The sequence below is a fragment of the Dermacentor variabilis genome, chromosome 2 (assembly GCF_050947875.1).
Source record: "Dermacentor variabilis isolate Ectoservices chromosome 2, ASM5094787v1, whole genome shotgun sequence".
In the NCBI taxonomy this organism is placed as follows: domain Eukaryota; kingdom Metazoa; phylum Arthropoda; class Arachnida; order Ixodida; family Ixodidae; genus Dermacentor; species Dermacentor variabilis.
Genome location: NC_134569.1, coordinates 203108321 through 203252499, shown reverse-complemented (window position 1 = coordinate 203252499; position 144179 = coordinate 203108321). Strand labels below are relative to the sequence as shown.

Genomic DNA, 144179 nt, shown 5'->3' with positions numbered 1-144179 from the left:
TGCAACGCCAATTTTCTAGTTATGAACCCTACAAAAACGCAATTCATGCTATTTAAGTCATCAAAGAGACATTTACCTTGCTCTCCGACCATAATTCTGAATGGGCATGACATTCCTGCCTCCACTTGTGTCTCTTTCTTCGGCATCAAATTAGATCCCCACCTTAAGTTTACTAACCACATTGCACATATCAAACAAAAAAAAACAGCATTTAGCATGAGAGCACTACTCAAATCACGTGAATTTTTTTGCAAGGAAGCATTATTATCGTTATACTTGGCTTTCATTCATAGTCACATCATTTATGGTATCGCTTCTTGGGGTAATACTTATCATTGCCATCTTTCCTCTATTCAGCACATTCAAAATCAGGCTATCCGCATTATAACGCGAAGCCATTTTTTCTCTAACGCCTCTTCACAACTACATACAAACCGCATTCTTCAAGTTACTGATTCGTTTAACTATCATTTAGCGATATTGTTTTTCAAATAACTAACTCAACAAGTTTCTTACAACTTTGTTAGTTCTGATCTCCTTTTTAATCCTAATAACCCAAGGTTTGCAGCACAAGGAAATTTCTTGTTGCCTTTATGTCATACTAATTACGGAAAGATGGCTTCCCTTTTTGCGCGCTTAAACTTTTGAACAGTCTTCCATATTTCATTAAGTTGTCATCTACCTTGTACTCTTTCAAATATGAACTCAAGAATAATTTGCTGTCTGATTAATTTCCTACAATGTTATTTTGCTATTTAGAAGCTGTGAAATTACCATTGATTGTGCATCTTTCCTCTTCCTTTTGTCTTTTATGTGTGCCGCCACTCAGTTTCTTGGTTATATTTTGCTTATTTCATAATTTGTTTCTCTGCTCTGCATTCCGCTTTATTTTTTTTTTGTATAACTTCTAAACCAAGGGTCCCGGTGCAGTCTCTGACTTTGGGACCCTTGTCTGTATACCATTTTTTCTAAAAAATTGTTAGGAAGGAATAATAAACTGAAACTGAAACTGAAAGGAAGAGTTCGACGAAGACCTGTTCGGCACAACTTTGACCCTGTAGAAGGAGAAGTGTTTAAAAGCGTGCCGATCGTGTCTGCCTTTCGTGCTCGTGTCTAGCTGGTTTTGTGTCAAATCCACACTTACGTTTAGCCGGAGCCTGATATTGCGTGCATGGTGTGCCTTTGTGTAGCAGGGTTTCAGGCGAAGGAATAGTTACGTTTAGCCTAAACGAACGCGAGCAACATATATGTCTTCAGAACGCACCTTGTCACACAACGCCATACAACAACAGAGTTCTTGTTGAATTGAGTTCGTGAAAACGTTCAGGCTAATTGCAGCCACCGGTACCGCACTTTCCACACAAGTTATAGGTACAGCATTGAAAAACATCTCTATCAGTGCAGAAATTCTTAAGCGATCTTTACAGTATCCTTCTTCCTTTCTGTATCTTTTTTTTTTCGTTGAAGAGTCATTTGTCGCGCGCGCTATTGTGCACCGGAAATCCCATTAGGCACAAGAATCTTATTGTAGCAGCGCAAATTCGTTGGAACATTAGCGGCAAAACCAATTTGCCCATTTCCCCAAGTGGGTGCTTTTCTTTATATCTTTCTAGTTTCCTCTGCTCGAATGATGGAAGGATGGCCAGAAGCAGCGGTGACTCTATCTTTCGGAATATACCAGGAATTTCTGCAGGGGGTGCTCGGCCGCAATGTTGGCGCGGCTACGAGCTAATTTGGTACGAAAACCGCTCAGCTAAACGGAGGATACGCATTTTCAGTGCTTCCTAGCGAAAATGAAATCCTCGTAATAATAAAAAAAAAAGATAGGTAAGGCGCACCTGGAGATAAAAACACGATGAGTCCATTAGCGACGAGGAATTCACAGCGCCTGGTTTTCGCGAAACACCGGTAGGCTGCTTTCGGAATCTGAAAGCGGGCCGTGTATGCGCCTAAATGCAGAGCAGCACCAAGTGCGCCAATAAATGATTGCGACTGGAAGCAGGCTTTATAGACCTGATGTGTGTCGCAGAAGGGGGACGCCGTCGCCCCCCCAGCCCCCCTCCTCACTAGGTTATGTTCTTATGCACTGCTTAGAGAAGAAGAAGAAAAAAAGGCCCTAGAAGAGCACCATACTGACTTTATTTTGTTGAATATTTAATGCAGATGCTAGCACGGACCCCCCCCCCCCCCCCCGCCCTCCGGTGAGTATGTCCCAGAGTAAAAATTTCACACTTTGCCATTTTCAGTCATTGTGAATCAAACATTTGTGCAACTTCCGCATCTGTGGTGTTTATCACTGAAACTGGTCCAAATGGGTTGAGGAACATGGAACTATCTCCATATTACAAATGACACCACATATTGAGCTGCTGAGCTTCTCTCCGCTCAACGCGGAATTAAGTAAACCCAATGGTACTGCGCTGTCTGTAGCTGCAAGAAAGTGAGAAATGCTGAGTCATTGGAAACCAGGGGATCAGGTTGACAATCTTTCCAATTCGAGACGTAAATTGCCGCGGATTCCTCCAGGTGGAGCTTATTTCGAAATGTCGCGTATTTGTGGAAGAAACGTAGCACTCAAAATGTATCCCTGCACACACAAGACACAGAGGTACTAGCTAATATCAACTTACTGTTTTTTTCATTTCCATTGCGCTTTAGGTTTCACAATATTTGCGAAGAGCTGCCTTAAATGTACGACGACAATTTTTTTTACCCAATTGTTTCATTTACTCTATAAATGAGCTGAAGTTGTGTACATTCAAATAAATGTCCGTCGAGATCTCAGGACTTCACAAAGCGTAGATATATCGTAACGTTCTGCGCTTACTCTTTGGGAACTCCAACAGATATGAGTACACCATATAAATACCGAATTTTGTGACCTTCGTACAACGCTAATGTCATCAAAGCACACAATAAACATATGACAAACCTTTTAAAGCAAAGTTAAATGGGCGAATTCTCCCGCACTGTGCTGACAGTGGCCACTGGCTGCAGCTTTCTTTCCATATGAGTCACACAGAAGCAACCCACGCACTAAAACAACAAATAGTTTTAGACAGGGCGTTTTATTCAGTCTAAAATATTTTAACAAACCTGCTATGAGCATAGTGAACACGTCGTTGTTGCAGATAAGTAGCTAGGTGAGGCGGATATACTTTCAGTTAAAGGGAAGCTGAAACACTTTTCGAAAAAAATGAGTTCTCTGCGGCATTCTACAGTTTTGAGTCCCCTGAACACGAATATCTGGTTCAAAAAGGGCGGAAACAAACGCAAGCGGCTGTTTTTTTCAAGAAAACGCGCACCAGCGCCTCAGGGCATCGCGCGAACGCCGCTGTTGCCCGTGATTGGTCGGGGCCGCTGTGACGTCGTTGGCGGTAGTCGCCGGTCGCCGCCGCCGCATGTCTCCGTTTCAGAGCGTAGCACCATTCCTTTCTCTATGGTAGCACGCGGTTCTGCTGTTCTGGCTTCATATCTGAGTTGTAAAATGGAACGTTCTCGCTGACTCCGACAGCTTGTATTTTCCCCGTACATGTTTGAACCCACAGCCGATACGGAAAACGATGGCGGCAACAGAGTCAACGACGATATTGAGTGTGCCAACAGCGAGAGCGATGTGTGCACCTTCTCGCGCGCTGGAAATCTTAGCTGGTACGTATGTTTTTTTTTTCATGTAGCTGCACGTTGCAATGACGGGAGAAAAAATGCGCTAAAGTGTCACTGGGAACATGCTGCTGGAAGAATGCCGAAGCACTAACTTCTCATTAGATTCTAAACACGTGTGCAATTCCGCGATGTCATGCACCTTGCCGCTGCTTGTCTAAAGTCCCGTGGTTTTTTTCAGCGTTGATACACGATCGCGAACATAAGTGCCGCGTTTCAAAGCGCGCACATGCAGTGCTGTGAGGTACAGTCATGGAAGTTGCTTATCATACACATCCAGAGATGACCAGAGGTATTATATGTGCAATATTCATACTATGGTTCGACGACTTTGCGAGTGTGGCTCGATCAAGAATCGGTATGCGTGCTCCATGCTAGTGTTGACATAAAGATATTGGGCAGTTTTAGCACCGCCGTGTGGTAAACACGATAACTGAACCGTACGTCGAATGTCACTAGGCAAGCCTACACTCCATTTGATACCTCAGGTGCAACGCTGTGGAAGCTACGCTCGAAGTCCGGTCACCAAAATTTATTACTGCGCGCGTTTCCGTCTATGCTTCGCAGCGTGCCAGCGGCGTTTGCTCGCGCGAGCATGCACGTGAAGCTACCGCGACGGGCTGCAATTAAAAATACCGAAAAGAAACTTTTTTTTTTAAAGAACGTGTTAGCAGCCGTATAAGTATAAATCTACGGAACGAAGTTTTTACACGCCGAGTTCAACTACTCTAACGCGAGCATGAAAATATTACCGTAACGCCTGATGTCGTGCGATTTGAACACGAATGCTGAACAGCTAAATCTGCGGGCACCGCGAGGTAGGACGAATAACAAATATCACTGAATGCGCAAGCGTGCCCCCGGCCAGTTATTTCACCGTGTCAGAACAGCGCCGAACAAACAGCTGTAGTACAGTGTTCCGTGACAAAGCGGAGAGGCAAAACAGGATGAAAACGGCAAGCACTTTGCACGTAGGTGCATATACCCGGCGGTGCCTCCACCTCGCTTCGTCGTAGACCGTTTGTTCGACACTAAGGTGATCAGCTGGTAAAAAATTGCCCGTGTGCACATTAAAACCCTTACCTCACGCTTTCTCCTCTTGGCGAAGGCCGCTTTTGGAGGTGGCGAGGTGTTTCTCTTGTAGGAGAATATAGACGGAACAACGCCGGGCTTCAGTCGCGCCGATTTAACTGGAATACCGATTGCCCGCATCGTTGTCCAGCTCCGATGATAGTCACTGTCGCGGAAATGGTCCGAGCACAACACAGTTGATTTCGTCGGCATGAACTTATCTCTCCTCACCGCAAGTACCCACTGCGCTGCAAGCTTCTTTTCCTTCGGGAATTTGTGAAACACCACATCGTCTCGCCCGCCTGTGTTCGCGCAGCCGAATGCTGCACAGAACAAGGGCATCTTGGGCGCCCTTGGCTGTAGGCACTCACGCAGCACAGAAAGAAAGAACAGTTTACGAAAATCGCAAAACAAACGTGAGCGGCGGCGGCGGCAGATCTCTCGTAGCGTCGTTCAGTAAAGCGCAGGACGGAAAGAGGCATGCCAGCACATGTCAGCACGCCGGCACGCAGCTCGGTTTGCTCGGTCTCCGCCCATGACGTCGCTCTCGCCGGTTCTCTCCTCTGGCAACAACCTCACCCGGCGCTCCGGGAAGCGATGGGGGCGTGTCCGCGCGGGTGATTTAGGAAGCGATTTCCGCCCCTTATATTAACAAAACGAAAAAAAAATTCGGAACCGTAAATTATTAGGTCTGTTCTTCCCAATCCCAGCAATTCATGGAAATTGAAAACCGTTTCAGCTTCCCTTTAATAACGTTACTTTGGCAAGACTGATACCGAAAATTCCTTCGTTAACTTCTTCATGAGAGCCTTAGGCGCGCTTATGACAAATCAGAAGGCAGTCACATTTCAAAGCATACCGATTTCATAAAGAAACGTCGCGCCTTATTTGAGATATTCGTAATCAAATTTCAACGATTAGACACTGTAGTAAGCGAGTGTGATAGGAGCTTAGAAATGCCCGCCCCGCTATCACATCGAACGGAAACGTCCCTCGTCGAAATAAATACGCGACGAAGTTTGAAACTGTTAACGTCATGGCTAGCCGCGCCAGATACTGACATGGCACGTTTTGCCTTGAAAGCATCTGCCGCGGTGCGCCATCATTCAAATTTCGTGAACCACAATTTCTCACGGAGCATTCCCGTCCCACTTAACAGTGGCTCTCGCTCGGTTTCTAAATTACTTCGATTAAGCGTTGAAATTCGATTATGAAGTCGCGAACCAGGTCAGTTTAACTAGATTCTTTTATGAAAAGGGAGTGGGTTACAATGTGAGTCCCACCACATTTTTTTAATATAAACAAACGGCCCCCAACGCCTTCATAAAAATGGATGTCAAAAAGGTGTTTTACTCGTTTTTACAAACTCACACTATCAGGCGCAATGTATAACCCCCACGCGAAGGAACTCGTCTGCAAAGAGACTATGTTCTCACTCGTCATAGCATGTTTATATATAAACAAACTGCATAGTCTAAGAAAGAGCACCCTATGCAAGTATCCCCATCTGCCCGGGGTCGGTTCTGTCCTCTACGGAATTACGCAGTCAAACGACAAACTGAACGCAAATATCCTCAGCGCAACGAATATACTTCTCCAGGCGTTTAAATTATATATTAAAGCAAAGCTTTCTATTGTCTTCTTTGCTGGGGTTCGGTGCGTCTGCTTGGTCGGCTTCTCGTCGGATAACACGGGCCGGCCCACAGCGCCGACAGTGAACATGGCGGATCTCGGAGACAGCGTAATCCGTATACAGTCGCGTTGCGGGGGCTTCCGCGTCTAGCTCGTTAGCCGCGCAGGCATGCAATCGATACGCTACAAGATTGATATGCTGCAGGAGCTCAACAGGTATGCAGCATTTCATTAACCGCTTCAGGAACGCTGCTCTTCACATATTTTCCGAAATATGCGTTGGACATGCATAACTGCCTCTACCGCTTTCAAAATACAAAGTGTTTAGTATGAGCGGAACCAGAAAAAGGTACAAGCGGCAGCCAACGTTTCGACAAGTCGACTTGTCTTTTTCCATTTCTAGCCTTGGCCGTGTTTTCCTCAAAGTGTGTAGTGGAAGATTTATTTTAGTGTATCCGTACCGTCACTAAGCTATCAGCTGCTCTACAAGAAAAGAATGAATGTAAATCTTGTGAGCGCAACACATGCCTGACTTTCATCTTCATCATCTCTGCATATCATTATCCATTGTGCATCTTTTTCATCTGTATATATCACCACCAGCTGCTCAGAATAATCCTCGTGGTGGCATCGCGAGCTTGGCTGGAATAAAGCGATTCCTTATAAGGTGTGCGAGGCATCTGCAGAATTCCAACCCGGGCCACATTGCCCATTCCGTGTGATACAAGATACCCTTACTCGAGTACCTTCTACGTGCACTACTGCATATGTAGTTCACGCGTAACGCAGCGGTTTAGAGAGAGAGAGAGCAAGCATTTGTTAGGAAAAAATTAGTCGTTGCGCACCACCTACTAATTTTTGACGAAAGTCGGACCCGACTCCGTTAAAGGAAATAGCCCGGAGACAAAGCTCTTGGATGCTAGCACACTCACATCTTAAATGATCCAGAGACAGAAGAGGGCGCAGTAGCGCCGCATGCTGTATCTTGGAAGAAAATTGGAAATAAGCTTCCTTATTGAGTAATTTTTAGCGCTTAAGTCTTACGCGCCTCCAAGCAATAGATGAAAAGCGAAAAGAAAATGAGTTTACTGAAAGAACGAAACCCCGACAGCACACCTTAAGTGTAAAGGCCCTTCGCATGCATTGTGATACCACTGGGACGAATGATTAGGTGGTTGAACCCCAGTAATTTGATTGAAAATAAACAAAACTGAATCTCAAACTGTACGGCGCGGACGTTCTGTAGAGCGCTGCGCAAGTCCGTTTTTCTGGCGCGGACCCGGCCTGAGACCGAATAGGGCATGCAATGGCATGCTTGAGTCAAGCCCGGTCATTTTAAATCTGGGGCTCTATAACGTAAAGCTATTCCAAAATTTTTCTATTCCAATTCTGTAATGAGCCCTCCGCGATTGGTCAAGAACTTTTTTGGACCACTCCCACTTCGCCTGTCGGTCACGCGACGTCACGAAAACCACGCTAGCTCTCCATCTGATATGACGTGTGCACTCGCATTATGCATGACTGGCCCGAAGAAAAGAAAATTTATTTCTGATTCGACGTCCTTCCGCCATTAGCCCTCGGCTATTGGTCAAAAGTTTTCAGGCTGCACCCACATCAGCTGCCTGCCACGCTACGTCACAAAACCGCGAAAACTTGCCGCGTGATAGTGAATCGTACGCGTTAAAGATGCATTAATGTGCCGAGCAAAACTGAATTTTCTTCTGAATAGCCGCAGGCTGCCCAGTCCGAAAGGAATACATGATGAATGCCGCCCATCGCTCAGGCACTGGCTACTCGCACCTGCCGGAGAGCTTGGGTTTATTTGCGTACAATAAAACTTTTCCGTGGCAGTGTAACGTTTTCGAGCACTTTCGGCATGTTTACGACCTCGCTTTGTCAACTCTTCGTTGCTGAGGATCCGTTTTAGCGTCATTCTTAACGTTCTGTAGCATGCCGTCGCGATTTTGGACCAGCCACCGCAAGCTAAGTAAGGGAAAGCGGACCAATCGCAAACGCCGGCACCACCCTTTTTATCCGATTAGCAATTTTCAGTGCACTGGCTCGGCCCTATTGAATCCCTCTCCACTTGAGCGTGCTGCTCGCCTCTTACCAGCCAATTAGACAAGACAAGCAGCTCAGCGTAGGCAATGTTATTCATTTTCAAGGCAAACAAAAGTGACCTCCTATAAACGAGGACAGCGTTTCATTGGTCTGTTCAGACAACCCTGCGGGTCACCGCCCAATGCTTACGTCGGTGGTTACGCAAATTTGACATCAGGACATTGGAATAAAAACAAATTAGAACAGTTTTACGTTATAGGGCCCCTGGCCCGCACCCCACTTGGAGCCGAAAGAATTAGACCTGTTCCGCCCGTTAGCCCCTTTGCCTACCTGAAGCTTAGTCCGGTTTTCGGTAATTGTGAACACACCAGGCCGCACAGAAATGTTATTTTAGGGGCGGAGTTGACTCTGCGAGTTTCTCACATGATTTCTTTCTGACGAATAAACATGTAAAAGAAAAATACACTCTCTCTTTATTGCCATCGCTAATTGCAGCATGGCTTGTATGAAGGTGCGTGCTGTCAAAAAGCTTTAGGACGATATATAGGGAAGGCGGAGTGACTATACTTTTGCTCATCGTGTTAAGAACGGCCAGCTCCAGTGCAAGTTTGCCAGCCAGTTACGCCAGCGGTGGTAACCTCATCTTGGAACGCAACCGCCAACCTCCAGACTCGTCGCCGTTGCGAGTGAAGGAGTTCGACGAAGCAGGCTTTCTGCTGAAACCGCCAACCTCTGACGTCGGCTCCGGACCTTTACACCTGTGTGTGTGTGCGGCACGTGTATGACAGCCCTCATCCTCCAAAAGGGCAGGTCATCTTGAATGACATCGAAATATGACGTCGAGCAGAGAGCTTATAAGCAGCGTTTGTCGGCTGCTAGTGTGTGCTCGCTGTGTGCTCGTCGTCGTGCTCGTTGTCGTGCTAGAAACGTACTAGTGAGCTGTGTGCTCGTAAGCTGTTTGCTGTATGTTAGTCTTGCGGGCTCCATATGGGAGTCACGCTAGACTGTCGATATATGTCTTGTCTAAGATGTAAATAATGTAAATAAATCCTGTTCACCTAGTTCCTCCCAAGCTCATCCTTACAGCTACGACTGCCAAATCTTACATCTGAACGGCAGCGGTGAGATCGGCCTACAGCTCGTAGATCGTCCGACAACTCCTTCAAATGGTGGCAGCGGCGAGATCGTCCGACGAATCTAATAATAGGCTATAAGCATTTAGTATCCCTTTTAAATATCTAAGAACCATTCCTACGTAAAATTCTAGAATTCTATTGTATAAAACTGGCGGGAATCTAAATTTAACGACGCTGGTCTATTAGCTTTCAGAACTGCATATGACACTGCTGCAATAAGAGTTTGTAATTCCGTTATTTATAAACAGGTGACACGCAAGCGTAACGCTCACGTGCGACCATATCGTCACAGATGAAGAGTTTTCGTTGCTTTATCATCTTCATTTTATTGTCGCCAGTCTTTCAGTGAGCAATGCAAGTATCCCTGTTTCTTAATATGGAAGAATTTCGGCTCTGTTTACTTATTGTTTGGGACGCAGGTTGTACGAATATCGCAGACAATGTAGTTATTTTGTTATAGAAAAGAGGATGCCGATTTTTACCGCCAATCCCCAACAAAACTACGAAGTGCCAGAACGAAGGAATACAAGGCGATATACATGAGCACCACATCCCCTTCTCTTCAACAGCGTTCAAGATTTGACGCATGTACATTGGATTCAAGTATTTATATAAGAACAGTTGAAAGTTTGAAATCAGCTATGTTATACTAATTAATGGATAAGGTATGACACAAATGCATTTGCTTGAAAAAAGAAGGAAGAAGTGAACTAGAAAGCAGCAACAAAGCAGCCTATGACTTTTTCATGCAACAATATTTGGCAATATATATATATATATATATATATATATATATATATATATATATATATATATATATATATATATATATATATATATATATATATATATATATATATATATATATATATTACAGAATTGGTGTACCCCGGGTAGAAAACAATTCATTACACTCAAAAAAGAAATAACGTTAAAGGGGCTGACAACTGCCCAGAATGTTTTGTGGGGCCTTGATGGAAATGGAATGACTACGATTTATAGTGTTAAATGACAGCTCTCCAACGTTCTTGCGGGGGTTTCGTTACTCAAGCTGTATAGATGTTACGCTCTGCTCCCAAGACCTTCTTGATGGTGTTGAATGGTCAACGGACATAGAAACGCACGGTAGTGATCATTTTCCGATCCTGGTCAAACATCGCCTCATACGGAGTGAAGGGATTCGCCGATGCTCAAAGTATACTAATTGGCAAAGTTTTTGGCACCATTTAAGTAATTAATTGGGTGACAATCCGAACTTTCAAAGTTTTGCGAATACATTGTGTGAGTCCTACAAGAACTGCACAAAGCAAGTCATTGTTCCAAATGAATACACTGAAGTCGACGGCGAATATGAATGCCTAAGAGCAATTAGAAGGCGCTCAGAACGGGCTTACCGCCGCAGTGGAAAGCTGGACGACTACAAAATGGCACAGAAAGTTCAGTCAACTTCGCGCAGACGCTTACAAAAATTAGGTACAAGAAAATGGCGAGAATACTGCGCGTTGTTGTCTCCGTTTACTCCAGTTCCCAGAATATGGTCCGTTGTCCGATCTTTTAGTGGTCCTGTTACCCAGAGCCATCCCTTTCGAGCCATTGCCGTAGCTCGAAGCACTCCGGAAACATCTGTTGCTGACGAATTTTGTCAACTTATATCCAGACCAGGAATTCTGTTTACTTGCCTACAATTTGCAAGTTCGACAACACTAGCAGAACAGAAGCTTCGTGCGTGCTTTATGTCACAACACCCACAACTTGATTGTGAGTTTAGTTTAAATGAATTGAAAAGTGCTCTTTCGTCATGCCGTACAAAGACAACCGCAGGCCCAGATGGTGTTACGTATGTGATGTTAAAGAACCTAGGTCCAGTAGGAAGAAGGACTCTTTTGGAGATATTTAATGATATCTGGATAAGAGAGACTCTACCGGATTCATGGAAATTAGCTCGGGTAATTCCAGTGCTAAAACCAGGAAAGACTCCACTTTGTCTTGACTCCTACCGACCCGTCAGTCTCACAAGCTGTTTTTCCAAACTAATGGAGAAGATGATAGACAGTCGACTGCAATGGTGGTGTGAACACACACATGTGTTTTCCGACCACATGACCGGTTTTCGACAAAATCGTTGTACAATGGATGCAGTATTAGATATTGCCACATACGTCGAACATGAACGAAGCTGCGGAAATGTGACAGTAGCAGTATTCTTAGACATTCAAAGAGCATTCGTCACTGTAAGTCACATACACGTCCTTGCTGGTATGTTAGAGCTTGGCCTACACGGTCGCACGCTGCGATGGGTGTCAAACTTCTTGAAAGATAGAAAAATATTTATGGAAACAATAGAAGGAGAAAGTAATTATCACAGCATCACGCAGGGCGTTCCGCAGGGCAGTGTTCTCAGTCCGTTTTTATTCAATTGTGTCATGGCAGCGTTGCCACAAAAGCTCCCGTCTGGTCTACGGTATTCTCTGTACGCAGATGACATCTGCATATGGGCCTCTGGTTCTAATATACAAGACATTCAAACAACGCTGCAAGAGGGCCTTGATAGTATCGACACCTGTTTAAAAGAAAGAGGCATGAGTCTTTCATACGCAAAGACAGCCGTACTTCCTTTCACTAGACGACAGCTGATTAATTTCCAACTTAGGCTTAACGGGCAAGCTTTGATGTTTGTGAAAGAGCATAAATTTCTTGGAGTTGTTCTTGACCGCCAACTTACATGGGCTTCACACATCCGCGCAATTGAAAAACAGACCAATGCAGTAATAAACGCACTTCGGCGACTCGCAGGCACAACATGGGGGGGATCAGTCTCTTCGCTACTACAAATTCATAACGCACTCATAAAACAAAAAATTGCTTACTCGGCACCTATTCTCCATGGTTTATCGCAAACTTCTGAGGAACGTCTTCAACGTTTACTAGCAAGGGGGCTGCGAGTGTGTCTTGGGGTTCCGCAGGCTACCTCGAGTTCTTTAGTAATTGCTGAAGCTCGTCACCCCCCATTTCCAGTCATACGAACGGTTGAAACATGCCGACATATTTATCGCATCTTAACCCAACACGAGAAGCATCCATTAAACCTCGCGCTCACCGAAAGAAACAAAAGCAAAATTCACGATGTTGTTCGAGAACATAAAGCATTATTACCAAGATTTGACTTATGCAAAGTGGATGTTAGTTACCCTCCCTGGATGTTAACATACCCTAAAATAGAGTTATCGGTTGACGGGATTATATCTAAGAGAGACATGTTCATAGTAGCCGCACAGCAACTGGCACTCTACCAAATTTACTCATTATATCCCCAGTACATCCACGTCTATACAGATGGTTCGTGTCATAAAAATTCCTCGTCTTCCGCATTCGTCATTCCACATTTAGCGCTAGAGCAAACATTTAAATTATCCCGGGAGACATCTTCCACCATGGCAGAACTATTTGCAATCCTGTGTGCTTTGCGTTTCATAACTTTAGAAAAACATTCGCAAAAATGGGTTATCTTTAGCGATTCGCAAGCCGCTCTCACATTACTACAGAGCAATAAGAAAAATTCTTTGAACACTTCGATATTGTATGAGACGCTCAAAGAACTTACAAAAGCAAGCGCAATGAACCACGTAATTGCATTTCAGCGGATTCCTGGGCACTGCAATATTCCTGGTAATACTGCAGCGGACGCAGCTGCGAATCGAGCGCACAATAACGCAGAGACAACCAATCTTCCCCTATTGCGTAGTGATATCCGTCTGATCCTGAGACAGATTTCTTGTCGTCTCAGCAAAACTACCTGGTTTGACCAGCAAACTAAGAACTCGGAGTTATACTCGATAGACCCATGTATAAACTTATCAATGCCGGAAACTCTAAGAGACAACAGAAAATTTGAAACTTTGGTACACCGGCTGCGTCTTGGTACTGCATTTACGAGACACTTCTTGTACAGAATAAAACGTGTCTCTAGTCCGCAGTGTTCTTGTGGCCATCCAGACGAAGATGTGCATCATCTTCTTCTCGAGTGCTCGAAATACGATACACAAAGAACGGTACTGCAAGCTAATTTGTTTATATTAGACAGAAGACCATTCACTCTAAAAAAGATACTTGGCCCATGGCCAACTGCGGGCCTTCAAAAAAGAGCGCTTCTTGCTCTGAAAACGTTTTTAGAGGAGACCAACATTTTGGGGAAATATTAAGTATTGGATGATCCGAATACGCTAAATGAGTTACATAAACGTTGTTCGTGGTGCGTAGTTGGTTTATGTGGTGATCGCAACTTTTACGCAATACGTATAATTCTGTCCTGTACTTGCAGTGTATTACAAGTGTTGTTCTGTGTTTTGGCTGTTCAAAACATCGGACTTCATATATGCGTACGTCGACTGAACTCATGCACAGAACTTTGCGACTCATGTACTGTTGGACTGTATATTTTTTATTGATCCGGTGTTCTACTGTGTGTTATATTTAGTGTCGCTATTCTCCCTTTTTGCGCAAATTTGTTTCGTCAGCCAAGTGACAAGGAGTAGCCGGTGCCACCACATAAAGGCGCCAACCTCTCCTAACATTCACTTCAATAAAAAAAAAGTGTATAATCCAGCCCGCTGTTCGGGAATTAAGTAGGAAATATAATTTTGAAGTCGAAAAGAAAGCAAAAAAATAAGCAGCAAGTGGCGAGGCCTGGCAGTGAAATATTGATACTTGGAAATGAAGTCAATAGATTACTGTTCGTAAGTCGATTGTCATTAAGTACCGTGTATTATTAACAGAAGATGAGACATCCACCCAATCGTAGCAGATGCTACAAAGGAAACTCATAGGGGTTCCTCGAAAGAAAGGCCTCACTGTTGAAGAAAAATTCGTCCTGGTCCGGATGAATTTTTCTTGAACTGCGAGGCCTTTCAGTCGAGGAACCCGTATGAGTTTTCTTTGTCGCAACTGCTACGATTGTGTGGCCATCTCATTTTCCGTTTATTAATTACTTCTCCCCACCTTGCGGGTTTCCGCAGAACTATTACGTTAAGTACAGTATATCTATTGCTTAAAATTGCAGTTAGTATATTATTACTAGGGTTGAGGCTTGTGCGAGTTGGTATTGCATTCTAAAACTGGTACAGCGCAACATAGAAAGGAAGAAACCGGCTCGGCTTGTTTCTTCCGTTCTATGTTACGCTGTACCATTTTTGGTATACCATTATATACTCGAGCTTTATTCTATGCTTATTAGGAAGCAAAGAAAGTCGACGCTAACGAGCGGCGCTCGCGTCGTCCCACATCCATGGTGGCGCACATGCTGTTGTATGCACTCGAGTACAGCACGAGTTTGGAAGTACACAGAGTTTTATGACCTCCCTGTGATACAAGAGCGGGAGGAAGAAGAAGTGATCGTAGCGAGCAGCTTCAGCTTCGAGCTCTCTGCATTTTCTAATTTATTTCCTGTAATCTCTGCAATCACTGACTAGAAAACTGGGGGACGTCGTCCTGTGCAATAGGGGACCCAAACCCTGCCCAGCAATTGGGTCCTGAACGGCCAGTTCGTTATGCCGGTGACGTGTGACCGCTTCGACCCCAGCATGGTCCCGATTGAGTCATCTGATGGCTACTCTACTGATAATATGGGCTCGGACAGCAATTTTACCGTGGGGTCAAGCCGACGTCTGAAGAGAAAGATACGGAGAACATCACCGATTAGTCGCCAGGCGACGACAAAGGCAAGTGGCAAGCAGTCATACACTATTGCATACGTACAAACCACGACAACAGACAACCTCAACACACTGAACAGGCAGAGCCTGTAGGAATATTTCGAACGAACTGCCCATGGTCAAGCAAGCAGAAGAAATACGTATAAACGCTCGAAAGAACATCCTCTCGGTGGAAGTCAATACACCGACAGTACTGGAGACACTGAAAAACGTCACTCAGTTGGGAAGCATCCCTGTTGGCGCATTCCCCCATATACGGCAAGGAAGCGACGACAGGCGTCATCTACGATGTGGACATTGATATTACGGACACTGACCTGGCGAAACTGCTATCATCGTCGGCTCCTGTGCTCAGCTTTCACCGTTTTGGATGATCCCGATGTGTGAAATTAGTGTTCCAGTCGGAAACTTTGCCAACACACGTCAAGGTTGGATATGTGAGGCATCCGGTACATCCTTACGTGCCGAGGCTTTTACAATGCCACAAGTGTATGAAACTTGGGCATGTCAGTGCAGTTTGCAAGGGTGCAGTAACATGCAAACGATGTGGTGTGCCTCACGGAGACAGCAATTGCAACATAGCTGCGAAGTGGTCAAATTGATCTGGTGCTCACTACGCAACGTCAACAGAGTGCCCAAAGATCAGCAAGGAAATGGGTATTCTGAAGAAGATGGGTAGAGATCATTACACACACAGGCAAGCGGCAAAGGCTATCCGCCACCGCAGACGCCGTTCGCGACACCGACATCAACGGGACCGCAGCCCCCCTCGCCTAGGAGGAACGACAGCTCAAGTGCAGCATCCACCCCCTCCTCGTCTCAGGAATGAGGCACGTGTCCCAAAGCCTTTTTATGCTGCGAAAGTACAAGGAACCTCATCATCGGCCCCAAACACATCGGAGACTCAGTGGCCCTCGTTAGCATCAAGGCCTACGGGAACGCCCTCATGCACCGCTCCTACACTCACTGAAGAAAATTAAAAGATGGATGACATTGAGGTCACGAGTATGTTGAAAAATTTGATGCGCTCCATGCGCAGGATTCTTTCCGGCCTAAATACCCCGGCTGCCAAGGCTGCTGTGCAGCTACTTGAAGTGTTGGAACCACGGCTAGCGGTTCTTCACTAAGCAAGTATGGCGACGATGTTTGAAGACCGGATGCGTCAATCGCTTGTTATGCAATGGAATGCTCGAGGTCTACGTGGTCGTTTGTCGGATTTCAGACAGCGGGTATTTAAGTACCAATTTGCAGTTAGTGTTATCTGTGAACCTAATATGGGTTCTCTTTTCCGTATTTCTGGATATGTCCAGATGTGGTCTCGTAACGACTTGAGGAAAGTGTTAGTTTGTATACGTCACGATCCGGTGTATTTCAGACATAATGTCCCATCGCATACAACTAATGATTACGTATGCCTTACCATAAAACATAGATGTCGCACGGTTACAGTGAGAGGTGGATACATCCACCGAAGAGCGAGGATCCATTGCTCTCACCTGATGTCCCTGCTGCAAGCATCGCAAGGTCCTCATATTGTGAATGGGGACTTTAATGCGCACCGTCTCTGTGATGTAGCACTTCTATGAATTCTCCTGGCAAATATTTGGCCGACTTCCGTGTGTAGTCAGTGACTAAATATACTCAATGACGCGTCTCCTACATTTATTCGTGGCACGTCCTACAGCAGTTGTCTTGACCTAACGTTTGTATCAAGGAGCCTTCTGTCTTCAGCATGCTGGTCGACGGATCTAGAGACTCATGGTAGTGACCACCTCCCCACTTACGTTCACTTTAGCTGGTTTCGCCGTTCAGCCGCACGTTTCATTCGTCAAACAGACTGGATTTTATTTAAGACTTCTGTCGACACCGCCTGTCAGAGTATGAGATCTCCATCCGAAATAGAGGACATCATTGCCTCTACCCTGCGGGACAAAACCAGAGAAGTCGGCATACCGAGGCACAGATCGACATACAATATGAGGCCCTTCGTGTAATCCGTAGCCGCGCGGAGTGGCGATACAGAAGAACAAAGTCACTGTCAGATCTTTCGAACAGTCGCCGAGCTCAACGACATGTTCTTCGAAATCTGGCGAAGCTTGACAAACAGCGTTGGAAGGCATTCTGTGGATCCCTAGATCCAAGACAGCCTCTATCTAAGATCCCAGGTAGCACACAAAGTCTTGAAAACTTCGTACTAAGGGATTCAACGTCTGAAACGCATTTTTGACCAAAATCGACGCATCAAAGACGTTCCAAACAAGATAGCTTAAAAACGAAGGGTGAATACGTTTTGATAACGTTGGAAGCCAGGCAGCTTAAAAACGAGGGGTGAATACGTTTTGAAAACGACTCAAGGCGCCACCGCCACGCCACGGCACGTCAGCCCCTTTAGCGGCGTCTACAATATTCAACAACCCATCAACGCGATCCAAATTTGCGCAAGGGGGCGATACCGTCGTCAAATCATGTGACCAAGGTGGCCACGTGATTCGTGATGCCGGGCAGCCGGGCGAGCCGGGCATAGTCGCGTCGTCATGGCGTCGTCGCGTCACCGCACTCGCACCGCGCTGTGATGTGTTTGCGGCTGTTCTGAATGTGCTGCCGCTGCCCTTTGTCATGTAAGTGTTGCAGTGCTTTGCTGTCAAGAAAATGACATTCTGTGATTAGTTTGGGTTGTGCGATCTGTTTGAGCCGGGCATAATAGCGTTATCGCACTTGCATTGCGCTGTAGTATGATAGCGGCTGTTCTGAATGTGCTGCCGCTGCTCTTTGTCATGTAAGTGTTGCAGAGTTTTGCCGCCAAGAAAACGGCGTTCTGTGATTAGTTTGGGTTGTGCGATCTGTTTGTGTAGTTTCATTTGGAAATCAGTAGTGTTTTCAATTGGAGGGTGCGGAGTGGAGGGCACTAATCAGCTCTTCAAGTTCATTGTCATGTTATGTGAGGCGCCTTTTCACTGACGCTGTAATTAAGGGGTTAAGGGCAGTATAAGGACGAAAGTTAGAGGGACGAAATCGTGCCTGTGTTTCCCGAGCGTCGAAACAAGAAAGTATTTTGCAGAATGAGAAGAAAGGCGGAAAAATTTCTGTCTGTGCGCACCTTGCCGATCTCCGCAATAGAGCCGTCATCGTGGTATTTTAGTCTCCCATTTAGCAAGAGTGTTGCAGACAAGGGAACTGGTTCAAACAGGCTTTTTTTTAATGATTCAGTACTAGTGCGGTATCCCAAAAGGTGAGGTCAAGTGCTCGCCCTATTTTCTTCCCTCGCGCTACAGCACACTGACAGAATTTTGCGTGCACCATACCGTGCTTTTATCGTTTGCGCTTCAGCTTCTCGATTGTGTTTTCGCCCCCCTTACCCACGTGATGGGTATTTCATGGTCTTACCGAGTACCACATGGGTCCATATATTGTGTCCAATGTATGAAACGGCCAAATTCGATCTTATTTGACGCCTCAAATGGTAGTAATGTATTGAGTCCCTTGTAGCTTTGTGCTTGTTATCAATTTTACTATTTGGCGAATGGATTCAGCATGTACGCTGCATAACTCGCTTGTGGAAACTGCATACGTGAGTCGCGTATGCCCTTGGTATAAAATAACTTGTATGCGTTAGGTAGTACGATTGTTTGCAGTTTGGGACATGTGTGCGCATGGAGTTCGCGAAGCGCTCTGGCAGTTTTTTCATATATATATATATATATATATATATATATATATATATATATATATATATATATATATATATATATATATATATATATATACATACATACATACGTACATGTGTTCTGTTCACGCGCTTCGCACAACAGGGCATGTCGCAGTTCTTTTTCCTTGTGCTACACATTTTCCTAGCGTACGTCTGCGCATTAGTTGATACCGGTTTCACACGGGGCTCTTTTAGCCGCTATCCAGTCCGTTACAAATCGAATTTCTCGGTCGTGATTGGCTCCTCTGCGCAAGCTACGAGAGTGAGCCAGTCACATCGATAATTTCGATCCCGATCGGGCTTGATCGCGATCGAGAGTGGTCGTGTGACACCGGTTTTACACATGGCTCCCAGATAGGGAACACTTTAAGTTCAATGCTACTGAGTGAAGAGCAAGTGCATATATATGCTAGTGGTGGTATGTGGGCAAGTCTTTCTGGTGAAGCCAATACTTGTGCATTCAAAACATTTCAATTACCAGCGTAGTGCATCAATGTGTCTACTTCGACAAAATGGAGCGCCAGTGTAGATATCTGAGCATACCTGTCCAGGGCAGCAAGTGTGTCTAGATTGAAACCACTACCAGCATGTGCGGCAGTTCTATTTCCAGCAGCGGGACTGCACAATAATCAGTAGGGTGCTCTCAAGCTGTTTATCTATGAAGCTCTGCCTGGACTGTGTGCCAAATATTTTTGGACGTGAAAGTGGGGGTGAATTGGTAAACATCAGTGGAACTGTGCCTGGACTTTGTGGCAAATGTTCTTGGATGTGAAAGTGTGAGTGAACTGGCAAAGAATTTGCTCTGGGCTACATGTGTTGAACGTTTTTCTCATTCAGAGTGCTTTTTTTTACTTTAGGAGACTGGAGATGTGCGCAAAGTGTGACATGTCAGTGTGCTAATTAATGTATTTGCTGGTTTGCAAATTATTCGTTGCAACTTTGTTTTTGCCAGAGAGGTACAACTTTGCCTCTTGTAAAGGGCTTTTTAGATAAAACACTTACTATTTATTATGACCATTGCTTCCTTTGTTACCCAAATGCAGCTTCCAGTGCATTCCAGTTTATTTCCATTTTTATGTAAGTTTCTAATATGAGGCTTGCATATTCATTTCTCACGTTCTGGAGTGGCAAGATGCAGCATTACTGTCTCATCGTTCGCTGTACTACAGTAGTGTTCACTTGTTACACTTGTTACACGTTTAAGTACTCTGCACTAATTTCACTTTATTGCTTTTTTGTTGTATGGTTATTTTTTCTCACCATTACCTTCTTTGATATATCCTAAAGGCAATATTTCCAATTTTGCATTGTTCCCCTTTTTTTATTTCTGCCACAGGATTGTTTTATGATGGTATGCGGTGGTATTTCATTTTGTGCTCTTTTCAAGCTTCTAGCTGATTGGTAACATTCCTTGGAGGCAGTTACCATCCGATTCATACTCTTGCATTTTTCAGTCTACTTCTTCCATTCGCTCCGATGTCACTTCTGCATAACTCTAGTCCATCTAATAGCACGTGCACTTTACTGTGATAAATTAGACACTTTAGTACACTCCAAGTTTTTCTGTTCATTTTTGTATGTGTACGTGGAATTTTGTTTATGTGCTAGTGAATGTTCACTTTCGACTTCATTACGAATCCTTTCTGCGACTTTTGTCATTGTTGATGTACTTTTACTTCTATTTGCATTTCTCGCACAGTTTGTTCGAGCATTGCATAAGCATTACATTTGAATAAAGTGTTTTTGCTTTGTCACAATGTTCTCATTTCATGCACTCTTGTCATGAAGGGCTTGGTCTGGCCACCTGCCAAGACGTGGCCATTTGTTCTTTGCAGGATGTCATTCCCATTGTGGTTGTAAGCATCGTAGCTTACTAAAGGCGGTATTAAGGATTCATTATTCCTAACAGGCTCATTTTCGTGCGACTTGGTAGAGGATGCGCCGGCCATGCGGGGAACAGTGCTTGGCACTACGCCATGGCTCTTACAGTCAACACCGACGCTTCTACTCATCTGGGGCGCGATTGGAGATCGTTGTTCGAAACGCCCGATCAGTTTCACCTCACGCGATTGGCCTAGGCCGTGCCAACGGCTTAGGCCAATGAGGTTTGTTTCGCGTGAGGCGAAACTAAACGCGTGTTTTGAACAACGATGTCTGATCGCGCCCGTCACCCGCGAAAATTAGCTTCAGATGATCGTAAACCTTTCAAGACCACTTCTAGACCAGCTTTTTGATAACATCCTAAAAACGTTTACAAATTGGTTACGAATAGTTTTGGCAAAGGGATTACTTGTGTCTTTCCCAATCCTATTTCTAGACCAGCTTTTCGAATACGTCTTGCAGACCTGTTCTAGATCGTCTCAAGAAAGTAATTAAGCCGGACATTAGCAGAAATATACGATGTTTTCCCGCCGAAGTTCTCTCATTCGTGTCTTCTTTAACCCGTTTTTATCGTCTTGGATAAACGCTACGAAAACGTTACGTATATCTTTTCTGCTACCTGGGATCTGGCGGGTCATACGAAGTCTCCAGACAACTCCACAACAAAGGCACCCATTTCGTGCAGTGGCTCTACGTCAACACCGGACCGAATTGGAGGTAGCAGAGGACTACTGTAAATTCATTGTGGACGCATCTAATGCAGTGGCTTCATTCTTTGTCACCATCGCGCCCCCGTCACCTGTCGAGCCACTCGAAGTACCGTTTACGATGCGAGAGATAGACACTGCGATTTCGGTTTCTCAACGCTCATCGGCACCAGGACCAGACTGAATCACATACGCTGCACTCTGCCATCTTGGTACCGAATCACGACGTCTTCTTCTATCTTATTATAATACGGCGTGGGAGACAGGAAATGTTCCAGATTGTTGGAAATGCAGTCGCGTTGTAGCGCTGCTTAAACCGGGGAAGTGCCCTAACGAGCTTTCCTCCTACAGACCGATCGCCTTTTCCAGTTGCGTCGGCAAAGTAATGGAAAGAATGGTCTTGTCAAGGCTCGTATGGTTTCTAGAGAGAAATTATTGCTTTCCTGATTTTATGAACGAATTTAGAAGAGGCCGTTGTTCTATTGACGGTGTTATTGACTTGGTATCCACTGTTGAACAGGAAAGAAGTCGCCGTCGGTTAGTTGGAGCTGTTTTCCTGGATATTAAGGGTGCATAAGACAATGTACTCCATTATGCAATCCTTGATGCACTGGTAGATTTAGACGTTGGTTGCCGGCTATATTCATGGATTGTTAGCTACCTCAGTGGCGGCACCGTGTATATATCGACAAGCGATGGCGACACCGGAAAGTACCATATACGCATCGAGGTGTTCCACAAGGGGGAGTCCTGAGTCCAACTCTTTTCAATGTTGCATTGATTGGCCTTGCATCCGAACTTCCTAGCAGGGTGAAGATTAGCGCATATGCGGACAACATATGCTTATGGACATCTGGAGCCACCCGTCCCCAAATGCGTGCTAGGCTTCAACGTGCAGTGACAATCACAGCAAAGTATCTTTTTTTAATTCAATTAAATTCTTTATTCAACATCATCATCATGAGGATGTTGGGCGCGTCGACAAAAAACCAGAAGGCTTGACAGAGGTCGACGCACCCTACAATGACTTGGCAACAGTATCGCCGTGTATCATACAGCACGTGTAAAGCATTCGCAATAGTAACATTGACACAAATGAAACGGTATTTGAACATTACAGGCAAAAACAAAAGCAAGCACAAAGCACTATGACAGAAGTTTCAGCAGCACATAAATTTACATCATTTCACAGCGCGTTATTTGTCGTCTATGGAAGAATGTAGCTAAGTATTTGGCGACCATAATTCGTTCGCGTTTTAGGCACAAACCATGTGAAGTCAGTGCGGGTAGCATACTTAAGTTCTTTGCATTTCAAAATTGCCAGGTCTAACATAAATGTATTATTCTGACCTATACTTGTTTTATACCGCCTTAACAGTAAATTTTCATGCAATTGGGGAAGGGGGGTGACACCAAGTGACACAAAGATCGGTGCGGTATGTTCAAATCTCGAAGCATTAACAATATTTCGAACAATTCTCTTCTGAAGCATGTGCAGCCGTCTGATATTGGTAAATGACGTTGCGCCCCACACCAAGATACAGTAATTAACGACTGAAGAAAACAGTGCATTGTACAGCATTTGCTTAACACGCTTCGGTAGGAAATATCGCACTCGGACACGATCACAACAACCTTTGACAACTTGCCCCTGACCATTTCAACATGATCGTCCCACGATAAATTTTTGTTAAAGAAAACACCCAGACTTTTGACCACGGGAACTATTTGAATGGACAACGAACCCATCTTTAAGCAGTTCTGTGGAGTAGAAGCAATCTTGTTTCGAGGCCTAAATGATAAAGCTTTACTTTATTTCGTGTTTATGATTAGCGAGTTCGATTAAGACCATTCATGAAGTAGGCGCAGACACTCTGTAGCTTGCTGTTGAAGATCTCGTACATGTGCTGCTCGGAAGAACAGCGTGGTATCATCCGCGTAGATCACAAATGTCTTACTTAAGCAGACTATGTCGTTGACATAAAGGAGGAAAAGCAGAGGTCCCAGAACACGCCCCTGCGGAACGCCAGAAGAAATATGTTTAACATCTGATACATCGTTGTTTACTGTTACTTGTTGGACGCGAGAACTGAGGTAGGATCTAGTTATGACAAGACATTTTCCGCGAAAACCGTAGTGTTTGAGTTTGGCTAACATTGTTTGGTGATTAATGCGGTCAAAAGCTTTCGAGAAATCGATGAAAATACCAAGAGTGAAAAGCTTTTGCTCAAAGGACTCTAAGATTAGATCTTTTTGGGTTAGAAGTGCAGTCTCTGTCGAAAAGTTTTGCCTAAAACCATGCGTCAAGGCCTCCAACTCTCAACAGAAAAATGTTCCGTGATTACATTCACGCGAAAACAAATGACCAGTTATCCGATAATCGTTAACGGAGTAGAGATACCTATGGTTACACACCACAGATTCCTTGGCTAAGTCATATACCGGGGATTATCTTGGTCAAGACACGTCGCCGCACTGAAGTCAAAGCTGAACAGTTTTGTTCACGTCCTTCGCCTCGTTGCAGGAACAAGATGAGGCCCCTCGGATTCGTGATTACTCTAACTATACCAAGCACTATTCGTAGGGGATATACGGTACAGCATTCCGGCGCTCTCAAGCATGGCACTTTACTGTGTGCGCGTGCTGGAGAGCATTCAAGCTCAAGCATTGCGCACATGTCTGGCCTCCCACAATGCACGGCAACCAATGGAACAATAGAGGAAGCTCGTGCTTGTCCTATTGGGGTATACTTGCTCTGCGAGCCGCTTCGAATGTACAATCGCGTGTTGACCCGACACAGGCACCACCCTCTGTCATCGCTCCCTGCCACCCACGCAGCTTCAAGCTTTTCAAGGACTATATCGAGCCATTAGAGTGTTTCGCCGTCAAGATTTTCTCCTGACTGTATTCTGAGAATACCCCCGTGGGTTCTGCCTAAACCTGTCGTTACATTGCAGATCCCTGGAATTACTAAAAGGTCACCCGTTGCATATATTCGCCTCAGCCACCCACCCTCTTGCACATTTCTGCAAAGTACGGAGATACCGTACACGTGTATACCGATGGCTCTGCCACACCATATGCCTCCACAGCAGCCTTCGTCATTGCACATATGATAATCGCTCGGCGGTTTAAACTAGACCATAGCTCCACATCAACTGCCGCAGAATTTGTTGCTATCCGGGAGGCATTTCGACTTCTCTATGAGGAGCCTGCTCACGCATTGATATTCTGCGATTACAAGCCAAATCTTCAAACGATTGACTGTGTCCTCAAACGGGGCCCGTATTATTCCATGGCTATAGAAATTACAGAGCGTCTCGACCACGCAACTAGAAATGGCCACGATGTCACCTTTCAGTGGATACCCACATACTGTGGCCTGATCGGGAACGAACAGGCAGACGCTGAAGCGAAAAGTGCTTTAGATAACGCTTGTTAAGTACGCATTCCATTCTCACGAACAGACACAAACGCCCTACTTCGTCACGTAAACCGCAACTCTACGTTGGAACACTGGACCCAACCAGATCGACGACACAAGCGTTTACACAAATGGGACCACGAAATGAAATTTCGTATGCCTCACAAGCTCAAAAAAGCCACACGAGCATGGTGCACCACATTCTCCTTGGTGTCGCATTCACCAACCGTTATAGACATATGATAGGTGCCAGTGATACTAGCCCAAATTGTGAATTCTGCGAGGTACCACAAACACTTGAACATATATTTTGTGTGTGTCCCGCGTACGCGCAAGAATGACAGCAACTTGTATATTCCGTTGCAAAGATCCCTGAGAGACCGCTATCAGACGAGTTTCTTTTAGGATTTTGGCATAATGCAAACAGCGCAGCCCTGGTAACAAGAGCCGCTATAGCTTTTCTCCAAGCCACTGGGCTAGACACACGGCTTTAGAGATACCACAACTCTGGAAATTTGTATGTACGCATCTCTTCCTTATACCATCATCATTCATCAGCACTTTCCCTCCCCGTCCCATTACCCCGGTGTAGAGTAGCAGGCCAGAGCAAGTTATTGCTCAGGCCGAACTCACTGCCTTTCTGTAAATAAATTTCTCTCTCTCTCTCTCTCTCTCTGTGATACAAAAATGACATCGACGTAAATGGGTGCGTTTTTGCCCTTCTCGTCAGCGCATCTGTCACGCTGTACCGACGCCGAGCTCTCCGCCGACCATCGGCAGATTGTCGGCCTGGATGCAGTGTGGCAGAGGCGCCGACACGAAGGAAAATGAACGCGGTCCCCGACAGTCAGCAGACCGAAATCGATATCGGGTCGGCCTAGTGTGAGTGAGCATTTAGCAGTCGGCATTCTCCAGGCGCGCTGTTGTGACGGGGACGGTGGTCTATCGTGCAAGTCGGATTCGTCGCTTCCGCTGCTTCGCAAGGATCGACATTCTGGGCACGCATGCGAGCTAAAATCCTTTATTCCAGCTCGCTCAGGTCTTCGAGAGACGACATAGAAAATCAGAAGCGCACACTTGGCTAAGCAATACGAACCACGTATCACGTGTAAAAGCATCGTTCCGTTATCGATGCGCTTGGTTTCGTTTTTATTTGTCAAATACCACATAGTTCGACAGGAGACCACAAAAACACGTAGCTATTATCGCAGAAATATTTTAGCACATTGGAAAACATGAATCGCAGGAACATTCACTTCATAAACAAAATATTTTCTTACACCTACGGCCGCACTTGTCGTCTGCCTCCCACTAGCACCGCTCTATAATCGCTATCCCGCTCACCTACCACAGCTTTCAGCATGCGTCCAGTGAACAACTTCATCCTCACTGCAGAGGGAAAAAATTTTGTTGAAAAGTCAATGTCTTTACACTCTGTGAAGAAGGATGACCACCGAAGCTATGTATATGTGCCCCTTAATGACGAACTGCACCTCCGCCCCGGGTCGGCACAGTCATTGCGCTATCTTAGGGATCGGCACACGTATAGGAGGTTGTGACCGAGTCCTCCTATACGGCACGCGTATGGGAAGTGTTTAACGCCTGCATCACCTTCGCCGCGGGTCGGGCCAGTATTGCTTGATCTCCGGGGTCGGCCCACGTATGGGGAGTGCTTAACGCTTGCTTACGACACGAAAATTTCCTTGGAGGGTAGAGCTATGCAGCTTCGCTGTAAAAATGTTCCATGTCGTTTTCCGAGTTACTACTTCATGATTGGACGCTCTGGCCGGTAAGCTTTCCATTGCACTAAAAAAGTGGGGACCATGAAAATTGTCAGTCCCTTTAACAATTTCTTTAATTTTTGTTTTCCCAGTAAAACTGTTACAGGTAAGGAACCTCAGGCGACAAATCATTCACTGCTGCCAAAAGTAACAATTGTTTGTAGATATAAGCGATTGTTCGACGGCCCTCGCTTAAGGAGGTATTCTGCTATAGAAGAATATAGTCAGCTACACCGAAATTTCTTTCACGGCTTGCGCTTGTCGCTGCTGTATGACGAATACGTTAGGCAAGTGAAAATAACATAGGGAATTTTTTTCTGCGAGCTTTCTGCCATCTATACGTAACAACGTGCTCAACCTCATCAAACTGCAAATATCTAACCCATTCTTATTTTGTTTAGAATCTGTGAGGTCCGCCCACTCTTGAAATTCGTCCCTCGCCGCCACTCCCTGCCCGGCCGATGGGCTCCGTCTTGTTGAAAGGCGGAGCCGCTGTCACACTCATCGCGCCACCTGCATTCCAACGTTACTGTCGTCGGTCGGTCGGCTGAGCGCGAAGTTCAGGTCGAGGAATCCGAGGTCTTAACGAGGCAACAAGGCCGACTAGAGTTTCCCATTGTCGCGAAAACGAAAAAATATGCAGATCCCACGCTCTCTGGGAATCGATGTCAGCGAAGCTTTGTCTGCTGTTTGCGTTCATTGACGTTATTTGGCGGTGATATATTGACGGCATGCGACAATCGTGCCGTAATGTGGAATGTTACCTTGCCTGCTCCCCTTGTGTTTGTCGCTCTTGCTCCGCTCGACGCTTTATGCGAGCATTTGTCTCCTCGGCACGCTTCGCCGCCATTCTGGGTTGTAGTGTTGTAGCTCACGAAACTGCCTCCTTTCTCTCTCTATTGCCTCGGTGACATTCTCCCCATGTCCTGCCTCTGCTGTCGTTGCTGTTGCGGGTGAGCACGGAGACAAGCGCGGCAGCTGCGGCACTGCATTTTGGGGAGGTCACGCATAGTTACGGCGTCCAGAGGACATTGCGCACATGCGACAAGGCGTCAATGTTGACACGAGCTTCCCAGGTCGTCTTTCCTTTGTGCCACACTCCTGTCATGCCCTAACGCGATAACGTTAAGAGGAAGCTTTAGCTCGGATGCTCCTATCTAAATACGTGTAAAAGGAGAGTTCGTTTTCCTTGGCATCCACTGCACGAAATTTGACGAGGTTTGTTGCGTTAAAAAAAAGAGCTTAAAATCTAATGACTGTTTGTTTCGAATTGTCAGTTTAGGTTCTCAATCTTTCATTAAATATTGGCAAAATAAAAAAAATCTCAGAAAACGAAGCTAGCAAGTTTACAACTATGTAACAGAACAAGTGAAAATCATATCAAAATTATGTGAATTGCATCTGATAGTACATATAAAGCAAACAAAATCGATATGTAGCACATGAATCTAAAAAATTAAGTGTCAAGGAAATAAAGCTTTTGCAGAACCCTTGTACACAACGTAACAAATTCATGTAAAATATGAACTGACATATCGCATTTGTCCGCTTTGAATGATCTGATGGATGCGGTTCACAGAACCGTGATAACTGTTCTTGCTGCAAAGTGATTAATTTGTGAACCTTGTTCGTTTATCTTTTTCGAACTGAGATATACAGATGCGGCAAAATATCCAGGTAGAAGAGCATACGAAATTACCGTTACTAACAATCAAGGGAATGAGCTAGTCGCTGTCACCATACCAGCCAGAAATCCAGAAACGGCAGAGGAAGTGGCCATCGTCCTCGGCATCGCCACATGCAAAGACACAGCAATAATCTTGAGCGACTCGAAACAGCATGTAGACACCTGCGAAAAGGCCAAATTTCTGCCGCAGCAGTGAAGATTCTAAAAGAACTAACAAGCGCCAAGAACTAGGTCGCATGGACACTAGGCCACGAACACCTGGCAGGAAACGAAGCAGCACATGCTGTCGCCCGAGAGCATACCCACCGGGATTTCCTGCGGCATGGTCTCCAGAAAGCGACGAGGGTGGAGGACATTCCCATCAACTACGCCGTAATATTGCAACATTACCGACTGGAAAGAAGAGAATATCCTTTACCACACCCAAAATTACGCAGGGAAGAAGCCACCGCCCTACGCAGACTACAAACGAATACGTATTTGCATGGAATTATCATGCCCTGGATGCACCCCACTAAATTCTCATACCTATGCGGATATTGTGACGTACCAGACACCCTCCAACACATGGTGTTGGTGTGCCCACACCGCGAGGAAAACAGTGAGGATGATGCCTCAGAACCGCTACAAGCGATCGAAGAAACGTGGGAGGCAATGTTAAAGGCACAGAGCCTGGAAGATCAGCGAAGTCTGGTGGACCGGACCCGGGCTGCGGCATTCGCCCACGGCTTTCTGGGCTAAGAGAGCCGGACCTAGGGCGAAGAAAGAACACTTTCTCGCTGTTTCTCACAATAAACGCTCATTTCTCCTCCTCCTTGCGAATTTTTGAAGATCTTTTTAGGATAGTTTAGGCCCTAAATCAAAATTCCGCTTCCAAGAGTCACTAGAAATTACCGTTCTCTCTGAAGTTTAACAAATTTCATTTTTATAGGTGGAGAGGTTATTTAGGAAAAGCTTTTTTTTTGCGTTTTACATGTATTTGAGTAGGGCGCGTCGAAGTTGGGCCCGGCTAAAGCTTCCTCTTAAGCGCCCCGCGTCGCAGAACATCCGGTGTCGAAGCCACCGGCGTCGTTCGGCGACTAATCATTCTGAACCAAAACCGCGCAGGCCCTTCACGTGGCGCATACATTGTCCTAAATCCTTTACAAAGTTATCCCTGGGAATTTTGACAATGACAGCTCATAAACAAATGCCATGGAGCAAAACACCCATAGTGCACGCCTTTTATGCTTTTGTGACATGGCCACGTCTCAACGACGTCCCGGCGCGGCTGGCGTCAGCAGCGTGCAAGACTAGAGCAACAGCAGCAGCAACAGCAGCAGCGGAAAGTCGAAAAAAGAGGTAAAGAAAGCTTCGGTTTAAAAATGAGGGCACTGGTGGCTGACGGTAGCCGTTGGTAGCAATTTGCCGGTGACTGAGGGGCAAGCTAACGTACACTGTTCGCTGCAGTGTACCGCTGCTGCACTGTGGCCTGCTTGCCCCTGCTTTACCGCAGGCCAACAACCCAACTCTGCTATGTTGGAAATTTTTCCAATCGATGGTTTTGCTCAGTTATATATACTGTTACAAAGAGCAAGCGTATTAAGAACTATCTACATGTGAAGATTTAGTAGTATATGCGTGGGGTACCAGTAGATAGCCTAACATTCTTATTCGTAAAAACACCATAACTGGGCCTATTACAAGCCGGGCTGAAGCCCGGGCCTGATCTGAGCCGGAAGATAGTCCCTAGGTACCACAAAAAAAAAGAGACATAACGTCTTTGTAGGCTTTATCCAAGACGACATAAACGGTCTAAAGAAGACGCGAGTAAACTTCGTTGTTACAACGTCGTATATGTCTGCTAATGTCCGGCTTAATTATTTTTATGCGACGATCTAGAACATGCCCTTACATATTATTCGAAAAGCTGGTCTAGAAATAGGATTGGGAAAGATACAAATAATCCCTTTGCAGGGATTGTTTCTAAACGTTTTTATGATGTCATCAAAAAGCTGGTCTATAAGTGATCCCGGAAGGTTTAAGATTATCTGAAGCTCATTTCTGGGGTTGAAGATGAGTCGAAGCATCGGTGTCTAGTGTAACAGAGCCCCTGGCACAGTTTTACAGAGGCCGACGCATCCTTAACCAAGTCACATGAAAATCGACATGTCCGCGAAAATGAATAGAGAATACCGCATTTGGTATGCGGCATATGATGCTTACAGCCAAGACGGCATGACATGCCGCTAAGAAAAAAAAATGGACGCGTCTTGACAAGCGGCCATGCCAGGGCTCTAGTGGCAAGAGCGCAAGAAATGAGCATACTATGCCAACGCAAAACTTTACTGAAAAAGCAATATTTATGGATGGTTTGAGCAAAACGTGTGAGAAATCCAAAGTAAATAGAATTAAAAGTACACCGGCAATGATAAAACTCGCAGAAACAATTCGTAATGAACTCGTAAGGGGTTCAACAATGACCGGAACATACATAAACAAAATTCGTAGGTACACATGCAATAATTATGAACAGAAAAAACACGGAGTGTGCTAAAGTTTCTTATTAGCGTAGTAAAGAGCAAGCACATATCAGATGAACAGACTGGAGTTATTTAGTAATTGGTACCACAGCAACTGCAAGAAGTAGACTGAAAAATGCTGGAGCTAGAATTTCTGCCTGTTCTGCCTCCAAGCAATCTTACAAATAATCTAGGAGCTTGAAAAGAACAGAAAAAGAAATAACGCCACACACCATCATAAAAGAACCCCGTGATGAAAACCAAACAATGGGAACACCGCAAAATTGAAAATATTGCCTTGGGGATATGTCAAATGTAATGGTGTGAGAATTAAAAGAACCATAGAACTGAAAGCAAAATTCAAGTAAAAGTACTATAGAATAATCAAACGAGGAACCAGTGTAACTAGTGAGCACCACTGTAATACAGTGAACAATGAGACAGAGTAATGCCACATAAATAAAATAATCTTAGTAACCCAGTACAAGAAAAACGACTTTGTAAGCCTCATATTAGAAACTTATGTCAACCTGCAAATGAACTGGAATGCAGTGGAAGCTACATTTGAACAACCAAGGAGGCAATGCTCATAATAAATACGAATTAGCTTGTCTACAAAAGGAAAAAGAACTGTGAGTTCGTTAATACGCAACCATGTTCAACTTTGCACACATATCCAGTCTCCTAATTTAAGAAAAGCACCCTGAATGACAAAAAGTTTTTACACATGTAGCCTCCAGCAAATGCTTTACGAGTTAACCCCCACTTTAACGTAAATAAATATTTGGCACACAGTCCAGGCAGAGTTGCATTGATGAATAGCTTGGGAGCACACAAATTAAGATTCTGCAGTCCCGCTGGCAATGGAACTCTCGTAGATGCTGGTAGCTGAAATGGTTTTATTGTAGACACTTGATGCCTAGTGTTCACATTGGTCCTCCATTTCGTTGGAGTAGACACGTGTGCAGCACTACGCTGGTAGTTGAAATGCTTTTAAAGCAGATGCAGTGGCTTCACCAGAAAGACTTGCCCACATGCCAGCGTTGGCATAAATGCGCCCTTTCTCTTCACTAGGTAACACTGAACTTGAAGTGTTACCTCTAGGTTTGGTTGCTGGGTAAGTGAGCAGGCCCACACATTCGTTCACATTAATCATCTTTGACTTGAAATATATAACAGCACAATTAAGCTACAATGTGAAATACATGCTCACTTTGATTGTGACTTATGAAAGTTGTATTTACTCAAAACATGCAACTACTACACTGGATCCAGATCACAAAAAGCATAAGCGAGGTTAAATATACAAAAACATACCGGAGAAGTTGTTTTGAACACGCTGTTCAATGAAATGGAGCACATAATATGGAGATTCTAAGTATACCAAGTATTTGAACTGAAAATAGCGACAGTTTATGTCAGTGACAATGTAAATTGCGTTCACTCGCCCTTCCTGTGCTAGCAATCCGATTGCTTTCATTTCTTGACGAGTTGCAGTGTGTTTGAAGTCACTCGGATACAGGCGGGACGCTGCAGGCGCTCGTAACTAAAGAGGAGGAGGTGGAGGAAAAACCTTATTCAGGTCATGTTCAAGGTGTAGCCACCTATTTGGCTAGTCCCATGTTGGGACTGGGAGGTCAAGCTTCCTAGCCCTATCACGGGTGTATTGGACAGCCAAGACTTGAGGGATGTGATCGTGGGATTTAGTCAACAAAACAGGTTCCTCTGCCCCCTTTATCAATCTTTTTATTAACGCCCTGGCTCGTGCAACTCTTCTGTTGATGTTGGGTGCATATCCCTGGGTAGCGGTGTGACATTTATGGTCTCTGCGAATTCTTGATGAACTTTAGCGTACTGTGCTCGATCCGTAATGCGCTTGATCATGATCTCGTCTAGGATTGACCTTCCCGTGCTGGTTGCAGATGGTCTCGCTATTTGTGATATTTCTTGAGCCTCCGTGATCTCCACGGTCGTGTTCTGTGTTCCTAACTTGAGCAGCTTTTCAATGCTGGTTCAAATTGGGAGTCTCAATGCGCTTTTAACAACCTTCTTGATCGCTGCGACAAGCTTCTCGAGTTGAACATGCGTCCAGGTGTACAAGGCAGCGGCGTATGAAATATGACAGAGTACGAAAGAGTTCATTAACCTGATGAGGTTATCTTCTTTCATGCCCCTGTGTGTGTGTTAGGTGTTATGTAGCACGGTGGTGGGAGGGCTTGATGCGCGTGCTGTGCATGTTGCACTTTTCTATTATCGACTGTGAATCATGTCGCGCAGAGCCAGACGCCGCACACTCTGCCGTTGTTCTTTCGTGCGCTGGCTCGCTAGCTCGATGCCACTCCGCGTGCAGCGAGACCGGTGAGCTGGAAGTCGCCACAGTGCATTTCACACGCCTTTAACGTTCATGGCCATCTGAGTAATCCGATGGTCATGACAGTCCCGCTATACTGCTGATGTGTCCGTGAATACCAGCGCATCACTGAAGCGCAACCGATATACTAGCAAGGTTGCGAAGACGTCTGGCTTAAGGATTTAATAACGTTTTGATCACACTTACACAAATTTATCGTGTAATGGTTTTGGCACAATAAAGGCGGAAGTACTGGTAGAAAAATAAATTACGTCCAGTTCATTCTGCTTGGTGTTAACGAAACCGACTGCACGATTGGAATCGCAACAGACCCTACACGTCATACCTCGTGCCTAAAAAGTCATTAACGAAGTGCTACTCTATACTCGCGGACAACTTTCTGTGGCAACGAAGGGAAAGCTACGGGCGCGTGCCTGCTGTACATGTGTTACCGCGCCAAGTACCATATCCAGCTTTAGTGGACACGTACTAACTAGCGGCCCAAGCGGCCCCAGCACGAAGCTAGCGAGTTTTCAATAAAACGAGCGGGTTTTTCGCGAATAACGAAAGCTGCAGATCGATTATCTAAAAAGGCAGGTGGCAGACGTGTTCTGGAAGACAATCCACACGAGCCAAATGCAGTGATAACTCTATGGCACGTAAAAATTTTGTTCCCATAGCGGTTAAAGATTTAGCAATGGAAGCCTATGGAAACGACGAAAATTTGTGCCCGATTTTCGAGGCAATAACCGTACCTGTGATTAAACTAGCGAGCCTATCGTAATACCCAGTGCAGCGTATGTAGTCCGGAGACTCAGCTTTCGATTGATGCCTATCTAGACTCTCCACACATAGCGTAACACTGTTCCCAAAAGCGTGTTTTGTAACACTGTCGTGAAAATTAACCTGGTATCTGCAAAACCATGAGCGTACCGCTAGGCGAACCCTCGGAAGCCGTGGAGAAAGAAGAAGACGGCGTTCCGAACGGTCGCTTTTTTCATGTTCTCCGCTGCAAAGGATTTATCGGCCCCTGGCCGAGGTGCTGCTCAGGCTTCTGCCAGCAGCAATCACTACCGTGTTGTGATACCTCGTCTTCCTACCGGTAAGCTGGTTGTGGACTCCGTTTTCCTGCATGCTGACTTAAGTGGTCGACCGTACAGAGCTCAAGACTTCAGAGACGCCCTTCAGAACATCAATGACCTGAAGGAAATAAGTTCCATCGGTCAATTTCAGATGTCGCACGTGTGGATGGTGACGTGCAAATCATCAATTACAAAATCAAAGCTAGTCACGTGCGGAGAATTATCCGTAAAAGGTAGACGCTGCCTCGTTATTGACCCCGAGCCCACGGAAGTAAAAATGAAGCTTTTATGGCTTCCTGAGCGTTTGGAAGACGATTACATTCGAGATGCGCTCCAGGCTTACGGGAAAGTAAAGTCCATATCAGCAGAAAGCTGGAGAGTATCGGAAATGGAGCAAATGCGTACCCTCAATCGTGATGTGGTGTTGACTCTTGCCGATGGAGTCGGCGTGGGCGACGTTCCACATCTGCTACACGTTTGTGGAGTGCAGAGCCTTGTATTGATTCCAGGCCGGCCCCAGCTTTGTCTCCGCTGTAACAAGGCTGGGCACATTCGTCGAAACTGCAGAACCCCACGTTGTGAAGCCTGCCGACGCTTTGGCCACACAGATGAAGAATGTGTTATGACATACGCCGACAAGTTACGACACAGGACAAGGCCTCCGGAAGAAAGCTTGCAGGAACACATAATGGATGTTACAGAGGTTCTCGATGCAACGGGAGACGTTCCCGCTTCCGCGGATACCAGCTGTGCCAGTAAGGTCCCTCTACATGTGAAAGAGAATGACATCGCAGAACTGCCCGTGGAAAACGAAAGTAGCGAAGAGAAAGAAGCGCCAGCTACCACGCAGCCAGTTGCCGCCCAGCCAGCGAATGAGACAGCCGCTGATGACTCATCTGGTACACCGACGCATCTCAACACGTGCGCTATGCTGGCAGAGGACAAACGAAGTAGCGCGGATACGTCAATTCCGAAGCGCCGTGCGACTAACAGATCAGAATCAATCACGGACAGCGAGACGGCCAGTACCACAAGAAAAGCACGTCGCCGCAAAACATCGACACATTCAGGAAAGTGCCGGCGATCACGGTCCAGGAGGCCTGGTGAGAGTTCGGAGGGAGCCTCACCGTTACCCTCTAGGACCGACCGCATATATAATTAAGTCTAAATAGTGGGTAGTCACCATGGCCCTGTCCCAGCAACTTCTCTTCGCAACTTTGAACGTGCGAGGCCTTAGGTCTTTGCAGAAAGAGGCGCAGCTTCGCCGGCTTTTGTCTAGGAAGCGCCTCGACTTCGTCGCCGTGCAGGAGACGAAGATTGAGAGTGATGACGAGACAGAAAGGGCTTTGCGACCTTTTCTGACTGAATATAATGTCTGCGTTTCACACGCTCTTGGTTTATCCGCGGGCTGTTTCCTGTTTCTGAAAAAGAGCCTATTTTGTTCAGCACTTAGTTACCATGTAGACACTGAAGGTCGATATATATGTTGTGATTTTGTGTTGCAGGGTGTGCCATGGCGATTAGTCAACGTCTATGCATTCAATGACGCTGCAAAACGAATTGTCTTATTTGATACTGTGCGTACTCTAATGGACTGTGATCGTTGCGTTGTGTTAATGGGAGATTTCAATTGTGTATGTGATCCGTGCGATCGAAGCGGCATTAACACTCAGCGGGACAGGAGTGGTGAAGTTTTATCTAACCTAATAGAAAATGCAGGGCTCATTGATATAGGAGTGTCGGGACAGGGAGCTGACTCTTATACACGAATTCAAGGTCGCTCTTATGCCCGCCTTGATCGGATTTATGTTTCTTCATCCCTTCTCTCCCGGCAACTGTCCTGCACTACTATCCCAGTTTCGTTCTCTGATCATTGCATGGTTATCGCAAAGGTTGGTGAGAAATCTGTAACCAATTTCCGACGACAGTGGGCACCCTGGAAGCTTAACTCTGAGCTCCTAAATGATCAGGAATTTATTAATCGCGTGCGCATGACCCTAAAAAATTCTCTTTCTACTGACTTGCCGTTATTTGCAGCTTGGGAACTCTTTAAACAAGAGGTTCGTACAGTTGCTATAGAAATTGGATCGCTCAAAGCGTTCTATAGAAAGAATGAAGAAACAATACTTCTTAAGAGCCTACACAATCTTCATCAGATGGAATGCGAAATGCCAGGCACTTACATTGTTGACATAGAAAATCTTAAATGTGAGTTGCAAAAGTTTGATGCACTGCGTTACAGAGGTGCGCGAGTTCGATCTCGAAATAGGCGTGCTCTGCAGTCTGAGCAACCAACACGTCAAGCTTTACTTGACGAGCGACGTCACGCTGTTTGCAAAGTAATTCCGAAAATATACTCCGAAGGTAGTCTTCTAACAAATACGAATGACATAATTTCCAAGTTCGAAACTTACTACAGTGCGTTGTTTAGTGCTCCGCCCGATGATCACGATGCAAAAGTTTTAGAGAGTTTTGTGTCTCTTGTAAAGCCTCTACAGGATGATGACTGTGCATTCATTAGTGATACCCTTACGATACAAGAAATTGAGCTAGCTATTGATCAGCTGCCTATGTCGAAAACACCCGGCCCTGATCGACTTTCGTGTGAATTTTAGAAGGCTTTCAAACCAATGATCAGCCCCATATTATTGGACATTTTTATTACAAGTTTAGAGGTAGACGCCCTTCCGCAATCTTTTTGCAAAACCCACACACTTTTAATTCCAAAAAGTTCAGATAAGGAGAAACTGGGTTCTGTTGAAAGCTATCGGCCAATCACATTGTCAAACGTGGATTATAAAATTTTTGCAAAAGTTTTATCGAATAGATTGCAATTTGCGATGTCAATTCTCATTGGTTCCTATCAGACGTGTGGAATTAGGGGCCGATCCATTCAAACCAACATACATATCGCCCGTACACTCCTTCAATACTGTTACGGTTCCACTGAACAGCTTGCAATGCTCCAGGTAGACCTTGCTAAAGCTTTTGATCGTGTAGTCACTCCTATTTATTTACACTTCTGGAGCCTGCCAATGCTGGCTCCGTTGTGCTTAAAGGCGTTAAGCTTTCCTATACGTGTTGTACTACTCGTTTAGTTATTAATGGCCAACTCTCTAAACCCGTTTCCATTTGCTCTTCGGTAAAACAAGGATGCCCTATGCCCCCATTACTATTCGCCTTTTATCTGGAACCGCTATGCTTAAGCGTAATTCAGTCGAGTTACATCCATGGCTTCAATATACTGGGTAATGAAGTAAAATTCTTAGCTTATGCAGATGATTTAGCGTTCTTCTGCACGGATAAGTCCAGTGTTGAAAAAGTAGTATCAACAATACAGGAATTTGGCAGCGTATCAGAAGCACGAATGAACTCCGCAAAAAGCTTAGGCTTATAGTTTGGCTCATGTTGCTATAAACCAGAACAGTTTGCAGGTGTTAATTGGACCGGTGTCCCGCCAAAGTATCTCGGCGTGCCGCTAGACGCATATAAATTAAGCGCACACTACTGGAAAGAACAAGTTTCGGCCCTGCAAAGTTACGCCCAGACATTCGTTCCACACCGACTTTCTATTTTTGGCAAAGCCGAGGCCTGCAATAAATTCTTGGCAACAAAAACTTACTATGTATTGCAAGTTATACATTGTGCCAGGCTCTACATCCAGCGCTTTCACCGAATCTTTGCAACCTTCGTATGGTCTTCAAATTTTGAGCCCATGAGGCGAGACAATATTTTCAGGCCCGTTAGTGAAGGTGGGCTGGGTTTAGTAGATCTTTATGTGCGGCAAGTAGTGTCTCGTTTCTTCTTTTTTCGCGATACATCACATCCTATACTTCGGTCATTCATGCAAGTCACACTTGTTAATGCGTTACCCGACTTAATCGTTTCTTCGAATTTTTCTTCGCGTTTATGCTTGTGGGGATTCATGCAAGAAGTTTACTTGGCGATTCGCTTCCTGACAGTTCGGTTTTCCACTGAATACTTGTACTCTGTGTCGCGTAAAACGTTATACAAAGATCTATTGTCCATGCTTTTTCCGCCTCCATTTTACCGATCACTATACATTCAATGGCCAGGTCACGACGTTCTAAAGCGAGTTCGTAAAATGTATATATCCCCTTGCTGCAAAACATTCTTTTATAAACTTCATAGTGAAACCATACCGGTTAAAACATGGCTACAGAAAAAGGGTATCTCTGTCTCTTCTGTTAACTGTCGCCTTTGTGACGTACCAGAGACGATTGAACATTGTTTTATTAGCTGCACCGACGCCATACTATTTTGGGATGTCCACCAACGGACTTTAAAAAAGGACTTTGACATCAACGCTCATACTGTGCGATACCTGCTGCCGACCGCTGATAATAGTGCACCTTTTGATATGTTTTTTCTCATCGGAATGCACAGTTTGTGGAAAACGCGAATGATGGACCGAAACGCCGAAACGGTTGTACCTACAAGGGTGAATTTCATCCAAATGACCCTACACCTAAAGCAGGTCTATGATGGACTTGATACCCAGCCGGACTGGTACCCCATTTTGGTGAGGTGCCTATCCTTACCACCCTTCTAAAGTGAAACCACATTTCTACCCACAGTATGAACGATGCCTTTTCTCTGAGTGACTATCATTGTGCTCTCCATTCTCTGACTATGCACAACTGGTGAATATCGGGTTGTTGCTACTGTAATAAATACCATGAAAAAAAAAGAAGCCGTGGCCGAGTGGTAGAATCGCGCGAACCTTTTGTCCTGCGTCACGGTGGCCGCGGTTCGATTCCCGCTTCGCACTTTTTTTTAAGCCGCATAGGACCGCATAGCCGCAGAAACACAAAGCTCATGGTTAGCTTTCGGTTCTGGTTTTCCAGTGGTTCTCTTGAAATGTTATGTTTTCTATTTTTCCTTCCTAAAACATAGCAGTGTCGTGTTCATTTGTTAAGTCAACGCATTTATGAAGATTTTATTCATCGGACATCACAACTAGAAGCTTGCGCATAGCCTTGTGTTATGCAAAAAAAATATAACTTTCGTGCCTTGTACCGTGGAACCTGGGAGAACAAAATGGCTATTCTTATTGCGTTCTTCTCGAAGGTCCGTTTTCTTCGACTTTCGCCTGTCCTTAATGGCACTTACTCCGAGCGAATCAGGTCCACCTGGGTCACAATGCCACCCGGCGGCCAGTGCCATTCCTATGCAGCATTCGTGTGGAACAAAGGGTCTGCCAGGCTGAGTCGCTGCCCGAACGGTAATTATTTCTAAAGATTCATCCAAATAAGAAATGCACCAACTAGTAGAATATGTGCAGCGTGCGGATTAATAGCTACTGTTAATGTGTTCCCTACAGCCATATGGTATGGATCGGTAGGTGTGGCCGTAAAAAAATCATTTGAATAAATGTCCCGTGCTGTGTCTGCCCCGGTCGCTCTACAGAGAAGCTAGCTTGGCTAGCCGTCAGTATTTAGGATCAACGTATGGCGTCCCTCGTTCGGGGCATTTGCTTTTAATGCGCAGCTTTCTTTGGCGAGTACCCCAGCAATTTGGTAGCAAAATCGTGCAAAATCGTGTCTGTAACGCCAAAAAACTTGACGCATTTCCCATATGAATACATAGGTCTTTATAAAAAAGGTTGAGGTGGCCAACTTGAAATTGGAAGTGGCACCAGCATAAATTGGCGTGATACAGGGATGGGCCAAGTTGAATTTGGTAGTGATATGGGAGTGGCCCAACCTAAATTTGGTTTTAAATGGTAATGAGCCAAGCTGAATTTGAGGCTGATATGGGAGTGGCCCAACCTAAATTTGAGGTGATATTCATTCATTCATTCATTCAGAATTTATTTAAGACAACGAAAAGGTTGTCCAGGGTGACGTGGCAAAAGGCATACTTTGCCTGACGAGGCCACGCCACCCGGATGACAGGCGGCACCACAGGCTACAAAAATCAAGAAAGAGCATTACATAATAGAACACACATTCAATATTTTTTACACAATACATAAGACATCCTTACAAAACACAGGCTTTCGGCGGAAAAACAAACAGCATACTTCAAAACACAATTCAACCATAGCAGTATTTACAAAACACACTAGTGATAGGTATACGTTCAGTTTTCACCTTTAAGGTTCATTTATGAGCATTGCTTTAATTAACATTTTGTATTTACGTATAGAGGGAGTGTTGCGTACAGTATCCAGAATAATAGGGTATTGATTAATTAAGTCAGGAATTTGCCATCCTAACCTCTGAAAACCGTAATTAGTGCGTACACGAGGTGTTTCCATACATTGTTTCCTAAGTTCGTATGTGCTAAGTTTAGTGTGATAGGTGGTTTCGAAGGTTATTTTGTCTAGTTTGTACTGGCGTAATATTTCCAGACATAATTTGTATGTGTGCAGTTTACTTATTTCTAGTATTCCATAAGACCTAAACAAGGGCCAGCAGCTGCGCAATAACTGTATTTTCCCAATAGCTCGTAACGCCCGCTTTTGAATTGCAAAGAGGGAATCTCGATTTGTTTGTGTCGTCGTTAACCATACAAGGGAACAGTAGCTTAAACGGGAATGTATTAATGAATAGTATATTTGCCGCTTTATGGACGCCGGGAGATATCTCAATTTGTTTAAAATGCCAACCGCCCGACAAAGATCACTTCGAAGCTGATCAACATGCGAATTCCAAGAGAGATTTTCTTGAAACAGAACACCTAGAAAACGAATTTGCGAGCACTGTTTCAACTGAGTGTTTTCAAAGTTTAAGTTTAGGTTGTCAGGAGCTTTTACACCTTTTGCTCTGAAGAGAATGTATTTGGTCTTACTAGCATTTAATTGCATCTTGTTTAATTTTAACCATGTACTCAAGCCGGTCAACCAATAGTTAGCCTTTCTTTCGAGCGCGTAGGGGTCAATACCTGAGAAAAAGACATTAGTGTCATCAGCGTACAACACTAGGTTTTCGCTGCCTGGTATATTCACAATATCATTCAGGTATAAAATAAAGAGTACAGGTCCGAGAATAGATCCCTGAGGCACACCATATTTTATTGTTTTTACGTGTGAGGCTGCAGCATTTATGACAGTAAATTGCTCTCTTGACGTTAAATAGCTCTCAATTAAGGTCAACGACACGCCACGGAATCCGTAAAGTGGAAGCTTTCTTATTAGAACATCGTGCTGAACACAGTCGAATGCCTTTCTGAAGTCGAGGAAAATTCCCAGGGTGTGTGCCTTTTCTTCAATATTGTTTAGAATTTTTTCCTTTATCCCAAGGAGTGCGGTTTCGGCTGATCTATCTTTCCTAAAGCCAAATTGCTCATCGGCTATAATATTTTGCGCGGTGAGAAAACGGACGAATCTTTTGTTTATAACCTGTTCGGCTACCTTTGCAAATACTGGTAGTACTGATATAGGCCTATAATTTGTTAGTTCGTTCGCTGGGCCACCCTTGTGCACAACAGTCACTTTGGCCAGTTTCATTTTCTGCGGAAAAACGCCTGTAGATAAAATAATGTTGCAAATGTGAGAGAGCGGACAACTGATTATTTCACCTACAGCCTTTAGAGGTTTCGGTTTAATTTCATCTGCTCCTGGAGCACAGCCATTTTTAGTGTCAGAATAATATCTAGCACTTCACGTTCGTCAGTGGGTGCTAAAAACAATGTGTTTGCGGCGTTTGATGCAATGAACTGCTCGCACGGTGAATCAACTGAATTCCCATCGCATGATCCGACTGCAATGAAATGGTCATTAAATAAATTTGCGACTTCGTTGTCAGTCATAGCATCGTTTTGATATGGGACCTTTTTGTGCTGGAAATTTTTCGAGAGTACCTCCCTCACGGTTTGCCACATTAGCCGTGAGTTACCCGTAATGTCTGCAAACTTTGTTATGTAGTATTCAAATCTTGATTTTCTAATATCTGCATTTAATTTGTTTCGAACTTTTTTAAACAGTGTAAAGTCATTTTCATGCTTGGTATTCAGGAATTTTTCAAACAGCCTGTTTTTTTGTTTGATTCTCATATGCAGTTCATGAGTGATCCAAGGCTTCCTTATCTTTTTTCGTTTTACCCATGGCTCGAGGGGAAAACACTTCTCGTATGCAGCCATAAAGCAGGAAAGAAAAGCCTCGTACGCTTTATTTGCATCTGTTTCCATTAAAATGGAGTCCCACCTTTGATTTGAGAGAAGATATTTGAATTTGCTGATATTTTTTTCAGAGTAATGGCGGATAAAAACTGGTTGCTTATTTGAATTAGGCCTTTTGTGAGGTAAAATGCAGTAGATTGGCAAATGGTCACTTAAATCGCACTTCAATACACCCGATTTGACAACGTCAGGCGGAAAGCTTGTAATGCAAAGGTCTAAAATACTTTGAGAGGTAGGAGTAATCCTAGTTGGCATATCTATTAAGTTACAGCACGCGTATGACACAAACAGCTCTTGTAGGCGCGAATAGCCGGAGGTATCTGATAAAACATTGAGATTAAAATCGCCAACAAAAGCACACTGTAGTTTTAACTCAAGACTTAGTTCAAACAGTTCTTCCATACAGTTCAAGAAATGGTTCAAGGATCCAGATGGCGGGCGATAAAACACTCCTAGCAGGATGTCATAAAGTTGTACAACGACACATTCAATGTTTTCATTTATAATATTATATTCTGTGAGTGCATTGTACTTGAAGTGTGAGCGAATATACATCGCACTACCACCACCACGTTTGAAAGCGCGACATACAGATATGCAGTCGTAACCATCAAGAAAAGCACACTCATCATCAGAGGAAAACCACGTTTCAGTGAAACAAAGAATGTCAAAAGAATAGTTAAGGTCATTTAGGAATAGGTCTACCTCATCAAGTTTAGTTTTTAAGCTCCTAGCGTTAAGATGAAACAAAGAAAGTGTGTCTTTTTTTAAGAAAGCAGGTTCACAAGGAAGGCCAAAACATGAGTGCATCATCTTGCACTAAAGAACACAAAGAACGCCCACATCGTGGGTGCTACAAGAGCACGTTACTGCAAGTTGATAAAATCTTGCTCACTGCGAATGACGAAAGCGGGGTCGCCGGTCTGCTTCCGCAGCAGAATTTTTCCGTTAGCATGCCAAACGTATGCGTAGCCATTCTTTTTTGCCCATTCTTTTGTCGAGGTTAGCAATGTGCGGGAGAGCCGCGTGATATTTTCGCAGATAAACAAGCTTTTCTCTTTTTGCAGCAAATGTCTGTTTGCCAGCCAAGTGTCACGGTCCTCTTGCCTCAAAAAGCGAGTGATAATAGCTGGCGTTTTGTCGGCCTTCGCTGGCAGCCTATGCACGGCAGCTATATCCTTCCTTGTTACATGCGGTACATTCAGTTTGGTAGCCACTTCATTTATCTTTTCTAGTAGGTCCTCATCGACGGACTCAGAGACGCCATGTATTTCAAGATTTAAGCGGCGACTTCGCCACTCTAAGCTTTCGACTTCGCGCTTTAGGTGAGCAATTTCATTTGCCGAGTCCGCCTTCTCAAGTTTGTCTACACGCTGGCAAAGTTCTTTGGTGTTTTTTTCTTGATCAGTCAGCCGGTTTTGAAATTCGTCAAACTTATCTGAGATAAGCTGCACTGAGGCTTCTAATTCATTAATTCTTTTGGGCAAGGTTTGGAGAGCGTCAAGTTTAGCCTCAATTTTGAGCAAACGTGTTAACACTTCCTTTTCTGCACTAAGCTTCTCACTTCCATCTTCCACAGTGTGGCCATGTTTGCATGTATTGCACTTCCAGTTTTTTTTCACACGTTTTGTTTGCCACACCTCTTCGGTTATACCAGAACAGTCGCCAAAATGAAAACTAAACTTACATTCACAGCAGCTGGCAGAGGGCACATTTTCAGGCACAAGCGAGCGGCATGTACAACATCTCGACATGTCGTGCGGTGCAAAGGCAAATACACTTCAGGAAAACAATGTACTCGTGGCAGCGGCGGCAGGGTCGGCAACAAAAAAGAGTCTAATCCTTATTAGTAAAGACGACCAACCTGTAAATATACAGAGTAGGTTTCACTTGTCGTGCGTGCCGGTGGCTGCCGCTGCTGCCAAATGCGGGGAGACGCCCCTTCGGTCCTTGCTTGTTCGTCAGTTGTCGCTGGCGTCGGTGATGCAGGTGGCGATTTGCCTTCCCCAGAACTGTCTCGCTTCCACAGCGAAGGAAAAAAACTTCGGGCGACGATCGGTTTTCAGTTGCACCAGCGCAGCCGGAGCTGCTCTCGGCGGCCAGGAACTTTGGTCCACAGGCGAAGGACGCTGTAAATATACAGAGTAGGTTTCACTTGTCTTGCGTGCCGGTGGCTGCCGCTGCTGCCAAATGCGGGGAGACGCCCCTTCGGTCCTTGCTTGTTCGTCAGTTGTCGCTGGCGTCGGTGATGCAGGTGGCGATTTGCCCTCCCCAGAACTGTCTCGCTTCCACAGCGAAGGAAAAAAACTTCGGGCGACGATCGGTTTTCAGTTGCACCAGCGCAGCCGGAGCTGCTCTCGGCGGCCAGGAACTTTGGTCCACAGGCGAAGGACGCTGTGCGCAAAATTACGATCCCAAGTGCGCCGTCCCAAGTGCGCTTACCCATCCCAATGCGCCGCATTGGGGTGGGTAAGCCTAAGTTTGGGGGAATATGGCGGTTGGGCCACCCTAACCATGCGGGTGATATGGGGCTGGGCGAAGCTGAATCGGGGGTGATATGGGGATGGGCTAACCTAAATGTGGGAGTGATTTGCGGTGGGCCATCCTAAATTTGAGGTGATAGAGGGGTGGACCAGGCTAAGTTTGGGGCTGATACGGGGGTGGGCCAACCTGGATTTGGGGATGATATGGGGGTGGCCCAACCTAAATTTGGAGGTGAGATGGGGATGGGCTAACCTAAGCATAGGGGTGATGTGCGGCTGGGCCAAGCTGAATTGGGGGTTGATATATGGGTGGACTAACCTTAATTGTTGGGTGATTTGCGGTGGGCCATCCTAAATTTGAGGTGATCGAGGGGTGGGCCAGCGTTAGTTTGGGGCGGATATGCGGGTGGGCCAACCTCGGTTTGCAGGTGGTATTGGAGTGGGCCAACCTAAATTTGGTGGTGTTGTGAAGGCAGGCCAATCTGTATTTGGGGGTGATATGGCGTTGGTCCTACCTAAATGTGGGGGCAATCTCGGGGTCGGCCAATCTGAATTTGGGGGCGATATGGGGGTGGGCCAACCTAAATTTTGGGGTGTGTCGACTCAAAATTTGGAGGACGATTTATTGAAGTTCGCGCGGGGACCAACTTGATAATTAGGGGTGGCCCAATTGATATTTCGAATTAGGTCAACTTGAAATTTAAGTCTGGGCGAAAAGAAAATCGGGCGTGGCCGACTTTAAATTTGAGGGTGGGCCGATTTAAGTTTGAGGGTGGGCCAAATTAAATTTGGAGGCCTGTTTACGAATAGTTCGACAACACCAGTGGTGTTTCTGCATATTTTTCATCATCGCAAAGTACGTATATTAATAATTGTTACCCAATACCCCTCAAGGTGAGCTACCACTCGAGCCTTCCCAGCCCACTGAGCTGGTATTGTCACAGGGGTGCTCTCATCATGACGACTGCGACGTTCAATGTGGAGATCCACGAGAACAAATCGCAGGCCGAGCTGACCATTTCCACACCAATGTCATCGCAAGCACTACTCGCTCGTGCTAGACGGAACACAAGCTCACAACGATCATAATTCAACTTTCCATCGCACGCTAGTCGACACGTTCTCAGTGCACAATTTCGTCAATCATCTGGACAGGAACATTGCTGGATGTTTTAATGTTATGTTGCTTCGTTTTTCACGAACGCCTTATCCCGCAAAGAGAATGCATTTTTGAGATTGACGAGGCAAGCTAGTATATAACTCATACGAAGAAAATGTATAAAGGGTTATAGTGATTTTTCAAAACATATGTATTAGTAAATAAGATTTCTGATGGTATTGTTTCGACCGGGCATGACAAGAATTTCTTCCCGCCTGTCACAGTGCTTTGACCGAAAACCTCATCATTTTGCGCAAACGTGTTGCCCCAATACTACATGTGCTGAATGTACAGAAGTGCGGTACGTGGTCACACCTTCAAAGCCAGCCTATGTTGTGTACTGTTGTTGATATTGTAGTAATGTGGAGTTTTCCTCTTCATAAGAGCACAAAAAGAAAAAGGACATTACAGATAGTAGCTAAGCGCAAAGTACATTGGGAGATCTGAAACCAGAAATTATTTTCAATTTGCGGGTTGGTGTTCACCGCTGGTAGATCGCTTTCCGATCACTTCAATGAATTTTGTTTGTGTGCAATTGCAGGAAAAACAAAGATACTACCATTTCATTGCCAGAACCTTTATGCCCTCCACACACACAAGAAGGACACCAGATAATGGCACTATCAGTTTATAAACTGATATTGTTTTGCTAATTTCAGTGTAGCGTGGTGTCTGTGAACGGAGTATTTTCTTAGTATCAATCCAGTATTAGCAGTGAGAAGCAGTTCGGTCTACCATCCCCATGAGGACATACTAGCCATTGTAGCGCTTTACTCTAGGACAAGTGCTAAAAACTTGGTGTGCTTTGTCCTTTCCGCAGGTCGTCCATCCATTCTGTTATGGTGACCATCAACTTTGTGTCCATCAGGCCACCTCCTCATTTTACCTTCGCCATCGCGAGAGCGGACAGAGAAAGGAAGCTTTCTTTACAATCAGCCCCAGCGGGATTCCACCCCTCGTAACTGCTGCAATTTGCATTCAGTGGCTGGGCATGCTAACTACATCCTTAGTTTCACAACGGTTGGAGCGCGCAGAAAATGTAGAGCTCTGGGCGCTATCACTACCAGGAACCCATGCCAATGCAGATAGAAGTACGTGCGGGGGCTGGGCATGCTAACTTCTGCGCTACCACCTGCCGCCGCCACCTCAGATTTTGTATGCATACCTGCTTCTTGTTTTCATCGCAGACGCATGCAGGGCAAATGCGGATAAGTAATTGGATTGGATTGGGAAAACGTTCATTGAGCCTGCAGTAAAGCGCGAAGGCGCGCTTCGGTCGTGGCCTACGTCGTCAACGTGGCGGGTGCTCTGCGAGGATCTTCGCTCGCCGTTGCCGGCTCGCCAGGCTCCTGCCTAGCCAGCGCCTCGATGACCTGCTGGACGGCCTGGAGTTGTTTTTCTTGGTCATCGCTCCACGTTGCTTCCTCAAGCTGCGGCGGTATACGTCCTTAGTTAGCTGCGCTTGGATGTTTGCAGCAATCCCATAGCATGTGCTCGAATGTGGCGGTCTCCCTGCAGCACGCTCTGCACTTGTCATGGGGGTGCGATTCTGGGTATATCCTATGTAATAGCGCCGGGCTTGGAAGCGTTCTTGTTTCTAGTTGCCTGAACAGCACAGCCTGTGACCTACTCAGCCCTTTGCAGGGCGGCGGGAGAAGTGTGCGGGCCAGCCGAAAGCCTTGGTCAGTTCGTTATAGCTGGTCATCCGGTATTTGGCGCTGAACCACAGCGGGCAGCTGTTGCCTTGGGCGCGGTCGGTTAGCCCTCGCGCTCGGGCGTGTGCCGTTTCGTTGCGATTGGCATGCTTCTCCGACGCTTGTCCTGCGTGCGCCGTGAACCACTTAATTCGAGTCCTCTTGTCACGGTCTGCCTGTCGGATCAGGACGCGTGCCGCCGTTGGGGCAGTTCTTCCTCTGGCGTAGTTCCTCACCGCCTGTCTGGAGTCACTAAGGATCATGCGGCATTGTCGGTCTACGATGGCCAGGGTGATAGCTATTTCTTCTGCTTCCTCCACTTGCTTGCTCGATGTGCTGGCGGTCGCCCGCACGTTGCCTCCAGAGTCGACCACCGCGATCGTGAAGCCGTTGCGGCCGGCATATTCGGCTGCATCCACGTATCTAGCGCCGGTGCCTTACACGTGCAGGTCCGTCAGTGCCTTGGCTCTAGCGCGTCTTCGGCCTTCGTTGAATTCCGGGTGCATGTTCCTGGCAAGGGGTCAACCCTCACATTCCGTCGTACGTGGTCGGGGACGGGGCATTTTGGTCGCTGCTGTTCGTGATAACCGATGCCTAGACTGCACAGGATCTTTCTGCCGGCCTTTGTTGATAACAGACTTTGCAACTGAGCGGCTCTTTGCGCTTCGGCGATCTCGTCGAGCGTGTTGTGTATGCCCAGCTGGAGGAGACGTTTCGTGTTGGTAGTTTCGGGTAGACCGAGGGGCGTCTTGTAAGCCCTCCGGATTAGGTTGTCTAGCTTGTTTTCGCTTTTCACCCAATTGTGGAAGGCTGCCACGCACACTATGTGGCAGGGTACGAAGGAGTGTATAAGTCTGATGTTTTCCTCCTTCATGACTCCCTTCTTGGTGGTAACGCGCTTGAGCAGTCTGGTGGGTTGGCCGCCTTACACATGATGCGAATGATGTCTCCGTTCCTGCCGAGCGCTTTGATCGTGATGCCCAGGACTCGGATCTTGCTGACCGTTGGTATTGTGTTACCATCCCTGGTGCGGATCTTGATCTTTTTGCGTTTCCTTTGCTTCTTGATTCTGTGCGTTTTGATCGGTTGGTAAAGCAGGAGCTCTGACTTACTTGGGGAGCAACGCAGTCCCATACCTTCCAGGCTTTCTTCGATCGTGTCGACGGCCGTCTGTAGTGTGGATTTTATGCGGGCATCACTTCCCCCGTCCACCCACGCCGTAATATCGTCCGCGTATATTGTGTACTTCAGTCCTTCAAGCTGGCATAGTCTTTTGGCAACTTGAATCATAACAAGGTTAAATAGCATGGATGAGATGATGGAGCCTTGAGGAGTGCCCTGGCTCCCTAATATCTTCTCGTCCGTCTTCTGGTCGCTGGCTCTCAGCTCCGTCGTTCTGCCGGTGAGGAAGTATTTGAAATATTCGTACCACCTCTCGCCTAGGTTCAGATGGGATACCTGCGCGAGGATGCCAGAGGGCGTCACTTTGTCGAAGGCGCTTTCTAGGTCGAGCACGAGGACGACTTTGGTGTCCCTGGTTTCGCCGTCGATGACCTGATGTTGGATAAGTAAAAAATCTCAGTGCCCTCCCACTCTGTGAAGAAAGATGACCAGCAAAGCTGTGTATGTGTGCGCCTTAATGGCGAACTTCACCTCCGCCGTATGTCGGCCCCGCATTGCACTCTCTTCGGGATCGGCCCACGTATAATGAGTGCTTAATGCCTGCTTCACCTCCGCCGCAGGTCGGCCTGGCATGGCGTTACATTCGGGATCAGCCCACGTATGGGGAAAGCTGAGCGCTTGCTTCACCTCCACTGCGGGTGAGGCCGGTATTGCTCTATCTTCGGGATTTTGCTCTACACGCGGACGGGATAGTGGGGAAAGTAGCCCTTAAGAGGAACCTTCACCTCGAGATCTGGTGGTCCTATCTAAATACGTGTAAAAGGAGAATTCGTTTTTCTCCACAACAACTGCATCAAATTTTACAAGGTTTATTGCACTTAACAGAAAAACTTAAAATCTAGTGACTGTTGTTTTACAGTTTTTCATTTAGGTCATCATTTGTTTATTCAAAATTGGCAAAAATCGAAAATTTTCAGAAGTGGAATTAAGAGGAGCTTAAGAGGAGCCGTAAGAGTAGCTAAAGCTTCCTCTTAAGAGGAAGCTTTAGCTCGGGTGCTCCTATCTAAATACAAGTAAAAGGAGAATTCGTTTTTCTCGGCAACCACAGCACCAAATTTCACGAGGTTTCTTGCATTAGAAAGAAAAACTTAAAATCTAGTGACTGTTTGTTTCTAGTTATTGAGTTAGGTCACCAATTTTTTATTACAAATTGGCAAACATCGTAAATTTTCAAAAAACGAAACTATCAAGTTTACAACTCTGTAACTCAACAACGAAAAACGATATCAGAATTCTGGGAATTGCATGTAATAGTACGTCTATAGCGGACAAAATTGGTATGTTACACATGATAATAAAAAATAAGTAATATGGAAATACAGCTTTTGCAGAACCCTTGTAACCAACGTAACAAATTCAGGTAATATGTAAAATGACATACGGAATTTGTCCGCTTTTAATGATCGAATGGGTGCCGTTTACAGAACCGCGATATCTGTTCTTCATGCAGAGCTATGAATTTGTAACCGTCGGGCTTCTATTCTTTTTCAAACGGTCGAATATCTGAAAATCCTTTGAACAAAAGTCAAACTCTAAATCGAAATTCCGCTTCCAGCAGTCACTAGAATTTAACTTTCTTTCTCAAATGCAACAAATTTCATTAAAATCGGTGCAGGGGTTATCTCAGAAAAACGTTTTTGCGTTTTACATGTATTTGAATAGGCCGCGTCGGAGTTGAGCCCGAGCTAAAGCTTCCTGTTAACGGCTTCGTTGTAAAAAAAAAGGAATAAAAGAAAAAAGAAACCCCTCAGCCGTCAATATCGCCGCCTCAGATTTCGTCATGATGGCACCGCCACCATCGGCACGGCTCCGTGAGCAGCTACCAAGCTGTTCACTTTCGTTATCTTCCTTCCGCCGGCGGCAGCGCATTGTGTTGATGCCAGCGACGCGCTAAATCTGCATCATCATTCCGTCATGCACCGCTTCTGCGACCATGCAAGCTTTCGGCGGCACACGTTCACTGCCGTATTAACACCAAAACTTTAAAATGCTTTCCTTCGAGAAAGCAGCATGAATAAAAATGGAACGCGACTATGTGGCCATGGGGAACATGTTCACGGGGCCATACTATTGATGACAGCATCACAAAAGGCTAGATGTGGTCAGGTTGACTTTACAGGTTTGGAAGGGATGACTGACAGGCTAGTTGCTTCATTATCACATAAAGAACAGCGCTTAAAGTTAGCGCAGTGTGTGTGTGGTTCCTCCTTTGTGTCCCGTCGTGAAGCGCTGTTCTTTCTTTGACTTCTCAGATCTTCTTTTTCTGCGTCAGTTACGTCTTCCAAGAGTGTTTACTTGGAAAAATTTTTTTTCGCATGTCTCTTAAAGAAGCATGTTTAGTCAAAATTTTTTCGCTTGGCTGCATAATCTTGAGGACGGGCTCCAAACGGCTCATTTTCTTTAGCCACGCAAGAACCATTACTGAAGATTTAATTAACGTAGCTTTGTTAATTACTCAACTTACTCCGCATCTAGAGGTTACCGATCTGAACACTCGAATGATAAAATCATGTTAACATTGTTTGTATCGTTTCAATAGTTTTGTTTCGTGCAGTTAAAAGCAGCCGGCATATTGATGGTGCTGTAGACTTCTTATAAAGTAAGTGTGAAAGCTTGGATAGGTTATCTTGGCACAAATCAACTTCATGAGCGTAAGCACATGGCTCAACCTTGCACGTCTGCCTTTACAACCTATTCTCATACATTACACATGAAGCACCTCGGCGCTACACCCGCCGTGGTTGCTCAGTGGCTATGGTGTTAGGCTGCTGAGCACAAGGTCGCGGGATCGAATCCCGACCACGGCGGCCGCATTTCGATGGGGGCGAGAACACCTGTGTACTTAGATTTAGGTGCACGTTAAAGAACCCCAGGTGGTCGAAATTTCCGGATTCCCACTACGGCGTGCCTCATAATCAGAAAGGGGTTTTGGCACGTAAAACCCCGTAATTAAATTTTTTTTAACCTCAGCGCTACGGTGCATCCCACAAGGTGTGCGAGAACATTGTGCGCGCTCCAGATTAGGTTTCTGAGCGTTGGTGGCATCAGGCTCGGTTTCCTGGCATCATAAGGAGTAAAAACAGCTTCCTGGAGGGAAGCATTGGGTACATTTTCAGTACTTTGTAACATATGGATCAGCATGGATATGTACGTTAGAACGAAAAGTACTGAAATATTAAGGTGAGGGTTTCGCTTGATGTATTTTAGCTGTCTAATGATAAGATCTAAAGAAAAAAATACTGCGATTTTGTGACAGTTAATGCTGACATGAAATATGAGCTCCGACACAGTACCCGCGGTGGAACTGGCCCCTGGACTACAGGGCTTCATTGAACCACGATATGCTGGTTTGATAAATACCAGTAATTGGAAAGTGGTTGGCTCTTGAATTTCCTGTATGTCGGCGCCGCTGTGCAGTGTTGGGGGCCCTTTTTAAACCACAAGCACTATGTTTCAGCTAGTATAGAAAGCAACTGTATTGAAAGCAACTGTGGGGGTTTAGCGTCTAACCACAGTTCCAACGTTATCAGTTAGCTCAAGATGCGCCTGCATGTGTTTCTAATATCCAGTATATGTTGTCACGGATTCAGTAGCGAAATAGCGTTATCTTATCAGATTGCGCGCGTGAAGCGAATACTGGCGTACATTCTCCATCACATTTGACGACCCGAGATTGCGCTGCAATGTACGAGCATTCCAACCTGACGAACCGAAGCCTTGATCCTGTTGCGTTTCGCCTGCGACACGTGGTTTTGCCGGCGCGACTGCGGCGGGGCGGCAGACATTTTGGCCCGATCGTCGTCGCCGCAACGCTCATCGCCAGGTGTTTCCAGGCGCGACTGCGGCGATGCGACAGCAGGGGCACCCTCTCCTTCCAGTCATTGTGCCCGAACCAGGCGATGCGAAAGCAGGGATCACCCTCTCATTGTGCCCGACCGGCAGCGCTACGACAGTGTGCTACGACATTGTGCTACGACATTGTGCTACGACATTGTGCTACGACAGCGCTACGACATTGTACGTTCACGTGCTCGTCTATTGAGGGGTTCCTTCTTGCCCTCAACTGCGAGAGTATAAAGACAGCTGCCCCCGGACGCCAAAAGGAGGGCTCCGATTTCTTCTGTTGAGTAAAGTGCTCTCCCGTCTCTCTACTTCGGTCAACCTGACCGCCAACTGTTTGCGATGTTAAAATAAACAAGTTGTTTTGTTGTTACCAGTCGACTCATGCTTTGCCGGGACCTTCGGATGCTTCCAGTTGTACCCCAGGCCGCCAGGCCAACGCTACCCTTGGGGCTTGCGACCCAGGTACAACCACGGGCGTCAGCGCCGAGTTCCCAACAAACCGATGCCATCGGTGGGATCCAAACATCTGGTTGGCAGCGGTGAGATCGCCCCCGACTTCAAACATCTGTCTGCCAGCGGTGAGACAGCGACAACGGAGGCCAGCAGCGAAGAGATGCAGTTGACGGTATGCTGAGCAGCTCAACGACGATCCGGGAGCAGTGCAACAAGCCCTGTGTGACGACTGGTTGCCTGCAGCGGAACGACTGCGCGGAATTCCTGCCTGCGAGGTTTGGTGAGTGCGGGACTTTCTTCTTCTGAGCTTTGCCAGGCTTTTGTTAGTGTTAGAAACAGAGCTGGTAATTGTGGTTGTCGTTGCTGCCGGGTTAGTTTGCGGCAAGACAATAGTAAGCAGTAGAGAAAGCAGCATTCAGAGCAGCCATGGATTTGAAGTCGTTGCGCAAACCGAAATTGTTGGAGCTTGCAAGAGAGTTGGGTCTGGATGTCTCGGACAAACTCAGAAAACCAGAACTGCTAAAGGCTATTCTTGAGTTAGAGGCTGAGGATGACGAGCTGTCGGAATGCCTTGAGACTATTGAGGAGAGGTCAAAAAGACAGGAGCGCGAACTTAAAGAGCAAAAAGAGAAACAGGAGCGCGAACTTAAAGAGCAAAAAGAGAAACAGGAGCGCGAACTTAAAGAGCAGAAAGAAAAAGAAGAGCGTGACCGTCAACACGCTTTGGAAATGAAGCGTCTCGAAATAGAGATGGAACGCGCTCGTAATGGAAGTCAGGCACACGGTGCAGGAGAACGCGTATTGTTCAAAATGACTGACCTGATGCGGCCGTTTAAGCTTGGAGAGGACATTGGTTTGTTCCTGGTTAACTTTGAGCGAACGTGCGAGAAGCAGGGGTTCTCTCGGGAAACGTGGCCACAGCGCTTGCTCACTTTGTTACCCGGCGAGGCGGCCGACGTAGTCGCTCGCTTGGATAGAGAGGAGGCAGAGGACTTCGACACAGTGAAATCGAGTCTTCTAAAAAAGTACCGGCTGTCTGCGGAGGCGTTCCGTCGGAAGTTTCGGGAAAATGAGAAAGGCAGAAGTGAGTCATATACAGAGTTTGCGTATAGGCTTATGTCGAACATGCAGGAGTGGCTCAAAGAGGAGAAAGCGTTTGGTGACCACGATAAAGTTCTGCAGTGTTTCGGGCTAGAACAGTTTTATAGTCGGTTACCGGAGAACGTGCGATACTGGGTCTTGGATAGGCCAGACGTTTGTACGGTGGCTAAAGCCGCTGAGCTAGCCGAGGAGTTTGTGACGCGTCGGGCTCGCGGAGCTAAGGACGGTCAAAAGGGTGAATTTGGCTCGAAGTTTGAGAGGCCAAAGTTCACACCCATGAGATTAAAGGGGGACACGCGTAGTGCGGATGCGAGCGAAAGCAGTCCGACCAAACGTAAAGAGACGGCGGCAGCCAAACGCAGAAAGCGGTTCGAGATGAGGCGAGCGCGCTTGTGTTATACGTGCCAGAAGCCGGGTCACTTTTCGGCGCAGTGTCCGGAAACAACACCAAAAGTTGTGTTTTTTTCAATAGGCAGCACTGACGAGAACATGAAGCTTCTCGAGCCTTACATGCGAGACCTCCTCGTGAACGGGAAAGAGTGCCGAGTGCTTCGCGATTCCGCAGCTACGATGGATGTAGTTCACCCGTCTTACGTAGAACCCCATATGTTCACGGGCGAGTGCGCATGGATCAAGCAAGCCGTGGAAGCTCATAGCGTGTGTCTGCCAGTAGCAAAGGTGCTTATTGAAGGACCTTTTGGAGCGCTTGAGACGGAGGCGGCAGTGTCATCTATGCTGCCACCCCAGTACCCGCACCTATTTTCAAACAGGTCCGATCACCTCCTGCGCGAGAAGGGGCTTTTGTTTGGTGAAGCTAGTGTTCAGGCCTTAACCAGATCGAAGGTTCGGGAGCTCGCTGCAAAGGCGGTAGTTGCGGGGCCGACGTTATCAAACAACGAAAAAGGGTCAGAGGCGCAGCAAGCCGATATTCAGAGCACGCCCGAACTGAATAAACTTGAGTCTGTAACGTTAAAGGCGCCAGATACTGGAGAGGAAACGCCCGACACGGGAAAGTTAGAAGAGCTATCTGCTGATTTGCTCATCGCGCCTACGTCAGACGGACTGGATAGGTTGCTAAAAGTCAGCCGGTCGGCTTTGATAGCCGAGCAAAAAAAGGATGGCAGCCTGGAAAACGTGCGCTGCAATGTCAAAGAAGGTATCGCCAGGAAAACTGCGCGTTTTGTGGAAAGAGGTGGAGTCCTGTACCGGAAGTATCTAGACCGCCGAGGAGTGGAGTTCGATCAGCTGATCGTGCCTCAATGCTATCGTCAGGATCTGTTGCGCTTGTCACACGGGGGTTCGTGGTCCGGACACCTTGGAGTTAAGAAAACTAAGGACCGTCTCTTGCAAGAGTACTATTGGCCAGGGTGTTTTCGGGACGCAGACCATTTCGTGAGGTCATGCGACACCTGTCAGCGGGTGGGCAAACCAGGGGACAAATCAAGGGCGCCGTTGAAATTGGTACCTATCATTACGGAGCCTTTTAGACGGCTCGTTATTGATACAGTGGGACCTCTGCCGGTAACAGCCACGGGGTACAGACACATTTTGACTGTGATCTGCCCAGCGACAAAGTTCCCTGAAGCAGTGCCGCTTAAAGAACTCAGCTCAGTTGAGATAGTCAATGCACTACTGTCCATATTTGCGCGAGTTGGTTTTCCTGCGGAAATCCAATCAGATCAGGGCACAGTGTTTACTAGCGCTTTGACGACAACTTTTCTCGAAAGGTGTGGGGTAAAGCTGCTACACAGCTCAGTGTACCACCCACAGTCGAATTCCGTTGAGAAGCTCCACTCCGTCATGAAGCGCGTGTTGAGAGCCTTGTGTTTTGAACATCAAACTGACTGGGAGCTGTGTCTGCCTGGGGTGATGTTTGCATTAAGAACAGCGCCGCATGCGGCTACGGGGTTTTCGCCAGCTGAACTGGTGTACGGTCGCTCGCTTCGGTCTCCGCTTCGCATGCTTCGAGAATCGTGGGAAGGTAGGGGCGACGACCCAGTCGTGGTGGAGTACGTACTTAAGCTCCTCGAACGCTTAAGAAGGGCACAGGAGTTGTCAGGTGAAGCAATGACAAAGGCCCAGCAGAGGGCCAAGCTTTATTATGATCGGACAGCCAGGGCCCGTCGTTTTGAGGTGGGCGATGAGGTCATGATATTGCGCACATCGCTAAACAACAAACTAGACGTGCAGTGGGAGGGCCCAGCACGAATTGTTCAGAAACTGTCGGACGTTAACTACGTGGTAAGTCTGCCAGGAAAGCGGAAAGCACAGCAAGTTTGCCACTGTAATTTGCTCAAACCTTATAGACAAAGGGAAGCAGTGGTGTGCATGATGGTAAACGTTCCTGAAGAGCTTCCGGTCGAGCTTCCGGGACTAGGCTCAGTGACGAACAGGGAAGACACCGGTCAAGTCATTAGTGACCTTATCAGTAAAGCACCGCTGTCGCCCGAGCAGAAAACCGAACTACACCAGCTATTACAAGAGTTTCAAGGTCTGTTCTCTGAGAGGACTGGTAGGACTTCTGTACTTACTCATGATATAGAACTTACCTCCCCAGAGCCAGTACGATCCAAGGCGTATCGGGTGTCACCCCGCCAGAGCGATATTATGGAGGCTGAGGTAAAGAAAATGCTACAGCTCGGTGTTATTGAGGCAGGTGAGAGTGATTATACCTCCCCTTTGATTTTAGTTGAGGTACCGGGCAAGGAACCTCGTCCTTGCGTCGACTACCGCAGGCTTAATTCCATCACTAAGGATCAAATTTATCCGATCCCTAACATCGAGGAGCGCCTTGAGAAAGTTAGTAGCGCTCAGTTTATTTCCACCCTAGATCTTGTCAGGGGTTATTGGCAGGTTCCACTTACAGAAGAGGCTAGTAGGTATGCGGCGTTCATTTCACCAATGGGAACATTCCGTCCTAAAGTGTTGAGTTTTGGTTTGAAGAACGCGCCATACTGTTTTTCAGGCCTCATGGATAAAGTGTTGCGGGGACAGCAAGAATTCGCTTTACCGTATCTAGACGACGTAGCGATATTCTCCGCATCCTGGTCCGAGCATATGACACACTTGCGGGCAGTGCTAACCCGCCTGCGCGAAGCGGGCTTGACAGTAAAGGCTCCTAAGTGCCAGTTAGCTCAGGCCGAGGTTGTCTACCTCGGTCACGTGATTGGTCAGGGTCGTCGCCGCCCCTCTGAAATAAAAGTGGCCGCTGTGCGAGACTTTCCGCAACCGCGCACAAAGACCGATATTCGGTCGTTCTTAGGTGTCGCCGGCTACTATCAGAGGTACATCCCTAGGTACTCTGATATCGCGGCTCCCCTGACGGATGCTCTAAGAAAGACAGAGCCTCAAACAGTCGTCCGGGACGAGACAAAGGAAAGAGCTTTTAGCGCCCTAAAGAGTGCCCTAACAAGCCAGCCTGTGCTACGATCGCCAGACTATACAACAGGGTTCATTGTTCAGTGCGCTGCTAGTGAGCGAGGCATGGGCGTTGTACTGTGCCAACGGGAAAATGGAGAAGTAGAACACCCCGTCCTGTATGCTAGTCGTAAGCTGACCAGTCGTGAGCAGGCGTATAGCGCCACCGAGAAAGAGTGTGCGTGTCTCGTGTGGGCCGTTCAGAAATTGTCATGCTATCTAGCCGGCTCGAGGTTTATCATTGAGACGGATCACTGCCCTCTCCAATGGCTGCAGACCATCTCTCCCAAAAATGGCCGCCTCCTGCGCTGGAGCCTCGCTTTACAACAATATTCCTTTGAGGTGCGTTACAAAAAGGGGAGTCTCAACGGTAACGCCGATGGCTTAAGTCGAAGCCCCTAACGTAGGAATCAGCCTCAAAATTGTTTGTTACTGATGTTTTTCTTCCTGAGGCAGGATTTTTTTTAACATATTGCTTTTGTTTAGTGTTTCAAAGTGATGATATGCTTTCTAGTGCAATTTTTCAATTTGTGGACGCGTTCTGAGTGATGCTAGACTACTGTAAGGAACTAGGCAGTGGTATAAAAAGGGGAAAGAGCCTGGCAGGGCTTAGTGAGGGTTGTGCCGTGCTTGCTGACTGAGCGGTTGAGTTTCAGCGTAGTTCTAACGCTTGCCGGGAACGAGAACAAAAATGTGAACTCTCCCGAAGTCACTTTGCAGTGTCCCGTGCGAACCTGAACAAGAGAACGAGGTCTTCTCTGTGCGCTGCGCTCAAGAAGCGTCGAGGGACGCCCGACTTCGGTTATGAGCATCATCGAGCGACATCCCTCCGGACAGCGGATGCAGTCCCCTGTCCATCGGGATCTCCTTTCCCCGGCGGGGCGGTCTGTTGCGTTTCGCCTGCGACACGTGGTTTTGCCGGCGCGACTGCGGCGGGGCGGCAGACATTTTGGCCCGATCGTCGTCGCCGCAACGCTCATCGCCAGGTGTTTCCAGGCGCGACTGCGGCGATGCGACAGCAGGGGCACCCTCTCCTTCCAGTCATTGTGCCCGAACCAGGCGATGCGAAAGCAGGGATCACCCTCTCATTGTGCCCGACCGGCAGCGCTACGACAGTGTGCTACGACATTGTGCTACGACATTGTGCTACGACAGCGCTACGACATTGTACGTTCACGTGCTCGTCTATTGAGGGGTTCCTTCTTGCCCTCAACTGCGAGAGTATAAAGACAGCTGCCCCCGGACGCCAAAAGGAGGGCTCCGATTTCTTCTGTTGAGTAAAGTGCTCTCCCGTCTCTCTACTTCGGTCAACCTGACCGCCAACTCTTTGCGATGTTAAAATAAACAAGTTGTTTTGTTGTTACCAGTCGACTCATGCTTTGCCGGGACCTTCGGATGCTTCCAGTTGTACCCCAGGCCGCCAGGCCAACGCTACCCTTGGGGCTTGCGACCCAGGTACAACCACGGGCGTCAGCGCCGAGTTCCCAACAGATCGTACCAGCGGTGCGATCCAAACAATCCGTATATCGGAATCAGAGGATGCACTTTGCGCGCAGCCATTGCTATGTTTGAGTGTTATTTTTTTTCCAGCGCAAGCCCATCTTATAATTAGTAACATTCGTGACTGACTCTTTTAGAAGTGTTTTCTTCTTGATATTACTACAACGTGAGAGTATAGAGGTGCTCCATCTTCCGTGAGTGAATACTGGGAAGTGGACTAGACCTTTCATGCGTCTGAGTTTACACATTTACAGCACCAATTTATTTTTCATAACTTACATTTTAATTTAGGGGGCTGCAAAGCACAGAAACCTTTTGTTAACAGGATGTTTTAATAACACAGACAATTTGAATGCTTATTAGTCGGCTTTCACCTCATGGTAAGGAATTTCAATAAAGATATACCTATGATAATTAGAAGCCTATCCGTTTGACAACGTTTCATCTGAGTTCCCCGTTGCAATGTGATGCAGACTTGCAGGTGGTTCGTATCGGGGACCCCCGACACACGTCCAACCGCCAAACAAAGGGTTATTCCGAATGTTTCATTTCAGGAAGGCGTGTTACCCTCCTGTCTTTTATTCCCGTTCGCAAACACGCATAAGACGAAAGTGCTGCGTGAAGAGCGTCGTTAGTCCAAGCCAACGAGCTACCGTAAATCACCTTGCCTATATCGCTGTAATTTAGGCTTAGATAAGAAATATATATATTTTAAATCGACGCGTCACGAATCCAAAAAAGCTGCCCGCGACCAGCCCAGCTAGGTTTCTTGCATTTTGTACTTCGTCGTAGCGGCTAATAGTAGCTCACGAAGCAGAGAACTGAGTGTGGATATGTCAGAGAAGGTGTTCTATATACTGTCTCGTCACCCACCGAAAATTGCCGGCCGTGCTACTGACCATTCCTAGAAAATTGTATATGTGACGCCCAGCCATTTGCAACACAGCAACTTTGTTTTGCGATGGGAGAGTCCAGGTAAGAGACAGGGTGGTTATGGAAATAAAGACACGCTATTTTCTGCAGTAACTTAGGAATGCATGAATGAATGCCTTCATTTATCGAGAAAGAGGAGGAGCAAGCATCAGTGGAAGCATGTCTCAGCAGATTGGGAAAGAAGCGGGGGACAAAGAGGAAAAGCTGGGGCCCGGGTGGCAGGCGAAGTCGCAGCTTAGGGGCGAGAGAATATAAGCAAGAGTTGGCGAAACCAGTTGAATTCCAGTGTAGATGTGTGATCTGCCAAGTAAATGATTGGAGTCACCGCCCAGCATCCGTCCTTTGCGGCAGTATAAGCTCCCGCCGTTCTTGGTAACAAACGTTTACTGAAAACCAATCTTCGCAATTACTTATTCAGCAGCCATGCCTAGCCACGTATTCCTTAGTGGCAAGGTCTGTGGATTACAACTACGCTGTCCCGACAAGTTACGACCATAACGTGACGCTTGCGGTTACGGATGCCATACTCGATGCCCTTACTATACTACTACTAAACTGCGCGAATACTATAAACATGGGTTTACTGCACAAGTTAGTGAACATGCAGACATTTTAGAACCGCGTTTTTCGCCTTACATACGCTCAACGCAAGCACCATCGCAGCATGTTACGGTGCGCGTCCCTTCAAGACAGAGACGCGAACGTAAACATAAGAACGCGTTAGAAGACAGGGTCTTGGGCCTCGTGCCAAACATATCCAAGCCAACAATATGTTAACAATCATGCCGTCGTTTCTGTGCAAAGAGGTTGTGTATTTGAACTTCTGGAGTGACAGTCCAATCCGCCACCAACGGTAGCGTGTGAAGCCGCCGGGGGCCACATTGTTAGAGGAAAAGGAGCGCGGCCACAGTACGTGGCTGCGGTATACGTGGTGAACGATATACGGTTCTGCGATGAAAAAATAAAATGAAACCCCTTTAGGAAGTATATCAGTCCGCCATTGTGTGTTGTTGTTGTCCAAAATAAAATGTCATGGTGGTGGGTGCCTTGTGTTCTGTGTACAATATGTTGCGAGAACTGAAAAACAGTTGTTTCCTGTTTTCTTTATTTAGTAACCTGCCACGCGCATCGGCACTGTGATGCCCTTTCGTCGATACGTGGTGCCGACCCGTATATACACAACGACGTGACCTCGAAATATAGTATCCTTATGCCATTTCATTAAAGAATCCCTATTTGTGTAAATGAGCGTTTTTGGTTTAAACCTAGAAAACAAGAAAAAAATAGTCAACGGTAGGTCTCATTTCTGTCCGGCATTTCAGTTCTAGCTGAAAAGAGTCGGTGAAAGCAAATTTACAATACAGCTAAGGCGACCCACAATCTGCACGCAGCCACAAGCCTACATGCGCTCCAATGAGAATAACCTGCCAAAGTTAAGGTCATGTCTCAGCTGGCGGCTCAAGCAATCTTTACTTTTTTTTCGTATCTCCATCCGTTCTGCCTGCGTCTGCGGCAAAAACGTGAATTGGGAAGGCAGATAAACAGAAATTGGTGGAGGCCGGTGGTAGCGTAATGGTTAGCGTGCCCATCTCCCAAATGCGAGATGGTGCATTTGGGAGATGGGCTCGAATCCCGGTAGTTTATTTGTGAAGACAGCTTTCTGTTCCCTCTGGTGACTGCGAAGCTCAGAATTAGGCGGCAGCCTGACGACAACGGTCGCCGTCAACGTAACAGAATAAGCGGGCGTGCAAGGTCACACCTCAAGCCGAAAGCACATTCGGAGGAAATACACTATGCTCTTGTCGACAACAACAACAACAGAAAAAAAAAAAACGTGGTGACTAACGAGCGGCGTTATTGAGCGAAGCTGTAGACGGATAATGTCACCATAGACAGGACCACGCTCCAGTCCCGGTGCTCAGCGGAAATATGCATCGAGAGCGTGTCAACTAGCGTGTAATTGATACTTCATTAACGTCGTTGCGTGTTTGTGTTGTGTCTAGCAGGAGAGAGTAGTGTAAGAGATGACACTGGAGAGCAGGCGGTGAGCGAAGTGCGCGAAAAGTAATTGAGGATAGCCATATTGAACGTCGACGCCATGTTGAATAAATCCTGCGACTTCAGTTGCTCAGCTGCCAGAAAGGCTTGAGTGGTAGCATACTGCTGGGCGTATTTGGTAACCACAGCGATAGACACACACTTTGCGGATATAAACAGAGGAAAGCGACGTAGTGAGTTGGCCGCCCTTTTCGAGCTCTGGCATAGTTTGGAAAATGAATGTGGCGAAGTATGACGCACAAAATAGTATATGTCACCCCAAATGAATCAGCGTGGTCATACTTGCGCGACACGACATGGTGACCTGCCACCAGGACATCATGAAGTTGCAGCGATGAGAGTGTTCGTTGGGTACTTGAGTATAAAAACGAGCACATCAGAGACGTCCGAGGGACATTTCTAGGATACAAGAGCACATCGCCACCCCCCCCCCCCCCCTAAAAAATAAATAACCAATATAAGCTTACGAATAGGGACATCATAAGACCGAGCACTACGGCGCTTGTTGATCTTGTTTAGGATGACGTTAGCATTTCATTCAGCCTTTATTTCTGAGAAAATGAGTTGAAATTCCGTTTATTTGCATCACAATGGCAGGCCTAATCAGGCAAACATTGACAGCATTTCATTAGAGAATGCCTGTCTACTCTGTGGAGATTACGTATGACAATGACAAAAAACACAGACAGCTTTGCTTATATCGATTCGAATATACATGGAATCCGCATAATTTTTACTATCAATTTAAATGCTTAAGAATGGCGCTCATTAACGCAATATTTCTATTCACAGTGAGCAAAAGCGGCTGTCGTATCCACAGTAGAACTGATTTAAATGGCTTTAATCCCATGGACATTATATCGTTGCCAACTTCCGTGGGATTGGAGTCGTCAAAATGGGATGCAGTTGACAGGGAAATCAGGAGGTTGGTGAACGGCAAGAAGGCAGAAGCTTGCACAAGACCTCAGGCATATAAAATGACTTTTTGAGCAGCTTGGTCAGTGGGCCACGCAATGGTTTCCACGTCTATTAAAGATCCTCCAAAATATGAACAGAGGCCGACAAAAATGCGGGCATATTGGGAAAGTTGAAACCGCTGGAAATTTCAGGACAGCATTAGCCTAAATATAAAAGATGACTTAAATATAAGAAACCATAACGTTGACAGGGTGGCCAAAATTTGGCACAGATAAATTGGCTGTTGAAGCAGTTCAGCTGAAACCCAATGGTGCGAAATAAGGGGAATTGTAGGCAAGTGTTGAACAAAGGTCAAGTAGGTCCTGTAGCTGACGCCAGCGCTCGGCAGCTGTCAAGCGACTGCACGACTGCCTGGTCGTCAGTAGTTACAGTATGATTCGCGTCTGAAATATTGGACGCGGACTGCATCACATTGAATACAGTGCGTTCAACGGTGTCATTCTTCGACAGATGGTACTTATTCTCGCGCAATGAGGGTGGGAACAAATTGTCTGACGTGCCGGCTGTCACCTTCCTCCTACTGCCAACATTCCTTCCCCTCCGTAGTTGCTTAGCTTTTATTGGGTTCGGCTGCTAATCACGAGGTCTCGGGATCGAATCCCAACTACGGCAGCCGTATTTCAATGGGTGTGAAATGCGAAAACCCGCGTACTTAGGGTCAGGCACACGTTAAAGAATTCCAAGTGGTCTAAATTATTCCAGAATCTTCCACTACGTCGTGCCTCATAATGAAATCGTGGTTTTGGCAAGTGGAACCTCATAATGTGTTATGTAACATTCGTTAAGGATGTCCTGGGCAGTCGCACAACTCTTGAATACAACTAAGTCTCAGGAGTTGTGCGCGACGTCTTTGAGTATGTGGATAGCCTTTATGGCGTTCGATAGCTGCTAGTCTACATTGAGGCTATATAATAAAGGCGGAACGGCAGCATGGTAGAGAATGTGGAGAACATACAAATCCCGCATATATTACTGCACAATAACTTTAAATAGCGTTCTTGCTTCACGCACGTGGATAACCGCCATAGGAGACTACTTTGGAAACTAACTGCAAGTACTCTATATGTCGTACCCAAGGGAGTCGCTGTCGTACCCTGTCTGTACCAGGCCTGGTGGCCAGTAAATGGTGACGTAATATTGCGAGCAGCTTCGGCCATAGGATGCTAACGGACGACGACACAGACTGAAGTGACTAGCGCAAGAGTCGACAGGGGACACTAAAGGCGCTACAAGGACAAGCGCACAGTTGGAAGCTTGCGCTTATCCTTGTCGCCTCTTTAGTGTTCCGTGTCGACTCTTGCGCTAGTCACTTTAGCATGGAATACCAAGTAGCCCGGTCTCACACCCTGCGACGAAACAGAGACAGTTTGCTCAACTGTTGTGTCGTGACTTTTGTGACACGGTGAAAAACCAACATATTCATGTATATGTCTTAATACTTAAGCACATCTAAATTGGCAGCTGCGGCGGTAGCCCATGAGTGCGCATTGCAGAGTCGCTAGTGAAATAATTGTGTGCACCGTAACGAATTCGATAGGGGAAAATCAAAATCCGTCCACGACGGCGTCTCTAGTAGACGCTGGGCGATGTTCGGACGTTAACAATGTGTGCCGACTGAAGAAAGGCTGCCCCGAAGTGCTTCTGACGGTTAGGCTAGCTTCTTTACTCCGTAGAATGGAAAAAAAAAGAAAAAGAAAAGGGCAAAAAAAGAAGAAAAAAAAAGAACCACATCAAAAGAACAGAATCAACCATTGCTCATCGCTACTAAACGCTCTTAGGATGACGAGTAATTTCCAGGCGACGAGCGAATACGCTTTATCAAGAACACTGATAACGCCGGCAGGACAAGCATTGTGGCGAAGTTCAATGCGCTGGGATAGCTTTTTTTATTTTTGTTTGGCTGACGTCATCACGCGTCCCCGCGGGAAGTTTGAAAAGTTTAACGTCAATACGCCACGCGGTGGCACTCACGCGAACTAAACCCCTTGTGTCCAGAAAAGCTGGATACGTTCAGCAGCGGTTCACAGTGCTTTTGGTTGCTCGGAACAGACAATGTATCGATGAAACGTCCACGTGCGATGGTTTTGCGTTTCCCTAGATGCGGAAGAGAATAGCCGTAGAATAAGTAAACCTCTACACAGAGTGCTGTGTTTTCTCTTATTTGTCTGTTGCTAGTAAGGCATTTATGTTTTGTCTTCCCCAGCCTAACTGAACCTCGATTAAAACGCGGGACTCTCTTCAGAAACGCTGTCACAAGTGCAGACTTTGCCTCCGTAGCTTTCCCTTCATTGCCATAGAACGTTGTCCGCGAGTGTAAGTACTACATAGCAGCAGCAATAAAAGATGATTTGTGACGTTCCGCTTTGCGTCACTGAGCGACGAGCTCTCTTAACTAATGCACCTGTTGCCGTACCGCATGCTTATTGGCAGCCCAAAGCTGTCTGGCATTTTATGCACGTGGATGACGCCGCTTTACCATCTCTTCTTCTCTAAGATTCAATCTTGGTGGCAGTTTTAGCGCCATATATTGCACGTCGCCGCGATCGTTCAGGTCAATTTATTTATATTAGCATTTGTAACAATTTTATAATTTTTTTATTTATGCTGTGTAATAGCACAAGGAATTCTTAGAACGGTTTACTGAATTGTTGCACAACGCAAGGAAGATATGAAATGCAGATACACGATATAGAGTGAAGACCAAGCGTCACTGTTCGAAGTAATCATAATTTCAATCGCAACCGAGGTACTTTGAAGCATCCTAATTGTAACAGTGCAACTTTTCAGATAACAGTAACAAACGGTTCCTTGCGACTCAGTGCTTCCCACTGGTAAAAAGTTCATGCCCTTACGCGTGGTTTCCTCCTGCTCGCATTACATTTACAATTATTAAACTGCGCGTTCTGCAGACGTGCCCGCATGCTCAAACGTGGTATGGCCAAATCTGGCGGTTTAGTAGTGAAGCGCGTAACGGAATCACTGTATTGACAAATAATCTGTCTGCTTCCACAAAGCAGCAGCCATGATCCTAGCTCGACCTGCAGACAGTTTCTAGTAAACGGAACGCAAGGCCTCGCATGCACACAGCATAGGCCATTATAACTAGTAAGCTAACCGCGGCGTGCGGCTTATAATTTGTATTTTTTTTTCATAAGTTAAACCCGCCATCACAGCTCAGGGGACCTGTGCATTATATAATGTGGTGCGTGCTGCACAGTGCGCGTTTCTTTGGCAGGGGTTGACAGGTTAAATCGCTGCATGCACTAATGACCCGAATGCGTTCCCGCGTGTGAAAGTGAGCGCAGTGAACCGATTTCTCGCCTTCGGCATTTCAATGGGTATCACAGGTCTTAGCGGCTGCGGTTGACGCCAAATCACACCTATAGTAACGGTGGCTCGCCTCTCACATCATATGAACGGTTGGAAAGAACACGCACGAGGTCAATATGTAAGCACAAAACTGAAATGCCACCTCGCGGGCAACTATAGCTCGGATGCTGTGCCGGTACAGTTAGGATGCGCGTCTTGCTTGGTTCATCATCCCCCGAAAAGGAATTAGGTAGGTTCGTAAGGAACGGCTGATCGGGAGGCCACGTGCGAGCTTTCATTGCGTTTGAAATTACACGGACGGTTTACGCGAATTAGCGCCCTCCTCGCCGTGAGCGTCGGCGTTGCTCAATATGCTAAGTAGATGCTATAATATAGAAACACCAAAGTTACTCTGACCGGGTTTTATAGCAATGACTGGTTTATTCGTTCGCAATTGCAGAGTGCAGAGTTCGCAATTTCATTCACAGTGTCTCCTTCCTCACAAACTAATAAACGCCAATATTTCGGCTCGAAATCTCAAAGGGATCCAACATCACTTGTGCCGGCGCCAGCGTTTTTTGCGGGCCTAACCTTTCACCAGGCGCTGACTAATGTCGACGGTTTGCCGTCGCTCTCGTCCTGCCTCATCTCGTGCAGCGTCGATAAGCGACGCCTGCAATTCCACCGGCGGCGCTCCGGACTCAAGCATTCTCAGATGCTTGGCACAGCTGCCGGGGTGCTGTTCCTTCTGCCCAGCAAAAGTTGCGAGCTGCTTCGAGCCTTGGGGCATCCTTGCGCAGTTACAACACCGCCCGAGGATTACAAACGCAGCTCTAAACCTCGATATCGCTTACAACGTCTCACTGGCATCCAACTAAAGCAAAAGCGTATCGCCGGGTATGCCCCAGCTGCGCTTAATCGCGAAAAGTGTCAGAACGTATTGTGGTAATAAATATCGTAATTAAAAATTGGCTGTAGCTTAGCTAAGCTTAAGCCCAGGATGCGAAGCATACTAGCCTTTATTTTAGTTGTTGAACGACTGTTTAGCCTTGAACTGTTTAGCCGTGAACTGCTGTTGCTTGGCTATATTTGGTTCGGCTAGACGAAGAAACAACTCATGCAGGCGAGCGCACGAGCTGAGACCCGGCTATGTAGCTACGCGGCCGCAAGCGAGCGCACGAGTTGAGCCTCCGCTTTTGCAGCTGTTATGACGTCATATGGTAGCTACGCGGCCGCGCGCGGCGCAGCAAGGAAGAGCGTGGTTGTGCGGCTAGTATGCTTCGCATAAAAAGTAAAAGCGGGATAGACACTGTTTAGTATGGATTGCGGTTTGACGTCGTGGGCTCTATAGGCCGACTACGTAATCTTATCTCACTTCCGTTCCACCCCGACCGCGTGCGGTGAGGACTGCGAAAGAACGGCGACCCTACGAAGAACTCTGTGGTGATTAGAAGCAGAAATGTGCGCCGCGAGAGCGGGCAGCACGTTATATCAACGAAGATTGTGCCGCAAACGCCAAGCGTGTGCACCTGTGGTTCGATCATCCCTACCCAGTCCATTCCTCTCGTGGGTGATTTTAACATGGACATGTTTCGGGCAGACGAAAGGTGCTCCGTGACTTTGTCTTGGAAGGGTTCGGCATTCAATAATACACAAACATCAGTGTGCCCAATAGGCGTCATCGGTCGTGTACAGAACTCACATTGCCCTGTGCCCTTTCCAGTGCCGCCACAGAGCCACTGGTCGTATACCATAGGGATCATAAAGCGATAGACACCTTGGCGACCAAATAATCAATCCAAAAAAGCAAACAAAAGATAGTTAACAATGAAGAAAGCATTGAGTATGCAATTTAATAAAACAATAGGAAAATCGTGAAACAACCGAAATTCATTGTGGTATTTCATTTACGTTGTTTGAATCCCACCGATGGCAACGGTTGTTGTGGTCGCACCGATGGTACGACCTGTTGGGAACTCGGCGCTGACGCCCGTTGTTGCACCTGGGTCGCAAGCCCCAAGGGTAGCGTTGGCCTGGCGGCCTGGGGTACAACTGGAAGCATCCGAAGGTCCCGGCAAAGCATGAGTCGACTGGTAACAACAAAACAACTTGTTTATTTTAACATCGCAAAGAGTTGGCGGTCAGGTTGACCGAAGTAGAGAGACGGGAGAGCACTTTACTCAACAGAAGAAATCGGAGCCCTCCTTTTTGGCGTCCGGGGCAGCTGTTTTTATACTCTCGCAGTTGAGGGCAAGAAGGAACCCCTCAATAGACGAGCACGTGTTTGTACAATGGGATAAGGTGACGCATACTGTCGTAGCGCCGCTGGTCGGGCACAAAGACTGGGAGGAGAAGGTGACTTCTACTCTCGTAGCGCCTCCGGTCGGGCACAATGGCCGGGAGGAGAAGGTGACTTCTACTCTCGTAGCGCCTCCGGTCGGGCACAATGGCACATACACTCACACACGCACATGAAGACACGTGGCATCGGAACATGCCTGGACGCGCTTGGCGGGAAGCGTAGCGGCGACGCCGAACGGGCCAAAATGTCTGCCGCTTTGTTGCAGTCGCGCCGGCTAAACCGCGCGTCGTAGGCGAAACGTAACAACGTTCAGTCAAAATATTACCAACACATTTACCCACTGGTCATTCACTTTCACAGAGTGGAATGGCCCCTGAAATTTATTTATTTATTTATTTATTTTTATTACAGCGAAGCCGTTAAGGGTCAGTTACCTCAGGATCGTTTCCGTGTGTCGACACAAAACTCTAGCCTTCGCCTCCGGCGTCCGCATTAGACGCCACCTGCGTTCATTCTGTCGAGTACGCGCCGTGAGTGACGCGGCCCTACTGGAATAAATCCTCTTTACGTGGGCTGATCCCGAAGATAGTGCAATGCCGGGGCGACCCTCGGCGGTTGCGCAGTTCGCCCTTAAGCGGCCCACATACGCAGCTTCGCTGGTCATCCTTCTTCACAGAGGGGAAGGGCACTGAGCTGAGTTCTTTATTTATTCATCTAATACTTCATCCAATGAGGATGCTTCTCGCACGACAACGCTGTCGTCCCATTCGTGATCCTAGCATATCCTTCGCGTTGCATCTCTTTCGCGAGCCATGCACACTAAGCGGGCAAAACACGCAGTCGCTACGTGTGGGAGAAGCATGAAAGACCCCAGCCTAAAAACAGTAAAACATGCAAGCACCGGTCAAGTATGTTGAACGTTATCGTAGCTTTTGGTCAAATAAGTAAAATATGTATATATTAGACAACTAATTCTTTTTATTTCCACTTCGAAGTACGATTGGCTTATTGACAACTGGCTTTCAATTGCTTCACAAGTCTCACCACCTAAATTAGCATTTATTAAACCATGGGTTGTGTGCTTCGTACAAAGCCTGCGCATTTATTTATTTGCTGAACCATTTAAATATTTACTTCCAAACCAGTAGATTCACAGAGAAGCATTGCGTATTCTGTGGTCCACCTATAGATACGCATCATACATAGAGATATGTGTGCCATATTGTACATGGCGCTGGCCAAGTGAAATTTCTCTCTCTCGCGCAATTACGCGAAGCCAAGAAAAGGCATTCTGATCATGAAAAAGCTTACCTGTACGAATTTTTTTTCTACTTTCCTGGCCTCATTTTCTGCCCCTGCCCTTTTTTTCGCCTGCTGGAAAGCATACAATGATCCTTATGAGGATGTATTTGGCCTAATTCAATACGTTTTTATCATGTGTCGTGCCGACTGCTCCATACCGGCGGAAACTAACTCGCTCATTCATGGCAACAAATAACGAAGCACAAAAATATTCAAAATGAAAAGAATCATTCCGAAATACTGCCCAATAGACCAGTGCAACGCTAGGTTCATGATCTCCTTTTTTAATATTTTTTTGAGCCGGTAACTTTCTAACCATGCCTGAATGGTTAATGGTAACGGGTATGCATACACCGGGGTTCCCGCACATAAACTAATGGCATGTACGTTGCAGCGAGGCAGGCACGAAAGATAGCTAACTTTGTCCAGCTTAATTCGTTTAGCCGCCGGGGTCACAACCGTCGCTGACATCGCCGCAAGAACATAGCGTATATAGCGGCGCCAGGTCGCCGCGGAAGCAACCACAACGAAACCTAACACTTTATTGCGGGCTGCAGCTCCGCGCTTGACAGGACTGAGCCCGAGCGACACTTGCCCGCGGTCCCTGCGATGACCACCCTGGACTGAGTCTCCACCGGCGGGCTCATTGCGGGCCTGGTAATCATTATTGATCGCTCGCTTGGCCTCTGCGAACGTTGCAGGAAGCAACAGCTTGCGCACGCGCCTGGCGGCCTTTCTCGGCTTTTTGCGGAGCTTTGGTAAGGTTAGCTCACAAATGATGTAAGACCATAGAAGCTCCTAACAGCGTGCATAAATGATTCAAATTGCGGCTCTCACACTGTGGCCATTTGCACGTTCACTGAAACAGCAGTTTTGCGCAGCTCATATTGACGGCGTCCTCAATACATTTAATATGGGGATAAAACTTCCCCCGAAAGTTTCATATAGAGACAGAGGGTGGCACCAGAGCCGTTAACAATCTGCTGCGCTACATGGCCGAGCGGCGCAATCACACGAGAAAAGGCACCTCTCCCACATTTATTCCAGCGTGTTTGTAGAGTGAACGTGCGACGGGAACTTTTAGCAAAATAATTTAATGTGCGATTTGTTTCACTGTCTAAATTATACACGGCGCCGCTTTGTGATTGACGTCGCTCCCCTCGCCCCCAGTAACTTTCGCTGCACAAACTGTTTCGTTCTGCTGTCTCTATTCACACTTTATTTAATTAGTTAGTTGGATAAAGTCATTTTTATTTGGTTAGCTAGTTCAGTGTGTTAGTTATTAGTTGGTTAGCTAGTAAGTTAATTGTACTTGTTTAGTTATTATAGTTAAATTGGTTATTAGCGTATAATTTTGTTTCAATTAGATAACCTAGTTAATTAGCTTTGTCAGTTTGAATCGATACTTAGTTATGTTACGTACATTATTTGGGTAGCTCAGTTGGTGTATTACTTAGTTATTATTATGCTCACTTTGGCCATGGTTCTGTAATTGACTAAGTTACCTATTAGAGTTTAAGACGATGAGCAAAACGTGAACAAGGTGAATGCAGGAGCCAGCGTTTCGACAAGTGGACTTGTCTTCTTCAAGGCGACGTACGATTTCCTCGCCACAGTATATATAAAGGGGAGAGCGTGTGAGGCCGAAGGGTGGGAAACGAGGGAAGGTGTGTTAGCGTGTCGAATTGAGAGTAAAGGAACGCTGTGCACAAGTCCAAAGCCAGGGCCACCCCCTCCACCACCCACCCCGGTCTGTCAACGCACTCGTGTTAGTAGGCGTGTCAAGGGCGTGTTACACGCCAGCTGAAAAAAAGAAAAAGAGGAATGGAAAGGAAAAAAAGAAAAGGGGGGGATACGCAAGAAATCCAACTAAGTGTTGTTGCCTATAGCTTGAAGTTTAGCATAGCGAATAGGTTCTAAAGCTCACTTTGAAACGTTTATGCCTATTGGTTGCAATGTCTTGAACTTATGGATAAGGTATGATTCTCTGTATTTTCTTTCTCGTTCAGAACGGAAATTTGACTGTAATATGTACAGTTTAAGTTCATCAAAGTTATGACCTGGTTGGTTGAAGTGCTCGGCGACGGCTTTCGGAAGCTTTTTAGCTGTGTCCGCGCGATGTCCGTTTAATCTGACGTTCATTGATTGTCCTGTTTCACCGATATATTGTTTCTTACAGATGGAACATTCAAGCATATAAATCACATCCGAACTTGTACAAGTGAAGCTAGATTTGACTTCATGTGTATAACTATTTGCGGTGCTGTTAATTTTAATGTCACATTGAAGGTGCCTGCAGGTATTGCACCTAGGGCGACAACATGCTTTTATTACGGGGGAATGCTGTTGGCTGACTTTTGTGTGCACTAACATGTCTTTAATGTTCCTGTTTCGGCGATAGGTAAACCTAGGTACATCCGGGAACGCTTTTCGCTGGCGCTCGTTACTTGATAATATTGGGTGGAATTTTCTTAGGATGTTGTTTATGTTTGGGAGTGCATTAGAATGTTTTGTTATAAAGGCCGGCGGTCTGACATATCCTAGTGCGGGCTGTCTCTTCGCCAATTCCGACTGTCTCTCCAATCTTGACGCGGCTATATAAGCTCCATCGAGAGCAACTTGGGGACAGTTCCTTTCTGCTAGCGTTGTTTTAAGGTCATTTAGGTGGTGGATATAATCGTGGTCTTCGCTGCAGATTCTTCTTATACGTTTCGCTTGTCCGACAAAAATTCCTTGCTTGCAATGTCGCGGGTGATGACTGTTGTAGTTTAAATATTGCTGGCTATCTGTAGGCTTCCGGTAAAATGTCGGTCTCAGTTTTCCGTTTTCTATGTATACCGTAGTGTGCAGGAAGTTGATCTGACCAGGAGAGTGGTGAGCAGTGAATTTAATACTCGGGTGAAAGCGATTTAAATGGCTAATTAATTCGGTTAAGGCGATTGTGCCGTGTTCCCATATTATAAGTATGTCGTCAATGTAACGAAGATAGGTGTGGGGTTTTAAAGGGTAGGATTTCAGCAGGTCTGCTTCAAGCTGTCCCATGAAAATGTTCGCATACGTGGGAGCGAATGGCGTACCCGTGCTAGTGCCAAAAATATGCAGGTAGTGAATTGAATCGAATTCGAAATAGTTGAGCGTGAGAACTAACCTAAGGAGCGATAACTAAACTTCAGGAGCGTGCGCTTGGGGATTGATTGCGAGGGATCTAGAAACGGCTTCAATTGCTTCACTCATGGGAATGTTGGTGTATAGGGCAGAAACATCCAAAGTGACTAGAATAGCGCGGTCGGAAAAGATTTGGTTGGCGTTGATGCCGTCGATAATTCGAAGGAAGTGCGGCGTGTCTTGAACGAAAGATGGGAGGGTGGTGGGTATGTTTGACAGGTGGTGATTTAAGAATTTAGATAGTGACTCAGTAGGTGGGTTGTTATTAGACACAATAGGCCAACCTCGGATTTCTGCTGTAAATATCTCTTCGACCGGAACTTTATGTATTTTATGGAAGAAGATAAAAGCGGCCTGCTTTTTTGTTCTTGGGCATCATGAAGCAATATTCACATTGCGTGATTAGTTCCCTGGACAGGAGCTCAGCTATTGTGTTTATCACAATATTGCTGTAATCTGAAGTTGGGTCAGAGTCGAGTTTTCTGTAATGGGTGTGGTTGCTCAGTTGTTTGGAGGCCTCATTCTTGTACTTTTCTATAGGTCAGAATACGACACTGCCGCCTTTGCCGGCGGGTTTTATTACAATATCATTCCTTTTCGCAAGTTCTTTAAGGATTTGGTGTTGAGCGGGGATCAAATTTTTCCGTTTCCGGCAATGCCGCGTTGACTCTAGAATTTCCTTTGATATCAGTTTTATGTATAAATCGAGGACTGGGCACTGTTCGGTTTCCGGTGTCCACGTGCTAGGTGGTCTAAGAGAGTCTCTACCTTCTTTTCCTACATATGGTCTATCGAAAAAAAAAAATCCTTGATGCGCATGCTTCATGAAAACTCTGTTATATCTTTGTGGAGTTCGTATTCGTTTACTGCGTTCTTCGTCGGACAAAACGTTGGACCACGTTTCAGGAGATCAACTTCTTCAAGGCTTAGACTCTGGGATATGTCTACTACATTGCTGCAGGCGAGCATCCAGAGCACTGCAGCAATGTAGTAGACATATCCCAGAGTCTAAGCCCCGAATAAGTTGATCTCCTGAAACGTGGTCTAACGTTTAGTCCGAAGAACAACGCAGTAAACGAATACGAACTCCACAAAGATATAACAGAGTTTGCAAAGGGTTCCTTTACTCTCACTTCGACACGCTAACACACTTTCCCTCATTTCCGCACCCTGCCGCCTCACACCCGCTCCCCTTTAAAAGAACCCCACCTATATATAATGTGGCGAGGAAAGCGTACGTCGCCTTGAAGAAGACAAGTCCACTTGTCGAAACGTTGGCTCCTGCATTCACCTTCTTCACGCTTTGCTCATCGTCATGAATTTCCATCTCCCGCATTCCCCGCGTTTTCTATTAGAGTTTAGTTAGTTAACGTAGTTGTTAGGTTAGTAAGTTAGGTAAGCTAGTTTTTAGGTTGATAATTAGTTTAGTGATTACCTATCTGTTTACAGCATCGAAACTTCACGTTGCAATGCTGTAAGCTGCAGTGCACGCACCGGAAGCATATCACCAGTTGCGTTAGCAGATTGCTTTTGTATCGAGCGATCGGGTCGTAAGTATTACAAAACCAGCGGTAAGTCATGAAGCCGTATAGGAAGAGCTGCGTAAGGCAAACACATTTTTCCAGAAAGAATTAGAACGTGGGCGAATTTTTGGATAGGAAGCGCAATATGCGAGCATTTTATGCGATTAGTAACGGAAATGAATAATTCGAGCTAGATTGATGGATTACGCTTCTGTTATGTCTACTTCATCATGCGTAGCGAAAACATTCATTTAGCGTGAGCGATAAAATTACGAAAAATGGGAAAAAGTGTGGCACCACGTGTTGTGACTACGGCGCCTGTCATATGTGACGTTCCACAAAGAGCGGTTGCAATGTGCCGGCAATGCTAATTGCATGGCTTTCGCTGTTTACAACCACCCTCACCTCCCCTCCGGAAGCCGAGACTAATGTGACCATATCCGGTGTCCAAAACACAGGCACAGCCGCAGAACGGCTCACGCAAACAGAACACTTGGAGCCGTCAAACAGTACGCTTCGTATACCGAGCACAAAAAATAGTTTCTAAAAAGACATAACAGTGACATAGCAGGAGATCACGTGGAGAATACGTCAACTTCTTAGTTTCGGCGCGGGCACTTCAAATTTAGGAGCAGCAGCGGAACCTTCGGCGGCCACTTTTCTCTAGCGATAAAGTGACATATTCCAGACCGAAAACCATGAGAGACCTCTAGACGAACAGTCTGCCGATCTTTCTCAGCTTAGTATCTTGCTTTACATGTCACTTTAAGAGGAAGCTGTCCTCGGGGGTTTCTGCCTCAATACATGAAAAAGGGGAAATCATTTTTCTCGGCAACTATTGCGTCAATTATCGCAGCAAATAATAAAAGGACCACATGTAAGTGTACGCTTCCATCTTGTTATTGACGTCGTTAATTTTTGCAAAATAATGTAGTGAAAATTTTGAGCTATCCAATAACTCAAGTATTAGGTTTACAACTTTGTTGAAACATTGATGAAGATATCACAATTATGTGAACTTCACCTAATTATACAATTAAAGCACGCAAAATTAAAGTAATATGCATCCGTCCTAAGTAAATCACCTATTTGTGAGTAGGACTTTTGCGAAAGCTTCGTAAAAATTGTAACGATTTCAGGTAAGCTGTATATTTAACAACAGATTTGTCGGCGTGAGACTCCCGTACAGTTGCAGTTGTCAGAACTGCAATATTTGAATGAGGTGATTTGCTAACTTCGTGCTGCTACATTTTTAAAGTTGCTGGTTTACGGCAATATTTCGAAGTAATCTTTCATGGGCTCATCCTTCCACTCGGCAGTTTGTAAGTATATATATGTTTCTATCTATCCCGGAGTTACCTTGCACAGAATACGCCTCTTGCCCTGCAACTGATACATCAGCTGTGGTAAGCAGCAATATTTCTCCTGCTTAAAAAAAATTTACTTGACAAGATTTCTGGATCACAAGCTCAGTTTAATGCGTATAATTAGTAATCTCTCGTAATTTACCTGGGGCCTTAATCCTTAATTTAGGTTTGAACGTCGTCATAAACGGACTTTTTGCCAAATTAAAAAGTAATTTTATGGAAAAATACTTGATTTCACAGCCAAACATCAATTTTTACAGGAAGCCATAGCAAGGGGAAATATAGTAGACAGATACTTTGACTGTAACGTCAGTGATGTCTACGCAATAAAAATTCTGATAACACACAGTTTCTTGTTGTTGTATAGAGCCGGTTAAACGCGGAAAATTTATAAATGAGTTAACCTACGACGTCACATGAAAGAACCGCGAAAGTAGAACGTTCTAAAAAAGATTTTGTCATAGCGCTTAGGTTCGCACTTGATTGAAAAAAGTTATCTCTTTCTAATCTCGGCATCAACTACGAGTCGATGCAAAGCATTAAAGTAGACATTTCTCACGACTGGAGGCGCTATCTCAAAATTAATCCACTCCCTAAAAACATGCACCCCGAATTCCACAAGGAAAGGAGGGCCGAGCGGTCCAAAGCCCTACATCAGAAATTCCACGCCTTCAAAGACGTAGTCTATGTCGACGCAGCAGAATACATAGAACGCCACTGTATGTCCCTTGCAGTGGTAGACTCCTCAGGTCAAATACGCGCTGGTGGTTCAATCCGTACCAGAAGCTCTGAAACAGTGGAAGAGGCAGCTATCGCTCTGGCAATAGTCTCCACACATTTCATTACATTATTAGCGATTCCAAAGCAGCAGTACGCACTTTTTCGAAAGGTCGGGTCTCGGCTCCCGTAAAACACATAGTAGACACCAACCAACACCCACGATCATCCAGATCAACACCCACGACAATACATATCATCCTCCTTACCCGGCAACGATACCGCCCACACCGCCGCTCGAGGACTCGCCAACCGAGCACCCGGACTGCTCACGCTAGGATCAGAAAGGGATCGCATGGTCAGTTACCAGGAAATAACTCGGCACTACAGGTTAACCAGGGCAGTGTACCCGCCAGCACAAAAATCGCTTAACAAGTGACAAGTAGCAGCTTGGAGACGACATCAGACGAACACCTACCCCAACCCCGTAGCCTATCACTACTACTACCCGGACCAATACCCTGATACATGTAAGCATTATAAGCAAAAAGCGGATCTATTCCATATTATGTGGTCGTGCCCAGCCGAAAATCACACAAATCACGAAATAAGTAGTACTGAGCAGTGGGAGGCCGTGTTGCTCAGCTCCGACCCTGACCTGCAGGCCAAGGTCATCGAGAGAGCTGAAGAAGGCACCCGGGCCCAGGGGCTCGTGGCTGCCTAACAACAAGGTCATCCGTCAATACTTTGTTTTCAAATAAAGTCTTTACTCACTCACTGCCCTATCTCTTTCTATGTTTTCCTCCTTCAAGTAAACCTTAAAGAGCGTATACATCAACAAAACATGTTATTTCGAGAGAAATACGTCGGTGAAATCTTCTGCACGCAATCGTAGACTAGTCAGTAACCAGTAGCCGATAGTCAATAGCCTATGGTCTTTTCTGGGGTTTGGAACGTTTCGGGTGGAATAACCCATATATGAGAACCATAAAACGGGGGAACCGAGGGTCCCCATTCTGTTGATCACTACCATATTAAGATTATATATATATATATATATATATATATATATATATATATATATATATATATATATATATATATATATATATATATATATATATATGTGTGTGTGTGTGTGTGTGTGTGTGTATATATATATATAAGTTACGTCTTGTATGACTGGGTTGGATGCCCGTTCCCCCAGTAAAGAAGCCCCATGCCCTATCCATTAGGCCGCCGAGGCATCACCAGAAAGCCGGAATTATACTTTTCGGAATTTCCCACCTGCAAACCTACGCCTTGAGACGTTTGGTGCGCTAGGTGTGCCGCGCGGCAGCAATTTTGCTCCTTAATCGAGAGAGCACGCATGTTCCCTCTGACTGCAAAAAATACGTCATGGGACGCGTTCGTTGCCGAAATTCGCCGGGCGTCTCCCAGCGTCTTGTGGCGCTATTGCACGTGTGTGTGTGTGAAGTGATTTTTGGAAAGGAAACGGAAGAGATGAGTGCAGCGCTGTAACTGTCTCTCACAGGAGGACACCTCAACAGCACTGCACGGGGAAGGGGGAATGGGAAGAAAAGGATGAAGGAGAGAAAGACTGGACGAACGTGGGAAGGGGGAAAAAAAAAGTGTGAGTGCGGGGCTCACAGCCGCGCTCTCAAGTGCGTCGCATTGCAGTAGTCTAGCAGTGCCGAGAGAGCATGCTTCACGATGGACGAGTGGGCTGCAGGGAATAGCAGCGCGGTCGCCGTATCGTAAGTCAGTCCCAGTCGCCGATAGACTGTACACAAGTCCGTGCGCTCCGCATCGAAGGCAGGGCAGCGAAGTAGCAAGTGGTCGAGCGTCTCCGTATCGGCGCAGTTGCTGCACGCGGAGTCGCCAATTCCCTGCAGCCTGTGCGTTCTAGCAGCCGTCCTGTAGCAGCCGACGCGCAGGCGAAGCAGGAAAGAGCGGTCCGCCCGGGAGAAGCCCACGCGGGGGAGGAGCCGAAGTGACGCACCCGCGGCGACGCGCTGGTCCGGGTGCTGCGCACGGAGCGTTCGCAGAATGGTTGCTTTGGCCACGTCGAAGCCGCTGACCGAGGTAGCGAGGGGGAAGCGCAGGGAGTGAGCCTGCTTTGCGAGAGCGTCCGCGGCTTCGTTCCCTTGCAGGCCGATGTGCGCTGGAACACATTGCAACGCCAAATCGCAGCCCTGGCTGACGAGATGGCGGAGCTTTGAGCCGACGCGCTGCACCAATGGAGGTCCAAGGTAATCCTTCGCCAGCATACACAGTGCCGCGCGCGAGTCCGAAAGGATCGCGGCAGAAACAACACTGCGCTGTTGAAGCAGGAGATCAGCTGCTAGGTCGATCGCAGCAAGCTCGGCCACCGTCGACGACCACACAGCACGAAGGCGGCACTGCCGTGTAGCGCAAATATCCGGCGCCGTGCACGCTGCAGCACCAGAACCATCACTCGCCACGGAGCCGTCGGTGTAAACGAGCAGCCGGCCCCCTAGGCGCTCGTGTAGCAGTGCGGCCGTTTCCTGCTGCATAGCACAAACAGCTGTTTGACGCTTGGACTTGATGCCTGGCACCGTGGCGTTTACATCGAGTAGCGCGGATGCGTGCGGCGATACCGGCAGTGGTAGGAGTTGCGGCGTCGACGCGACGAGTGCGCTGAACTCGGTGGCACGCTGGCCCATGCCCGAGCCCTCGAGGGTGTGGAGGCGACAAACGAGGCGTTGTCCCTGTGGCGAACGTTGAAGGCGCTCGATGTGGTTCATCGCTTGCTTCCGTGCGCGAAGTGAGGGCGGCCAGTCTCCCGCTTCGGCGAGAGTTGCTCCTACTTGCGAGTTGCGAGGAAGCCCGTAAAGTTGGCGAATTACGGTGCGGTGCTCCATGTCGATGGCGTTCCAGTTGGTGGTTCTGGCGTTCGTGAGGGGAAGCGCATAGAGTGCTCGCGTTGTTGCGACAGAGTTGTAAACTCGAAGCGCAAGTTGCGGTGTACAGCCACGACCACGGGCGAGCAGGGAGCGTGCGGCGCCAGCCACCTTCTTAGAATTCTTGCAGAGCTGGGAGACGGCGGCGTTAAAGTTGACCCGGCAGTCGATGTCAAGTCCGAGATAGCGCACTTTTCTCTGCCACGGGAGGGGGCTTCCGCACAGCGTGAGACAAGGCATTTCGAAGCGCGCACGAGCACGGGGGTGTACCAACAACGCCTCAGTTTTTGACGCCGAGAGCTCGAGCCCTATGCTGGCGAGATATTCATCGACGGCGTTGATCGCCGACTGCAGGGATTCTCGCACTTGGAAGCCGTACCGTGGGCCCGCACGCAAACAGTGCAATGTCATCGGCGTTGATCGCCACGCGCACTTCGTGGGCTGTCATCTTGGGGATGTAGTCAGGTAGTCTTGCCAGAGCCAAGTTAAAAAGAAATGGGCTGATCACGCTGCCCTGGGGAACCCCGGAGGTCACGCTGCGAGGGGCACTGAGCGTGTCACCAACTCGCACTCTGAGCGTGCGGTCACTGAGGAAGGCCGCGATGTAGTCAAAGAGGCGGCCGGTGACACGTAGCTCACGGAGGGCTTGAATGATGGTGGTGTGAGGGAGACCATCAAATGCGCGTTGCACATCGAGCAGCACGAGATATCCGGCTTCTTGGCGACTTGCTGCGTGCTCGAGCGTAGCTACGACGTCCGCGAGCGAGTCAGCTGCTGAGCGCAGTCGCCGGAAACCACTCTGTTCAGGGGCGAAAGCGTCGAGGGCGGAGGCAATCCACTCAAGGCGGCGCAAACCATGGCCTCCAGAGTTTTGCCGGCTACCGAAGTAAGCGACACTGGGCGATAGGAGCTGACGCTCGTGGCAGCTTTGCCGCGCTTGAGAATAGGGACGACGATCGCTTCCTTTCCAGTCAGCAGGAATAATGCCACTGCGCCAGACGGCATTGAAGGCCTCGAGTAGGGAAGGGAGCTGCGCTGCGTCGACGTTCCTGAGGACCTGATGAGTTAGTCCGTCGGCACCAGGCGGTGCGCGTCGTTTACGCGTGTTCAAAACAATGCGCAACTCACTGAGGGTAAACTCGGCCGAGCAAAGCACCTCAACGTGCTCCAAGATTGCCCTCGTAGGAAAGTAGCGCAGGGGAGCGAGGAATTCAGCCTTGTTGTGCGGCGGTAGTTCGCAGGATGCACTGACGGGGCGCACAGACGGTGGCGGTGGGGCGAAGGCATCGGCGAAGAGTTCGGCCAGTTGCTCTGTGCTCAAGCCCGTAGCCACCGCGATGGAGAGTGCAGGATGGCGAGGGATCTTGGGACGGAGGAGGGAAGCGAGAATGCGCCAAGGGCGCGACTTGTCGCGAGTGTCCTCCAATGACACGCAGAGACTTTGCCAGCTCTGATTGCGGCGCTGCCTGGCGTGACGGCGACACGCAGCGTCCAGGCGGTTGTATAAAGTCCAAAGCTCCACCTTGTCGCTCTTGATGGCACGGCGTTCGGCGCGACGACGGACAGCGCGCAGATTGAGAAGCTTGATATCGGGGACCGGCGTTCCAGCAGGCACCGCGCACGATTTTGTAGCGGCATCCAAACACCTCGTAAGATGCGTAAGAAAGTTTGTATTTGCCGGAGGGACCGAAAATGGGACCAGTCCGTGACGCGGTACGTACATGTCCTCGTGCGGTTCAGGCCGAGCGGGTCGAGAGAGATCGGATAGTGATCCGACCCCTGCGTGTCAGGGCTGCGAACCCACTCGTAGTGGCATCGCTCACTCGCGAGCGACAAGTCTATCGCACTCCCGTGTACCCTCCGACGCACAAATGTGGGACTTCCGGTGTTGATGATTAGCAGGCCCGAAGCATGGATGGAACTCAGCAGGTCCCTGCCGTTCGGCTCACTGTGGGCGCTTCCCCACGCCGTGTGGTGGGAGTTGAAATCACCGCACACGACACAGTCACCACCGATGCGCGCGGTGAGGCTCTCGATGAAGGTCGTATCCCACCGTCGTACGGGTTGCACGTACACGCTGGCGACACAAGTGTCGACCCCCCCAACGCGTACAGTCACAGCCACACACTCTACGGAGGTGGGCACAATGTCGGCCACACGAACGACGGCTTGGGCAAGACGCGCACGGACGTAAATAGACGCGCGGGAGCGACCGGGTCGATGGAGCGGATCACAGCACTGCACGTTGGCGCAAGTCCATAACTCGCAGGTGGTCGCACTGTGGTAGCCCACAAATCCCGGAAAGTTGCACTCCCCGTCGCGCGTGTATGTCTCTTGCAACGCGAGCACGTCGTACTCGTGCAGAAGTAGGTGTTCGGAAAGTTCGGCGTGTCGTCGGCGCAGCGAGCGCACGTTCCACTGCAGGATGCGCGGCCGCCGTTTTGCTGTGCGACTAGCCATGGTGATTGTGTTGCTGTTGACATGCCACTGCCTGCAGGCAGATGGCCCGGAGCGGATGGTCAGCTGGCAGCAAGGTGCTGACTGCTTGCATGGTGAGCAGCAGGTTTTCTACCAGCTGATCCATAGTAGTTTGGGCGGGTGGAGCAGCAGTATCCTGTGTCTGCTGGCGTTGAGAGGCACGAGGGGCTGGTACCGGATGCCTGGGTGCAGGACTGGGGCCCTTCAGCACGCTCGCATAGGACCGCGCCGAAGATGAGGACTGCTGTGGCTGCTTCTCCTCCCGGACTGCTGCCCTGACAGCACGCCTCGACAATGCCGAGGTGGAGGAAGCCATGATGGTGGCCACCTCCCGTTCTTCCTGCCATTTGGGGCAGGCGGGAGTGTCGGCCCTATGGGGGCCCCCGCAGTTCCGGCAGCGGACTTTCTCGCAGGAGGCGCCCTCCGCCTGGCTTTTGCCGCAGGAGATGCAGTCGGTCGGCCATCTGCAGGACTCCAGCACGTGCCCGAAGCGGCCGCACTGCCGACATTGCACTGGACGGGGCCGGGCAGGTCGCACCCTGAACCCGAGCTTGAAAAGGCGCACGTGTTCAGGGGGGACCGGTCCCGCGAATCGGATGGTGATGGTGCTCTCCTCCCTCGTTGCCGACAGCACGGGAACGCTCGACTCGATGGCTCCCAGCAGGTCTGTGTCCGCGGGTAACCCGACCACCCCGTGCAGGAAGCCGGTGCTCTTGCCGCGCTCGGCTGGCAGTCGGGCAGTCACTGGAATTCCGTGCAGCTCAGTGACTGCCAGCAGCTCCTCCAGGCATTCCCGGGTGGTAGTATCGGCGGCCACGATGTTGCGCTTATGGTTAACGCGAACCACTGCAACACCGGGCCGCGAAGAGAGGGTTGCTGCGAGTGAGAGGCGCGGTGCTCCTCGGAAGGTTCCGCCGGGCGCCGAGGGACGGAAGAGCACCGTACCGACGACCGCGGGGTCAACCGGAAGTGCAGCAGTCGCCAGGGCTCGTGCACGGCGCCGGTCCCTCTTTGACTGCACCAGCGTGAAGTCGGACGTGGTGGACTCGCGGGCGGATGGTGTCACTCTCTGTGCTGCGGCTGTAGGCACACTGGGGGTGACCAGGGTAGCGGGCGGGCGCCGCGAGGCGTCCGTTGCCCCGGGAGACGAACGGGAAACATGGGCAGGCTCCTTCCTCTTCTTCTGCTTCTTCTGCCCCTTTGGCTTCGGCCGCGAAGCAGGCTGGCATGGTGCGTCCTTCAGGAACCGCGCCGCGGGGTGATCAGGGCCCTGATGTGACGAAACAGTGGGTGTTGCGTCCGTCAGCTCCATCTCGTCGGCAGCGCTTTCGTTTGTAGATGGTTCGCTAGCAGACGCTGCAGGGGACGCGCCGCCATCAGGAGCAGACGGCGCGTCGAGGATGGTTCCGGGCGCGCCCTTGCTCTGGGGGGGCGCGGAGGCGGCGGCTGTAGACTCGGCGGGATGTCGAGAGGTGGTGCTCGCCCTTCTTGGAGGGCCTCCGTCTTGGGCGGCAGGCGGAGAGGAGGTGGCGGCTGTTTCGCCCGAGTGTGGGGAAATGGCGCTGCCGTGGTCCGGTTGCTGCACGTGGCAGCTGGCTGCCGTGTGCTGCTGCGGGCTGGGGGGAGAGCTCGACGGCTGCTTACGTCGCCCGGTTGGCTCCTCGTCCTCGCTCTCCGTCTCGCGGGCGCGTTTCCGGGAGCTGGACATATCCATGTCCTCGTCGTCGGAGGGGGGGAGCGGGACCGAAGCATGGGGCTCTTGTACTGGGTAACCGTCCTGGAGAGGCTTCGAAGCGGTAGTAGGCAGGGGGGGATCCACAGGGAGATCGAGGGTGGCGGCCCGTTGACTGAGCCACTGGCCCAGCATGCGAGTGGCACGAAGTTCCAGGTCCTCCCTTGCCCGGAGTTCGTCGAGGGATGCAGGGCCGATTGTCACCAGGCTCAAACTGGCATGGCGACGGTGGCGAACGCGTGGTGGGCGCTCTCCGGGCGAAGCGAAAACCATCTTGGCCCGAGACTTCAGAGCGACACGCAGCCTATCATATCTTCCGCGAAACGACCCTCGGGCGTTGGATGCGTGTTTTATTCTAAATAAAGGTTCCACTTTTTCCGCGCAGCTAGTAGACGGTAAAGCGCTATTGGAAACTTTGCACAAAGTTGTCGAAGTATTAACGGGATTCGTTCGAAGAAAGAAGTTGCGAGGCCTAAGAATATGTTCATGAGTCAATCGGCAGGACGCGGCCAACACACCACGGAGAAGGATGACAGCTTGGTGCCAGCTGGATTGCAATGACCAATGCGCATTTGGACACGTTATAGAAACAGCAGTAGCGCTGCCAGACAGGAGAAGATGCGAGGCAGTGCTCAGGTGCCACTGTAGATAGTCGCTTTGTTTTTTTTCTTTTAACTCATCGCTGCTGACAAATAAGGCATTTTGGTACTTATCATGGTTAGATATATAAGCAAGAAACATTTTTGGAAAGCCTACTGAAGCTTTTAGAGAGAGAAATAAATGGACTTAATTGAATAATTGGAGTCGCCTGTTCTTCACCCGAAGTGGCCGGTTTCCCTAGTCTAGGAAGCCATGGACTTGCGCTGCTGGCTTGGCCCTGTCCACCTAGGGTGGCTGGTTCCCAAGGTTCACGCACGTCAGCCGGTTCTCTAACTGCTCTTCGAACGGCGCTGTAATGTTGTTTAGTCTTATTTTGGGCTCACACTCCTGCACACTAATGCATAGGGTGTTGGGCGCTTTTCACAAAAATGCAGTTGCGCGCGTTCATGCGATGTCGGGCACGCGGCGAAATTACAAAACGGTTATCGCGTCAACTTTGCTCCGTTGCGGTTAGAAAATGGTGCGAATATATATAGCGAATGTATTTTTTAGAGTAGTACAAATTATGCCGACCATTTATTTGCGAAAGTATAGGTCGCGCGTAAACTTGCATAACTTTCAGAGGCAAAAGAAAGGTTGCAATGATTTCGACCCTTTCGTGTTCGTGCGATGGGAACATCATTTTAGAAATAAGAAGTGCTCAACGTTATTACATACAGCACGTTCATTTAAGTCGGTATGGCTTGGTACTCGCCAACAAGAGGAATATAAACATTACTGGCATGTCAGCCAGAAATTAAATTCATGGCAAGCCACACGAAAGCTGGCATTACCCTGTGTGAAGACGAAATATTCAGTCCACGTCCAAGCAGAAACTATTCTCTGTGTTTTAGGTGATACAGGAATAAGCTAAGAATTCGAAACAGCTACGATTTTGAAGCCTCATATCCTTACGCGTAGCCGTCATTGTTGCAGCATATCCAATGAGGCAACGTGCAGTATTTGCAATTATGCATGCACAGCTAGTGAAGGCCGCTACAAACTCTCAAGAAAGCAAATGAACAGCGACACAATGTTAAAGGAGCCGTAACCTGCATAAGTCGGAGACTACAGCACATTTACACTAGTGTCGCCAGGATACATGGTGGCGGATTTTCTTCGTGCCTAGATCCCAAAAGCGTCAGTGGTGTTCTGCATTGTGTTCAGAGTTACAACGCAGCCGAAGGCGGGCTGCTTCGTGACACACCGCAAAGGATCAAAAAAGGAAAGAAAGAAAAATGAGAACTCAACCACATCCAGCAGCACACGCATCGAGGCCTGGCGAAACTTCAAGCAGAACTTTTCTTGGTTGCTTGACACAAACCCAATTTCCGATGCAGCAGTCCTGCGAGAATCGGCATAGCAGAAAAAGAGCCGACTAGGAGGGGATCTCGGCAGCCTGGCAGAGGAGCCATCTTGAATTGGAGGAGACGGTGAAAGCGCGTACTCGCCGTGTAGAACAGAGTCGCACGCGCGGGCATATCGTTTATTTTTTTTTTTTTGCATTCTTGGCTTTGCGCCGCCCAAGTGCAATTTACCAACTTACTCCGTCCTTTTGGTTGCCTCTTTGACGTGTTCCCCTGGGCGCACTACCGCCTTTTCCCCAAGTTTATATCGAAACGCGACCACGGTTCACTGCTAAGAAAGGCACCATTGCAAGGGTGCAATCACGCGTTCCATTTTTAAATGAGAAGTATGAACCTGATCTTAATATGCAAATATTATTGTCGTTTCACCGCGCGCGAATGCGTCGACAAGAATGCGCATTTAGTTTTGAAATATTTTACATTACAGCTTCAATTTCTCTTGCTGCGCTCTTCAAGCTTTTCATACTGACCTAGGTTCATGCGCTTGGAATTGTTATGAGAGAGTCCACAAACGAAGCTGAACCATCACTAAGATATATAGCGGAGCTGACCTTACAAGAGAGATTTAGATAGCCTATGTACTGTTTAGAGACTTCCTGTAGACTACTCTGGACTTTATAGATATATTTATTTGTCTATACCAAATATTCTCTGTAGAGATACGTTGATAAGGTGCATCTCTACTTTTGTGTAGTCCGATTCCACATATAGACTGTCCTGTAAGCAAAAGTCTATTTGCGGTCCATTTCTGTCGATTCCAAGCCTACAGATTTTCTACAGACCGTATAAATGAAAACTTAGTAAGCGTCAAGAGAGATAAAACGCTTGCCTTCAGTGATAGGGAAGGCTTCTTGAAATGAAAACTTTCGCGTTTTTTTTTTCTAAGACCACCGTGCTATCTCAATGAGCACGAGGTTACTAGTTCGAGCCCCGGCTGATCGAGAACAATCATATGGAGAGTTTTTGTGCTTCTATAAAGCCTCATGGTGATAAAATGTTCCTGCGAACCGCACTGTCATATCCGAATTGTACCTTGAGGACGTAAAATTCAATAGCGCATTCACTTTCTTCTGCGCGAAAAAAAGAATGTGGGGCACAGGAAGCTAAAAGGTAATGCGGCGTGTTTCTGCCACCACTGCTGAACCACACAGATACTAAGTACGAGTCGGAAACACTTTTCATGGTTGGCATTCAGCGCCAAAAAAGCCGAGCGACGAGCAGGGAGACATGAAGACAATCTCAAGACGCCTTATAATGTCTTGATGTTTGCCTGCTCGTCCTTCGTGTTCGCTGGCGCTGTTTTAAAGCCATGACAAACCGACTAGGTCAACAAAACGATTTAAACGTTTCTCAGTTTTTTTTTCATGCATCATCACAGGCCTCCGTGAGGAGCACGTGAAGCCGGCGAGCAGCGAACTCTAACGGATGATTTTGGAGCGGTCATCCTGAGTGGGCACCGCGTGTGTTTGGAATAGCCGCTTCATTGTTAAGAAATAAAGTCAGTGCTCATGTAGCCGTAACGGTAATTTAGCGGCGGCTATCAGACTGAACAGTGGAATTCCTTGTACAGGCACTTGTTTAAAACAATGCCCTCCATGTCATGTAGCCAGTATACAGGTATCTATGACAATGCCACATCTACGTCCGCTAAAGTTGGACACTAATGCACTTGTCGCAGTTCGAATGTTTATCATACAATGTTTTGCGCGGGTAAAAAAGCGAACGCCTTACTCAGTCTGTTCATGAGAAATGATCACTTTCCGGGGCATTGAGGGCGGTTTCTACTTACCGCAAGAAGCAAAATCTTGTAAGTTGTTTTCAATCCACTAAGAGTTCCATTAGGGCGCTGGCTGCGCAAAAACCAGTATCACGAAATGGTAAATCAGGGAACCTTGAGATTTCACGTAATCTCCACATAAGAAATGCCGTTACGGCCAAGCAACACGAATACCCTCGCCGCCGTCACCATAAACACAGAAAGGAGAAAATATACAGGGCATCAGTATGAGAGGCTGTAAACGCGGACGTGAAATATGAACCGCAAGTAGCGTGCAGCTTAAAAACAAGCAGGAGCAATCTTCCTTCCGGCCGCCCTCTTTCCGCGTTGATCCAAAATAACGAACGAACGCCAACGCATCGAGCAAAAATAAATGTTAGGCATTCTCAAGAAGCTCCTGTTTCCGAAGCGGGCACTCTCAAACCGCCATGTGCAGTGCGGCCACGTGTTTAGGATCACACGGCGCTTAATATCTGCCAGCGCTTCTTTCCTTCGTGATTTGGCCGAAATACGGAGCAGCCTGAGTGCTGAACTTGCATGCATGAAACTAGCTTCTTTACTGCCGGTCGATTGACCCAACCAACTTGAAGAGGCTTTGCGCGTTCACGCGGCCACTCTTCTTACAGCTGCACGTATCGAAGCCCAGTTCTTGCCTCTGGTGCACTGTTTCGTATTTTTCTGCGACTGCATTATCATGCCGGAAGTGGCCAATAATAGCCGCGCGTGGGAACGCATCATAGCACACGTTTTGTTTGATGGGTATATTTTTTTCATTTATGCATGCTGCTACAGCGCCTTCATTGGAATTATGGTTAGTGCGTGACAGCCCCTTGTAGAGTGGAGAATTCTCTGCACATGAGCCTGCTTTCTCTTTGACGCGTTTCTGCAGTAAGGGAAAGCGAAGACAACGGTTTTTAACAGGCAAAAGCACTCATTTGTTGTTGTTCTCGTTCCTTGCGGTGAATTTAGAGAATTGTGCGGTCGCAATGTGGCATTGAAAGGCGTCCATGCTTCTGAAGCCTACAAGTCAAACAATTCTTGCGAAGTTTAGGTTAGGGAATGCAATGCTGGGTCGCCTCAGTAGAGTGCATATTAAGGCGCGGTGCTTGTCAGTTGCCCAATGCGCAGAATGCGAAGCGCTTTTTATTTAAATATAAATTATGGATCTTTACGTGCCGACACCACGGTTAGATTGTGCGGCACGTCGTAGGTACCACCTGGGGTTCTTTAACGCCCACCCACTACATGGTACCACGTGCGTTTTTGAATTTCACCCTTATCGAAATGCGGCCGCCGCGGCCGGGATTCGCTCACGCGCCTACCGGCATAGCTGCGCAAAGAAAGGCGTGTTTTTTATAGGTGGGTGTGTAGACTTTTGCTGCGCGTATACACATAGAGTGAAGGCTCGTTCGCGCTGTCGGTGCAGCTACCAGCTTGCTGTCACAGTAGCGAAAGCGCATGTGGGCCAGTATGCCGACATTCAACATGCTGTCTAAAGGACTTCAACCAATGAGATGCTTTCGAATGTTAGTATATTGATATCGTTCGCTAATCGTCCTCTGATATCGTCCGCTGATATCGATTCTGCTAATCAGATAGTGCCCGTTCCTATGCCATTTGTACGGTCATGTAACTTTTATGAATTATGCAAGCAAACCTGTTCCAACGAAATCTCTTCCCTCTGAGGTTAGTGCACACTCGGTAATCATTGATATCGTGGATACAGTATCCTTATCGAAAACTTTTTTAACAACCTTATAGTGTATGATCTTGGTTCTGTGATAGACGAGCGTCTCATAACTCATGTCTCAAGAGCTGACCTCCGAAATCGATAATTTAAGTTGCTTTTGCGTCCCTACCAGCAGCTGCTTACGCGCCATTGTTCAGTATATTATTCCTTGAAGTTTCAGCGGGAGTTTTCTCTTGCTTTATTATGGTTAGGAACTAGTAGAGCTACTCAAGATACTAACGAACTGGTAGGGCTTCTCATTCAGGTGCACGTTGTGTTCAACTTCAAGTGCAGTCGCTGTGCAAGCATGCCGACATACAACTGTGCGTTGTCGATGTTAACGAGACCAAATCCGTATGACGGATTCTACACTACTTGTGTCCCCGTCTTTTCTATTTGACATAGTTTATTGTGTGTTTCCTACAATAAATTATGCAGTTATAAGTCCCTCCAATTATTACGTCTTGCGAAGGTAGAGTTTCGACGCTTGACTCCACAAAGACTGCGAGATCCCGCTCCTTGAAGAGACAAGATTCGAAGTACAGTCGTGAGCGCTATGAGGCGGAACATAGAATTTGTTTTAAGAACAATTACTCTTGTTCTATGGATTTTAGTGAGATGCCAGCATCTCAGCTTTCCTACTTGACACAATCTTATTGAAAAAGTGTTTTGGGCATTCATATGTTTTGTCACTGCAGCGCTGTTGAATACAACTTGTGTGTTTTCTTTCATAGTACTGGAGGGGAAGCAGTTGAGCCTACGCGAGAGCCTTATCAGGTTTGCCCAAAAAAGAACAGTGCGCTCGCTGCGAGTCATCTTGGTCGAGCTTCATTTTGCTGCTACAACACTGGACACATGCCTTGGGTACCCAGATTCTCGTCCATCAGTGAGAATGCTCGTACAAAGAAAGGACATCTTTCCTTACTTTTATTTGGACATTAAACCATGCTAGAGGCTCCCGCCACCTCTTTTTTCCCGGCGCCTAATGATATTTTTTCTTCTCTGGAGTTCCAAGTATCGATCCGCTGTCTGCGCCAGTGTGTTCAAGTCGCGGCATCGCCTTTCTTTCTAAAATATGTCGAACGTCACGCCATACCGCTTTGGAGACTCTTTCGATACTGTTTGATCCACAGCATGCAATCAATCTTCGAAGCCTCTTTTATCTTTTGCCAGTGCTCAAAATAATTCTGAAGACGTCCGACAAACCATTCGCATGCCCCACATTTTAGAACTTCGCACCCAAAAGTAAACTTGGCACTGCGTCTCTCTTTGGCGTAGCGGATCGCTGAAGGGTCATGCATGGTGCCTTCAGCGACGTCATTCTCAATAGAGTTACTTTCGCTCATGAAACGTAGCTTAAGCGACGCTGCCCACTTTTTCCTTTGACCACCCTTGATTAGCAGCCTCTAGAACCCCATGCAAGTAGGCGTCTCGCTCATCCCTATTTCGATTAAACGGCGCAATTACTTTGCCAAATGCAGCTAAACACCACCACTGCCTAATCACCTACATATGCCAAACTCGGAAGCGTGGCACCTTCGACTGAGCAGCACGCCTCAAGGAGGATTCGTTCAGGCTCCGTGAGTTCGAAATCTCCCATGATCTGCGGCACCACTATCAGTACCGGTACGTTCTCCCGTTCACTGGCTCATTAGTCGATTTTCCCCTGCTCTTCGCTTTCCGAACTCATCATACAATCTCATTCCTTCATCTTGTGCCTCTAGCGTTGCTAATGAAATTTTCACGTACTGCATGAAATAATTATCACGCTCTCTATATCTGGGAAACAAGGGCTGGTCCATTCGCGGATCAGGAAATATCCAGCAGAACCCACGTCATGATAACTGTCGACGTTAGTGCAATTAACAGACAAGTAATGTAGTAACACACAGTGTTGCTTGGGGTACCTGTGTTTAGCATGTGTGCTGGTGATTCTGGATTTCCATTGTTTCGCCTATATGAGACAAACAACCATGTTGAAGAAACCATACGCCCCATAACTCCCATGTTCAATGATCACATATGAAACATATGGCATTCCATATAAGAACCTGTTTCTCCCGTGTGTCATATGACGCTAAGAGAGCTGAGAGCTGGTCTAGTCGGTACAAAGTAAAAGTAAGGAGCGCAAACGGACCGTTTGTTTCCACTTCCCTACGACACTCGCTCGCCAGGGTCGACCATGACCATGACGGCATAAAAAACTACAGTATGGCGACGACGCAGTGACGTCCATGGAATGAGGAAGTAGGAATGGCGTCAAAGGAACGACGAAGGCAAGTACGACGACAATGGGATGATGGCACCATGAGGGCAGTGGAGTGACGACGAATGTATGACGACGGTGGAATGACAATGACCGTATGACTGAAATCGGATGACGAAGCTGGATTTTACGACAATGGAACGACTACGATGGCATGACGACGACTGTATGACAACGATGTCGTGACAATGGCGGCTTCATCACCATGGAATGAAAACAGCATAGTTACGATGGAACGATGAATGAGGAATGGCAGCGCTTATGTAAATATATATGTTCAGACAAGATCATCTCAATATACATGTCGCCGGTTTGATTCCACCCTGCCTCCGAGGAATTTTAAAATATTTTGTTCCTATTGATGAGATACACATACTTAGTGTCACATACTTAGATAGTTAGCTAAATGTGGTTTAGTGGCGCTAAAGCGGCTAAGGATATGCTGTGCCAAACACGAGGTGTTTCTTAAAATCCAATTTAAATAGAAAAGGCTGTGTTTATTTTATTTATTTATTTATTTATTTAATTAAGATACTTTCAAGGCCCGAATGCATTACAGAAAGGAGTGAGTGAACATAACAAAAACATTGTGCAAAATACAAACATATTCAACGTGGTGTTTCATGAATGCCGGTTTCGAAGGTATCGGTATCCAGGATGGCTGCAACGGTGGCAGGAAGGTGGTTCCAATCTTTGCTTGTGCTAGGGATGAATGCATTACTACAAAGTTTAGTACGTAAAGACGGCACACTAACTTTGAAACTGTGGTCAGAGCGAGATGATATGTATGACGGTTGGGTGATAAGCTGTTCTTTCAACAAAGGGTTGTGGTGGTAGATTTTATGGAATAGCGAAAGGCGGAAGCATCTACGATGAAAACAAAGTTCTGGCAAGTTAAGTGTTGTTTTCATTGAGGTAAAGCTAGCATTTCGGGAGTAGTTTGATAAGATGAAACGCGCTGCACAATTTTGAATGGCTTCTATGCTGTTTATGAGTGTAATGCTAGCCTGGTCCCAGATGGCACATGCGTATTCTATATTTGTGCGTTAATCTATATTTTATGTAAAAATCTGGTGTCATCCAGAAATTTACGGACGTCTGGTAGTGGGACTATCGGATCATCTCCTAAAATTAAAGCAGGGTGTAAAGGTATGTGTAGTTGATATAAGTTGCGCAAAATGTTTCGTCTGTGTAGTTCTATATGTGTGCATGTGAGTAATATATGCGTAACTCTTAGTGGTTCTTGTGGTATAAAGTTTGTAAACAGGTATAAGGTGCCACAGAAAGGCTGGCCAACGTTTCCATAGGAGGACCTATCTTCGTCAAAGGCAGCCTTGTCATCATCGGCATGTTAGTTTTAAAGGGTTGGTGCAGTGGCGTCACGTGCAGTTTTTGTGGGTGGTGGTTGGTTATAAAGGGAGAGACTTCAGAGGTAATGAGCGCTGTCGCCTGACGTCTGTCAGCGTCGTTCCGAAAAAAGGCCACAAAAACCTGCCGCCAACGACGCCCCTGAATGCTCCCTAACTTCTCGCTCCCCCAATGTCTTCCCATGCCCACTTTTCTTTTTTTTTTCTTGTTCTTCCTTTTTTTTCTATTGGTGTACCCCCCCCCCCCCGGGGTTTTTCTCTCCTTTCCTTTCTTTTGTTTTCTGCCCGCCTTCTCACCCTCCCGCTCTTGTCCCCTCGTCTTGGGAACGACGCTCACAGACTTCAGGCGATAGCGCTCATTACCTATGAAGTCTCTCCGTTTATAACCAACCGCCACCGACGAAAACTCCACGTGACGTCACTACACCAACCCTTTAAAACTAACATGCCGAAGATGAATAGGCCTAAAACTTGTGATCCTAAAAACTTGTGATCTTCTTTGACCGGCAGTAGGGCGTCATTCAATTTTAGGACTGGATGGTTTTGTGGCCCTCGTTTCTGAGAGAACAAAACAGTAACTGTTTTCTGTGCGGAAAAACGAAACCATTTTCGTTAGCCCATTGTGTAAGTGTATTTATTGTGATTTAAAGCTGCCTTTCACAGGTTGACAAATATGAGGAGCGGCAAGGCAATTGGAGATCGTCTACGTATACAGAGTGCATAAGCGACGACGGTATAATCTTATTAGCTGAGTTCATTTTTACTAAGAACAGTGTGGTGCTGAGAATACAGCCTTGTGGAATGCCATTCTCCAGTGCAAATGTGTGACAATGTAGTCAGCCGAGACGTACCTGAAATGTTCTGTTAGACATAAAATTAGCTTGGCAGTTCAGCATTTTAGCACGGATCCCGAGGTCAGCCAGGTCTCTTAAATTCAATATCTCTACGTGGTATCACAGGCTTATTGTATATCGAAGAAAACTCCAAGAGAGTGTTGGTTGTGTAAATAAGCATATCGAATTTCATGTTGTAGACGGACAAGATGGTCAGCAGATGAACAGCCCTTTTTGTATGCACACTGGTGGGGGTTTATTAGGTTTCTTGATTCTAAAATAAATGAAAGTCCTATATTGATAATGCTTTCATATTATTTTGCTAAACAGCTTGTGAAGGCAATGGGTCTGTAGTTGCTTGCGGATGAGGGGGATTTACTAGCTTTTAGAAATAAAACTACTATTGCCTTTTTCCGCTCTTCCGACATTATACCAGATTTCCAGATTACGTTGAAAAATTTTAGGAGAGTATCTACTGATGCCTGAGATAGATGTGCCAGCATGGCGTAGTGAATGCCGTCGCGACCTAGCGCTGTTTTTCCCTTAAGAAATAACTTTGATAGGTTGTGTGAGGGGGAAAATGTACAGTTCAATTGACACACCAGTAGTGAGCAGTTTCTGTTTTTCAGCAGACTGTGCTTTAAAAATTCCTTTGAATAATTGATTGAACTGGAGACATCACAGAAATTTTCGCCAAGCATACCCGTCTTTTCTTGTAGTGTTGTTTGTGTGCCTAGACTTGTGAGTACCGGTATTGTGCAAGATGAGTAATCTCCCCGAAGTATTCCGGCCTGTGCCCACATTCGTTTAGATGTTACTGAACTGATTATTGAAGATGTGTATTTCTTGCCCGATGATTTTTCTGCTTGCCTTCGAATAAATTGCGCTTTGGTTTTGGCCTGTACAAGCATAGGAGGTTGGTATCGGTGGAGTGTCTTCGTAAGGTTCCCTAGGCCCTCTTTTGAAGCCTTTTTGTTTCTGTACACTCAGGAGTCCACCAGGGGTAGTTTTTTCGCGCAAAAGGCTAGATATTTGAGGTATTGCCTTTTCTGCCACGGAAATTAAAACCGGAGTGGACTTTTCATTAATTTCATTTATATTTAGTTAACATGAAAAGATTTCCACGAGTTTTGCATGTTTCATGAAAAGCGGCCAGTCAGCAAGATGTATTTTCTAGCGCTGCCGTTTAAAATTTGTAATGGGTAGTGATGATTCGAGTTTGAAGACAGCAGGTACGTGATCGCTGCCATATGACGTTTCAGGACTTCCTATTTAATATCACCAAAAATACATTGTAAGCAAACGGCTAAATGTAGGGAACTAAAATTCCGTTAAGTAGGCAAGAAATAGGTTGACGTACCAGAGTTTAAAAGACAAATGTTATTATATGAGACGAACTCTTCAATAAGCTGCCTTCTTTGGTCAGTTCTATCTCTGCCCCGATGAGTTGAATAAGCACTAAAATCTTCCACTAAAAGGAAAGGCTTAAACGTCTGTTCTATTAAGTTTTCTAGCATTCTAATCGTAACGCGGGTGTGAGGTGGAATATAAACTGAACAGATGGTAACAGTTTTATATAACATAACAGTGATGGCTACAGCCTCCAAAGACGTATTTAATTGAATGTTTCGGGTAGGAGTGCCGCCTTGCACGACTATAGCGACTCCTTCTGTCAAACGGCTGCAGGGTTCAGGGTCCGTTCGGACAACGAGGAAACCTTTGAGGAATTGACTGTCTTTAGGGGCTAAGTTTGTTTCCTGTAGGCAAAATGCGACTGGCGAGAACTTATTTATTGTTTCTTTATTGTCATCTAAATTGTGAATCAGTCTTCTATGATTCCAATGTATGATAAAATCCATAGTGGCGGAATCGAGAATGTTACTTTATGCGTATGTGCTTTCAACAATTGTAGTTGACATGTGTTAAAGGTATTGTACTATTGCAAGAACGACAACCATTTAGGTTACCGCTTCCTTTCTTGGCACAGTTACTAACAGCTTACTAACAAAGAACGCAGATTTTTTGGCGTGGATGACACCGGAGTCCTTGCGTCGACCTCCATGGCCTTCGCAGAGGCGCTGGATGATGGAGAACCAGGCGCTGAGACGCGCGTCTCAAGCCTTGGAGTTCGGTTTAGCCTAGGGCCCTGTGATACCGGGCTCTGCAGGCCCGTCTTTGATGATGAAAGAGCAGCACTGGCTGCTGCCCCCAAGGGGACTGATGGAGTTACTACTGGGCCACTGACTGTGGTCCCTGTAGAGACCAGAGACCACTGTGGCATTGCTCCCTGCCGCACCACACTGTCATAGGTTGTTTGAAGTAAGTGTGATACCTTCTTTCTTGCTTCATAAGAGGAGATCTTTTATTTCGCCGTAAGAGCAATTATCTCTTTTTCTTTTTTCCAGCAAGCGCAAGATCGCGAATACGCTGGATGATCTCCTTTGCAGTTTGTACAGTGTGGAGGAGCATCGCAGTTGTCCGACTGATGATCATTGGCACTACGCTTTGCCCATGTCGATTTACCTCTGCATGATTGCGATGCATGTCCGAACCTCTGGCTCTTGAAACACCGCCTCGGGTTTGGGATATACGGCCTCACGTTGATCGTCACATCCCTTGCATGAAGTGTACTAGGCACAATACTGGTACTAAAGGTAAGTATGACGTCTTTGGTTGGGATTTGTTCGTCATTTCTTCGGTGACTTATTCTTTGAACCTTGATTACATTTTCTTCTTGGAAACCTTCCATGGGTTCTTCATCACTCAGGTTCAACAAATCTTCTTATATCAAGCTCCTCCTTGTGTTTAGAGAACGGTGTGCTCAGATTGTGACTTTGATATCACCGACACTGGTGAGATCAGCGAGCTTTTCTACTTGGTCTTTGGTTTTGAGGTCGAGGAGGATGTCGCCGCTTCACATCTTTGAGGCATTGTATTGCTTTCACATTTTTTCGGCGAGGCATTTCGCCACTAGTAATGGAGACAGTTTTCTCATCGGTGTGGATCCTTCAGTGCGAATCACATGGTTGGAGATTTGAGAGGGGGACAGGAAGAGGCAACTACCGATCTCCCCCGGGTGGTTTAATCCGGGGGTGCCGTCTACGTGAAGCGGAGGCCAAGGAAGTGTGTTGCCGCCACAGAGGGGCCGTAAAGGTCCAAACAAGCGGCATTGGCTCAACCTCCAGGATCCCCTTTTCCTCGGACATGGCTAAGCCGCGCACGGCACACGCGGCAGGGTACAACCCTCGTGAACTCGGGTACGTGGTGTCATAACACACCAAACTTTTGCAGACACTGACACCCTGCAGGGACATACTTGGTAAACAAAGTTGGCGTCTAAGAGGTTCACTGACGAGCGGCACATACGGAGTTACGCAGGTCGCCGAGAAAGAGATTCATTGAAGAGCGTCACATAGTCAGTGATACATGGACCCAGTGACACATACGCAGTGACAGAAGTTGGTGTCAGAGATGTTCCTTGATCTGCTGCACGTTCTCAGTGGCACATGCCCAGTCATGTAAGTTAACGTGAAAGACGATAATTGAAGAGCTGTAGTTGGCCAGTGGCACATACCCAGTGGCCTATGATGGACCGGTGGTTGGTCTATAACCCTGTTTCCTCAGTGCCCATTCGAGGCTAAATAATTGGAATGATAAGTATGGTGCCACATTCTCGCAGTATGGCTACCAGACGAACTTGATAGCTGCTTTTTGGAGTGCACGTTGCAGTAATGTTCCAGAAGCTCAAGCTATGCTCAGATTCTGGTTGTAACATTGGAAGAGCGCGCATTTATAGCATCGTCCGTAATGGAAGTTAATAGCGCTAGGATCATAAACAATGCTGGTTGTTCACATTGTCACTTGCGTGCTTTATGCATTTCAAGACTTATCAATGAATACTCTAGCTGTCCAAATACGTCCTCAACGGATTTCAACATGGCGTACTCAAGAAGTCGCGTGGTTCTCAGCTATATGGACACGTTGCAAATTCAAAATGGCCTTTTGATTTTTCTGTCATACACTCGTAAGGGGCGCCGCGATTCCCACAACCTATTCACCTAACTTCCAGAAACGGAGGTTATTATGTGTTGTGTCGGTACCACCGCAGTTCTGTATATGTCTAAATCTAATTCCCTTACAAATGCCTTAGCAGCATTATAAGAGGGGAAGAAGGGTGACGTATGCTATTCAGTCGTGCTACGACCCTATACGGAGCATGGTATTTTTAGAGGTTAATCTGTAGTTACCAGTCACACTGGTGGTTATAACCGTATCTTACATTGTGCACTAATGCAATTTTCGAATATGACCTAACATGTGGTTGGACGAATACAAGAGGGAATTAGGTAGCAACCGAAATTACCAATCGGCAGCCGTTCCGCAGTAACGAGATTACGCTCAAGCACGTGCATGGGATAGGGGCGCAGCACTATTGCGAATAATAATCAATACGTGGGGCCCTCAAATGGGAACGTATTAATAAATAGAGAATTTTCGCCAAGAAACGTAGCGTCTTTTCCCGGTAAATCTGAACTTATCTCGTCACAACCGATTTGAACATCCTCGGAAGGTTATTCGCTCCTAACGTGACTTTTAGTACCACGAAGTGTTATTGAGCTGTGGTGCGCTATAGGTGGCTGGAACGCTACGTTCCAAGCATGCCCTAGCCGCTATAACTATGGTTTACGGCAACACACGCCTTGTGTATTGCGGTAACGACCCGTGCCCGCAAAGAGCACCGCAGGACAGCTAAGAACTTGCGTTGACTGTTGCAAGATTAATCTATGGAAACTTTAGAAAAGTAACAAATGAATGGACTCACCGTGTGGTTTGAAAACGCGGAATACTTCAAACCAGGCGTCATTTTGTGCATGCACATCATGATGCTTCTTCTGATGCTGATTGTCTGAAACTGACCTCTTATGTACTTCGTGAATGAGGGTTTCGTCGGCTAGAACGTTCTCCACTTACGCACTAAAAGGAAGAAGAAAAAATACGTAACCAGACGTACCCCCGCCAACATTGCATCAAAAAGGCGATGTATTCCATGGCGGCCAGGCGTGGCTGCAAACGGGAATGCCGAAAGCACTGTCAACGGAAAAGGAACACCGGAACTGTGACATTCATTGGCGACGTTGTAACCATCGCACCAGGATGAGAGGTAAGAGTACCGGGCCTCTCAGCAAATATTTTTGCATCTGTGGGGACTGTTGTGATCTTTACGCCCGCACACAACTGCAGCCTCACCAACACAGTTGCGCTATTCGAGTTTCTTCCAAAATATCTGCATATTACCTAGATGGGCTGTAGACGTATCTTATGTTGATATTCTGGGCCTTTTACAATACGTTTCTATTCTACTTTCGTTATTCGCTCAGCGCGAATGGCAAAATTATTTCGGTCCGTCCCCACTTCGCCTGTCTGCCACGTCACGTGACGGAAGTCGCGAGAAGTCTCCACCTCCTTATCACGTGTGCATACTGATTATTCACAACGAATCCAAGCAAAGAGAACGATTTAGTTCCAATTCTACGTCGTTGTTATCATTAGCCTTTCGCTATTGCTCAGATTTTTTGGGCCACGCCCACTCTGCCCGGCTTTCCCGCGACGTCACAAAACCGCAAATACCACAAAAAGCCAAATCACACAACCGCACGCTACCTGTAGGCACTAAATATGAATTATTATGCCAAACAAAAGTGAACTATTTTTTGTGTAGCCGGAGGCTGCCCTCGTCCCTAAAGGAATAAAAGTGGCTGTCTGAAGACAGCTGTGGCGCTGTGTGCTCAGAAACAATGAAACTCGCCGTTGCACATACCGGCGCTATCGTTGATGAGCCACCGCAACTTAAGCACAGAAAAGCGGACTCTTCTTCTCTTTGGGAAAGCCGGTATCACTGCTTACCTGGTTATCTACTTTCATTGCGTTAGTTCGGCCCCACTGACAGCCTCTTCACTTCTGCACGCTTCTCGACTCTCGTCAGCAAATTAGTTAAGGAAAACCTGTAGGCAATGCTATTCACTTTCAAACCGGTCACCTCCTAAAGCGAGTATAGCCTCTGACTGGGCAGTTCAAGCAACCTCGCAGGTCACCGCCCGTGCTTGCGTCGGTGGGCATGTAAAATTGGTTTCTCGAGAGAGGAGGCGCTATCATATAAAGCTATCCCAAAGTGTTTCTATTTCATTTCAGCAACCAGCCCTCCACGATTGGTCAAGCATTTTTCGCACTATCCCCACTTCGCCTGTCTTTCAGTCAACGTCATGAAAATCTCGAGAACTCTCCATCTGATATGAGTTGTACACACTGATTATGCATGATTAGGCCGAACAAAAAGAAAATGAATATTTTCATTTCTACACCTTTTTCGCTATTAGCCCTCCGCCATTGGTCAAAAGGTGTGGGGCTGCGCCCATTTCGTCTGTCTGTCAGGCGACCATGCCAAAACCACCAGAACTCAGCAAAAAGTAACGTGTGTAAGCATTGAAGATCCATTAATACGAAAATCAAAGCTTATTTTTTTTTCGAAATAGCCCGATACTGCCCTGTCCCAAAAGGAATAAAAGATGGCTACCAGCCGGTTGCTCTGGCATTGGCTACTCGGAGCAGCCCGAAAGAATGCAGTTATTACGTATAATGAAAATTTTGTTCGGGCATTATGATGTTGTCGAGCCCTTTCAGCGCCCATATTACACCACTCTGCCAAGTCTTCTTCGCTGACGATCCGCTTTAGCAACATTTTTTACCTTGTGTTCGATGCCATTGCGGATTCCAACTTGCTACTGCAAGTTTAACTAGGGTAAGTGGACCAATCGCAGACGCCGGGTGCCACCCTCCTCTTCCGATTACCTACTTTAACTGCGCTCCCTTAGTCTCATCCAAACACTCTTCACTTTGACATGTTCCTAGTTAAATGGCAGCTAATTGGACAAGGAAAACATGTCTATGTAGGTAATGCTATTTGCTTTGACAGCAAACAACCGCGACCGCCTATAAACGAGCAGAGCGTTTGAAAGGTCTGTTCAAACGACACTCCGGGTCACCAATCTAGGCTTGTGTTGGTGCTCACCTAACTTTGATGTCAGCAGGTAGGCATAAAAAACAGATCCGAATAGCTTTAGTTTAGTGGACCCTGGCTTTACGTTATAGCGCCCATGGTTTTTTCTCGACGAACCAGCATTCATACAGTCACTTCCGCTCAAATTCCAGCTCGAGATTTCACGAAATACTGCGTTAAATCATTGCAAATAGGGAGTGAATGCTGCAGCGCAACAGGTATGTCATCTAGCGAACTTTCCTAATGCGTACAACGGACGAAGTAGGTAGCCATAAACAGCACACCAGCGCCGAAAATAGCGCTTTAACGTCTGTGTAGAAGGCTCTTTAAGGCCAATGGGCAAGAACTGGCATGATAGTAAGCGCGTTTCGCACGCTGTCTCTTGAAACGAAGTTGCTCATCAAGAAACGTGCCGCCATCAGCGGCAACTCTGACTTCATACGCAGGTCGTCACGCTAGCATTTGTCATTCCGGAAGTTCTCAATTACTTTAATTACGATATTGAGGTTATACCGTTTATGCAGAGAACAAAGATTTTTCAAGATGCTTTGAATAACATTGTTTCTTTTAAGCCGTCAGCGAATATCTTGTGTTGATGGTAATCCCTTGAGCAATAACGACAGTTTGGCAAGATTGCCTTTAGGTGGTGCGATATCTATAAATGTGAGTGCAGGAACTCCAACAGCATCAAGACGAAGATGAAAAATTTCTTTGTCATTCATTGGCTGAGGTGGCGCCTGTTGGCGGGTCATTTCCAAGGGACGTGTGATCCATTAGCGTATCCCGCACAGTGGTAGGGTCAGTGAAGTTAGATGTGGTGGTTTTTTGCTGGGATTTAAAAATTGACCCTTTGAGTCTGTCTCATCAGGACGGCTGTACGTACATGCTGCGCGCGCGAAGCAATCAACGCGCTGAATAAAACACTACGCATAGAGCAGGTGTACCCTTACGCAGACATTTGTGCATCCTATGTTTCTACTTGGGCGTCGTGCACGTTGTTGTCTTGTCATTCGCGGATGCACGAATAATCTGGGTCTTATCTTCGGCCTGCTGCTCCATTGCTCACTTCTTCGGCGATGATGATGATCATGGAGAGTTATGTCGCAACGGTTGTTTCACGGCATTAGGGCTCTTGGTGCGGTGAAGCCATGCCTAAAGTCGAGATTGGCATGTATCGCACGCTCTAACTTTACTGGTAACATTTCAAATTTCTTTGCGTGCTTGCAGAACCAAACGGGTTAAAGCGCGTGTAGACGGAAAGCATCGCGTTTAATTTACGCAATACAGCATAAACTCCTGGCGAAACGCAGTCAAGGCCGCAATTCACCCCATCCCCACGGCGCATGACGGTTGAGCGCGAAGCACTCTCGTGGTCCCAACCACCGCAAAATCATTGGTAGAGTGAAGCATGACAGTGAGAAAGAGCCTGTAAACAAATTATTTCTGGGGCAGGCATTATAACAAATCTGAACTTGGATTTCCGCATGAAAACACCTGGATTATGACAATTCGAAAATCAACTGACTCCAGGCAGAAACCTCTTTTTCTTTTTTACAACTAAAGATCCAGCTATGTTTAATTTGTCAGCATATGTCTCTTACGTCAAAGGGTTATTTAAATAAAACATTTTTTGAACTATTCGCTTCGAAATTATTGAGAGTAACTACTATTCACTTCGATTTCGCTTCCAACCAAAACAAATTATATTCGCGTGAGCCTAGTAATGAGGTTAGCCAGCGGCATCTTTCTAGACTGGGCAATTTCACCTCGCAGTCTGAGTAATGAGACATGGTGCCAGCTTTGGTGTCGCGTTATGGATACTCTGGTTTCTCCAGCGCGCCAGGCACATTCCACTATCGTGCATCGGTATGCTATTATAGTATCATTTAAATCAAATATCCTTCCTTGGTTCTTTCGGCCGTGATTGTAATCAGACTTAGGTGGTGGGACATTCATCATAATTCAAAGTCATCGATAGAATGTATGCGAGCTCTCGTGCAACCGCCTTGCGGGCGCGTTCCTTGGCGCATCTAAATGCACAAGGTTAAAATTAATAAAAGAGGCTTTCGATGCTAACGTAGTTCTCCCAAACTGAGTTCTAAATAGGGAGTTTGCACCTGTGAAAGGACATGTCGTCAACTTTCCCTCCAAATTCAGGCCTGTTGCGGAAGTTGCAAAGATAACAAAGGGATTACATTGCGCAGATAAAACTCGGCTTTATTGTAGACATACCTTCGTACAGTTTGTTAAAAGAAATAGCCAGACATGCCTGCGCGTGCAGTCATACGGGTGCTTCGAGGAGTGTAGAGGTGTAGGTGTTGATTTAGGTACTTAATGTACCTTCGACAGGTCACTGTCCAGCACTCTAGAGCGCACTCTCTGTGCGGTTTACATTCGGCTGCTCGAAGGCAGGCTCTTAGAACACATTCACTTGTTTCTATCAGAGCACCGTGTTCGAGCTAGGAACGGTCGAAGGCGCTGCCCTCTTTCGAATACGGACCGCGCTTCGGATCAGTCCGAATCTCGATCATGCGGCTATTCCGAATGATCTGGGACGGCCAGGGCAGGATTTCTCTGGGTCCAATCTCGAGAGAGCTCCACACTGCGGTAAACCGAGTATTACGTGAGAAGAATCAGTGGAATGTACCATTAAGTACAAGTGTACGCAAACGAAAACCAAGTCGTCAAATTCAATCAGGAGTCCACCGCTATGGGGTGCTTGATAATCATATCGTGATTTTGGCACACGAAACTTTAATTTTCGTTATGTTAAAATGAAATCACGTATTGAGGGAGCAACCGAAAGAAAAGGAGCTCCGCGCTAAGTCATGTCGTTCCTCCAGCGTATAAGCTCAGCGCACGCACGCTTGCGGAATTGTTACTGCGGTGCCTGCCCAGACAGTCGAATAGTAATTGCGCTTGTTTTGGTCAACTTGTCTAACCGGTGCGCTCTTCATTCGGAAACTGACCTGCAGTGGACGTACAGTATCCCGCGGGAACCGGAAAAGCATGTTGGGGGCTTCGTTCTTCGTTTGAGTCGAGGCTTCGTGTAGCATTGGCGAGACTACTCGCCGATGTGCGCCGAGTTAATGCTACTTCGTGATGCTGAGCATGTATGCCACCGCGGCGTGTATGTCACTGCTATCCCTCCCCATCCACGCGGTTAGAAGCAAGAACTGCACTACATGTATGAAAAGAAATGCAGATTAATCAGTTCCCTGGGTCTTGAAACAGAAGCGTTGACACAATTCAAGCCACGAAGACCTTGCTACTGTACTTAAGCCATTTTCGCGATTTATTGGCTTTTTTTTACTTTTTGTTGTTGATCCAGGCTGGATTTCGTAGCTTATTCGTAGCACTTTGTTACTTTATTCGCTTCTTTGTTTATTTTCCTAGACTTTTCGGAAACACCTGATTTGAAGAAGCAGGCCCTACAGACATCTTCAGCTTCCACTGAACTTTCCTTTTTTTTGCTCTCTCGCTCACTACTTAGCTTTCTGTGGCGTAGGGACATAGGTTGATCACTGTACACTGTTTTCCAGGGGTAGGTACATTTTATTGCGCCTTGGATTATTTGGGCAAAAAAGCGTAGCTGATATTGGGTGCGCGTGTTAAAGATCGTAATTTGCGGTAATAATTATTGCGATCATTCTACTGAACATTCAAAATTGCTACGATAGTCATGGCATTGCTCACCACCTATGTTTTTCTCAATATCCTCATTTACAGCTCCCCTTAACGAAAGCGTACATACGAGTAATAGGAGGGAAGTAGCAGTAATCGTCGTACGGAAACTGTAACCTACCTTCTTACGAGCCAAGCTTTTACGATGTCCTATACACCTTAAGATTGAGCCCCCACTCAAAGTGCCACTTACACCGGTCCCGCCTCGAGGTTAAACGCCTAACTTTTGGCACCGTATAAATGAGCAGGACATCATTTGAGTGCCCGCATTGTAGCACTACGGAAGCTGCATTGACTGGTTGAGTGCCCGCAACATGACAGGTAGCGAAGTGGCTTTCCCAGTCATCCGAACACCTTGGATAGAAGCCCTATCTCTGTGCAAACGGTGAAGCCGTGATGCTCCAACAGAAATTCACTGTCAATGCTTTATGGGAATTTCAGGCACGCAGAAAATTGATACATACTTGGGACCAATAATCACTGTGCATTCCTAATTTGCTCGGCGCTCACGATTCTCACTCTCTATCTGTGCATGTATGTATGTGCGTGTATGTAGTCCTAGGACCTTTTTCTCTTTGTTTTCTCTCTAATATAGACAAAAGAAGTAATAAATTATGGCGTTTTACGGGCCAAAACCATGATCTCATTATGATTCACGCCGTAGTGGGCGACACCGGAAATTCGGATCACCTGGAATTCTTAAACGTGCACCCAAATTAAAGTACATGGGTGTTTTTGCATGTCGGCCCCATTGAAATGCGGCCGCCGTGGCCGGCATTCAATCCCGCGACCTCGTGCTTAGCAGCCCCACACCACAGCCACTAAGCTACCACGGCGGGCCTCCAGCCCCTGCTATTCTGTTTAGTGAAAGTTGTTTATAGATGTTAGACAGTGTTTGCCGTGCTAGTCGTCTTTTTTTCCTAATATTATCTTTCTCACTCTACCGTCGCTTCACATATTGTGCCGCGCTATTCCCGCGCACTGAACCACACATCCTGCCGAGCATGGAATAATGCGCCAGAAAGACGGCGAAGACGATGATCAGAGTATCTCTCGTGTTGTTGTTCTGCCAACTAGCCTGCAGCCGTCTTTCTCTGTATATATTTTGTAAATACACTTTCCTATCCCTTTTGGCTACTATCAGCCCTGCGGCATTTTGGTGGAGGTGCGGGGTACCCACATGGTACAACGGAGCTCCGCAGCGGCCGACGTTTATCTTTCTTCACGATGGCGGAAGAGGGGTCGGCGCCCACCCAGGCGACTGCAACGACAACGGTCGTCCTGGGTCAAGTAAAAGACCCAGGCACATTCTGCGGGACTGGCAACGTCGACATCGAGGACTGGCTACTCCTGTACGAGCATGTAAGCAAGAACAATCACTGGGATGAGACGATCATGTTGGCAAACATATTTTACCTCGAAGGAACAGCGAAGGTGGGGTTTGAGAATAACGAAGGTGAAATTGGGAGCTGGGATGCATGCAAGGAAAAGAGTTCCCTGTTCGGCAAGTCTGCAGGTGGAAAGGCAGCAGCAAAGAAGGAGTTGACATCTCGTGCGCAGACAGCGACAGAGTCGTACCTGACTTATATACAGGACGTACTTGCCCTTTGCCGCAATGCCGACGACGGCATGACGGAGTCCGAGAAAGTGGGCCACGTATTAAAAGGCATAGCAGATGACGCCTTCAATCTGCTAATCTGCAAAGACTGTGACACCATCGATGCCATCATCCAAGAGGGCAAGCGCTTTGAGGCCGACAAAATTCGACGCATTGCCCATCATTTCGCTCGATTTCTGAAAACGGGAGCAACGTGGTCGTGCGAAGACGTACCTGAACCGCTCGCGCCGCTCATCGTTCGCGCCGCTCACCGTAGACCACGTGAAGAAGATCATCCGACGTGAACTTGAGGCTGTGTCTCCTGCTTCTACGTGCGGCCGTACCTGTGATCATAGCTCTCAGATAGTGCCACTAGTCCAAGCTGTCGTTCATCAGGAGTTCTTCAATGCTGGCCTGGACTCTGTGTGCACCGCCGCTCCTTACCAGCCGATCGACCGCCGTTCCTCACTTTCGCACGCCCAAGGTCAAAGGCCGCTGTCCCGTACTTGTAATCCAGCCGAGTGGAGTACTGCTGATGACCGTCCCATTTGCTTCACCTGCTGTCATATTGGACTGTCTACGCGGCTGTCTTCACGGCTCTGCCTACTTCTCTTATCTATACCTCAGGTAAGGATACTGGCAGATATCCGTCGATGATGAAGACCGTGAAAAGACCACATTTATTACGCCCGATGGACTTTACCAGTTTAAGGTAATGCCGTTTGGAGTGTGTAACGGCCCAACCGCATTTGAAAGGATGATGGACTCCTTCCTTCGTGGATACAAATGGTCAGCATGCCTCTGTTACTTTGACGATGTCATCGTCATCTCACCGACATTTGAAAGCCATCTTAGCCAATTGTCGGCAGTTGAAGTTTTCCGGCAAGCAGGTCTTCAGCTCAACTTTGCCAAATGCCATTTTGGCCGCCGCGAAATCACTGTGCTTGGCCACCTTGTGAGTGCTGAAGGCGTGCGACCTGACCCAGTAAAAAGATCGCGTTGTCAAAGACTTCCCTATGTCACGTTCCACTAAAGACGTACGGAGCTTTGTCAGCTTGTGCGCCTATTTTCGACGTTTTCCAAGAACTTCGCCGACGTCGCCCGTCCACTCACGCAACTGTCGAAGAAGGAAGCGTCATTTTCTTGAGGTCCTGTACAGGCTACGGCGGTTCACACCCTCACAATTTTACTTACGTCCCGACCAATCTTGGCCCATTTTGACCCGTCAGTCCCCACTGAACTTTGCACTGACGCCAGTGGACATGGCATCGGCGCTGTACTCGTCCAGCAGCAACAAGAACGAGACCGCGTCATCGCCTATGCCAGTCGCCTTCTTCCCTCTTCAGAGTGCAACTTTTCGATCACTGAGCGCGAGTACCTCGCACTAGTTTGGGCTGTCGGCAAGTTTCGACCACACTTGTTCGGCCGCACCTGTTCGGTCATAACGGACCACCATTCACTTTGCTCGTTGTCTTCCCTCAAAGATGCCACTGGACGACTTGGTCGCTAGGCACTGAAACAAAGTACACAGCTTTGACGTCACTTACAAGTCTAACACACTGCACCAGGAGGCGGACTGCCTATCCCGTCATCCAATGGATCCTCCCGACTTGTCAGCGCACGATTAGGACACCTGTGTCTTCGCGATATTCGATTTAACCGACATATGCAGCGAACAGCTCTGCGATGGCAATTTACGGTCCATCATCCATGGTCTCTGCTTTCATGACTCTGCCCCGTCCCTATAATCATTCGTGCTTCCTGACGGACACAAGCTCTATTGGGCCAGAGCTTTTTTTTTCCTGGTTGTTCCTGAAACACTCCGTTCCAGTGTTATTGAACCACTTCATGACGCCCCAACCGCTGGACATGTCGGGGCAACTCGCACGTACGATCGCGTTCGGAGTCGGTTCTTCAGGCCAAGCCTCCACCACTCTGTACGGCGGTACTGTCAGCGCTGCAAGCACCAATCCTTGTCGCTCGCCGGTCCTCTTCAGCCTATAGACATTCCCGGCGTCCCGTTCTACCGCATCATCCTTGATCTTATTGGGCCATTCCCAACATCTCTGCCCGGTAACCAGTGGATTGCCGCAGCTACGGACTACGCGAAAGGTTACTCTAGCACGCGGGCACTGCCGACAATATTTCTGATTTCTCTCCCAAGTCGTCGACGACATTCTTCCTTCGTGTTCCATACGTCGCAAGCTCACCACGGCCTACCATCCGCAAACCAATTGGATTACCGAGCTCCTCAACCGCACGCTGACCACAATGCTCTCCATGTACACTTCTTCAGACCACTGTGATTGGTACAGCACCTTGCCTTATGTGACAATTGCCTACAACTCGTCACGCCATGACACCGCTGGCTTTCCCCCCTTTTATCTCTTGTTTGGCCGCCATCCCACATTGCCCTTCGAGACTTTTCTACCATCATCGGCGCACAATTTTACAGACTACGCCCGCGATCCAGCTTCTCCGGCCGCAACGGCTAGTCAGATTCCAAGGAATCGTCTTTCTGCCTCCCAGCTGTCCAAGAAGGCCCGCTACAATCGCCATCACAGAGTCCTTAATTACTCTCCGGGCTCTTTGGTCCTCCTCTGGACGCCTTGCCGTCACGTTGGATTGTCGTCCAAGCTTCTTTCCCGCTACTCCGGGCCTTACAAGGTGCTACGCCAGATCACTGACGTCATGTACGAGATCGCTCCATTGGACAGTCGATCACCTGCCGCGTCCGCCACAGATATCGTATGCGTCTCTCGACTTAAGCCTTATGTTGTCGGACACGATCCTACTCCTTAAGAGGAAGCTTTAGCTCGGGTGCTCCTATCTAAATACATGTAAAAGGAGAATTCGTTTTTCTCGGCAACAACAGCACCAAATTTGACTAGGTTAGTTGCATTTAAAAGAGAAACATTTAATTAGTACTGTTCGTGTCGAATTCTTTATTTAAGTCCTCAATTCCTTATTAAATATCGGCAATTATTGAAAATTTTTAAAAAACGAAACTATCAAGTTTGCAACTGTGTAACTTAGCAACCAAAAATTATAATACACTTCTGCAAATTGCATCTAAAAGCACATCTAAAGCGGACAAAATTGATATGTTACACATAAATCTAGAAAAATTTAGTAATATAGAAATGCATCTTTTGCAGAACCTTTTACACAACGTAAAAAATTCACGAAAGATATAATATGGCATATCGAATTTGTCCGTTTGAATGGTCTTAAGGATGCCGTTTACAGAACCGCGATATTTGTTCTTGATACAGAGCTACTAATTTGTGGACTTCGTGCTTCTATTTTTTTTTTCAAACTTTCGAATTTCTGAAAATTCTTGTAACAAAATTTAGTAGCTAAATCGAAATTCCGCTTCCAACAGTCACTAAAATTTAACTTTCTCTCTTATATCCAACAAATTTCATTAAAATCGGTCCAGGGGTTTTCTCAGAAAAACGTTTTTGCGTTTTACATGTATTTGAATAGGCCGCGTCGGAGTTGGGCCCGAGCTAGAGCTTCCTCTTAAGAGGAAGCCCCGCTCTGCATAAAAAATAAACAGATATCGCGGTTTCGTAAACAACATCCAATAGATCATTGAAAGCGGACAAATTCAATACGTCATTCTATATCTTACGTGCATTTATGACATTGTTTACAAAGGTTCTGCAAAAGCTGTATTTCTATATGATTGAATTTTTTTTGAGATTCATGTGTAACATATCAATTTTGTCCGCTTTAGATGTACTATTAGATGCAATTCACGGAATAGTATTATATTGGTAATAAACTTGATAGTTGCGATTTCTAAAAAAATTGATTTTTGTCAATCTTTAATAAAAAATTTACGACCAAAATAAAAAATCCAACACCAACAGTCACTAGATTCTAAGTTTTTGTTTTAAATGCAACAAACCTTGTCAGTTTGGTGCCGTGGTAGCCGAGAAAAACGAATTCTCCTTTTACATGTATTTAAATAGGGGCACCCAACCTAATGCTTCCTCTTAAAAGCGCCGAGACGGCGCTCTCGCCGGCGGGGGTCCTATGTTACACGTTATTCCCGCGCGCTGAAGCATGCGTCCTGCCGAGCATGGAAGGATGCGCCAGAAAGACGGTGAAGACTACGATCAGAGGACCGCTCGTGTTGTTGTTCTGCCATCTAACCTGCAGCCGTCTCTCTAGGTATATATTTTGTAAATACACTTTCCTATCCCTTTTGGCTACTGTCAGTCCCACGGCAATATTATAAACAACAACAGCAACAACAACAATAATAAAAAAGTTGACAGCCACTTTAGCATATCCTAAGAGGATGAAGAAGAAAGCCTGAGCGCTCACGAGACATTAATTACATGCCTTGACATTTTCATTCGTATGCGTCATTGTATATGTCAGTTGAAATCGATGTCAATCGATGTCAATTGAAATTCGACTTGGAGACATGGTAGGTTCGCCCATAACTCCAAGTGGGTTTGACTACCACTAAGGCTCGTGGGTTCGAGTCCCTTAATTAACTCCCTCTTAATTATTTGTGCCAGAATTCACTTCGCCTTAATTAACACCGAAGGTAGTGGGTTCGATTTTCTAACTTCACGATGTCAATTCGAATCCAGCTTGGAGAGGCCGGTTCGCCCCTATCTCCATGTAGGGTCGTGGATTCAAATGCCTTAATTACCTTCGCCTTGATTGCCACAAAAGGTCGTGGGTTCGACTCCAACAAAATTTCATGGATTCGAGTGCCTTAACTAACTCCATCTTAATTAACTGTATCTTCATTCACTTCGCCTTAATAAACACCAAAAGTAGCGGATTCGACTCTCAACGTTCACGATGCTAATTGCAATGGAACATTGCGGTTCGTCTATATCTCCAAGTGGGTTCGACTCCCACCAAAGGTCGTGGATTCAAGTCCCTTAATCAACTCCTTCCAAATTAAGTGTGCCTTAATTAGCTCCACAGGTGGTGCTGACGCTTCTTCTTCGCCTCGGCTTCACGCATTCTTATGAAGAAATTTGTGGCCTAATTTGCCCCAACTAATTCCTAAAGTTTTGGATTCGACTGCCAAAAAAGGTCCTGCGTCGTTAGGAACTTCACCTTAATTCACACCATAGGTCGCGTGTTCGACACCCACCAAAGGTCATGGGTACGACTACCTATGAATTTTCGTGTCATAACACTGGACATCGAATTTTTCAACCCATGAGCCCTCTAAGGGTTTCGCCTTAGTAATGTTTTCCGAGATGCGAAGACAGCCCATTGCATATGTGGGCAGGATGTTCAAGGACTAGTACGATGGAGAGATGAGAATACAGAGGCGTTTACTCTAACTTCGAGAAGTAATGAGCGATTGTCAACAGCGGACGCCACGCTTTCGCATTTACTTTTCTAGCTTGTACATTCGTAATGACGAGCTGTTTGCGGCGAGACGGCTCCTGAATGATCCGCCCGGACGAAATTGCGAATGACGCGTCAATATTGCCCCTCATGGCGCTGCAGGCCTTGTAGCTTGGCGCCAGCCGCAAGGACCGATAAGATTCACGCCACCGCTCACACACTCATTTCTCGGTGTCTCTTTGCATTCTCTGGCTGTAGCGCGTACGTGCCTCGAGGCACTGGACGCTGCGGTTGAAGCATCTGTTCAGCTAAGAGCCGCAGGAAGTACACAAAGGCTGAATGAGAAAACCTCCCGCATATTGGCTGCCGAAGCAAAGCCGCCACGGTAATTTTCTCGCCACTCGCTCGCAGATCGCGACGTGGACACTCACAAAGGCCGGCTGGCGGGATGGACCGAGAGAGAGAGAGAGTGAAAGGCCGCGTTGCTCGGAGGTGGCAGCTGAAGGGCACTCGAGCGCTCCATCCCTCTCTGAACGCTGCAGATGCAAGTGAGTCTGGCCCTACATCGTTATCCGAAAATTCAATACCGCGCTTACTTCTTCGTTTCGCCAGAACACGTGAACAGCAGGAATGCGTTACACCAGGCGTTTTGTTTCGCGGCTCTATTGGTGCCGGCAACTGCCCGGCATCTGTACAGTGGTCGGTTTGGCTATCTTTAGTATTGCGATCATGGAGCAGAAGGTTATGTTATGTACGACGAATACAAGCACAGTGGGAACGTTGCTTCCGTATGTGTGGTGTTCGGGCAGTGTAGAAGGCTTAGTAATGAGTGGCAGCTGCTTGCCACGACGGTTGGCGGTCCAAAGCCATCGTTCTCTCAACCACCAATAGTAGAAAGTATATCCTCAACTATGGTGTCCTGCGCATAGAGAGAGAGCAAATGATAAAGGAAAGGTAGGGAGGTTAACCAGGACTGAGCCCGGTTGGCTACACTACACTGGGGAAAGGAAAAAGGTGATGGAAATATTAAAAGAAGAAGAGAGAGTGTACTGGGGATATCGTTCGGTCACTCAGTCCGGATCACAGACGCTGACTCAATCCAGTTGCTTTCAAATATCGCAGCAGCGCTTTTGTGGCCTTTTGTAGCTGCGATATCCGAGGCCATGGTCCCAAGATCTTGTTCAAGGTGAACGGTGTTCTATCTAGCTGACTGAGAGCTGTGCAGAGGTCAGGTCTTTCATTTTCAAAAGATGGGCCGTAGCACAGTAGATGTTCTATAGTTTCCTCGACACTGCAGGCATTGCAGTTGGCGCATAATTTAGGCGGCATTTGCAGACCTCCTTGCAATAGCCTGTGTGTGGCGCAATGTTACGACCTCCAGCAATCCCATTTGATTAATATTATAAAAAAGGAGGCGGCAGATCCGAGTAATGTATAACACGAGATGCCTGCATACTAAACAAAAACGCAATCGTCACTTCAACAACAAATTGCTGTGTTTTTCAGCTGACAGAGTTCATTGTATCCTCATTTGCTTGCCTTCCAGGTCAGGGAAAGACATCGATCCAGTGTTTCGGGCTGCGAAATTTATATTCCGACGCCTTTTCTGCCGTTGTCGCGTGACATCCACGTTGAATTGATATTTATGGCGTTTTATTTATGCAACTCTTGCTGGCGGCGTATTAAGGGAGTGGGATAAAAACACAGGGGCTGGGAGACGGTGGGTGGTGAGGTGCCGGTTGCACAGGCCTCTTCATGCGCTAGAGACTTCACGAACAGCTTCTGCACGCGTCCATATACAGCTTTGGACAACTAACATGCACACTCATCTTCACACAGCCGTTCAGCAGGGGGCTCAGGTGTGGCTGTGTGGACTGTTTAGAAGGCTATTCGCATTATTATATTTAAATATTACACTAAGGCGGCCAAAATTTGTTGAGTGCATACCGACCTTGAGCGCTCTAATACACGTGAGCGGCCCGAGGCTGGATGCACCCACAGGTACGTGTCTAACATAAAGATTTTTTTATTCCTTACATGCTCGGGTCACAGTGAATTGCCCAGCATTCGTCATGGTGCCTCCCTCCGTGACATCTTCCATGTAAAATTCGCCATTTCCATTAGTTTCACGATGCCACACACGTTCACTGACATTGTACAAAAACAAACTTGAATGTTCTGAAATTATTTCTCTTTAAAAATTGCTGTCACTTCTCCATTCACTGCGTTGGAAAATAAGCTAGTATTATTAACGTTCGCTGGATGGGACAGGTCACGATGGTGCATTACGTGATGCGCCCAGCATACACTTGATGTGCACCACCAATGACGTTGCAGGTGACGGTCGTCGATGGTGAGTGAGACGAGACCGACAGCAAGCCGTCGGCGTTAAAGGGGCCCTGAAGCATTTCTACCGAAGTCGAGCGATCCATCTGAAATTAAAATAGGATATTTCAGAAGTGCTTTGCCACAAAAAAGTAATTCAAAGTGTTCACCAGAAGGGGAGCTATTTGCCCTCAAACGTGCCCTACGCGGTGCTTGTGCTCCTGTTTTCAATGGCTTGCACTGCGAATGCCACAGCGAACGCGCCGCCTACTTAACGTCACCGTGGCGCGCAGTTATGGACGAAGAAAAAAAAAACTGCCCTACCCCTACTGCCCTACCCACTTCCTCGCGCTAGGAGAACACTTGTGGAGGAAGTCACGTGCTCTTTTTTGCGCTGTAGCGGCCACGTTGTCGGGGCACAATGGCGGTTTCGTTGTTATAATAGTGTGCGCTGCTGCGTGTGCTGTCCTGTAGATATAATACCGTGGCAAAGATGTCTTGCATGCAGGATTGGGTTAGTCTCCGCGTTTTCTTCACTTGTCTTACGTAGACCACACTCTCCCGGCTGTTGTTGTGGCCACGTGGTGAATGGAACAAATAAAAACGTGGAACGAGCTCCCATGGAACGCCGTATACCACGTATCAGGCTACGGACGAATTGCGATTTGGGAATGTGTATTTCCCCGCTTGTGTGGAATTGATACTACGTTGCCATCACAGACTAAAACGACTGCGCTTCATAATATTTGTGATAAATGCTTTCCAGGTCTGTAACAGCTGTGCAGTGTTCCTACTCTTGGCAGCGGACGGATGCGTTTGTCGCGCGTAAAACAGCCAAGCAGAGGGATGGGAAATAAGCGGCCGCAGGGAGTAATCAAGGGACGAGCACTCCTTACCGTAGGTAGCTGTGTGCTCGAGGGGCGCAGGGAAGTGAAGGTCGACGTATGCGGTGCTAGAGTGCACAATGCTCGACAGAAGAACGTATACGTCTGCGCGCACATCAAACGGCTGATGGTCGCACGTAGGCTCGGTCAGCGCGCTAGCCGCACTCATAAGGGCTTACTGTTCGGCACCGCAGAACTTTGTCTTCCCGAAGCTTCACTTACCGAGAGCTTTTCCGTCGCTCCATTACCACCGCAACCGTCGCGGAGTCATAGCGAGTGGTGCGAATTTGGTTGGAACAAATGCAAACACACTGTAAACAGGGTTAATTATGCTGCGGTACATTTTACAGCGTGGTCTGTCGGCGTCTGCGCCGTTGCGGAATAACCAATTGCAAAGGTAGTTACAACGTTATTAGAAACCACAAATCATACTACTTAATTTATGATTGGGATTAGCATTCCTCGCAAACATTTGTCATTGCCTAACCTATACCATGCCAACTTGGCTCAGTGGTTAGTCTATGGTCTAATGGCTCAAGCATAGGGTGGCTTTGCTGAGAGAACCGGGTTCGAAACCAACTACTGGACCAACTTGGATCACTTGGCAAGTGTCACTGGGTATTTGTCACAGGGCATGTACCACTCGGCATGTGACTCTCCTTAACCAACTTTTTTCACGATAACTTGGGTCACTCAATGTGCCACCGGGTATGTTCGATTCCTCAATGAACCTCTTTGGCGCCAAGGTGAGTTACTGGATATGTGCCACTCTTTAGCGAATATTTTGATGTCAACTTTGGTCAGTGAGTATGTGCCACTGGGAATGTGCCTCCAATCTCCATTGAACGTATTTGGTAACAACTTGGATCACTGGCGATGTGCCACTAGACATTGTGCAGTTCTTCAATGAAAAAAAAAATATCCTTGGAAATTCCTGCTGATCAGGGCGGAATTGAACGCGTGTTAGACATATTTAGACAGCCTTGTCCTAATGCAGGGTTTTGTTTAGCTGCACCAAATCTTTAAAATTACAAAAAAATATAAATCACGGTAACATTATGTTTACCATTCGAGCATACAGATTGGCAGCCTCTAGATATGGAGCAATTTTCATAATTACAAGCGTAATTAGCGAGCTTACGGTACATTCTAATTATCAACAATAGGTGGCTACAGCAAATGAGTACTTTGTGGCCCGTCCTCAACACTACCTATTCCAACAACCAAATTTTGAATAGACAAGGACGGCACCGCCGAGCGGCGCTCTTGCGCCGGCGTGAGAGCGCCGCATGCGGGGCAAAATTCAACTAGCCATGTGCACACCTCTCCCATCTCTCGTTCACACCGCCTTGATTGCCTCTTGCACTACGCGTGTTTGAGCACGTTTCGTACCACGCGTGGTGCGTGCCTACGTGTGTGTACGTGGACATTTTATTCGAAGGACGATGTACACGCTTCTACATGCCTTGAAGAAGATCAATACGCTTGACGATTACATTCCTGGCTACAACGCAGCGAAAGGGCAGCGTCTACTTAACCATGTAAGTGCCACTGAGCTGGTAAATGGAAACAACATCGTATGTGCCGGCGGAACACTCGACGGCACATACGATGCGTGACAGCTAAAGTCAGTTTTATAGTTTCCCACAAAATGTTTGCTACAAATCCGCGTTGTCTCTGTCGGCGACAACGGTCTTCCATCGACACTGTGCAGAAATAAACAAAATATATCGCCGCATAGCACAAGTAGGACATGCGGACAAAACTTTAACTAGTACGTCCCCTACAATATAGAATAGAGGTACCAATGTCAATAGCTTGGCCATTCTTTCGCAGTGCTCAAGAGACGGAAGTTGAAAATATTAGTAATCCTTTCTGCTTCGGCAATGCCGGCGCGAACAAGACGCGGGCGTGTATCGCCCAGTAACTCGATCGATCGGTGCAGTGGTGATGCAGGAATGAAGTCCGCTCATGTTCAATGCATCGTGCACATATTCCCTTTTTCGGCACGCGGGAACTTCAACCACTGCTAGCGCATGCAACAGAAGTGGATTCAATTCTTGAGAAGCGCACACACATACGAAACACGAGAGAGAGAGACAGAGAGAGTTCTTTATTAGAAAAAACAGAGAATTTTTCCGGCGCGTATACAACTGCTGGAATGCTACTCTGTATAGGGATGGGGAATGCGATTAAAAGATTCTAGAGGAGAGTGGGAGAAAAAGAGGATAAAAATAAATATGAAATGTCCGAGTGGACCTGATACTAATATTTACAGGTGACATGGCGAGTAAATTTAGGCTTTTGTATATAAAGGGTGCAATCTTTGAAGCTTTCCTATTAGACCAATTTCTGACAGGTACTTGAACAATAAATCCAAAACCCGTCGCTGTATTGAAGGGCCGGACATTGGACCTAAGATACTCGGTAACATTAACGGTTCGTGGCAAATCATGTCCATTTGTTGCTCAAAAAATTGTCGCTCGTCGCGGTACGCGGGGCATTCTAGTAATATGTGCTCCATTGTCTCTAAGTTGTGACATTCATCACAGAATGCGTTAGTGGTAAGCCCTATGCGGTACAGATAATTGTTCGTGTATGCCACGTTCAGTTGAAGACGATGGTACAATGTCTCTAAGTGTCGAGGAAGTGGTCGTGGAATTTTCGGTCTAATTTCAGGGTCAATGTAACGCAGGAAGTTATCTTTGTGAAGCGGCAGATTCCCGATGCGGTCTTTTTCTTGATAGGCATTTTTTTGCCGTGTTTGAAGCGTCGGTTTTTGTAAAAAAATGTTCTTTTCAACTGGCGGTATTGGAGTTCATTTCTGGCAGTTTCATCCGCTCTTCCATTTCCCGAAATGACGGCATGGGGGGGGGGGGGCAGGTATCCACTGGAGCTTTATGCAATGTCCAGCAGTCTTACCCCTGTGGTGAAGATGATCAATGTCAAATGCTGCAGGTTGATTATTGCAACGCTTGTGCCTGTTCCACATATTATGTAGCGCTGCTTTTGAATACGTGAAAATAACTCATGTCTTTGGCGGCTGCTGTCGAAGTACATACACAAGGGCCTCCTTAATGCCATATAGTTCCGCTGAAGTAGATGATGTCGCTCGGTCAAGACGAAACGAGACTCGTTGCCCTGTAGAGGGAACAAAAAGTCCGCACGATGAGCGATGTGGAGTTGTAGGGCCATCCATGAAAAAGTGCGTTGCGGCTGCGTATTCTTTGTGCATATATTCCAAAGCTATCTGATAAGTCTCTGCTTGAGGCATTTTCTTTTTCGCATTGATTCAAGGTATATATGGCACGATTTCCACTGGGGACAGTGTCCGTAGTGAAATGTTTCGTGGCATAATTTGTGACGCCTCAGCAGGAATCGAAATAGATATGCTTCCGACGGCCTGCTCAAAGCTAGATGTAGCGCCGGTTCTAAAAATATCCTTTAAAAATTTAGGCTTCGTACGAATGACGTGGCGGAAGTGAATTCCAAGTGTCTCCTGAGAAGATAGCACTTCAAGAGGCAGGCATCCAGCTTCAGCTACATACCTGAACGGGACGACCCCTTCGGAAGGCCAAGACATACGCGAATGAAGTTGTTTCGTGCTGCCTCAAGTTTTCTATTGCTTGTGGGAGACATTTTGTGAAAGATCGGGAGGTAATATCGTAGTGCTTCGTCGACGTAGGCCTTATGCAGGAGCATCATTGATCGACAGTTGCTGCCCCACTGTGATCCGACTAAAACTCGCAATACGTGTGAGGCAGAGGAAATCTTCTCACTCAGTTTTTTCACTTGAGGCGACCATGTGAGGTTTCTATCGATCGTCACTCCAAGAAACCTTTGCGTCTTGACGTATGGAAGGGTACGACCACCCAACGCTAGTGGGTGTTTTTTCATACACCTCCGCGTGAAAGCCATGGCAACGCTTTTGTCTGGGGACAATTTTAGACCCATTGGATTTAGGTAGGCCGATATAATTGCTAGCGCTCTCTGGAGACGTTGTTGGGTGGTACTGCGGGAATGCGCCTTGCTCCAAATGCAGTTGTCGTCCGCATAAAGTGTGATTTTGACGCCGCAGGGCAGGTTTCTTTTCAGATGGATGAGGACTAAATTAAACAATACCCGGCTTAACACAGTTCCTTGTGGCACTCCCTTCTCGACGGCATAAAGTGCCGTGGGGCCATCCGGGGTACACATTAAAAGTTGGCGTCCCTGAAGATAGTCTTCAATCCATGCGTCAATCCGTCCTCCAAGACCAAGGGTTTCCAAAGCGTCAAGTATTGCTTCAGACCCATATCTCTGCTTAGCTGCGTAGGGAAGCAATTCGAAAAAATGATCTACAAACAACTAAATTGGTTCCTGGAAAGTACAAAAGTTTACACGCAGGAAATGAATGGCTTCCGGCAAAATAGGTCCGCAATTGATAATCTCATTGCCTTGGTCTCATCAATTGAAGAGGAATTGGTCTCTGGAAACGAACCTACTGCATTATTTTTGGACATTAAGACAGCATATGATTCGGTCTATCATAACGAACAACGAGGAAGAAGATAGGACATGCCCAGGTCGAACAACTGAAAGGTACCATTTGAATAAAAGGTTTATATACCCAGTAATCACGAAATTCATGTGGATTACATGTAAAAACTGTCATACACTCACGAGTGATCAATAAACGAAATCTCTTTGTTTGCCAGTTGTTTATTTCATTCGGCACACCGCGGTAATCCATGTCTGTGGTATGCTTTTTTCGTACCATATTCTTGTGAATCGGCAGAACCTCCCCGGTGGCATCGTCCTTTTCATGTTTAAATTGCTGTCGTGACAGTTAACCACGCAATAATAATTTCCAGTCATCCGAAGAGGCGCCGTCGCAAACAAGAGACTTCTCGCGCGCAGCGCGAACTAAGCGCGGGCGCGACTTTGAAGGGAGGCGGCGGAAACGTACACCCGCCCGTTGGAGGTGAAATCGCTCCGCCAGGGGAGAAACGGGCGCTGGCGTCTAGGATGAAACTTGGCGTGCGGACCTCTATGGGGAACCAGCGCTGGATAGGCGGCGCGTCGAAAAGAGTGCGTTGCACGCCGCCCTGGCGACGAAACGCGGCATATTCCAGCCTCTCGACCAGACGACACGCACGAGCGCGGCCGTATTATAGTTCGTATGTTTCCGTTGTTGCGCCGCTTCAAGTGGACAGTTTTCGTAAAGATGCTAACGCTATCAAGTGAAGAAATGACGAAAGAAGCTTTTTAAGTTTTATGTATTTTTCACAGTGTGTCGCGGCGAGCACGTGTGTTTCTTTAGCGGTTGCGCCGGGGTCCGTTGCCATGCTTGCGTGGCAGCCTGCCTCGCAAATCTAGCAGCTATGGCTCCGGTCGTGCTGCGCTATGATTTCGGAAGTATTAGTTGGCCTGAAGACATTCCATATTTCTCTAGCTAGACATAAAAAGTTCTGATGTTACTTCGCCACAGCAGTCAATGGAGAAGAAAGCTTTATCGCATCAGCTGACTCGCGCTAGCAAAGGTTTGAGTGCTCTGCTGCTGGATCCGTAACAACGCTGGCTACATTTAGCACTAATTACATAAATTTACCGGATGCATCTCAGCGCCGAGTCCTCATCCGCATGCGCATTTTGCAAAACACATAGGCGGCTTAGTCCCGCGTGCGCCGGCAGTATGCGCACACAACTCGTATTACAAGGCAGCTTACCTCCCACATAATTCTTGGCAATGAATGGATAATATTTACTTTTCGTATCGTTCGCTTGGTGCGGTGGCCTTGGAAGGGGATTGGCAGTGGTATTGTGAAGGAAAAATGGTTGGTAGATATGCCGGATGGTGCATGCTATTACTCATTTTGTTTCCGACGAAATGCCGACTGCAGATTCTGCTGTTTGGCACTAGTTGTCTGCCATGGCTGGCCGTCTTCACTATCGAATAAACTAAACACACACGCGAAATTCTATTTAAGAACCAGACCGACACCGCTTGGCAGGGCGACAGGACGGGAACTTACTCCGCTCGCCTGACTGCTTGGATCCAACGCCTCCTCTGTTCTTCTTCTTAGGGTTCAGATGGAAAGACGCAGAAGGATACATCCTCCCTCATCCCGGCGTAGTTGTGGCACTTGTATACGCAACTGTATCACCGGCGTCCCTTTGTTTTCCTTCGACTTTCGGGGCACACAACGCCACTACCAGTAGAAATTTCCGGGCGCGGGAGCGGCTGCATTTTGCACGTTCTGACCGCCAGGGCGGCGCTGCAGGCGTCCTCAAAACTGCAGCGCTGGTTCCCCATAGCGGTGTTCATGTGGGACCTACACGAACAATTAGTTCCCCTTGAAAGGCTCCTTCAAACCAAAACAGACTGGCAAAAGCGCGCCTGTGTCGTCGATGTTGCCGCCCCCCCCCCCGTTTTTCCTCACGCCTCCTAGGTCACCGCCGGTCCGGCCCCGCGAGCATCTTGCGTTTTCTCCTTGCTGTCTGCGCGTTAGCCTAGGTGTTCAATGCCGGCGCGCCGCCAAATTTACTTCGTCATTCCGTTGGGCGTCATTCCGGGGTTGGCGCTACAGCGCCAACCCCGCCTAGGGTACACGATGTAGCGCGCCACCGTAGAGGGGGGGGGGGGGGGGGACACTGCCTTCGTGACCGTCATATTGGGGCGAGCGCAGATAAAGCGGACAATTGAGCGTCGGCCGATATTCTTGTTATAATGTGATTGCGCCAGCAAATTCAGGTGCATAAAGGTCTTGCACATTTACTTACTAACATGACAGGCAAAGAAAGTGTCACTTTGCGCCTAATGTCGTACGCACGCAAACAAATACGAGAACAAATACGTTATTGAAAGAAGCGCTTTATTAAGCTGACTTGCGCCTACGAAGAACTGCACAACTTCGCGGCGGTGATAGCAGCAAGCGCGCTCCGCTGTCATCGATAATCAGGCTGCCCGACACTTTCGGGCGAGATCAATTTTAAGCCGGTAAGGGAACGGTAACGGTAAGGGATAACATGCTAAAGACAATGACAAAATTCTGGAATCCAACATAGTCGCGCGGATCAATCCTGATAAATCCGGTCGCATCTCGCCTCACAGAAAAACTGATAATGCGGCGTGTCTGGCGCTTTAGGAATTATCAAACAAACGCAAGCTTCGCGGCATTATTCTAACCACACAATGCTGGTACCTAAAAGCGGACAGGTGCAATACTCTTAGAAGAAGCAGCTTAGGTGTTATGGCTTACCTCGTAGATCTTCGAGTTGTAATTCGCACTCCAGTCTTTCATCATCATCATCATCATCATCATCATCATCATCATCAGCCTGGTTAAGCCCACTGCAGGACAAAGGCCTCTCCCATAGTTCTCCAACTACTCCGGTCATGTACTAATTGTGGCCATGTTGTCCATGCAAACCTCTTAATCTCATCCGCCCACCTAACTTTCTGCCGCCCTCTGCTACGCTTCCCTTCCCTTGGAATACATTCCATAAATCTCAATGACCATCGGTTAGCTTCCCTCCTCATTATGTGGCCTGCCCATGCCCCCCCCCCATTTCTTTTTCTTGATTTCAACTGAGATATCATTAACTCGCGTTTCTTGCCTTACCCAATCTGCTGTTTTCTTATCCCTTAACGTTACACCTATCATTCTTCTTTCCATAGCTCGTTGCGTCGTCCTCAATTTAAGTAGAACCCTTTTCGTACGCCTCCACGTCTCCGCCCCGTACGTGAGTACTGGTAAGACATAGCTGTTATACACTTTTCTCTTGAGGGATATAGGTAACCTGCTGTTCATGATCTGAGAATGCCTACCAAACGCACCCCCAGCCCATTGTTATTCTTCTGATTATTTCACTCTCATGATCCGGATCCGCAGTCACTACCTGTCCTAAGTAGATGTATTCCCTTACCACTTCCAATGCCTCACTACCTATCGTAAACTGCTGTTCTCTTCCGAGACTGTTAAACATTACTTTAGTTTTCTGTAGATTAATTTTTAGACTCACCCTTCGGCTTTGCCTCTCCAGGTCAGTGAGCATGCATTGCAGTTGGTCCCTTGAGTTACTAAGCAAGGCAATACCATCAGCGAATCGCAAGTTACTAAGGTATTCTCCATTAACATTTATCCCCAATTCTTCCCAATCCAGGTCTCGAATATCTCCTGTAATTACGCAGTGAATAGCATTGGAGAGATCGTATCTCCCTGCCTGACGCCTCTCTTTATTGGGATTTTGTTGCTTTCTTTATGGAGGACTACGGTGGCTGTGAAGCCACTATAGATATCTTTCAGTATTTTTACATACGGCTCGTCTACACCTTGATTCCGCAATGCCTCCATGACTGCTGAGGTTTCGACTGAATCAAACGCTTTCTCGTAATCAATGAAAGCTATATATAAGGGTTGGTTATATTCCGAACATTTTTCTATCACCTAATTAATAGTGTGAATACGGTCAATTGTTGAGTAGCCTTTACGGAATCCTGCCTGGTTCTTTCGTTGAGAAAAGTCTAAGGTGTTCCTGATTCTGTTTGCAATTACCTTAGTAAATACTTTGTAGGCAACGGACAGTAGGCTGATCGGTCTATAATTTTTCAAGTCTTTGGCGTCCCCTTTCTTATGGATTAGGATTATGTTAGCGTTTTTCCAAGATTCCGGTACACTCGAAGTCATGAGGCACAGCGTATACAGGGTGGCCAGTTTCTCTAGAACAACCTGCCCACCATCCTTCAACAAATCTGCTGTCACCTGACCCTCCCAGCTGCCTTCCCCCTTTGCATAGCTCCCAAGGCTTTCTTTACTTCTTCCGGCGTTACCTGTGGGATTTCGAATTCCTCTAGACTATTCTCTGTTCCATTATCGTCGTGGGTGCCACTGATACTGTACAAATCTCTATAGAACTCTTCAGCCACTTGAACTGTCTCATCGATATTAGTAATGATATTGCCGGCTTTGTCTCTTAACGTATACATCTGATTCTTGCGAATTCCTAATTTCTTCTTCACTGCTTTTAGGCTTCCTCCGTTCCTGAGAGCATGTTCAATTCTATCCATATTATACTTCCTTATGTCAGCTGTCTTACGCTTGTTGATGAACTTGGAAAGTTCTGCCAGTTCTATTCTAGCTGTAGGGTTAGAGGCTTTCATTCATTGGCGTTTATTGATCAGATCTTTCGTCCCGTGTGATAGCTTACTGGTATCCTGTCTAACGGAATTACCACCGACTTCTATTGCACACTCCTTAATGATGCCCACAAGATTGTCGTTCATTGCTTCAACGCTAAGGTCCTCTTCCTGAGTTAAAGCCGAATACCTGTTCTGTAGCTTGATCTAGAATTCCTCTATTTTCCCTCTTACCGCTAACTCATTCATCGGCTTCTTATGTACCAGTTTCTTCCGTTCCCTCCTCAGGTCTAGGCTAAATCGAGTTCTTACCATCTTATGGTCATTGCAGCGCACTTTGCTGAGCACGTCCACATCTTGTATGATGCCAGGGTTAACGCAGAGTATGAAGTCTATTTCATTTCTAGTCTCGCCGTTCGGGCTGGTCCACGTCCCCTTTCGGCTATCCCACTTGTGGAAGAAGGTATTCATTATCCGCATATTATTCTGTTCCGCAAACTGTACTAATAACTCTCCCCTAGTACCTATGCCATATTCCCCCACTGCTTTGTCTCCAGCCTGCTTCTTGCCTACCTTGGCATTGAAGTCGCCCATCAGTATAGTGTATTTTGTTTTGACTTTACCCATCGCCTATTCCACGTCTTCGTAGAAGCTTTCGACTTCCTGGTGATCATGACTGGATGTAGGGGCGTAGACCTGTACAACCTTCATTTTGTACCTCTTAGTAAGTTTCACAACAAGACCTGCTACCCTTTCGTTAATGCTATAGAATTCCTGTATGTTACCAGCTATCTTCCTATTAATCAGGAATCCGACTCCTAGTTCTTGTCTCTCCGTTAAGCCCCGGTAGCACAGGACGTGCCCGCTTTTTAGCACTGTACACGCTTGTTTAGGCCTCCTAACTTCACTGAGCCCTATTATATCCCATTTACTGCCCTCTAATTCCTCTAATAGCACTGCTAGACTCGCCTCACTAGAACCAGTCCTTACGCCTCACTTACTCCCGTACTTTTCTCCGTTCCTTATGGACGTCAGACTCTGGAGTTTTGCAAGACGCGTAGCGCCACCTGCCGGTGCGAAGAGGCAGTAATTGAGTAGTGCGAAGCCCTGCTCCCTTGCTAAGTTGCCTATGCAGCTTGCGACTGCGAAACAATGATTTAACTAGATTTTGGTCCGTATTGCGAGTGTTTTGCGCATTTAATACCCAGACAGAGAACTATGAATTTCTACGCTAGTCGGAAGCGCCGCCGAACTGCCATAAAGCGCTTGCTGGCTCACTCTTCAGACTGATGGCGGAAACGGCGGCAACCGCAATAGCTCTGCGCGCTACAAAGAAACGCCGCAGTCGACGCTACTCTTGTGTTGTAAATTGCCATGAACGTGAAGGACGGAATAACAACGCTCAGTTTCACCGATTTAGATGGCGATAGTATGAAGGGGAAAGGCGAGAGCGCTGGATACGGGCCGTTCAACCTGTTAGGTAATCGAATTACTTGCATTCCCCACAACACAGCGGCTCGCATGAGAAAGTGCGACAATTTTGTTGTTCTGTAATTGTGTTGCGTAGCCCTGACGGAGGACCGTGGTAACCAAGCGAAAACTCAAGAATCTGCAGCCGCCACTTCGCTGGTAACAGAAAAAACAACGTTGCGAACCATCCTGCTTATGTGCTTTCGATATCTCCACCTTTTAACCGACGTCCGCCTCCGCTTGATTCAACAAGTGGAATGGAGAGATTTGACAGGTCAGCTTAACCAAACATTTTGGTTCGTTTATGAACTCAAAATCCTGTTCTAGAGCATCGTTGTATCGCGAGCTCATTTCTACTTTCGGTGTTTTGTAAGTCCTGCGCCGATACAACAAGCACGCTTCGCAATGTGCTGAGCCTGCTCGACTGCGTTTTTCAAATGTGAGAAATAAAGTTGCTGTTGGAGCACTGGATGCGTAATTGCGAAGTAACGCACGTGTGTAAAGAAAAAATGTCGCGTTCATTTACATTTATTTGTGCCCGCTTGTTGCTCGCAGCGTCTGCGAAAAGTTCAAATTAAGGTACTGAGCGATGCTGTAGCTCCTGCGAGAAAGATGCAGCGCGTAGGCACCGTAGGAAGCTTACTTTCGTTATGATCGCACGCTGTTTGCTGCCTGGAAAACGTTTTCTGTTTGCTGCCCTGGAAAAGGCTATGAAAGGATTTACGCTCTGTAAATAATTGCGAGACAAAACATTACGATAAAATACATAAATATAGGAGATATTTAAGTCTTGTGTTCAGGACATATTCAATATGAACCAATTTGAAATGCTTAGATTTTTATGCCGATATGCCTATAGACAAACCTGATGCTATCTGTACTTGTGAGTTGCAGCACGCCGAAAGAACACTTGAGACTTTATTTTATATTGTACATGTACTTCGCCCTGCTGAGCTTCCTTTCCGAAACGTGGATGGGAGGATGAAGCTTTCTAGGTCCTTGATTTTTAGGAAACCGCGCCTCAACACAAACGAAAGAGAAGGGTCCATTGTTGCCGACCTTCCCTTGCGGACAGCGCTCCTTGCACTACTCAGTTCGCGCCAAGGCTCCGATGGGGGCGCTGGTGACGGGTTTTTCCGCAGCGCCGCCTGGGCAGAGTCTGAGGTCTATAGAGTGGAAAGCGAAAACAGCGCATGCCTTTCGTTGCCGAGCCAGCACACAGCGGTACACAACACCCTGGCGTGCTGGTTTTTGGGACTGAACACAGTTCAATCGCCCAGCACCTGGCGCACAGCACAGCAGCTTCGCAAACTCTCCAACAGTGCTCCTTTACCAACGCTGGAAAGAACGGGCGCAGCAAGCGACTCGCCCAATATGGCGACCAGGGTGCAACATGGCGGCGCGGCGCAGGCCATAAGGTATCACCACCCTATACGGCGGCGCGCTACATCGCGTCACCCTAAACCCCGCCGGCACTTTGGGCTTTTAGATATTGTAGGTACGGCCTCATATCAGTCTCTAGCGTCGACCACATGGCATTCCTTTCTTTTTCTCCCCCTTCACACGGTCAGTTATGTTCCCATCAGTTTTGACTAAACAGTGAAAGCGAATTTTGTCTAAACGTCGTTCTCATCCAAAAGACTGAACCGGCATTTCGTAGGTGGAAGTGGACACGTGGCATCCACTATCATTTTCCGTTAATTTATCATTTATTTATTTTTTTATTTAGAAAGTACCAGTAATTTTCCCTGCGTTGTGGTTGTCTTTGTTTGTTGGCTTCTTATGATATATATAATTTTAGACAGTTAAGGTGTTTATTGTGTTATCACGTTTGATTTGTGGTCCATCTCACCCCTATGGGCGTCTTGCGCTGGAGCTTGAGGTATAGTAGCGGCGCCTGGTGGCGGCGCGGGAAACGACATCTGGGTCGTAGCAGCTTGGGTCGTATTGAGCCCTGGCTGTGGCGAAGCACGTTTCTAGGCCGAGTTTTGCGTCGATTCGCCCTTTTTTCTGCCATGTTGCAAGTGCGAAAAGGCTCGTCACTTCTCACAGACCACGCCGGCCACGCTGCGAGCTCGTCGCAGCCTATAGTTTAACGAAAACGGACTCTCCGTGAGATGTAATGCTGGAAGCAGAAAGCATCGGCGACGCCGATCCGGAGAAACCTAGCTCAGCCTCGAAAAAGCGTCACCGTCGTTACTTTTGCGTCGTCGGCTGCCATGAACAAGAAGGGCTGAATCCGAACATCAGATTCTACCGTTTTCCTTCAAGGCCTAACGAAGCGGAGCGTCGGGCGCGCTGGTTAGCTGCAGTTCGCTGCGCTCGGTAAGCGAAACTTCGCGCTGTCTTGAACCTGCTTATCTGCGTTCTAAAATTCGGTCTTTTGCACCTACAGTCCCGACGGCAGATCGACATAGCAGCAGGCATGGCTGGTGATTCACGGTTGGAGACCCGGCCACAGCGACAATTAACAATTCGACCCGTGCGAAGTGGTGCGTGCGAACGAGCACAAATGGTCGGGCTTATTCGGTGACAATTCGCTACCCCACTACGAGCAGCACAGGTTAGAGAGTTAAATATGCTTATCCTTGACCTCAAGCCAGCACGTTGAGGCAGCGCAGCAAGGTACTATTGATTGCAGCACATAAATGTTCGAGCGCTGTCATTAAATGCTACATCAAGCGAGCAGCGCACGAGCTAGCGCGATTCGCACGTACGTTACTGCGAGCTCATAGCATTGCATCCGTTATTTATCGATTGCTCAAGGGACAGGTGGCCGCTACTACAGTGCAGCAGGCATAACTACTTGTCTAGCGGCATGCAGTCAAGAAAGATTGCAGGAGGCCCGCCGTTTCGCTGCATGTCGAAAGACCGCTGCCGTCGCGGCGCGTACGATCGTGCGCTCGAGCAGTTCCGCACACATGATGCCGGCTTATCGCTGCTGTGAATTCATTTATAGCAAGCATTTCCTCGTGTTTGTGCGCCTGAATCTAGCAGCGTGCAAACCTTATCTGAAGTTCAACTTCGTACGCGACTCGCTTCACTTGCGATTGACACCGCGCTAAAACTTCGCCTCTTTTTTCTTGAACGGTGTACACGTATCCCGCGTTGCATAAGTTATTGCGTTTACGCAGCGTGCCACCCCTGAAAAAAAATCTTCGGCGCCCGATATTCGCTGCAAGCCGCCGTACAACAAAACCGAAAGTGGCGCGTCCATATTGTAAACGTGCTTTCCGAAGCAGACGACCGAGCTTGGTACTACCCAGTTGAGGACAGAGGGCGCTTTTTAGCATCATTTTCGCAGCGCCCCCTGGACAATGCAAGAGTCCCATATAATGGCCGTATGAACCCTTAGGGTAACTGAATAATTACCCCGAGCACGTTGTGAAGCGTCACATCAATTTTAATGCTCTCGCTTAAAACCAAAATCGATTGCATGAGGCGTTCTTTAGTGCTTGCCAATGAAGTATTCCAGCAAAGGCGCCATACAGCCATTTTTACTTGAAGCGAACCAGTTCACCTGTTAATTCCTGGATCGCCCTAAAGCACGCATTTTGTGTGCTCTATGGTTCCTCTTGCGCAACGTGTTAAGTGAATTTGGGCCCAAGAACATCTGTGTATATTTTATGCATTAAAGAAAATCACAAGTCTTTTATGGGGTTCAGGAAAAGAGAGCTTTCGATGAAAAACTTGGAAGATTTGTTTATAACATGCAAGAAGCAGTGGAACACATAAATATTTTAATTGTCATAAAAACAAGTCTATGTAGAACCTTTGTAGATGGGCGGAATTACGTAGGAAGCTGACTCGTACATAATTTCTTTTCTTTGACAGACTCCCGTACAATAATAACCCAGTGATATCTGAAAGGGAACGGTGGGGACCGAAAAATTATTTCGGCCAGAAAAGTTTTGCCGAAATAGGCCGTTCGGCATAGTGAAAATGCACGTACGTTGTCAGAAAGAAAATGACTCACGAGCATGCAGCTGTCGTCCACTGCTGGAATTGCTTGCTTTCGTGAAGGCTGCCTATCATTGCCTTATCGTAGAGTATCCTGGGAAAGAAATAGTGGTAAACTACCTAAAAAAATGTTAGGTAGGAAGTGTGTACCGGTGTCGCCCCTAAACCAAGGTAAATATACCTGGTAGCGAAGCTTCCATCGGAGCCCATACGTTCAACACATGGCGGTTCATCGGCGGTTCATCGGCGGTTCATGGGGCTTAGCGCCATACGTATGTGGAGGGAACACTTCGCGGAAGCAAAAATAATCTGACGCTATATCCGTTAAAAAGAGAAATGACGTCATTTTGTTTTCGAAGGCGCGAAATTTGTTTTGTTGGCCTGCATTTGGATCTACATATTCAAATGCCCCGCTATTCGACTTGATGGCCGTTTCGAGCTTTCAGCGCGGCAAGCGATGCAGGAAAGGGCCAGCCGTACGGTTGTCGAAATCGCACCCCTGCACAGAACATACTTTCTTTGGAGGCCGACGAAAGCTTTAGGTGTAGAGTGCTGATCCATCGTCGGATGCCAAGCCCGTCGGCCAGCGCAGTCGCACTAAAACTACACAATTAGCCGGTTCTCGTAACTCACTACTTTTCACTGAACAGGTTAAGAAGTGATGAAGCTACCCGCGTCACTAAATTCAGGCAAACTTCGACAAGAAAAGAAGCACAACGTGTGAGGGGGGCGTATTTCAACAGGTGAACATTACAAGCGTGCCTTTCTGCACATTTCAAGAGGTGCATTGTATTGCGAATGATAGTGGCGTCAACGCCCCCTGTAACGGTGGTTGAAAGGAAATGTATTTATTAATAATATTAAAATTAAATAAACTTGTGTTTTCTTAACTTGTAGCGCATATATAAAATTGACCAGAAATTTTATTGTCGCTGAATGAATCTAACTGTATCTCGCCTGAATTTAAAAAAAATAAACGCTTTTTCTTTCGCAATGTTGTTCTCTCCAAACATAGTCACACTTCAATCACTGCTCCCATAACAACCCTTGCTGATGTCGGTGACAATTTGTGCTGAACCGCTTTTCACCCGAAGCGTCACGACCTATTTGGATCGACCTTGCCAAAAGTGGGACCAGACAAGAGGCACGAATAATAAATAAATGAAAAAAATTTTTTGCGATTGGCAGATGCGCCGTGATTGGCTCTTGTGCGGGATGACGTTGAAATAAACATGCTGTGGCGGGGCAGCGCCTTTTGGTGTGACCACGGCATGACTGCGCACGAAAGAAGTACGCGTGCTGCGCTGTATACACGACCATGCAGAGCACTTTTATCACGCGCCAGTACGCCCGCGAAAGTCAGCCTGCGGGTTAAAGATGCAAACCATAACAGCAACGTTGTGACAACGTTTTCCTGCGTCAGTGAAGTGGACGTAGCGTAACGAAACTCTTTATATGTGTTTGGGTGGTCTCCCCGAACCTCGCCGCGTTGTCCCGTGCGTCATGCTTTTCTTCATAGGGAAATACTTTCTTAATGTAGTGCTTAATATCCGAAAAATTTTGTTGGAGGGTTTGTTTCAGAATTTTATGTGCAGACTTGGCCCGCGTAAGCGGTGCACAAGCACTGCGGCGATATAGATGACTTCGCCGTCACTCGTGAGTCACATGCCGACACATAGACAAAAGTGTAGATATAATCAAATCATAAGAAGCCAACAAACCATGACCCGAAGGGCAGCATAGGGAAAATGATATGTAGTTCTTAATTTAGGTAATGCAATGGGTTAAATGTAAACGAAAGAGGGTAAAAAGTCACTTAATTAGCCAAAAAAAGAAATCTGAAGACGCGAGGTCGTATCCCACCTGCGGCCAGTTGCTTTTTTCGTCCTCTTTCATTTCTGTTTATTTACAATCCGCTATTTCAATTAGGAACGCCTAACAGTTTCCGACCCCCCCCCCCCCCCCCCCCGCGATGATTTAGCGGCCATGGTGTTGCGCTGCTAAGCACGAGGTCACGGAATGAAATTCTGGTCGCGGCCGCCGCATTCCGATAAGGGCGAAATGCAATATCGCCCGTTTGCCGTGCATTGGGGAGCACGCTAAAGGTCCACTGCTGGTGGAAATTTTTCCGGAGTCCCCAACTACGCTGAGCCTCATAAACAAATCGTACTTTTGGCACGTAAAACCCAAGAATTCCATTCATTTAAATTCACACAATGTCCCCTGTGGCGCCCTTCGTGTCAGCTTGCTGCTGTCTTCTCATGATTTGAGGAATGAACATCAGGAGCCCGGTTTGATTTCGTATATATATATATATATATATATATATATATATATATGAAATCAAACCGGGGGTCGGATGTTCATTCCTCAAATCAGCAGCAACTTCGTGCAGGCAGAGAGCGCATGCTGATATTGACGCATTTGACTGTGAGATCTTGTTTCGATTCATTTTAACGTAACTAAACTGGAATGCAAGCACAGGCGTTGCGGCACCCGCATTGTCGGTGCGATGCTATTGCTCAGCGGCTGATCGACCGATAACCAGTCGATCCACGGTTACAAAACAAGCTTTGTCCGCGTCATGGTCGCTGAAGCTTGCCACATTGCGAAAATCTTCACTGACGTTCGCTTAGCAATCACTAACAAAGTAACACGTCCCCGTAGCACCAGGCCGATGAAAAAGCGTAGGCGTGACTGCATAGCAATGACCTACTTGCAGACGCAGTTGTGGAAGTGACTTACCTTACTCGTAGGTCAATCAGCCGCCATCTCCCGAACTCGTGATATCAGGCTTATAGAAGCTTGATGTGAGCGACTTGGCTTTGCATACTTGAAGAAATGAGCGCTACGAAGACGCGGACTAAAGTGGGAAGATGCACGAAGGACAAGGCGACGGCAGCGCCTTGTTCGTCGTACATGTTCCTCTTTTTGTCCGCACCTTCGTAGCGCTCATTTCTTCAAGTATACAATCAGGCTTGTCTCTGCTGGCTTCAGAACGTATAGGAAAATTACAGGCAACACGATGCGCAGACAATGGTAGGTTGCCTGGCGTGCATATCAGGGTGGTACTTGATAATGATACATCAAAACAGCCCTAGTGAAGGGGCCTTACACGACGCGTTTCAAAGCGAAGCTCCAAGCACGATTCTGACGGTATTTTGTACATATGGTGCGTATTCATGTAATGCGTGTTTAATATGTAAAATGTGTTCTAATGACACTTCAAACCGCGGTGCACGTCATGCGAGCATAATTTTCCCCCATACAGATGTAGAGAGTAATTTCATAGTGACTGGGTTTCTCTTCTTTTCGCATGTAGCTCTCTTTATGAGCTTCCTTTGCTCGCTATTGGCATAGGAAATCTGGCGACACTGTCCGAAAGAAGCTAACCGTATTGGAGGAAACACTTTGTCTTGTTATATTCGTTTTGACAGATAGACATATTTGTTTCTTTGCTACAGAAACACAGTTGGGCTCCTTGGGAAAGCATAGATTTCTTGCCTTCATTCTATATCTTTGCATGTTCCGCAACTACGTGTCGTACTTCAAGCTCCGTATTCAATTTCTTTTGCAGCTACTGCAGATGACGGTCGCATTTTTAGTAAACAGAACGGTCGAAGGAAACTTCGATATGAACCCTTTACGAAGAGAAACCGCGATGTTAAGAAAACAATAATAAAAGAAGACTGTCCAACAGAGCTCCTGCGAAGACCCTTAGAAATAAGAGCTCATACTTTTTAAATTTTTTTATCAGGCCGGATGGGCTGTACCAAATTGAATCCCTGCGCGCATTTCAATGGGGACACATATTTGGCCGCTGTTGGGGAAAGGTTTAATCTATCACTGCGTATTTTGCTTAATATTACATTTCAGCTTTTTTCTCATTGCTCAGTAAGCAAAGCTGTCCTGCACAGGGCCATGCAAAAGCAATATGATTCAACCATGAGTATATGAATGAAAAAAAAAGGAATTCAGTAATCTGTTTTCGAGCTACACTTTGCTTGGAATAAGTTGTATTCATTGATTGCCATGTGCTATCAACCTGTACGTATATAAGTTGAGCATTTTGCATACCGCTATCGAGTTATATTTACTATAATTCTTATTATGTGCCACATGGGTCCGCACATCGGAAAGTACCAGCGCAACTGCGAATATATCGGCGTTGGGAAGATTGTTACGTCCTGATTAAAAAAAGGGGGAAGGCGGGGGTAAAGTGGGGCAGGGGCTAATTCACTTCCTTTATCCATCCAGAGTTTTTTTTTCTGCCGCCGACGTCTAGCGCAGCCGCAGAGCTGAGTCTTTTCTTGATAAATTGTGGGACGTTTCTTTGTGTCAAAGTTACAGAGCTAGAAGCAAAACTGAAAAAAAAATGGCCCAACGATGTCTGATATGGCGCCAATATTTAAGTGTACAGGGGACTTCTGCAAACTTCTGGCAAGCCACAAAAATCATTAAGTGTGCGGCGAGAATGCAACCAACATAACGCTGTTCACTGCCCTCTTGAGCAACTCAATTTGTTTCTACCTCGCGCTTACGTGAATATTTAGCAACAGTTACTACCCAACATTTAAATATTGCTTTTGCCACGAAATCTTCAGTGGAGATGGCATAGAGAGTATACAGAAATATGCAAATAATTTCCTTTCATGAATACAGTTGTATAATTTTTTACCTATCATCAAAGAAATTTAGGCGCGTTGAGTATGAATAAGTCGCGCTTGCGCTGAGCGACATGAATGTCCTGAGGCATGCTGCCAACAAATGATTGATATTGACCCTTATGGGCAGAAATATCCTGCTTGTTGAAGCATCGTGAAGCAAATGAAGCCACGAGAAATACGATAAATATAGCTCATGCCAATTCATCAAGTACTGTCAGGGTTTTTGGCGTAGGTCGAATGCGTAAGGGGCGAGGAAGTCGCGGTAACGTGTGGCGATGCATTGGAAAGCGGTGTGGCCACCGCCTATATTTTTGCTTGGGACCTATTAGATCGTTTGGTCTGCATGCAGGATCTACCATTCGTTGGCAGTGTGTTTGAGGACACTAATGTCGCTGAGCACGAGTGTCTATCCATGTGGTACCACTTTTAAATCTCGCACGCTTCTTGTGAAGCTCGAATAAATTGAAACTATGCTGTAGCCAACTTCAAGGAAAATGGTTCTTTGGATATTTCTGAAAAGAGAGGAGGAGGAGGAGAGGTGTCGCTTGCTGCAGGAGGGCTTAGCCTTGCAAATGCTGCCGGCAATTGCTCCTCCTGAACGCTCTCTATCAACCGCAATACGATTCGTAACACTTCGCAGTACAACACCGTCTACCATAAGCAAGTTGACATGGAGTGGAATACGTTGCCCATTTACCGAACCACGATGACCCGGACGGCTCACGATTCACTTCCCAACCCTGTATCAACTCCGCATTCACTTCCCAATGTGTATCACGGAGTAACTTAAGGAGGAGCCGAAGCACCTTTCCCCTAAGCATCCAGTGGTCTCACGGAAACAAGATATCACTTGCATTTCAGTTTGGTGCCGCCTCGCGCTTGAGATTATCTAACACGTTATGCTTCAAATTCAGGGCGCTTTAGTACGTAATGTTCAATGTGGCCAAGAGCTTGACAAGTCACACGACGATGATGGGCCAACTACAGCCAAACAGCACCAAGCTGGAGCTACATAGGGGGATGGCATAAGCTTTGGTATGTCCTTTAACCACACAAGATGATGCAGCGGAGACCACAGTGAACGGAAAGGGCTTAAGGTGGCATTTCTCATGTCTATTTTTGCGTTCTGGGGAACTTTCCTCGTTGCCTTGAATGGCTGCGCTTTGTGTGCCAGACTACCAGCGGCCCCGTTGCCTGCTTCGCCAATATCAAAAAGCACCCACTGGAAAAAGTTGGCAAATCTGACGTTCTTGAATAAGTAACAGCGTCTAATGCACGATGGATGCACATGTCAAGGGGAAACCAGCGCAGTAATAGTTGCAGCCAGCCTTGCTATCTGGAAAGAGAAATACAGGCTGAGGTTGATAGAAATTGTTTGGTCATAGGAGAGTGTGGAATGCCATCTTGCTACTCCGCATTTTCGCACCAAGAACCTTACACCTGTAGCAGACGCACAACCGTTTGTTGGTAGAACACCTCGACAGGATCTAGTACAGGCATCTCCAGTTGTGCACCGACATTGACTAAGAGAATGGAGCTAGCACAGCAGCATGCGTTATACCGACTCTCAATGTCACATAGACTGCCAGACTTGTCTGCGTCGTGTCTTCTGCGACATGTGAAAGTTTCGCCATTGCAGCAGCATTGCGGAGACTGAGTTCTAATTGTAGAGCTTCTTCATTGAAATATTGTGTTGAAGGCAATACATTGCCAGTCGTTGAATAAATGTTGTTAATTGATGAACTAAACAGCTAGTAAGAAATGCTTTGACTTGCGCAAGAAGGCGATTAATAATACTAATTAGTTTTATACTCGTATCGCACATGTCGCTTTTTTAAAAGGCATGGCACAAGTTAGATGAAACCCGCTGTATGTGGCAGGATAGTCGAAGTTCCGTAAAAGTCTATGTTCTATAATGGTGGTTTACAGGGCACTCCAGAGCCCTCTACGTCTCGGAGAGCCAACTGCTTAGCGGAAATGACGCTAATTCCGGCGAGCCTCAAAGTCGAGGACGTAACTTCCTGCCGCAAAAACAAAAATAATAAGCGATTTCATTTCAGTAGTGGTTCATTAGCCAATATACAACCATTGGTGGACCACCATTTCAAACGACCTCCGAGCGCCATAGAGCTGCACTATAAGGCAGTCTGAGAAAGAAAAAAAGAAAGGTCGAATGCGCGTTTGGGCAATGGTAAGCGTATTGTTTTCTGTTGCTTCTTTCTCAGAGAGTTGGGTGGAGCAAGTGCTCTGGTAGCAAAAGTAAATGAAGAGACTGCAGGTTCACTTTAGCTGAATTTCTACATTTATTTACTAAACAGAAAGATGGGAGCAAATGCCAAAGTCCGTGTCGCCTGACAGAGGCTTTCGCTTCTGTTATAGTTCGACATAAAGTTCCGTACATTTTTCGTTTGGTGAAGTACACATACTGTGCGCACAATTTTCGTGACCTACTCTTCTCATGGTTGTTGTAAACAAAAATAAATCGCATAACCTTGTACATGGGACAAACATGCAATATAACACAAAATAGTGCATTCACTTAAATTACGCAAAACAGTGTTTTCTTTTCTACTAGGACTACAGTTCATGGAGAATATTTACTTATAAGAAATGTCAAGATTTAGAAAGTACGTGAACCAAAAAGTGATGATAGAGGTTGTGGTTCCACGTCACTGGAAACATCGCTGTGAAAGCACTGCAAATACAAAGATTTTTATTTTTTTATGGTTTCACGACAAGAATAACTAGTGTAGCGAAGAGCTTGTAGAAGATACGCTAGTGGGTTCAGCGCTACTGGCTCTACACGCTAGTGGGTCGAGCGCTCCTGCTCAGCAACGGCTCTCGTGCTTGGAAGCTGTGACTGCCCTGCCCGTCGACGTTGCGCTGCTCCCGAGCTCTGCCAAATAAACACCTTTAGAATTGGTGGAGGTGCTGGGTTTTGACTTGCTTAGCGAACGCTGGCCTTCAACTGAACCTAAAGAAGTGCCGATTTGCAGCGCGGCAGCTCATGATACAAGGTTATGTCGTCTCGAAGGATGGAATCCTCCCCGATCCAGCCAAACTTCGTGCCGTAGCTGAATTTCCTAAACCGACGTCCGTCAAAGAACTGCGCAGTTTAGTAGGTTTGTGTTCCTACTTCAGGCGCTTCATTCGCAATTTCGCCGCCGTCATATCACCCCTGACGAAGCTCCTTGGCAGCAACGGACCTCTCCATTCGTGGTCGTTAGAGTGCGACGAGGCGTTCACTAAGCTCCGTCGTTTGCTGACGTCTCCTCCCATTTTGCGCCACTACGATCCAACGGCACCTATTGAGGTACACACAGATGCCAGCGGTGTTGGCCTCGGCGCTGTCTTAGCACAGCGCAAAGAAGGGTCTCCTGAATATGTTGTGGCATATGCCAGCCGTATGCTTACTAAAGCCGAGACCAATTACACCGTCACGGAAAAAGAATGTCTGGCGATCATCTGGGCGCTTACCAAGTTCCGGCCCTATTTGTATGGTCGCCAATTTGATGTCGTCACGGACCACCATGCACTATGCTGGCTGTCGTCATTGAAGGATCCCTCAGGCCGTCTCGCCCGCTGGGCGCTTCGCTTACAGGATTACGATATCCGCGCACTGTACCGCAACGGACGCCAGCATGCTGATGCTGACGCCCTCTCACGTTCTCCCTTGCCAGACGACAATGCCTGCTGCGCAATATCCCAGCTTGACGTCTCTTCCGTCGACATTGGGACCATCGCTTCTGAGCAGCGCAAGGACCCCTGGATTGCCTCCATCATAGACTGCCTTGCTGATCCGTCATCGCAGCCAACCACTCGTGCACTGCACCGTCAAGCTCGCCATTTCGCCATTCGCGACGACCTGCTTCATCGACGCAATTACACCTCTGACGGCCGCCAGTGGTTATTAGTTGTACCTCGAACCCTGCGTTCTGACATCTGCGCATCGTTCCACTCTGATCCACAGTGTGCGCATTCGGGACTTTTCAAAACCTACCAGCGCCTCCGACGACGCTACTACTGGCGAGGAATGTACAACTACATTCAAAAGTTTGTTCGTTCATGCCCCGACTGCCAGCGCCGAAAATCTCCACCCCACCTCTCGCCATCTGGCCTGCAGCCTCTACCCTGCCCTACCCAACCGTTCGGGCGCGTTGGCATCGATTTGTATGGACCACTTCCCCTGACGTCGGCTGGTAACCGCTGGGCCATTGTGGCAGTAGATCACCTTACCCGATACGCTGAAACCGCCGCTCTCCCAGCAGCTACAGCGCGCGATGTTGCATCATTCCTGCTTCGCCGATTCATCCTGCGGCATGGTCCACCCCAAGAATTGCTCAGCGATCGCGGACGCGTCTTCCTGTCGGAGGTAGTTGAAGCGATTCTCAAAGAGTGCCACGTTGTTCATCGTACGACTACGGCGTACCACCCGCAAACGAATGGCCTCACAGAACGCTTCAACCGTACGCTCGGCGACATGCTTTCAATGTACGTTGCCTCCGACCACACGAACTGGGACGCCATTCTGCCATTCGTCACTTACGCGTATAATACCGCTACGCAGAGCACCACTGGATTTTCCCCCTATTTCTTGCTGTATGGTCGACACCCTTCGCACACCATCGACACCATTCTTCCGTACCGGCCGGATGCATCCGAGTACGTCCCTATTTCTGACACGGTCCGACATGCAGAAGAGTGCCGCGACCTCGCAAGGGCCTTTACTTCCGATGATCAAGAGCGCCGGAGGAGCACTCACGGTGACGCCACTGCCACGGTCACCTTCGATCCGGGAGCGCTCGTGTGGCTCTCAGTCCCTTTAACTGCCCCTGGCCTCTCATCAAAACTGGTCCCTAAGTATGAAGGCCCTTATCGTGTTCTGGAACGCGCATCTCCTGTAAACTATGTCATCGAACCAGTTGAACCATCTGAAGACATGCGCCGCCGTGGACGAGACATTGTCCATGTCGACCGTTTAAAGCCTTACTACGACCCGCTCATAGTGACGACCTCTTAGGTCGCCGGACGGCTCCCTTCTCGCTCCCGGGGGGTGGTTGTAGCGAAGAGCTTGTAGAAGATACGCTAGTGGGTTCAGCGTTACTGGCTCTACACGCTAGTGGGTCAAGCGCTCCTGCTCAGCAACGGCTCTCGTGCTTGGAAGCTGTGACTGCCGTGCCCGTCGACGTTGCGCTGCTCCCGAGCTCTGCCAAATAAACACCTTTAGACTAGAAATAAAGAAAAAACCTTAATGCCCTACTGGACACAATCACATTACGTCGTTCTCAGGTGAGCAAGATGTCACCAATGTATCTTAATCATCAAGACACGTCAAACTATATCGCGTAAAGTTCTAAACAAAACATACATTTGCTGGCAACATCGCAGAAGGAGTGCACTTTGTTCGACATATTGCTCAGATAAGCACAACAGTAGTCGGCGAATAAAAGTAAGAACAATTTCGCTATGACGCCACACTGTATCGACGAACAGAATGACTGGCCTGTCGGTTTTTATCACCAGTTTTACCGGTGAGCTTCCTCGTTGTGTTTTGAGCGCGTAAAAAGCGTTGGTTGAGACAGGCGTTGGAGAACGTACATGTCCGTATAAGCAATTCCCGTTTATTATATTTCGCGGAAGGAGCAAGTGGGCTAAAGAAATCCAACTCGCCCAAACTGCCACGCTAAAGAAATAATGTTACGAAGCCACGTGGCCACTTTCCTTAGAGTAGCACGTTTACTCTAGTAGGTTTCTTCTCCTCAACGCTAAACTCACAGGTAAAACAAATAACGAGAATGAAGGACAGTTCAAAAAATAACATAGCTGATAAATTCTTTTGAATTTACCTTAAATAGTGAAATATATTGTTTGTTGTTACTTAAAACAGATTTGTCGCGATATCACACCGTCAAATCCTGCAATTAACCACTCGGCATGCGTCGCTATATACTATCACCATGAACCTAACAGGAATTTGAGTGTGTCACCAATGTTTTCTCGCTTATAGAGGAAAACAGAGTGTCACTTGTAAACGTCCTGATTGTATTGTCATTGTCTCGAATTTTCGAACTATTTTCTCGAGTGTTTCGTAATGGACGCGTAATTTTTGTAAACATGCGCTTGACCCCGCAAGATGTGGTCGTGCTCCTGTCGCTCGTAAGAATTTGATGCGACTGGCAAGTGAATTCAGAACCCGTTTCGTCCTCCCCTTGTAAAACTTCGTGACTCTATATATTGTAAAGGCGTATTTTTATTGTATTTTTAATTTTTTTTGTTTTATTGTCAGTTAAAAGATAACGTAAAATAGGCAGCACGCAGGGCAATACTAGACAACACGAGCGTTATAACTTGCCACCGAACATAGAATAGAAAGCCCTCGCTCTGTCAACCAATCATGCACTGTACACAACGCCTTTCTCACAGGTTCATCTTTTTTTGTTATTGTCATATCGTATAATTCCCTATATTGCAACATTATCAGCAGATTTTTTTTCAGTTTCACACACCGAGTGGGTAACTGAAAAAGCAGGTCCTAGTACTTCACAAGAAACGGATTTTAAAAAATTTGATACATCAGTGTAAAATTCATCCTAAATATACCTGTCTAGCTAAGACAAAAAGTGTTGAGCAATGGCTGCTTGTGGATTCCTGTATTTGTTAATTTTCCGTACAGAGGTGTCGCATTGTATTTGTGTGCGTTTCCAGGCCAATTCTTCGATTTCAGCTTCTTGGTCTTGCGCCAAGGTTACCTGAAGCTGTTCAGACATCGCCATAACTGTTGGAAAGAAAGGTTTTTGAATCTACGGGCCCTGATCGAAAAAAAAGCTGGGATGATGTATCTTCCATTTTTTTTTGCAAGCACGGATCTTCACTGAAAGAAGACATATTTCGCGGATATACAAGACGGCTAAACAAGCAATGGTATTTGAGTGGCCATTGACGTGACTGAGTGTTAAAGCTTGCTATCGTGCTTGTGCGGAAGGCTCCGGTGGCGAACCGTATGCCAAGATTATAGACAGAGTCGAGCATCTTTAGAGCATTTTTAGACGCTGATTGGTATACAAAACATCATATTCAAAACGGCTTCTCACAGTACTATTGAACAGAGATATGATACATTTTACAATTACACGCTTTTACGTGCCAAAACCGCGATCTGATTATGAGGCACGCCGTAGTGGGGCACTCCAGAAATTTGGACCACCTGGTGTTCTTTAACGTGCGCCTTAATCTAAGTACTCAGCTGTTTTCGCATTTCGCCCGCATCGATATGCGGCCGCCGTGGCCGGGATTCGAAAGCATGACCTCGCGCTTAGCAGACCCACACTGTAGCCACTGACCAACCACGGCGGGTGATATTTTTTGTATCGGTTCCGCGTAAACGGTGAGAAATATTTTTTAAATGTTCTTATTCTTCAGACATCTTGTCTTCCGTAGCATGTGGTATGAATCTTAGCGTGCTGTCAAAAATAACGCATAAGAACTTATGCTCACTTTCTAGACAGTGTGAGCCCATTCATTTAAATGCGCGGATTAGCAATTACCCCACGCAGCCTCTAAAAATAAATACATACCTTTTTCATTATTAACAATCAAGCCGCTTTCATCTGCTCATCTAGAAAGGTGACTTGCATATAACTGCGCTTGACGTTCGCAGATGTTCAAATTGCAGGATCTAAAACTTATCTGAATGTCGTCCACGTACACTGTGCAGGAGATTGTTGATGGAAGGCTGCTGTGGAGACAGTTCATGTTCACTAGAAAAAGAGTACAGCTTAAAATATCTTCTTGCAGGGCGCCGTTTTTATGCCTAAATATCATTGAAGATGAATTTCCAGCGCGGATGCGCAATTTTTTTCCCGATAAATAAACACAAATTATGTTGCACATATTACCACATATCCCATATGACGACAGATCTTAAAGTATACCGTAACACCACCCGTGTCCCTTTGGAGATAAAAAAGAACACTGAGAGGCCCTACTGGCTGCGCACAAAAGCGTCACATAGAATAGAAAGCCCTCGCTCTGTGAACCAATCATGCACTCTACACAACGCCTTTCTCACAGGTTTCTCACAGGCCTCGAGAAGTACAACGCTATCTGTATCTGTAAGAAACAATATATCGGTGACACAGCACAATCAATGAACGTCAAATTAAACGGACATTGCGCGGACACAGCTAAAAAGCTTCCCAAAGCCGTCGCCGAGCATTTCAACCAACCAGGTCATAACTTTGATGAACTTAAACTCTACATCTTACAGTAAAATTTCCGTTCTAAACGGAAAGAAAATAGAGAAGCATACCTTATCCATAAGTTCAAGACATTGCAACCAATAGGCATAAACGCTTCAAGGGGAGCTTTAGAATTTATTTGCTATGCTAAACTTCAAGCTATAGGCAACAACACTTAGTTTAATTTCTTGGCGTATCCCCCCCTTTTTATTTTTTTCCTTTCCATTCCTCTCTTTCTTTTTTTTTCTTCAGCCGGCGTGTCAGACGCCCTTAACACGCTGGCTAACACGCGTGCGTTGACAAACCCCGGCGGGGGGGGGGGGGGAGGAAGGGGCAGGCCTGGCTTTGGCCTTGTGCACAGCGTTCCTTTCTCTCAATTCGACACGATAACAGACCTTCCCTCGTTTCCGCACCTTCCCGCCCCACACCCTCTCCCCTTTAGAAGAACCCCACCTAGATATACTGTGGCGAGGAAAGCGTACGTCGCCTTGAAGAAGACAAGTCCACTTGTCGAAACGTTAGCTCCTGCATTCACCTTGTTCATGTTTTGCTCAACGCTATCTTTTGTACTACTTCCAGTTCGAAAGCCTGTTCGTCGCTGATTTAGTATGTCATCGTATTCAAGGAAAAAGGTAAAACGGCGATTGATCACCTTTTTAAATACATTACACAAACAGCTCGTCAAAGCTATTGGTCTATAATTTATGGCGAAAATGGGTTCTTTCCGGGGTGAGGATGCGAATAACTATGGCATTTATCTACGTAGAGGGGAGTCGGCGTGTAGGAAAAAACGTATTAAGCCAGCCAAGCAAACATTCTAACATACTTTGTGGTAGCATTTTCATCATACAGTATAATCTATCTGCCCTAGGTGCGGAATATTTGCACCAGTCAAGAGCAATCTGTAGCTTCTGCATAGAAAAATGTTGGTTGTAAACATCTGCAGTTGCCTTCCGAGTATGTATTCACTTTGACTCCGCGACCTTTCTATACCGTGCGGGTAATGCTGTGATCTGGACAGATACTCAAGGCACTCCCCTAATGTCGCGGTCTGTTGTTCCAATGTGTTTCCGAGTTTATTCACAAGTGGAAGAGTATTGAATGAATTCTGTTTGAGCCTCCTCACACTGTTGTACACTTTTGTGTGCGTGTAAGAGTTGACATAGGAAAGGTAAATGGCTCAGAACGTTCTTTTCGCAATGCGGCGCCTCTGTCTGCCGCTTGTATTGCATCATTTAAAGGCAATTAAGTTGTCCGTAATTAAGCGGGAGAACGCCCTCCAAGCGTTGTTCTGTTTCTTTTTGTTTCTCACAGTTGGAGTTCCACCAAGGCAGTGACGAAGTTTTTCCGCTAGGGGAGTGAGCAATTGATTCTAGTGCTGCATGAAGGACCTGTTCCGTGACATATGTACGCATTTATTTTGCCCCCAAATAGCAAATTGTGTCAAATGACAAGGTGGAACGGTCTTTAAATTTATCCCAGTTAGCCGGATGCATGTTGCACTTTTTTGGAAAGACAAAAGGCTCATATTCGATTGTCTGAAGCATCACTGCGAAATGCTCCCTATTGTATGCAGATCGTTCAGGGACCAGATCAGCTGAGCTGTACTGTGATCTCGTTGCGTCCATATGCCACTCCGCCCCCAGCGAGCAGCACTGGCGTACGCCGTGCCTTGAAACATTGCGTGTCTTTGACGTGCCTCTTGTCACGTGA

The 144179-nt window shown here is 46.9% G+C and overlaps 2 protein-coding genes across 2 annotated transcripts; both read left to right on the top strand.

The window, feature by feature from the left end:
• Positions 1–34310: 34310 nt before the first annotated feature.
• LOC142570633 (uncharacterized) lies at positions 34311–36446 on the top strand. Its single transcript, XM_075678995.1, has 2 exons — positions 34311–35314; positions 36431–36446. The coding sequence occupies exons 1-2, from the start codon at positions 34311–34313 to the stop codon at positions 36444–36446; spliced, it is 1020 nt and encodes a 339-aa protein (XP_075535110.1).
• A 1662-nt stretch (positions 36447–38108) lies between these two features.
• On the top strand, positions 38109–97062 carry LOC142570632 (uncharacterized). The gene is made up of 2 exons (XM_075678994.1): positions 38109–38936; positions 96946–97062. The coding sequence occupies exons 1-2, from the start codon at positions 38109–38111 to the stop codon at positions 97060–97062; spliced, it is 945 nt and encodes a 314-aa protein (XP_075535109.1).
• The last annotated feature ends 47117 nt before the right edge of the window (positions 97063–144179 follow it).

Bases quoted from the DNA above. Each gene is read 5' to 3' on its own strand.
- LOC142570633 (XM_075678995.1), top strand. From the start codon at position 34,311: ATGTTCTCCGCTGCAAAGGATTTATCGGCCCCTGGCCGAGGTGCTGCT.
- LOC142570632 (XM_075678994.1), top strand. From the start codon at position 38,109: ATGAGGCGAGACAATATTTTCAGGCCCGTTAGTGAAGGTGGGCTGGGT. The intron at 38,937-96,945 runs GTGAGGTGCCTA...CCTTGTGTTTAG, and splicing joins CGGACTGGTACCCCATTTTG to AGAACGGTGTGCTCAGATTG.